At 39.7% G+C, this 140,422-nt stretch overlaps 14 protein-coding genes, 1 long non-coding RNA gene and 2 pseudogenes across 24 annotated transcripts; 4 read left to right on the top strand and 13 right to left on the bottom strand.

Moving 5' to 3' along the window:
* The first annotated feature begins 3,403 nt into the window (after window positions 1-3,403).
* LOC116250751 (TORTIFOLIA1-like protein 4) lies at window positions 3,404-8,859 on the top strand. The gene is made up of 5 exons (XM_031624668.2): window positions 3,404-4,382; window positions 5,818-5,905; window positions 6,770-7,353; window positions 7,686-8,164; window positions 8,428-8,859. Exons 1-4 carry the CDS (start codon window positions 3,531-3,533, stop codon window positions 8,145-8,147), a joined length of 1,986 nt encoding a protein of 661 aa, XP_031480528.1. The 5' UTR covers window positions 3,404-3,530; the 3' UTR covers window positions 8,148-8,164; window positions 8,428-8,859.
* A 13,622-nt stretch (window positions 8,860-22,481) lies between these two features.
* LOC116250823 (uncharacterized) lies at window positions 22,482-24,353 on the top strand. The gene is made up of 3 exons (XM_031624771.2): window positions 22,482-22,757; window positions 22,968-23,034; window positions 23,158-24,353. Exons 1-3 carry the CDS (start codon window positions 22,623-22,625, stop codon window positions 24,021-24,023), a joined length of 1,068 nt encoding a protein of 355 aa, XP_031480631.1. The 5' UTR covers window positions 22,482-22,622; the 3' UTR covers window positions 24,024-24,353.
* Window positions 24,354-27,724: 3,371 nt separating this feature from the next.
* Window positions 27,725-31,767, top strand: LOC116249954 (uncharacterized). 3 transcript variants are annotated; one of them, XR_004171285.2, is made up of 3 exons: window positions 27,725-27,905; window positions 28,091-31,081; window positions 31,420-31,767. It is a non-coding gene; the product is annotated as an uncharacterized LOC116249954 (long non-coding RNA). The 3 variants fall into 3 exon arrangements; XR_007572757.1 differs by lacking the exon at window positions 27,725-27,905 and having other exon boundaries at window positions 27,914-30,507; window positions 30,640-31,081; XR_007572756.1 differs by lacking the exon at window positions 27,725-27,905 and having other exon boundaries at window positions 27,914-30,507; window positions 30,643-31,081.
* A 10,719-nt stretch (window positions 31,768-42,486) lies between these two features.
* LOC116251469 (probable galacturonosyltransferase-like 6) lies at window positions 42,487-44,221 on the top strand. The gene has a single exon (XM_031625759.2). It carries the CDS (start codon window positions 42,615-42,617, stop codon window positions 43,689-43,691), a length of 1,077 nt encoding a protein of 358 aa, XP_031481619.1. The 5' UTR covers window positions 42,487-42,614; the 3' UTR covers window positions 43,692-44,221.
* Window positions 44,222-46,655: 2,434 nt separating this feature from the next.
* LOC116251159 (pyruvate dehydrogenase E1 component subunit alpha-1, mitochondrial-like) lies at window positions 46,656-54,787 on the bottom strand. The gene is made up of 8 exons (XM_031625263.2): window positions 53,908-54,787; window positions 53,177-53,256; window positions 48,404-48,481; window positions 47,570-47,665; window positions 47,409-47,480; window positions 47,196-47,249; window positions 47,014-47,079; window positions 46,656-46,936 (listed from the first exon to the last, which is right to left on the bottom strand). Exons 1-8 carry the CDS (start codon window positions 54,605-54,607, stop codon window positions 46,892-46,894), a joined length of 1,191 nt encoding a protein of 396 aa, XP_031481123.1. The 5' UTR covers window positions 54,608-54,787; the 3' UTR covers window positions 46,656-46,891.
* Window positions 54,788-56,667: 1,880 nt separating this feature from the next.
* On the bottom strand, window positions 56,668-58,844 carry LOC126409910 (pentatricopeptide repeat-containing protein At5g67570, chloroplastic-like; annotated as a pseudogene).
* LOC116251158 (pentatricopeptide repeat-containing protein At4g28010-like) lies at window positions 57,050-68,035 on the bottom strand. 3 transcript variants are annotated; one of them, XM_031625260.2, is made up of 3 exons: window positions 65,446-68,035; window positions 65,112-65,358; window positions 57,050-57,185 (listed from the first exon to the last, which is right to left on the bottom strand). In XM_031625260.2, the coding sequence occupies exon 1, from the start codon at window positions 67,739-67,741 to the stop codon at window positions 65,525-65,527; it is 2,217 nt and encodes a 738-aa protein (XP_031481120.1). In that variant the 5' UTR covers window positions 67,742-68,035; the 3' UTR covers window positions 57,050-57,185; window positions 65,112-65,358; window positions 65,446-65,524. The 3 variants fall into 3 exon arrangements, with proteins under 3 accessions (XP_031481120.1, XP_031481118.1, XP_031481119.1); XM_031625258.2 differs by lacking the exon at window positions 57,050-57,185 and adding an exon at window positions 58,047-58,309; XM_031625259.2 differs by lacking the exon at window positions 57,050-57,185 and adding an exon at window positions 63,427-64,992.
* A 1,607-nt stretch (window positions 68,036-69,642) lies between these two features.
* Window positions 69,643-77,367, bottom strand: LOC116251223 (uncharacterized). 4 transcript variants are annotated; one of them, XM_050077060.1, is made up of 11 exons: window positions 77,094-77,367; window positions 75,919-76,032; window positions 75,617-75,735; window positions 74,369-74,415; window positions 74,192-74,292; window positions 74,017-74,101; window positions 73,767-73,875; window positions 72,240-72,402; window positions 71,744-71,815; window positions 71,179-71,256; window positions 69,643-71,047 (listed from the first exon to the last, which is right to left on the bottom strand). In XM_050077060.1, exons 1-11 carry the CDS (start codon window positions 77,193-77,195, stop codon window positions 70,955-70,957), a joined length of 1,083 nt encoding a protein of 360 aa, XP_049933017.1. In that variant the 5' UTR covers window positions 77,196-77,367; the 3' UTR covers window positions 69,643-70,954. The 4 variants fall into 4 exon arrangements, with proteins under 4 accessions (XP_049933017.1, XP_031481224.1, XP_031481225.1 ...); XM_031625364.2 differs by having other exon boundaries at window positions 71,143-71,256; window positions 75,617-75,696; window positions 77,094-77,366; XM_031625365.2 differs by having other exon boundaries at window positions 71,143-71,256; window positions 72,297-72,402; window positions 77,094-77,366.
* A 1,361-nt stretch (window positions 77,368-78,728) lies between these two features.
* Window positions 78,729-82,846, bottom strand: LOC116250966 (E2F transcription factor-like E2FF). 2 transcript variants are annotated; one of them, XM_031624991.2, is made up of 11 exons: window positions 82,602-82,846; window positions 82,460-82,527; window positions 82,331-82,383; window positions 82,132-82,209; window positions 81,785-81,844; window positions 81,552-81,684; window positions 81,091-81,158; window positions 80,928-81,000; window positions 80,738-80,799; window positions 80,218-80,659; window positions 78,729-79,170 (listed from the first exon to the last, which is right to left on the bottom strand). In XM_031624991.2, exons 1-11 carry the CDS (start codon window positions 82,685-82,687, stop codon window positions 79,070-79,072), a joined length of 1,224 nt encoding a protein of 407 aa, XP_031480851.1. In that variant the 5' UTR covers window positions 82,688-82,846; the 3' UTR covers window positions 78,729-79,069. The 2 variants fall into 2 exon arrangements, with proteins under 2 accessions (XP_031480851.1, XP_031480850.1); XM_031624990.2 differs by having other exon boundaries at window positions 80,925-81,000.
* A 2,332-nt stretch (window positions 82,847-85,178) lies between these two features.
* On the bottom strand, window positions 85,179-89,482 carry LOC116251625 (54S ribosomal protein L37, mitochondrial). Of its 2 annotated transcripts, XR_004171718.2 has the most exons (3): window positions 88,885-89,482; window positions 86,132-86,218; window positions 85,179-86,041 (listed from the first exon to the last, which is right to left on the bottom strand). XR_004171718.2 is itself a non-coding variant. In XM_031625995.2 (2 exons), exon 1 carries the CDS (start codon window positions 89,304-89,306, stop codon window positions 88,899-88,901), a length of 408 nt encoding a protein of 135 aa, XP_031481855.1. In that variant the 5' UTR covers window positions 89,307-89,481; the 3' UTR covers window positions 85,179-86,218; window positions 88,885-88,898. The 2 variants fall into 2 exon arrangements, 1 of the variants encoding a protein (XP_031481855.1); XM_031625995.2 differs by having other exon boundaries at window positions 85,179-86,218; window positions 88,885-89,481.
* A 1,250-nt stretch (window positions 89,483-90,732) lies between these two features.
* LOC116251622 (peroxidase P7-like) lies at window positions 90,733-92,670 on the bottom strand. The gene is made up of 4 exons (XM_031625989.2): window positions 92,389-92,670; window positions 91,925-92,116; window positions 91,532-91,697; window positions 90,733-91,350 (listed from the first exon to the last, which is right to left on the bottom strand). Exons 1-4 carry the CDS (start codon window positions 92,599-92,601, stop codon window positions 90,959-90,961), a joined length of 963 nt encoding a protein of 320 aa, XP_031481849.1. The 5' UTR covers window positions 92,602-92,670; the 3' UTR covers window positions 90,733-90,958.
* Window positions 92,671-99,539: 6,869 nt separating this feature from the next.
* On the bottom strand, window positions 99,540-101,436 carry LOC116250553 (peroxidase P7-like). The gene is made up of 4 exons (XM_031624260.2): window positions 101,117-101,436; window positions 100,812-101,003; window positions 100,313-100,478; window positions 99,540-100,152 (listed from the first exon to the last, which is right to left on the bottom strand). The coding sequence occupies exons 1-4, from the start codon at window positions 101,312-101,314 to the stop codon at window positions 99,761-99,763; spliced, it is 948 nt and encodes a 315-aa protein (XP_031480120.1). The 5' UTR covers window positions 101,315-101,436; the 3' UTR covers window positions 99,540-99,760.
* Window positions 101,437-106,778: 5,342 nt separating this feature from the next.
* Window positions 106,779-109,189, bottom strand: LOC116250552 (peroxidase P7-like; annotated as a pseudogene).
* A 10,782-nt stretch (window positions 109,190-119,971) lies between these two features.
* On the bottom strand, window positions 119,972-121,611 carry LOC116250749 (peroxidase P7-like). The gene is made up of 4 exons (XM_031624666.2): window positions 121,338-121,611; window positions 121,026-121,217; window positions 120,742-120,907; window positions 119,972-120,640 (listed from the first exon to the last, which is right to left on the bottom strand). Exons 1-4 carry the CDS (start codon window positions 121,551-121,553, stop codon window positions 120,249-120,251), a joined length of 966 nt encoding a protein of 321 aa, XP_031480526.1. The 5' UTR covers window positions 121,554-121,611; the 3' UTR covers window positions 119,972-120,248.
* A 3,098-nt stretch (window positions 121,612-124,709) lies between these two features.
* LOC116250902 (peroxidase P7-like) lies at window positions 124,710-126,424 on the bottom strand. The gene is made up of 4 exons (XM_031624886.2): window positions 126,146-126,424; window positions 125,806-125,997; window positions 125,526-125,691; window positions 124,710-125,402 (listed from the first exon to the last, which is right to left on the bottom strand). The coding sequence occupies exons 1-4, from the start codon at window positions 126,359-126,361 to the stop codon at window positions 125,011-125,013; spliced, it is 966 nt and encodes a 321-aa protein (XP_031480746.1). The 5' UTR covers window positions 126,362-126,424; the 3' UTR covers window positions 124,710-125,010.
* Window positions 126,425-131,860: 5,436 nt separating this feature from the next.
* On the bottom strand, window positions 131,861-134,142 carry LOC116249622 (peroxidase P7-like). Its single transcript, XM_031622786.2, has 4 exons — window positions 133,888-134,142; window positions 132,971-133,162; window positions 132,689-132,854; window positions 131,861-132,588 (listed from the first exon to the last, which is right to left on the bottom strand). Exons 1-4 carry the CDS (start codon window positions 134,092-134,094, stop codon window positions 132,197-132,199), a joined length of 957 nt encoding a protein of 318 aa, XP_031478646.1. The 5' UTR covers window positions 134,095-134,142; the 3' UTR covers window positions 131,861-132,196.
* Window positions 134,143-137,492: 3,350 nt separating this feature from the next.
* Window positions 137,493-139,225, bottom strand: LOC116251049 (uncharacterized). Its single transcript, XM_031625109.2, has 3 exons — window positions 139,073-139,225; window positions 138,698-138,786; window positions 137,493-137,905 (listed from the first exon to the last, which is right to left on the bottom strand). The coding sequence occupies exons 1-3, from the start codon at window positions 139,097-139,099 to the stop codon at window positions 137,752-137,754; spliced, it is 270 nt and encodes an 89-aa protein (XP_031480969.1). The 5' UTR covers window positions 139,100-139,225; the 3' UTR covers window positions 137,493-137,751.
* Between the last annotated feature and the right edge of the window lie 1,197 nt (window positions 139,226-140,422).

Here is a 140,422-nt window from a genome sequence, read left to right on the forward strand (position 1 = left end):
AGATATGGCACGAAATTCGAGATATGGAGAAACCCAGGCCCTCTATTTAATCATACCCACTACAGTTTTTGCTATCGCCTGCAGGATTTTCAACTTATGAGATAGAAAGAGAGAGGGTGTTACTGTAATGTTCAACTGCATTTCAATTTTCATATATTAATTCGTACCTAGAAATGCATTTAGATCACATTGGGATATCAATTGTTTGGGATCAAACGCAATAGAAACTTTCAAATTTGAATTCAATTGGTCAAATATGATATTGATCAAGTTAGTAGCTGTTTGGTTTGAATTTGGCGTAGAACTTTCTTATCGAATCTGCAAAATTATGAATTTCGTACTGGATCTTTGTAGGTCTGAGTTTTAATATTCCGAGCCTAAGCCTAACCGAGCAGCATCTGATTAGCTGAATAAAACATTTACACTTGTTATAAATATGGTCAATTGACGTCCTTGGAGTTATACAAATCAATAAAAAAAAAAAAAACTTTTGTTTTATCAATTATTTTTTGCTGTAATGTGAAAGTTGTTGATTCCCCACATACCTAAATAACCAAAATAAAAAATTTCTAGTTCAACAAATTGTATCTTGCAAGCAAACGATGAGCATCACATTACAAGTTTGGATTTCTCTCTCCTCTCTCTCTTCTCTCTGGCATTTTTTTCTATTTTACTTGGTGGAATTAGAAAAAAATTGTTGATGCCATCTTCTCTCTTGTTGTTCCCTGGGCTCGACATGTGTTGACTTTGACATGATAGCGATACTATTGAGATTTGAACCAGTGACTGGCAGTACATCAACCCGTTGCTAGTATTCTCATTTTTGTCAGCTATCTCTAGGTGTAATATCTATGAAGATATTAAAAGAATTGATCAGATATTAATGCTCATAATATTCACAAGGGAATCATAAATGCAATGCACATTGATCAAATAATTTATTTATTGTAGGAGTAAAAGTCAATTTCCTAGGAGTACAACACTGCAGCAATTATTCCTTTTGGTTGCTCAGAGTCGCTATTATTGTGCAGTAGAAAAATAGGGAGGTGAAATAGAATTCACGGGATAAGAAAGTCCAGTAACCCACTGCTACCATCGTGAATAATAATAATTTTGAGGGACGCAGTAATAAAGAAGCAGAGGAGCTTCATCCGTAGTTCCCTAATAATGATTGGATTCGGAATGCATGAATGCCTTGATGGGTCCGGTCCGTCCGTGGAGGGGAAAACTGTTTCCTCCTCTCCGCACAGCATCCACGCTGCACTCGAGCGCACCCGATCCCTTCCCACTGCAACTGCCAGCGCCATCCTTTCCCATTTTAATATTGGTGCCTTTTGGATTTCTCTCATGGACAATACTGCCCTTCTGCCTTCCCCCTTTCATTTACCAGTCAGCCCCCGAACTTTTGTTTGTTGGATATGTTTGGTCCGGGTCCTGGCTCCTCAATATTGCCAGATCCGAACTTCTCTCTCTCCCTTAAAACTCACTTTCTTTGTTTTTGTTGAGATCAACACTTTTTTTTTTTGCATTTTTTTGTTATAAAAGTTCAAGCAGAAAGAGTAAATTAATAATATCGTCATATGTTGAGAAATTAAAGATAAACATCGTTTTTGAAATAGTGAGAGATAATATTTTGATTGAATAGAGAATGTGAAGCTGCCGTTGTAATAGGACGCGGGAATGCTTCATATTCAGATTTTAATTTGGATGGATTTAATAGTCATAATATCCCACCAAAATATGCAAGTTTTGCTTGATCGAAACGAATCTAAAATAATAAAAAAAATTTATAGAAACAAGCTCAAGTTTTGATGGAACAACAAGAGCATTCCAAATATGATTTACTTGCATTTTTAATCGCTCCTTGTTTTCTATCAATGCATGTATTATATATCCTTGCAAAAGTTGCCTTTCTAGATATATCCGATAAAATTGGAACGTGTTTGTAATTTTTTTTTTACTCCGTAGATCTCGTAAGCGCGGCTCAATTTGACAAAGCAGTTAATTTACCAATCGGAACACAAAGTGAAAAGAGTCAGCCTACCAAATCTGACCATCAGTCGACCTCCTCAAGGGTCAGTGGCAAACTGATTTGATTTGGTCCCTGACTCATAGGTGCCAGATGTTAGCTCTTTTTGATTTATTTTTAAATATTTAAAGATTTTCCTAGCTTTACTGAACCTTTATATATATATATATATATATATTTTTTTTTTTTTTTTTTCATTTATGTTTTCTCAAAAACTATTTTTCTTTTTAAAATATTTTTGGCTTGTTGAATCTTACAAGATATTCTAAGAAATGACGGAGACTTCACTCGACAAAGTCTGGCCGCAGTTGGGTGGTAACAATCGAGGCCCTACAGCCGCACAGGGACAGGGCCGGCACACCCTGTTTTTGTGCCTAAGCTACGTTGACGGCAGTTCAAATATTTATGCAAAAAAAAAAAATGTCATAACTTCTTTGCTTACAAACGAGAACTGAAGTACACGAATGAGTAACTATGCCTACAACTTATATGAAATGGAAAAGAAAGTAGTGACTTAAACGAAGTATTTACTCCGTGGAAACTAAAACGACTGAAAGAGGTACATGGTTTGGGCAGAGGTTCGAAACTCAGTGTTTGTCCATGTGACAGGTAAATCCAATGTGGATAAACAACGGGGAGCAGGAAGTGTGGTGCAGCAATCATATATATATATATATATATAAAAAAGAAAAGGAGGCCAGAGGAATCTTGAAAGCCCCAAACAACAGTGCAATGTAAGGACGACGGTATATAGTGCTACTGTCCCAAGCGGACTCATGTGCTTGTCCTTTCTAGGAGACCCAGCCCATGTGATGGTGCGCCCGACCCCACTTCTCTCAAGCGCTCACATGGCTCGCGACCAACTTGAAGCACAACAACATTGCAAGCCCCAAACTTCAAGGTAAGTGAATGATTTTGGAAGTTTTAATATCCCAATAAGTTATGAAGTAGGTTGATCGATGAAAGTCTCCAAAACCCGAGATCAAAGTTGATGTAGCACGACGACTGCGCCTACATGACCTCACCATCCCGAACCTACCCCACCATACAAGCATACCAGACCCACTAGGGGGTTGGGGTGGGTCGGTTGCAAGTTCAGGTCAGACCCAACCCATCGACTGTTGTCCTCGTGCTCCTCCCCAGGGCAGCAATGCACATCTTAAGTCATATGGTGTAATGTGAAGGGTGAAAAGGTTAAATATCATTCGGCGAAATGTGGCAATGCCGTAATTCTGCATGATTCCAGAGGCATTGGTTCGCAGAAACTGCAGCGTCGTTTCCGAAAATATCCACTAGAACTTCGTTATTGCTTTTGTGTCCTTTATACCCGCGAGAAGACTCAAAGCCCTTTAAAAGCCCCAGCGACTAACCCAGTCCACCCCCGCGCTAATTCTGCTCCCGCCACCGGGAAATTCCTCCGACGAAATTTCCGGCCTTCAACCGAACGAACGAGGTTGTTTTTTTTCTTTTTTCCTGAGGGGGCAGTCCATTTGATGACACAATGCCGGCCGAGCCCACCATGTATCCGGCGAGCTTCGGCCCCAGATCGGCCGGGAAACGGTCGGCGCTGACGCCGCAGCAGGCGATCCACGAACTTCGGCAGCGGACGGTCTCCTACCTCAACAAGCTCGCAGATCGAGACACCTTCCGCCTCGCCTCGGCCGAGCTCGAATCGCTCGCCCGGTCGCTCACTCCGGAACTCTTCTCCCCTTTTCTGTCATGCCTTTCCGACACCGACTCGGAGCAGAAGGCGCCCGTCCGGCGGGAGTGTGCGCGTCTTCTCGGGACGATGGCCGAGGCGCACGGAGACGCTCTCGCCGGATTCGTGCCGAAAATGGTCGCCGGCGTCCTCCGGCGGCTCAAGGACGCTGATTCGAGCGTGCGTGCCTCCTGCGCCGAAGCCGTCCGGGCGGTGGCAGAGCGGGTGACTCGGGCGCCTGTGTCGGTGATCCTGAAGCCCCTGATCGACTCGCTCGGGGAGCAGAGCTACGGCCTGCAAGCAGGTTCGGCCTTGTGTCTCGTATCGGCCATAGAAGGATCGCCCGATCCCGACCCGGCCTACCTGCAGAGAATGGTACCGAAGGTGGTGAAGCTGCTGGGGAGCCAGAGCTTCAAGGCGAAGCCTGCCCTCCTAGCGGTCGTGTCCGCGATCATCGGCTCCGGTGCGGCGGAGAGCCGGGCGGTGCTGGCGTTGCTTGTTCCGGCTGTGACGGAGTGTATGAAGAGCAACGACTGGGCCACGAGGAAGGCGGCGGCTGAGGCGATCTGGCGGCTTGCCATCGTCGACAGTGAGGCGGCGTCCTGGTTCCGGTCACGGTGCGTCGATTCCCTTGAATCGTGCCGGTTCGATAAGGTGCATTTGAGTTCTTTACCTATTTGAGTTTTTATACCTATTTTGGGAGTGTCTTTGAGCATTTAGGGATCTGGGAGATGTCGGTTTTATCAATTCGTCGATCGTCTCATTCGGGATTTTAGAATTTTTTCGTCTGTCAAGATTTTTTTCTGTCGCATTTTGGTCAGACTTGGATCTCAATTCTGATGGAAGGAAGTTCAATGGAGTGAGGTTTTTATACTAAAACAGAGGACTTCCATTTGGATGTGATTTTCTAAGTGGGCAGTCATTGGGCATTCTAATCGTCGCGATGATGGACACTTCCTGAAATCTCGATACAGATCTTCCAATTTCCATTTAGACGTTGCGTCCGGATGAAATTAGAAAGGTCCTTATCTTTCACAATTGGGACAGTTCGAGAGGGGAGTCGCTTCCATCTTTCGAGATGTCCGGATCCACTCACTTATCCGGAAAGTCGGTATAAATTTGGAAAAGTTACATGCCTAATGTGATTTTCCAACTTATCCCATTATTTCGAATCAAGTATGTGAATGCATTAAAAGCAAATCTAATATCTTTCACTGCCAGGAAAAAGAAAAAAAAAAAAAAGAAGAGAAAAGTGTTCATGCTGGACAGAGTTACTGTCCATCCGTTTCTTTTTAGTTGTTTTGCTTTGGAACTTTCTGGTGGTTGGGATTTTTGAGATAATTGGAGTGTCCAATGAGTTGATTCTGAATGAATCCAGTTCTGATTTTTCAGGACGAATTTTAAATCTGTGCGCATTTAGTCGCTGTTCTGTTAGGTACTTGAGGAATTAGAATCTTGATATCGATGCGCTGGGAGATTTTGGGCCTTGATTTTGACGTGCAAAATTATGGTCAAAGTGTGAATGTGATGGTTAAAGCGTCTTGGAGAATCTGATATTCAAGTTTCATTGATATCGTTTGAGTCATTGCGTGATTCAAATCTTGATTTCCTGCAGTTAGATCTTAACAGTCCAGCTTCAGTTTTTTCTTGCTGATTTCTCGTGTGGGTGGGTTTCTTTATGGTTTGTTTTCCTTCCCCTTACAATCTGCCGGTAATTGATGAAGGTCGGTGTCGCCAATCTTCGTCTTCAGTTCTCTCTCGGAGTTCCTTCGTATACCTTTTTGGTGTTAAAAGAGTGTCAACACTCCTCCCTTTAGTATAACTGCCTTCTTGGCTTTTCTGAAGAAGTCGTGATTTCTATCCTACACTAATTTACTTTATTTAATTTTTGATTGACAGATAATCCCAATGAATTCTTTAAAGTTACTTATATATGCTAACATGTTCGAATACAGCTTGCTTACGTTTGTTTTTCTGTGTGCTCGCGTTATGGTGTATGTGGTGTAGTTCAATATGAATTCAGGTTTCAATTCCGTATATACAAGTTAATTAGTTGTCTGACTGTTTGTATTTTTATTAACGTGATCAGGTGAAGCACGTTAGAGATTCAGTGAATCAGGCTCTGGATGCATACAAGAACGTTCCATATGAATCTGAGGAAATTTCGCCATCCAAAGGTACTGGTATCTATATCGCTGGTGGAGTTTTTGTTAGAATGGGTTCGATGGGACCACTTTTTGTTCTTTGATGCTCCTATGTTGTGGTCCTGCATATCTGTGGCTACACAGCCAGACTATCATCTTGTAACATTGATCGGCATTGTTAGGGCTGTTCCTTCTTAGTGCTTCGGGATGGCGATGTCTCGTCTTGTGAGTTCTCGTCCCCACATTGCCATTCCCCTTTTATCAAGGTGAAGCCCTGGACAAGGATCGAGGGAGAGAGGGGTAATCGCAGTTTATGCCACCTGTTGACAGCCACAGATAGCAAAAACAAGCAGCATTCTCTCTCTCTCTCTCTCTCTCTCTCTCTCTCTCCCCCCACACACACACACCACACACACAGGTACATATGTAATATATATGCGTTTACATATTGGAAATATGAAGGCTCGTGAGGACCGCTGCAAACTGTTCAATTAAGAAATTTGATTGCTTGCATGCTGCCCCACCAAAGCTCCCCACCCTAAATTTGAAACTAGTTACCAAAGCACTTTCCGTAGAATGAAATTCACACTTAATTTCTCTGGTAAAATTGCTATTCTGGTGTTCACCTACTTCTTTAAAAGTCTTCCCATTCTGAGAAGATTGCACTTTGTTCTGAGGGGCCTGGGATGCTCATTTTACTGTCAACTTGGTGGGCATTCACAAATGGCTTTGATGATTAACTTTATATACCTTTTGGCTTTACTCTGTTCAGAATATTTAACCAAATTATTTAGTGCTTTTGAAAACCTTGGCCATCAAGTTCAAACTTTTAAGTTCCGTTATTCCCTTCGGCCTTTTTCTCATATTATTTCCTGATGTAATCGTATGTGGATGCAGGGGACATGATTGAAAGACGATCGTCGCTTGATGCTAAAAGTACTAATAAAGCTGTGTCCAACTCATCATTTTTAAGAAAAAAGGAATTATCAAGGAGTCTATCACCTCCAGATGCTGCATCCGCTACAGGAACTAAGAAGAAGAGTGCAACCAATGGCAAGAAATCAAGCCCTGGTTTCAGTAAAATTGATACAAGGGGTGTATCTGATTGGAAGATAGAGATAGCAGTACCACGAACTATGCCTTTTAAAGTTGTCTGCGAGGATGGTCTTGAAGCAAATGAAAGTGGGGGTGAAACGAGGATCTCTAGCAAGGATGCAATGTCTAGAGATAGGAGCACTTTGAGCAGTGCACTCTCCAACATTTTTGATGGAAATGGTGAAGAGAGAAATCAGAAATTTAGCGGGAGGTCTGCTTCCCGCATAGTTCCTTTGCGTGAAATTGAGAGCTCTATCTCTACCGTTGTAGCAAGCAACGCTGTTGAAGCACTTGACAAGGAAAATGCAGAAAATGATCTATCTTTGATCCGGAAGCAACTATTGCAGATTGAAAATCAGCAAACCAGCTTGCTGGACCTTCTCCAGGTATGTCTTTTATGAATTACATTATTGTGCTTTCACCTCCAAGAACCTTGGAGATTGTACAAAGTTAAAAGTGATCTGGAATTTGTTCCTCCCTACTGGGCATGAAGCACTGTAGACTGCTCCTGATTTTCTTTTGTAACTTGACTGCTTTTATTGTCATCAGATAGTCTTCTATCAAATACTTCATGTAGTTTAAATTTGCAAGAAATTCAGAGATGCGGACCTGTCAATTTTATAGTCCCACTTGATTTTTCTGTAGTTCTTTCTAGTCAAATGTGCAACTTCAACTATAATATTATTGGTTACACGGATTTTTTTCTCATCTTATTCAGATGTTCATTGGGAGCTCACAAAATGGCATGCGTTCGTTGGAGTCTAGAGTACATGGTCTTGAGGTGGCCCTGGATGAAATATCACATGACCTGGCTGTATCAACTGGGAGAGTCCACAGCATTGACAATATTGGAAACAGATGTTGCATTTTGCCTGGGACTGAGTTTTTGAGCTCAAAGTTTTGGAGAAAAGCAGAAGGAAGATACACATCGGGCAGATTTTCTGTTTCTGGCCCAACATCATCAGGTGGCATGTACAGCTCAGTGAATAAGGAAAGCATTGAATCATCCAAGTGGGAGAATAGAAGATTTAGAGGTGTCCAGGGTGGGCTTGTGGTCAATCCCTTGGCAGATGTTCATCCTCCAGGCGCTGTGGAGGCACTTCATGGGGATATCCAGAAGCAAGGAGTTTCAATTACAGATAGTGTTAATGAAGGTTCTTCAATCACAAGCGCGTCATAATCCAAAGTGGCCGAGAGGTAACAATTCCCGAATCATTAACAGTTGTTAAATCTGTACCAATGAAAAGCCGAGTTAAAATTTCAAGATTTGACTTCTCTTTTAATGGGTCCCCATCAGATTTATAAAATTCTTCCAAATCCCATACTAGACAAGATCCATTCTGGACCCAGTAATCTCGTTTGTCTAATATTATTAATAAACTGATGTTGAAATTTCTGTTTTTTCTGCAGTAATAATTCACGTCTATTTTATTCTGATATTTAACTTTACTATGCTTCAGGTTTTCTACATAGACTGGTGAAATGAAATTATGCAGCAGCAATCTGAATAGAAAGTCCATGCCTGGCATATTGCAAGGATATGCTTGAGTATGTTTTCCGTGGGGCAAAAATTCGGTGACATACCGGGTGAATGGATTATTCTACCGTGTCACTTGTAGCATTCTTTGGTTGTAGAAAACCAAGGCTGGAAGGTGTACAGTAAAGAGTATTTTCTTCGCAATCTCCCTGGGACAATGGAAGAAAGGAGGGGAAGAGATGTGGGCACTGTCATGTCTGGATTATGTCTACAAAAATCAACTTCATTTTGGACCCTCCTATTATCGAATTTTCAGAGAGTTGTTATCGCACCACAAAACAAAAAAAGAAATGCAGAGGGTGGTTGAGAATGAATTTATGTCTTCTCTTTGGAATAGATTCTTTCTTCTCTCTAATGCGTTGGTTTATTAATTGTTTATAGTGAAATGTTGGTTGCTATTGGAAAAGGCCAGGTTGGCGAATAAGGCAAAAAGCCCCCAACCTTTTTAGCTAGCCTTGATAAGCTATAGGCACTGGTTATAATAATTGATAATCATACTCGGCTGATTATAATATTGTGATCAATTTACAACTCGTTGCTCGGTAATGAGGTTGATGGAAAGGTTTGGTGCAGAGCTGTCATGAATATTTTAAAATTGTCTGTATCCAATGGGTCCCTTTCAAAGGGAGGGAACAAATATGGTGATGCAAAGGCAAGTTTCTGCCTTCTAGCAAACACAAAGTGACAATTGTTCTTGAAGTAGCAAGTTTCTGCCTTCTAGCAAACACAAAGTGACAATTGTTCTTGAAGTAGGGAAGATCTATGAACATTTTCAGTAAATTCGATGGCCCCTTTCCGTTTCACTTATTTTGTATTCGTACGTTCTTAAACTTCAGGCTCTGGGGGATAGCGCATCAGGAAAGAGACCCGATCAGTAGAGCGTGTTCAAGGATTCAAGCATGATTGTAGCCGTCTTTCTTGCAGGATTTGATCTCATCCTTCTTTCCCAGACGATGGTTTCTGTGATTCATGGAGCTGTTACCTCGGAGTGTTACTTTGTCAGAAGGCAATCACAGGCATCAACTGCAGAACAGTATGACTGGAATGTGAAATTGACAACCATGTTAAATAAAACTAAATTGTGATACTGAAGGTGAGGTCATGTTGGTGTTGCCGACTGGGCTTTAATGATGATCTCCAACCGACAATAATACAAAGTGCTTTTACATCGAGGGTGCACTATTCCGAACAGGTCAGGGTTTGCAGAATCCAGTGTAGTAAAAATGTGAAATTGAATCAAGTAGGTCGGAACAGCGATTCAACTAAATCGGCTATGAATTGACAGAAAATAATATTTATATTAAAAATAAAATAAAAGAACTTTAAAATATTTGAAAAATAGAAAATAAGTAGTGAACGACCTTGCGCTCTATCGTTTTAGTCCCATCAATTTTGTCACCAATTACTTGAATCAGCCGGTTCAAGCTCATTGTTACTATATCACTGATAACAAGAACTGCACCTCCAATTCAAGGCCCCATGATAAGCACTCTAATTTGTCAGTGTTAATCTGTGTGCGGACAATACATATCACTTGTCCAACGTTGGGTCATGAAGGAGATGGGTGGTCCTTTTTCTCGTGATATTTAAGTTGTTTGTTGTGAGTTCATTTTCGTACGTTGCCCGACACTTGGGCAAGAAAAACCTTTCTTCTTCAAAATAATAATGTAGAATCAACATATTTAGGAATGGGGAAGAATTGCTGGCTCTTAGCGTACAGAAATGCCGGTTGTCCTTCTGATGCTGGAGGAACAACTGGGACTGAGCTCAAGAAATGGAGTTCTAATAGCACTGGTACAAGTCGACCGACCTTGATAATGAAAAAACTAGTGTTAACCCAAGTCGTTTTTTGGGCTAAAGTTGCATGTCTCTATTGTTACTATTATATTACTCAGGTTCACATTCTCGTTTTATTGGGAATGTAGCTGCCGCGTCCTGAAGCGCAACTATCAGTCTATCACAGATCAATCAGATTTACCCGTAAGCAATGTGAACTCTATTCACAGATCAGGAGGTGTGAACGGGTTTGACATGCAAGAAGGCCCAAGCAAACATAAGTTCAACGTTTCACACTACCTACGGAGTGACATGGAATCGCTAGAGTAATGCCTGAAAAAGAAACATTGCCCATCGAGCTCCCACTAAGCTAGGGTTAAATAAAGTTCCCATCAGATTATCTTAAGATATATATATATATATAAGTAAGAGAGAGAGAGTCCCCAAGTGTTGGATTCTTGATTTCCAACTTAAAGGGACATTTTTGATGCCATGAAACTGAGTTTACTGTAGCACAGACTATCAGGAATACAAATGAAACTGTTCTGAATGATTTTACTGGTGGTTGCTGTCTTACTGCAAGCGCTGAACCAATTTTAATTGAAATAAAAATTCTTAAGGGATCAAACGGGCTGAAGGTCTCACACAAAGATCGCAATTCCTTGTTGATTTTAGCAAACAGTTTAAATATTTTGATCACACTGGTTGCGGTTGAACACATTAGGTGAGACGTCTCAGTACAGAGAATGCTTCATTCATTGGCTTCTTCGATTGTTCCTGAAGACAACGAAAAAGCCGGTTACGGAAAAAAAAATAAAATAAAATAAAATAAAAAATCAAAACAAAGAGAAAACAGTACTTGAGTGCAAGCATGAAGATTGATTTTTGTTGTTGATACCCACTTTTATTAATTATCGGAATTCGGACACAAACTGCTTGCAGAATTTTGTTTCATAAGCTGTCCTGAGTCTGATTTTGAGGAAAGTTTCATGACATTTGTAAATTTTAATCAGATCTCAGTTTATGTCAAAAATGTAACTTCATTCTATGCTTCATGAGCAGAAAAGTGATCAAGTCAGAGTGCGCTGAGTGCTAAATTGAAAAGAAAAACGCGATGCTCGAATTGGTAGGAACCCACCGGACAGATACATGCAACAAGATTCGTTTGATAGCTCTTGTTTTACCCATCAGGACATCACTTTCAAAATGACAATCTAGAATTTTTTAAGGGACAATGGATTTTATGCTAATTATCTTGCTTAGGATGACAATAGTAGTACCTTATTATCCTCAGTTTGGATTATCTTGTTCCCGTCATCTATAAATCGCTAGCTTTCTCCGCAGAATTAGCAGTTCAGTTGAGATTAGTTGATTGATAATATGATTTCATTTTTCCTCCTTTTGATGAATTTCCTCTGTTTTCCTACCATTCCCTTGCTTTTCCCATTCGTCCTAGTTCATCATAGAATTTTCGTAGTTGAGCTACTTAGACGAACAGGTCACTTCGTCGATCGCGCTTCTCCAATTGGGAAGTCCATAATTGAAGCCTAGAAACTGCTGCAGATTCAATCCCTTGGCAGGTGAGAGATGGAACAAGAGCTAAGCTTTGGACGTATTGCAGGTGCGCTGGAGATCCCCCCTCATGTTGGTTATATGAATGGTGAGGAATTCATGCAGGTGATCACACCTGGTTGATTTTTTGTTAAAGAATGAATGTCACAGATGTTGAAGTGATTCCCAAAAGCTAGGAACTAAAAGGTCTTTTGGTAATAAAAACACCATGTTACGCTGTTCATAAATCTGTTTAAAGACTGAGGCAGGTTCATGGAACAACGGTTTTTATTATTCCAATTGTCAAAGGACCCCTAAGGTTCTTTATCTCACATGGCAAATGAGGTTGACCTGTGTTCAAGTTCGGAGAGGAACTGTGTGAAAAGCAATTAGAGACTGGTAATTGGATCTATTGTGTTTTGTGCATATATGTTGGGCGGCCTACCTCTCAGCAGCGGTTTTCCAAAATGAATGGCTATCAATTCAGTTGTTAAAGCAAGGCTTCTTTGGGGTGAGCTTGCATTTCAGAGGTGATCCTAAGATCAAATCTGAAGCACAGGAGTGGGATCACTCTTTGAAAGAGGATGGGAGGATAATACGTCTTTCCAACAATCACTATAGAAATTTTGAGGCTTCTACTATTTGAAAGTAAAAAAGAAAAAGGATCATTTTTATATACTCACCTGCACCTATATAAATGATCTTAATCTTTAGGTTCTATCGAGGAAAATTAAAATGATTTTTTAAGCCCACTTTTTTATCATAGGCTAGAGAATGGGCTTCACTTGTTCTAGTTTTTACCTTTATCACCTTTGTTTAACTCACGTTCTCTCTCTCTTTTTCTTTGCCCATTTAGAAAGCTATGGAAAGGTGCCAAATTAAATAATCTTACTTTAATGAAGGCTTTTATGACAAAGCTACAACTTATATAAAAACAAGTCTAGGACGTGAAACCTTATCTTTTTTTTTTTTTTGATACATTGTTTAGGACAATGCCTATGAGTGGGTAAGCTCCAAGTACACACAGTTTTTATTGAACATCATGTGTTCTAATAGAGAAGGAGTTATGGAAGCGTAGCCATCTCAAGTTGATGAAAGAAGTTATGAATGGGTGTATAAGAGAGAGGGAGGTAAAAGGTCCACCCATCTCAATGCCACAAGGAAGAGAAGTGTTTAAGACAGAGGAGGAAAAAGGTCCATCCATCTCAATGACATACTTATTCTTTATGGGAAGAGAATGAGAGATGCATCTCATCTTGCGCCTCATGCCCAACCAGCTATGCTATGTTAAGTCTTTTCCGCAGAAGCACGATTCTTTCTATGTAATATTGCACAAGAGAAGGACCACCACAAGAGATGTAGAAACTATTTCTCATGTTCAATTGATAGCTTCTGACTTCGGATCTAGTTTGGATCTTATCTGAGTTCTGAGGTTATTTCAAACATAATTTCTAATATCCACAGGTTTCTGATTGGCGACTGATGAAATTTATGAATCTCAGATCATAGGGGGAGTTGGGTTTCTTGTGCAGAGTGAGAGTTTCCTAGCCAGCTTCCCTCAGTAGGTTTCACATGGTCAAACCAGCGATAACATTTAGCTGGAGAAGTGGGCCTCTCCGAACAGAAAAAGAGGTCCTCAAAAAAAAAAAAAAAAAAGGGTCGGCAAAGAAACAGGCTCTCAAAGCCCTCTTTTATCCGGAAAACAGCAAAAACGTAACACTCGAAGCTCTTAGTTCTCACACCTGAAACGGAGTGCCCTTGCTGAATTAGAATTAGCATCAAGAAACAAGAATCAGAAAATGCTCTTAATTATCGAGCATCAACTAAGGTGGGCGTGGGCACCAAGCCTGGGCCAGGAGCCCTCAATTTGGGCGGCGCATTAAGTTATCAGGCAGAGCTGAAAAGGGTCTGAGTGAGTTCGAGACTTATTATGTATATGTCAAGCTAAGCTCAGAGGAAGACAGACTGTGGGCCGTCAGGCCCAAGATGAGGACATGGGCTGCGGCCCGGCCCATGCCCTACTTTTTATCGGGCTGGGCAGTCCCATGGCCCGTCATGCCCTACTTCATGAACAAAGTGGATAGATGAACTCTTTACCTTTGTTTTGTAGGTTCCTTATTTAGTGATAGATTCATTTTATATTTTATATGTTTTGTAGGTCATCTTGGCTTTGCCGTTGTCAAGTTGGGCAGGCCCATGGCCCATGGCCCGTCCTGCCCTTAGCTTCAAATGTGTAGCCGTTGATCTGTGGTAGAAACAAGAAACATAATTATGATGTAAGGTTTGTGTCATTGACGGTTGATTAAACACATGTCAAGTTTGTTATAGACACGCCCTAGGGGTCAAGTGCAACTAGTTTGTCTTAGATGTGCCATTTAGCTCTTACGACATGCCTCTCAGAGAAAAAGAGAATCCAATGGATCGGTTTAATTCAAAGCCAAGATGACCTAGACACTTCATCTGCATTAAGATATGCAAAAATATAAAATGAATCTATCACTAAATAAGGAACCTACAAAACAAAGGTAAAGAGTTCATCTGTCCACTTTGTTGATGAAGTAGGGCATGACGGGCCATGGGACTGCCCAGCCCGATAAAAAGTAGGGCATGGGCCGGGCCGCAGCCCATGTCCTCATCTTGGGCCTGACGGCCCTTGGTTTGTCTGCCCTTGAGATTAGCTTCACACACACACATATATATATATATATAATAAGTCTAGAACTGACTCAGACCCTTTTCAGCTCTACAAGTATCCTTTTTTTTATCCAAATACATCATCCTTCTTCTACTAGGGTAAGGCTCTTTCTCATCAAATTTGACTTTTTAGTCAAAACTCTTGTTCTTTTTCTTTTTTGTTCATGACTTTTTCAAACCATCCACGTTCGACTTGTGCGCCTTTTTGAGGAAACAAAGAGACAGATTGCCACCACGTCTTCCTGCAAGGGGTTGGTTTCTTTGCCGAAGACCGATCCTCAGGTCGTCAAGCCCGTCACCATCTTCTACGATGAACTTTGGGTAACGGAGAATCAATTGGGTTTTCCTTGTTTTAATTTTATTTATGACATTGTCTTCCTTTTCTTTTCTTTTCTTGTTCTCGAGGAAGATTGAAGATGGATTCGGACGCGATGGTCTGGGAATCGTTGTCGTCACTGGTGTATGCGTTCCTGCGGACTTGCTTTTGTGTGCTTGGAAAACCATTCTAAGCTGGTCAATTTTGGAATTCCTTTCAGTCTAAATACACGCTCTACTTAAGAACCAATTTCTTTGAGAAATAATGTAGCTTTGCATTGCTTCTCCTGCATAAGGGACAAAAAGCAAGGGACAAAAAGCTATAAGCAAGTACTTAGAAGTTGAAAGTTTATATATAAGCTGTAAAGAACGTTAGGGTATGAATTATACCCGAGTTTAATGCAAAACTTGCAGTTTCCTTCTGCAAGTGGATATCTGCTTAAGTAAGCACATTTTGGTTAATCTATAAGCAAGTACTTAGAAGTCGATGGCTTTAAGCAGTAGAGGACTTTAGGCTATCAATCATACGCGAGTTTTAATAGGAATTGCAATTGTCTTCTGCAAGTGGGCATATACATAAAAACCACGCTTGGATGATCCATGTGGAGAACCAGCTTTTACGAGTATTTATATTCTTGTCCGCACTAATCGGTGCTCTGTGTTGTATCTGCTTGATGCTGCAAAAGACATGGCCTGTTATTGGGTATAACTTTCTCTTCTCTATCCTCAACTTGACGTACTACGAAGAAACCTGTTACATTTTCGGTTACTTATGCAGTTCCTCCTTATGTGGATGTGAATAATGGACCTTTGTAGAATACTATGTTGAAAAAATATAAAAGAAGCAAAGTAAACAAGCAAATGCAATGAAAATATTATTTTCATTAAATATGCATGGCTTTTCACCATGAAAATCATCATGAGTCTTAATTACATAATGCAAAGAAAGAGCTTAAATAGATGACATTAGCATCCATTTGACAATAAACATGGAAACTAAATCTGTTTTTGTAGAAAGATTTTCTTTTCCTTTATCATTTAATTTTGATTTATCTTGTTGGGATTCTTTTCTTCAATTTCTTTAGAAGTGGTTATCTTTCAACCTCATCGTTAACATTCTCCCTCAAATTGGATGATGGATCTGAAAATTCAAGTTGCTGTAGAACTTTGTAAAAACAGATCATTCCATCTCTTTGGTGGTGATTCGGCGAGCCTAAATTTGCTTCATGAAGTTTTGCTTCAAAAGGATCAAGTCCTTGCTTTGATGAAGAAGGCAGCGACCTCTTTGGTTGTTGCAGGCCATTTTTTGGCTTCGATCTTCTTCTCATACCCTGATACCATGTTGAAAAAACATAAAGGAGGCAAAATAAACAAGCAAATGCAATGAAAATATTATTTTCATTAAACATGCATGGTTTTTTACTATGAAAAGCCATCATGAGTCTTAATTACACAATGCAAAGAAAGAACTTAAATAGGCGACATTAGCATCCATTTAACGATAAACATGGAAACTAAGTCTGATTTTATAGAAAGATTTTATTTCCTTTTATCATTTAATTTTGATTTATCTTGTTGGGATTCTTTTCTTGAATCTCTTTAGAAGTGGTTGTCTTTCAATTTTATGGTTAACATACTAGCCTTTATTATTCTTATTGTTTTCAAACTAGTATCTTTATTGGAAGAGGTCAAAGTGAAGCTTGAAGACCCTAATAGTCGATAAATTTTTTAATAATAGTTTTTGGTTTCTTGGACCATCTCAGACATTGTCATTCCTCAGAATATAAATGATTCAGACCTAATTCAAATTCAGTGTTCATCGGATCTGACTCGATCAGATCTCCCAAAATCCCATTTGGATTTGAACCTAGACTTGACCTGGATTTTTAAACCAAATCTGGATCCCACAGTTAAGATCTAACTTTTTACATGCAATCGGGTAAGGTCCTCGTTGGATCTTAGATTTGGATAAAATAGCATGTGAATCTAATTGTGCATATTAGTTTTTATCAAATCCATCTATCTGGATCCTAATTCAGGTTGGAAAGTGGATAACTCTGGTCCTTGAATACCTAAATGATTAGTAAGTTCATGCATAAACCTTTTCTGTTGTTAGCCAAATCTATGTGGTGAAAGCTAAACCAGCAAGTCAACATGTAGGAGGGATTAGTTGACCACCAAGGAAAGAATTGCAAACAGAAGTAAAGAGAGTATGAATATCTAGTGATTGTTGTGTTGAGAACCCTCCCACAAAAAATTCTATGAAGGGCAACACTTGTGAACAGTTTCATTACTACAAACTTAAGCTAATATTTTATTTAAGGTCGACTTTCAGGAAAGGTCAACTGAGAAGATATTAACCCTGATATATTTCCTGTCTCACCTTCATGATCTTTTTTGTAGATAATCCTTTAAGACTCTTTTGATTGCCTGCATAACCTTTTAGTTCGTGAAATGTTCAACACTTTCTTCACTGTTGTAGGATATTTTTGCCATGATACTGAGGGATGAAAATTGGATCTCTCCTTTTTTTATTTTCTTCGCTAGATTTAGAGGGGAAGTATACTTTGATAAGAGTACACCCAGGGGTGCCTAGAAAGAAAAATGCATTGAAATCCTGAAAATATGCAGGTGGTTACTCCTGATCAAGTTTCTGCATTGTAGATGTTCACTCTACCTTTTTTCATAAAATGCTTTTCTGGAGTCTCTCCTCATTTAAAATCATGACGCAAAAATCAGAGATAGAACTGAGAGACAACTAAGCTATCAACGCTTGTTGTCATTATAAGCCATGGTCAACATATCTAGATGAAATTTTGGTATATATGTTCTGTTCTTTTCCCCACACCTATTTGAGAAAAGATTGTAGTGAACAAAAGATAAAGATTGACAGTTATATTCCAGTACCAGTATAGTCGAAGCTTTAAACCATTAGAGCCTCAAATCTGGTTTAATTTCCTTTCAACAGATCGCACTACATTATCTAAACTCCCAACTTTGATTTTTGGTTGTTCTAATCTTCACTTGCAACTTAAAATTGGAAGCATATCCATCTCAAGTTGACAAAAATAGTTATGAATGGGTGTATAAGAGAGAGGGAGGAAAAAAGTCCACCCATCTCAATGCCACAAGGAAGAGAAGTGTATTAGACAAAGGAGGAAAAGGGTCCATCCATCTCAATGACATACTCTTCATGGGAATCGAATGAGAGATGCATCTCCTCTTGCGCCTCCTGCCCAACCAGCTATGCTAAGTCTCTTCGGCAGAAACACGATTCTTTCTGTGTAATATTGCACAAGAGAAGGACCAGCACAAGAGATGTAGAAACTATTCCTCATGTTTAATTGGTAGCTTCTGAGTTCAGATCTAGTTTGGATCTTATCTGAGTTCTGATGTTATTTCAAACATAATTTATGATATCCACAGGTTTCTGATTGGCGACTGGTTTGAAATATATGAATCTCAGATCATAGGGGGAATTGGGTTTCTTGTGCAGGGAGGGAGTTTCCTAGCCAGCTTCCCCCAATAGGTTTCACATGGTAAAACCAGCGAGAACAAAAGCTGGAGAAATGGGCCTCTCCAAACAGGAAAAGAGGTCCTCAGGAAAAAAAAAAAAAAAGGGGGCCAGCAAAGAAACCTAAAAGAAGGCTCTCAAAACCCTCTTTTATCCGGAAAACAGCAAAAACATAACACTCGAAGCTCTTAGATCTCATGCCCTTGCTGAATTAGAATTAGCACCAAGAAAAAAGAATAAAAAAATGCTCTTAATTATCCAGCATCAACTAAGGTGGGCACCTAGTCCGGGAATATATATATCTATATATATATATATATATATATATATATATATATATATATATATATATATATATATATATATATATATATATATATATATATATATATATATACTGCCGTAACGCAATCAAGCTGCTCCAAAAATATATAAACAAGAAACTGAGTTGGCAAACAAAACTCTAATGTCGATAACAACAAAATCCAAACCTAACTACAACATGTCTAGACAGTCCACAATAATAAGTTAACTCCAAAAACATGTTGATGAAGTTATTCCTACATCATTCTCTTTGTACTGACTAAGATTTTTTGGCTTCAATCAATCTAGTATGAAGTTGGTCATTAAGACGACATTTGATAACAGCCTAACAGGAATATCGTGTTCTTTGGACTGTAAGGTCCATGAATGTGTCCCAATTTAGGATAACTTCACTGAACGTTACATTCTAAGGGACACAGCTTTCCTGTCACCGAATGTCCTCCATGGCTCACTTCCATCATAGACCATCTTCTCACACAGGAAGAGGGGGCCCTCCCTCTAGCTTTATTATTGAATGAAGGTCTCGTTTTGTCATCACGCATCTTCTCCTCAATGCTTGTCGCTACTCCACGGCTGATCGGAGAGTTGCTTGCCCTTGTATTTGGAACAGACGTCCTTCCCAAGTAATAATGATCTCTTCTTATGTTTTTGCTTGGTCAACTGGGTTCATAGGAAGTAACTCATCTCCTCAAAAGAAAATAAAATAAAAGTTCGAAGTTCAAACTAATATATATCCATTTTATTAGTCCTTTTTAACTTTCAAATCTACTTACGTATACAGGTTTAGGCAATGACGATTCAACAAGAATTTAAATAGACATTATTCGAAATGTCATTAGGTTGTATTCGAATTTGGATGGATTTAAATAGACATTTGATCGGTCAGATTTGAATTCAATTTCAATTTCAAACAGATATCTTATATTCAATGTCCATACATCTTGAAAATCTAACATATAATAATGTGGTTCAAATTCAGTTGTGCATTAAAAATTCGGATTTGGATTCCAATGTGAAAATTAAAAGTTGGTTTCAAGTTGGATTTCATATTGCAAAAAATCCCATGATATTGGGTTTGATAAGAATTGGGTTTCAGATAAACAATGGGCTACAACAGGCTTGGTGGCGTGGGTTAAGGGGCATGAAACCTGGTCTGACCCAAAATGGAGGAGGACCAGGATAATGGTGGCTAGCAAATTGTGAGACCATCTTCACCAATGAAACACACAAGCTTGGCTTTGACACCAAATGGATCCAAATAGCGTAAGTCACAAGGAAATCTAAATCGTCGCCACTCATATGCTATCAATAAGCTGCTGAAAAGATCACTGAACAAGAACAAAGTCGTAGGCAAAAGCAAACCTTTAATCTCATCTGGATAATAGCATGAAAACGAATTCCAAATCAAATACCGAAAACCAAAGTAACTCAAACGTATCCAAACAATCCAAAATAGCAAACTAGATCCAAAAAGACGTGTGGATGAAGCTGCTTTTATTGCATCACATCCTCTTTTCTCAGTTCTCACCTAATCCTCCCAAGAAGAGCAAACCAGTGGTCTAATAATTGATAGAGGTGTCAGCAAATCTAATTTGGATATAATATTTGACCGAATTGCTTAAAAAATTGAATGTGGAATAAATTTCTCATCCGATTAAGAAATCAAATCAAGTTCAAATTTAAGAAATAACATTTGATCAGACATCTGATGAGGTTTGGCTCGGATTTCATGTACATTTTAAAAGTCTGTTATTAACATATCATAAAGCTGTTTAGATTCAATCTAGAAATTGGATTCAAATTCTGTTGTGAGTTCAAAGATCGGATTTGAATTGTGAATTCAGATTCGAATATGGTGTAGACTTTTATTTATTTATATTGGAACCCAAATTCGAATCTGAATATGTGAACACCTGGGGAAAAAAACATTTGATTAAAAGTACATCGAGTTCCAATCAAATCCATTAGCACTCCTAACAATTGAGAATTGGAAGCAGTACCACTTACCAAACAGACGCTACTTTCTGGAAATGGATGAACTTGTCTTTAGCTCGTCATAGATACAAGCCAAGTGCGAATGATCTTTTAAGTGCATTATCTTGAGCTAAACAATCTTTGGGGTCCATTTGGAGATTATCCATAACTTTACCAGATTATAAAAATAAGCATGCCATAATATATATATATATATATATATATATATATATATATATATATATATATATATATATATATATATATATATATATATATATATATATCGTCATTGTATGAGCCTATTGATGTCCTTTAATTTAAATATTATATCAAGTATCCTAACCTGGTGGGTGAAGCACTTGTTAGTAAGAAAATTATTTTGTCATACATCAAATGGAATTGCAAATTGGCCAAATAATCAAGTTTCTGCCATCCGCTTTAAATAATGCATTCGTATTTCTTTCCTAAACTTTGGGGTCCATTGGACAGTCCTGCGCACGTAAATTTTTTTGTAGAACTAATGATGCATTGAGTAGTCCCAACTACGTTTGAACAACAGACAGAAGCATAGTTGGTTTACTTGAATCCGAAACTTAATAAAGATATCCAAACTATAATCTGCCGACATTGTAAACGCTTTGTAATTTGAACAAGATTCTTGCATATATATATATTTTTTTGTTGTCCTGTTAAGACATCAAACATTTGTATAAAAGTCTTGGTTTAACTTACGTTTTTGTCAAATATATTTTAATTCGAGCTCTTTCTTCTCTGCTAGCCGATGCCATGAATGTTCAACCTTAATTGAAGGAGCTACAGGCAAAAATGATTAACCCCGCAAGGGTGTCATTCAAGATGACCGAACCTGACAAACTAACTGCTTTATTTGGCTGAGCCTGGCTCATGTACTTGATTTATTCTTTCATAAATCAAATATTTATCATGATAGATATATTAACAACCCACTGTTCATAAATGAGGTTTGAAGGTTCTCTCATTTTCTCATGCTATCGGGATAGCATCAGCCATGGCAGCGGCATACCTTTCCAACTTAACTACCATTTCCTCTACTTCAGAAGTCATAAATTGTATCGACATCAATAATAATGACAACGATATAACCCTAAAATAAAAAATATAAAGCAGAGCTCCCATAGGAAGACAAAATGGACAAAACATCATTTTTTTATTTTTTTTCTTCATGAAGAGGCGACTTGGTGTATTTTGAGTAAAAAATTCTCCCAATCTCACCTCTTATTTTAGATTTGAAGCTTCTTATGAGGGGGGAGATAATCTTAAGCGGGAGATATTATCGGAATTAGGGGTTAAAGTATTATGCCTCCACCACCGTTTGTAGTTCAGAACAACAACGTACAAACTGATGAGAAACTTTTATCTGCCTCTCAAAACAATAGACCCTTCCCACATCTGGATCCGATTTAAAAACGGGCCTTGGATACAAATCCAAATCCATGAATTGGCCAAAAAAATCCAACTGGGACGGAAGGCCGATGCCGTCCGACGGGAAGATACCCAGAATGCCCTCATCAGCGGACCGTGGATATCAGCCTCAGAGCCCCACCCGAGCCACAAGCCTCGGATACAAACCAAATCCGGACCAATTTCAACCGTTGGATCGCTCCACATGTACGGACACCTTCAAGGCACGGCGGCTGACAGCGTTAGGCTCGTCGGCAGGGCGGGCGCTACAGCGTGAGGACCGTCCGATCGCTCCACGTGTAAATCATCCGGGACTCGTGAAATAACCGGGTTCTGCCCCGGCCTGCCTATATAAGGCTGGGCGAGGCGTTAATTTGCGACCTCCCGAAAAAGCGAGCTAGTGGCCTTTCCGCTTTTCTGTGTCATCGTCGTCCTCTATCCTTTCCCTTCCCTCGCCCTTGTCTCATCCTCCCCCTCCCTCTGAGAAATTTCCGATCCGAATCTAGCCGGTATATACTGCCGTTGTCATGTCGTCTCAATTTGCAATGGTTGCGCCCGAGCCCGCTGACGGTTCTGATCTCCGGTCGAAGCAGGCGGCGGATGGGAAGACGAGAAGCGAAGTTGGAAACACGGCCGTACGAGAGCTCGGGAGGAAGAAGAGGGTAGGGATTCTCTCTCTTGCTCTGCATTCCTGTCCGTCTTTCTTTTTATTGGGGATTTCCGTTAGTTGGCTGCTAGGGTTTAGGAAGGGTGGAAGGTTCGATTTCTTGTTGCTTGGATTTGGGATTGGGGCTTATTATGTGTTATTTTGGGGGGCCCCTTCTTCCATTTCTTCTTTGGTGTCTCTCTAAATTTTATGGTCCTTTTCTCAGACAAATCGGTCGGCGAAACTGAAACAATGCAAACTTGACGCAAAGAGGGAACAATGGCTTTCTCAAGGTGCGGTACCTACGTTTCCTTTCCCTCCTCCTCCTCCTCCTCGTCTTCTACTTCTTATTTGCATATTTAGGGCGTCGTGTTGGAGAGATTGTGTATGTGAGTTCTAGGATTTTGTGTGGACAGTTAGGGATAAAGGGCAGAGAGATGTCAACTGTGGTTCTTCTCCCTCGTCGGAAAGGAGTGGCTCACCGGATAACTTCGATAACCGGCATGCAACAGACGGGTTGGAGTTTCACGACAATGACGTGGGTTCGCCGCTAACTAGCTCAGAGAGTAGGGTGGTCGGAAATATTCACTCTGTCTCGGGGCAGGAGCGGCCTGGAACCAGTAGCAGTAGTACCAGTTTCTCGGGGAGTGCTGATGTGAGCGATGATGATGGAAGCTTTGATGATTGGGAAGCTATTGCCGATGCGCTTGGGATGGATGATTTACGGAAGCCACCTAGCGAGCCTTCTGTTGGCGAGGGTGCGATCGCGGACCCTCTCCCAGAGCACAGAGATTTGCTGAGGAACTCAACTTGCTATTCGTCAGAGGTTGCTTCTAAGGGAATTCTTAGACCGGAATATAAGGGGAAATCAAGTTGTTTTGAGAAGAATCAGATCGACCGTGCAACCGCATGCAGAGCATGGCGACCTGATGATGCTGCTCGTCCGCCTTCACTACCAACACTTACTAAGCAGATGAGCTTTCCGGCTCAGTCAGAGAGGCATTCTTCTCGAGGTTCTATCAATTGGGGGAGCATCGGGATTGTTTCTCAGCAACCATCCAATTGCCCCATTTGTTATGAGGATCTAGATCTCACTGACTCAAGCTTCCTTCCCTGTTCATGTGGTTTCCGCCTTTGTCTCTTCTGCCACAAGAGGATCCTTGAGGTGGATGGACGGTGCCCTGGTTGTAGGAAGCATTATGTGCCTGTAGATGAGCATATAAGAACATCTGTGCCACCAATTTGGTTGTCTCGTTCTTGCAGCATGCAAATGAGATCGTAGGGTCACCTGATCGTGGCTATTCTTGTAGTGGTCTGGGTGTATATGCAATATGGCGTGTCTTGTGTTCTCACAGAGATGTGAATACAGTCTAGGGGTTTGAAAGTGCTTGAAGACAGTTGGGAGAATCCTTACATATTTCTTATTTCCTGCTCTACGTAGTACATATGTTGGTATGAGTGGTGTCTATTGCTTTTAGCAATCTGTGACTATACGAGTGATAGTATATATCCTTGCAGAGAGGACCAATAATCCGACCAACTTCAATCAGATGATTCTGTGACCTTGTTATTTTCTTTAAGTCTAAATTTTGTCATATTAAAGTTGCTTCAAGGTAACCTTGGTTGGATTTGCAATTATGTTTAGCTGCGAGATCTTTTCTTCTTTCGAAGGATCGCAAAATGCAGACATGGTAGTTGTGGCACAAAGTTGGCATTTTTTTACTAATCTTTCTTCTGATACATTCGTATTATCAATTTAGATTGGAACTTCTCCTTTTTCATACTCGAGGAATTCAATTTATTCATGCAATTACGCATTGCCTTATAAGCATAAAAGCCATCCACTGTCTTGATAAATGTAAGGTTGGAAAGTGGTAGTTTCAATATCTGGTGCTTACAACCATGTGTTGGAAGAATTCTCCTGCAGCTTTTTCTTCTGAATGATTGTGTTTCCTTTCCTTGTTCTGGAGATGGTTATCAAAAAGCAACTTTTTAGGCTCATTTTTGTCATATGATTCTAATGGATAAAAATACTAATTTATATATTTCACAGACACGTGTTTTTGCATACATGTAAATGCAGGATTCCATTTACCTGTATCTAATGTTTGTCCTCAGTTACGAAATGTTTTTTTATTGTCAATGTAAGTAAACACCGTTTTCTTTAGTTCATTATAGAAGTTAATGGGGTTACATCTGGGGCACCCTTTAGTTGGTCATAGGTTGAGAATCACAGGCTTATTGGGTCTCATATTCGTCGGAGAGAGCTAAGTTATAAGCTTCCCCCTTCTCTCTCTCTCTTATTGTTTTGTACCTCTTATTTTTTAGCTTTTGAGGAGCAATCCTTTGCAACTTTCAAGGTCTTGAGTATTGCAGGGAAAATCAAATGTAACCACAGCAATGTAATAATCAGTTGCAGGTAAAAATGAACAGAAATGGTTATGACATAGAAAAACCGAAGACAAGATTACTTGTCTTGTCTCCAAGCATACCTCAGAGAATGACCTGTCTCCTAATTAGTTGTTATTTTGGATTATAAGCCTCTATGTTTACTTTGTTATCTTTTTCGAGTTTGGCAGTTTATGAACCCTACTGTGCAATTATGTCTATTCCAGTTTGCTTACCCATCTTTTCTGGTATACTATAGTGCATGAAGAATTGTGGTCTTTCGTTTCTCATGAAGTTTGGTCCATTAGCAGGTATGCTTCACTTGCTTTTTGCATATCAAGTTGCATCTAGCCGGTGGTGATACTATGGCTTATGTTTGGAGGAAAGTATTGCATTTGAATATGATAAGAACTTGTCTGCCTCTTTATCCATCGTTCCTTTTCTGTTGTTTTTGGTCAGGAACGGGAGATTCAGCTCCTGTTGCTGTTTCTGCTTGTGATGTAACGGGTGCTTTCTCTTCTTTCCTTACTGCTTTTTTGAACATCATGATGTTCATATATATGTATGGCTGGACCAAGAGCATGATTCAAGATAAAGATCTCGGAGTGGTGAAATAGTGAGGTTCATGAGACATCGTTAACCAGTAACCCAAAGAACAGGCTGCCTGTTTTTCCAACGGTTGATGGTTATCTCGATGCATAGTTTCTTGATAGAACCAGGGGGTGCTTCAGTGCTGGACATCAAATTTGTTTGGATTGGCAAACGAGTGGAAGGCTTCTATCTATGAGATCACTTCGGTCAGTGTTATTCCGAGGCTGATATTGGATAAATCCCAATTCAGTCTACCGAGAATAGATGTGAAGAAAAAGTGGGAAACATTGATAGGTAATTTAATTATGTACGGTAATTTGGATGGGTGACAAATTGTGGATAATGTAAAGTGGGAGAGCATTGAATTATTCAAACTTGTCATTGTTTTGAGTTATATTTTGGACACTGAAATTCTTTCTAAACATGTTTAGCTTGTTTCTGTAGCAGATTTTGTATCTTAAATAGCTTTTTTGTTTTATAAGAAAGTCAGAAAGGCGCAGGAAGGACAAATCCAGTTCTACTGGTTGTTTCTGACCCTTAAAGTTTCTCCCAACGTTGGCTTTGTCAATGAACGCTGCCCATGGCAACTGCCAACTGATGCTGATTGCTCCTATGAAAGTTAAAGCCCCTTCCTACTGGACCCATCATTTCCGGGGGTTTCTTTTTTCATGTTTTGCGACTTCACTTGAGCTTGCTCTGTATAAATACATGACGATAGCGCATTTCGAGCGGAGAGAAAATATTCACCTCGAGAAAATCTAATTACTTGTTAGCTTTCGGTAGAATCTCTAAATTTTTTGGCGCTCTCCTTAAGATGAAATAATCTCTTCTTACTGAAGTATGGAAGACAAGATTATTTTATGGCTAGACTAAATGCCTATGGCAACCTATTGAGTTGTGGCTACATTTGATGGTGTGTGTGTGGTCTTCTTTTTGACAAATGTGAGGTTACAGCGATTCAGAAATGTCGCTGTGCCCCTGGGTAAGGGTTGTCTGCCAAAGATATTTTTGGTAACAAGTCTCAAGGGTTAGGTTCGATACCGATGTCTATATCTTTACGTAAACCTATAGAATTCAGCTCAACTGCAACTCCGCAGAAATGAACAACAAAAGAAGAAGAATATAGAAAAAAAGGGAAGAATAGGAGATAAATTTGCGCTTTTTCAGTGGGACTCTTTGGATGCAGCAGCTTCTACCTTGTAGCTAAGGAGACCATATGGCCGTTGAACTATATTCTGCCAACTTTATAATGCATTAACATGTATGATTTGTTTTTTGTTTAGGAAGTAGGACACTATAAATCAGAGGCTAAAACTCTCTGCTGATTTTTAGAGCTTTTCTTTCCCTTTCCCGCAAGAAAAAAGGAAATTTTTTGAATTTGAAATGTCTGAAACTGATTTAACATATGAAAAGTAAACGACTAGATAAGCCTGTATTGGCCGATATGGATGGTATTAATTATGCAGATTAAAATGCAGAATATGGAATATCGTTCTTATTAAGGAATTAAGAGAAATTGTTGGACTTTTTAGGATTTGAGATTTGACATAAGAGTAAGCAAAGTCCTCAAAACAATTTAATTTGAAATCTCAATTTGTAGAACCTAATGTAATTGTTTCTTGAAATGCCATTTAAAAGTTAAATATAATTGTTTCTTGGGAAATTTCCTATTTCATGCCTACTTTTGTCTGTAATTTCATAAAGATATCTACTCTCGAAGATCTACTAATAAGGGCTACACTTCTCTTAAATATGAATAACCAGAACTAGAAGTGTACTTCGGTTAACTTGGGAACAAAAAATTGTTCCCTAAAACAATGAGGGTAACATTGAAAAGATTGCAGCTAACAATTTTCGTTTTTCAAATTAGCAAAATTTTACTTTAAGCTCTCATTCGATTTTTTGGAAATTTCCTTTTCTTTTTTTCTTTTTTTGAGAATCCGATTACTCTTTCTTGCTAAGTCGCCAGTTGCATATTCAAGGCAGTGAATTGACAAAGTTGAAGTTCCCCTTCGTTAGGGTGACTTCCATTTTATGGCACTCCAATGTCGACAGTGTAAAGCTAATTCTGGTCTGGCCTTTTGAAATTCCTCATTTGTGAAAATCCACCATATGAACGTGAACATACGGATTTATACATCGCTGCCGCTCTTCAACTACGAACGCATAGATCTGTGCTTCTTAGGTCTGGATTTCTGGCTCTGCCTCTTGAAGTTCGTTAGAAAACGTAGATACAAAAATAATAAAATTTCCTTTAGCCTAATACCGAAGATTCCCTTTTTCTTTTTTCTCCCCCAGTTCTATAGTATTCATTTCTCTTCATCGCTTGTTCTTCTGTTTGACTTTTGGGTTCTCCGTTTGCTCGTCAAGAGATGGAGGAAGCATTTGAAGTGAAACAATCCGGTGAAGACCCGCATGTCGTCTGTCGGACATCCGACGGAGCTGCATCTATCAGTGATCATGGATATATGGTCACCGATGGCGGAGAAGATGTTGTTGGCGTCCATGGCCTGGCGGTCGGCGAAGCAGGCATTGCTGTACTCCTCCCCATCGAACCAGGAGGACGGCCTCCGACATGTTGGCGTCCATGTGCTACTGTGCATTACCATCCTATTCTGAACAAAACTGCCATTATGCTGCTCGGCTTTCTTTGCATTGGCTGTAGCTCTATATGAGTGCAAAGCCCACAGTGACACAGTCTGCAATCATCACCTCTTTTCTTACACAATTGACATATTACCACACCATTCTGAAAATTATAATTTTGCTTAGCAGCACGGTCAGCATTTCGTGGTAATGTTGACTTCCCTTTACAGACCAATTATTTCTACCTCTGCCTCTTTCAGTTTCTCCTCTTCATGAATAGCTGTCCTTTACCATTATTTCCAATTTATCTATATTCAATACTTCATGATTGTTGACTTGCTGTTCACCTTTTCAATGCATGTGAAGCTTCACAGTGTAATAGAATTACGGGACATTATGCTTCGTACCTAGGCATTCATCCAGCCATGAATAACTTCCCCTGTTTCTTTTCTCATTAAATGCTCTAAGATAGATAATAAGAGCTCTTTGGGTTCCCCCAACTTTGTGTTTTTAGGGTCTAGATTTCTCTATATGTGTATCTGTGTGCATAAAGAAGTTAAAAGCTTACAATAACATACAGATATTCATAATATATGAACTATAACTGAAATATATATATATAATACAAATCATCACAAAGAATGGTGAAAAAAATATTTGCATAAGAAGAAGAAACTACTTCAGGTTGCAGAGGAGAAAAATGAAGAAAATCTGCCTAGGCAGCTGAAGAAGAAAAAAAAAAAAGAAAGTAGAAGAAGAGAAAAAAGACAGCTTGGTCGTTTCAAAAAAAAGCTTAAGTTGTTCAGTGCCTAGGTGAGCCGAGGTTCCCTGGGCAATTGCTTAAGCGTTTCTTATTGACAGCTTGCCTTTCAGCAGCTAGTCTGGAGACCACCAAGCCTAGGGTCTTTCTTGAGCCTAGGCATGTTTTGAACGACAGTGTCAAACTGGTAATTCTTTATGTTGCATTCCCCACATAGGTTGCTTCTTGAGATCTCCGCTGGTTCAAGTAATGAACAATTGAAATAAACTTGGGAACAGCCGTTTGATGCTCAAGAAAACAGTCTGCATGTCTGTGTAAGTAGCGTATCATAACTCCTAATGGATCTGTGTCTCCTCTCACTGGGATAGGAGTCTGCATCGTTTTTGGCTGGTTTGGTTATATTCCTAGACTGATGTGTCTTGGTATCTCTTCATGAGTATTCTTTTGCAACATGGTTTATTATCATTTCTTTTTTGCTGGTACTTACTTGTATATGACGAGAACAGCAGAAGGAGAAATTCTGTTATTTGATACCCTCTCCATGGAAGGAGAGAAAATGTCGGAGGCACATCTGGTGTCTGTTACGGCATTGGAGTTTTCCCATGAGTCCAGTTTTTCATCCATCATGGGAATCATTCACAAGGAAATTTGTAACTTAAGTACAGAAACATATATATTTTATTTTCATGGTATATTTATGCATTCAGGGCATTAGTTTCTGCTTCTCGGTGAGCCCCAGTGCAGGAATAACAGTAATTGAGGATATGAAATCAAGTATGTGTTTCACTATTTAGTTTGTATGTGTTATTTCTCAATGTTGTCGCTTACCGTGTCTTCACTAATTCTCTACAGTTCGAGCTATTTTGATATTGTTTATGTCATTCTACTCACCCTATTGCTATTATATATATATATATATATATATAGATTACTTCTTGTACAAATCACATTAGTCATAAAAAAGAATGACGAAAAGAACATTTGCATAGGACAACAAAGCTACTTCAGATTGCAGAAAAAAGAGGAAGGAAAAAATTGCCTGTACAGCTGAGGAAGAGGAGGGAAGAGTGAAAAAAGAGAAAAAGATATCTTTGTCATTGAAGAAAAAAAGCCTTAATTCTTCAATGACTAGGTGAGCCGACGCACCTAGACAGTTGCATTAGCATTCCCAAATGACAGGTTGTCTAGAACAGCTGGTCTGGGCGACCAGCCAGGACTAAGGCCCTAGGCAAACCTAGGCACGTTTCTAACAATATTGTCAGACTCAGGCTATCATATAATTCCTTATGTTCCATAGGCCTCAATACTCCCCACGCCACATATGTTACCTTGTTGACATCTCTTCTGGTTCAAGTCAAGATTAATTGAGATCTACTCTGAAGCAGCTGTTTGATGCTCAAAAGTGGAGCATCATAACTCCTAATGGACCACTAGGATATAGGTATGCAGCCTTTTGGCTGGTTTTGTTTCCTAGATTGATGTGTCTCAAACTCCCTTCATGAGACTACGCTTTTGGGATGTGGTTTATTAACATTGCTTTTTACTGGTATTTCCTTGTTTGTGATTGGAACAGCAGAAGAGGATATTTGATGTCTGATACCCTCTCCATGGAAAGATCGAACAAGTCGGAGAGTCGGCGAGGCATGTCTGCTGTTTGTTACAGCATTTGAGCCTTCTCATGAGTCCACGTGTCATCCATCACCGAACTCATGCAAAAGGAAGTTTATACCTTGGTACAGGACCATATACTTTCTTTTCATAGTATATTTAGCTCCACTGCCTGAATAATAGTAATTGATTATGAATCAACAAGTATGTATTTTCACCAATTGGTTACTATATGTCATTTCTAAATAGTGTATTTCCTTTGTCGACATACTGTGTCTTTACTAATGGTCCGTAGCTCTCAGCTATTTAACTTTTTTCTTTTTTCATTCTACCCATCCTATTGGTGTTGATCTTGAAGAATACTATTGGGAGATGCCAATGGAAGACATTGAACAATGTGGTTAATGGTAAGTACTAAGCAGAGCTGTCCACAGACTTGTTTTACTTTTTCTATTTGGAGATTTAATACATGACGGTAAAGCATATCCGAGACTTTTCTGTTTCAGCACTACCACAGGTTTCAATGTTCTAAAATATTAATTTTTAGAAGCATGTTGGTTCAGAGGTTTATGCTTTTCTTACTTTTCTTTTCTTACCTTCTGTGTTAAGTCCTGTGCCTGAGTTCTTGGTACCTCTAGTGGTATTCACTTGCATTTCAAGTTACTAACTTACTCTCATCACACATTCTCAAGTAGCTTATCTTCTTAATTCAACTTTTATATCTTTTATCATTCATTTGTTGCAGACTTGGTGGTGAAAACAGATAGACCCGGGTGTTTAGGTGTCGTTGAGATTATGATCCTATGACTGCATATAGGCCCTTGATCGTGTTTCCCGTTCTTACTGTGCCAATTCGTTCATATTTGATGCACTACTGCACTTTGTTGACAACCTAGTGAAGCACTTGCGTGGCAGTCTTGTATGTGTCTGGCGATCACTAGGTTTCTAATCTTTTCCCTTGTTTTCTTAATAAAGCAATTTGTTCTGTTGAAATGGTTGAATACTTGTCCTTGCCTTGTGCCCAAGTTGTAGTCTTGTTGCACGGACAATTTTTGATGCCAGACCATATACCGACATTCTTTATTCTGGTTTATTAATAAGAAACATAGAGTTTGTCATGTCATTACTTGCATCTTGTATGATTGGGATGATTATATGGCATTAATATGCTTTGTTTATTTCTCCAATTTGTTAATTTTCGAGGTCGTGATTGAGCGTTCAATTGTTGTGCTCTAGTTTCTTGCAATGTTTTAAGTATCAGTTTCCCTCCCCTATCAGAAACCTTAGGAAACCCAGATAAATTCATTTTATATTTTTTTCTACTAAAAATTAGATAATAGAGGTGCATGAGGAGGGAAGCCACAGCTTTGGCCGTGTCAATTCGGCCAGCCAGGAGGTTTATGTCTAACATATCTCGATTTGATTATCTTTCAATGCAAAATCACTAGGTATCCTCTTCTTGCCTTGCACAAAACTATGCACATTGCTTTAGCCTTCATTTTGACCACACACACACACATATATATACACGCACACTTTTACACTTGGAAGTTTTAAGCCTATCCACCTCATCAGATGCATAGATCTCTCCCGGGAATCGGGTTGCCAAGCGTGAAACGATCGCTTGAACTCTACTCTTCCGATGTTGAACGAAACTTTGCATAACTTTGCACCATCTTAGGCATTATGAGAACATGCCTACTGTTGCGGTTGAGTGATTGAAGCGTCGACGTATATGGCATGAGAAGTGTAGAACACATTCTGTATGATTGGTTTTCAGGAGCAAGATGAAAAAAAAAAAAAGGGCCTGAAACGTCACAGTATAAAAGACCATGTAAAATCAAACACTTCCCTGTTGGGGATTGCTACATTATGATCATCAGGAGACGGTGACAGTAACGCGCAAGATCTCAGACTTCATCCAAGGTGCCTGAACCAACCACAGTCCCTCGTCCAATAAAAAAGAGGTGAAAGCTTCAGTTCGATGATGCCAAAACTAGGTTCTCCACCAAAACCTTTTTTTGTTTTCCTTAACAAGTAGGTTGGATGCTGAAACCAGGACTCCAACATGATTTTAGCATCATCAGAACGGGCCTATATCTGCCCATAAAATTCTTAATCTAAGCATCCTCTGTGTTTCATCTGTATGACCATCCTAGTGTATTTCAGCAGATACCATCAGAATGTCTCAATATCTAGTGTTCAAACCATCTCAGATATAGTGTAATCAAAGAGTACGATTTGGGTACCAATATGGAGATACAAGCATGGAAATAAAAAAAGAAAACAACATTCAAATAAACAAGTCACAAGTAAAAACATTGCATGTTAATGAACACTCGTTTTAAAAACAGAATGAAACTAAGTTGGAAAAAAATTAAATCAAGCAAAATTAAGTAGTTTGAATCAGTTTTGATATAAAAAAGTGTCCAAATGTGTTCAAATACCTACTTTGGGTGCAGGTATATGGATCTTATTAAAGTACCCATGTGACATAATAGAACATGCAAAATTAAATACAAAGGTCAGTTTTCTACTTTGAACGCAAAAACTCATGCAAATTAAGAAAGAAAATACATAATATAGGTGCATACACCATGGGGAACATGCCCACGCACACACAGTGCGCGTGCTTGTTTGCCACCCCATCCTAGGGTTTCAGATTGTTCAAAATCTGGATTCCATTCGGATAAAATACAACCAAAAATGACAAAAACTTTGCAACTTAGAAGGACAAATTATGCCCACATCCTCCATTCATTTCCTCTGAAAAGGCGAACGTTGGGAACAGCTCATCAAAAGGTGTAGCTCATTGTAAGGCTTGCTTATCTATATACAACTTTGGGAGCAACTGCTTGGGCCCTTCCTCCCCCAAACTTCATGCCGTTTTCACTTAATATACCTAAAACTAAAAGCTGGGGTTTGCACGATCCACTTATATAAATTCTACATGACAAATCATATGTGGTTGTTTTGAAACATCATTTTGAAGCTTTATGGTACATTAATGAAGTTCGCAGTACATCGCTGTACACCTGAAGAACATAGTTGCTAGTTGTTATCTCATACACAAATAGCTAATTATTTGCGCATAAACAATGTCCAAGATACGTGAAAGATATTTCTTCGGAGGTGCCCATTATTGAACTCTGTCTCAGGGACCAAAGGTTATGAACAACAGACCAGCTGTAGCTTCACATGGCTTGGTTGTCGATCCCTCTGACTTTTGCCCAAATTGGAGCCTTGCTGCCTCTGATCCGGGTCCAGTTTTGTAAGAACTCAAATGGGGCTGGATATGGGTTGGCCCGGTTCTGTAATAAAATCATATGAAAGGATCTGAGTCCGAATCTGAATTTTTTGACAGTTTCGTAATCAGACCTCGATTTGGACTTTGGACTCTTATGTCCAAGATACGTGAACTGGATCTGGATTTAAAGTTTAAACCCTACTCTGGCTCATTCTTGAGCTACCTAAGTTAGCACTTTCTGACCTGGACCATGTGGTAAGCAGCACATGTGCACTGGTTTGGGCACAAGCTGCCAAGTGGGTCTCCTATAGGCAGAGCCAATATAATGATATACTGACGAAGCTCATCAAGTCTTTTGAATCTTGAGGGGAAAAAATAAACAGCCTTCTATTTGGAAGTTGATTTGGATACGACTTTAGGAAACCAAATCATGGGCATTACTATTAATTTCGATCCTAACTACTGACCTAGTTCGCATAGAGCAGCAGTGAAAGTTTATAAAATCTGGGAACAGCCAACCTTTATTAACATTGGATGAGCTTTTAATGTCTAAACTAAGCTCAACCCAAGATGCATTTCCTAAGCATAAATCCAATCTGGTGGGATTAAAAATCTAGCTATTCGGTCTGGTCGAGAGCAAGTGGAGGGAAGCCAAAGTTCATCTTCCTATCCCTGGAGTCTAATGGCTGCTTCAAGGTTGGGAGCAGAACACTTATCAACTAGAATGTCGGGCATCCACCACTTGTAGTCCAAAGTTCAAAGGGGCAACACTCATGGAATCAAACTGATGATCAACCTTTAACCGGTCCGCCAACCTGACCAGCCACACTATGCCCTTTGAAGTCGCTCCAAAGCAAGTAGGGATGTTAAGATTAGGGGTATGGGCTGATATTTGTTTAATACCCGAGCATGAATTCATCTTGTTGGATTTGATTGGTGATATACTGAATTCAGATTTCGTGTGGGATTCTCTTGCAAAATCTGGCCGGCGGCAACAGATTCCTAACATACACTAAAATAGGCATTACATGTAAAAACCCTGGCCTGTTATGTATTTTTGCATAGTTGAATCAGAATCTGACTTAGGGTCCAGTTGAGTAATATCTAGTTACTTGAATGGTCCGGTCCCAATCTGATCGACTGACATCCCTACCATGAATGCCCTGGCCTATGTTTCTGGATCTGGAAGCTTGCCCATCTAAGTCATTTAAATTCCACAAGACTTGCCAACCATGCCTCTACGGTTCCTTTTCTTCTCTCTTTCCCCTGTTGCTTTTTCTTTTTCTTGAAGAGAGGCGATGCCAGTCAGGCCATGGATTCCCCGTCTCGGCCTGACAACCAGTAGGGCCCCTGGAAGGCCTGAGTCTGCCAATATTCATTATCAGGCTCAGGCGCTCAGCCTGCTGCTGCCCAGCTCTTGAGGAGCCAGTCCTGGCCTGGAGGTGCATTGATGTGTGCCGGTTTCAGCGGCCGAGCCAGGCTCACAGCCCCAGTTTGCGTATTCTGCAGACTGGGCCGGGTGCTCCACACTCCATGAACATGGCCGCTGCCGGACCATGCTCGTGGACGAGATTTGATCACTCCATTATGGCCGGCGAGTGGCAGCTGGGGCCCCGCCATCAGCGGCTCTGCAGACGAGCAGAGAGCCATGTGAAATCGTATCAGTACAGAGATAATTACTGTTTCTGGTCGTATGGACTAACCGTACATCTTGATTATCCCTTCCAAGACGTTGCCTGCAACTCGCCTTCTTTAAACCTCGGGGCCATAGAAAATCCATTAAAATAAGGTCAAGAAAAACAAGTCGCTGCTGCATTGAGGGATGTGATGCATATTCAATTATTTATGACTCATCCAACTTCGACTTTTCTTTCTTTTTTTCTTTCTTTTCTGGATTTCTATCCTTCTTAGTGCAAACCATACGTTGGAACGAAGTTCTTAAATGGTCTTTGAAAGAAGATAAGATGGATTTACTTAATTCGGACTTTTATGAATGTGGGAAGGCGTGCTTGGCTCCTCGTGAGAACCATTTTCCCATCCACGAGAAAATGATTCTCAACAGTCTTGTACTTCCTCACATCACTGCGGACTCGAGGAAACGTCGTTCGAGACAGAGTGGACTCGTTTCCCTATACTTTTCCCCGGTTTTGGAGTGACCGACGGTCACTCGGATTCTCGCAAGAAGCCAAGAGTTGTTCTTGCGAATTATACTTCCATGGGAATCGTTCTTGGGAACGTCAGTCCAAACAAGGGGCCCAGACGAAAGGACATGTTCAAAGTCTCCAGTGATTAGTTCAAGTGGGACAAGCAATCCAAACCCCCCAAAAAAAGGTTTGTATAATGATCTTATTGTTACATTAAAATAATAGAGAACCAAAAAAACAACATTTTTGGATCAACGACTAGTTTATTGCATGCTTTGCATTATTAAAAATGCTCTCGAAGCTGTGTTTGATTGACAGCAACTTTTTTTCCTATCGAAAACTTAAAAACTTTCTTTCTTCAACTAAGAAGAGGAAGAAGCGGTTCTCCCTTTCTTCAAGACTTAGAATGATATGTCCTTGATACACATATTAACTACAATACTGTCGCACTGCCACCATTTACACAGAGTTGTTCCAAAACTTATTTGACAAAACAAACTCTACGATTGCCTTTGGATGATGATTTCAAAAATTTTACAACCAGTTAATAAACCCTACTTTTATGTGTTTGAGTGACAAGACCAAAATGGTAATTTTCTATAAAAAAAAAAAAACATGAAAAGGAGTCGGGTTAAAGGTGTCACTCAAACATATCCTACGAGAATGTTCAGTTTTCAAATTGTTGACGTTGTGACGGTATGTTATTCTTGTCAAACAATACCAATGAAAAAAAGAGGTTGTCTCAGTCTCTCTCTCACACTTGTGGGTGCGACAGAAAGGGCGAGACCAAAAGTCTCGGACGTCTTATTCAGGACGTTATCTCCCAAGCATTCAAACGGGCTCCAGCACCCTTTGTTCACCGAGTTTTGATAACTTCTTCCAATTTGACTCGCTCCTCATCGCAATGCACGTTTACGTGTCCTCTGTCAAACAGCCCCCGCTGTCCACTTGTCTACTTTTATTGGAGACCACGCATGGGCCAAAGAAAGAGGGACGAACTGCCACCCTGATGAATCATCATTGATAAATATTCTCTCTTGCTTTCCGTGCCCCAACTTTTTCCCTTGTGGTGGGGACCAGAGTTCGAACCCAGATTTAATTTTAGTTTGACCCGTCTGGAAATGCAAAGGCAAGCTCAGTTTGAATTTTGGATCGATCCTGTAATCGTACGCGTATAGATCTAGGAAATGAATCCCAAAATTCGATTTCTTATCGATTAATGAGGATTTGAACATAGAGAAAGAGCAGGCAAGAAAATTTTGGTCAGTCGAGTTTGGATCAGGTGGACTTGGATTTGGAAAGCACGTTTGAGGCTGAACTCAGCGGCGGCGGAAGGAAGGGCAATGACTTTACCGGCGAAGCAGGCAGGCGGGCAACCAGAAGTAGGTGATCGCTCAACCAAAGGCTGCAACCTACGCTAGTGTGGATATGGATCTCTCGGAGTGGGAGAAATATAGATGGAATTAAAGAAAGACATCCGTTGCGAACATGGGATTATTTTAATCAGACCAAACCAACTACAATCATATAGTCATATACTTTTTTTTTAAGATAAACAAACGTTTAATGATGGTAATAGGAACTGCCCTTCCATTATTGTCTTGCTAAATTCTCTCTTCTTCTTCTTTTCCCTCCCTCTCTCTCTTATATCTCTGTGACACATAAAACATAGCATGTTGCTCCAATTCACAGCCCAAAAGGCAGAAAGTCAGTAAAAAATGTGAAATTTTCATGTAAAAATTTCTCCATTAAGGAGATGAATCTTCTTCTTGGAGGCATGTGCTTTACTAAGGCATGCTTCTTGACATTTTAGCTTAGTATGTAAATGGAATCATATTCAGATTCAGTTACGAAAACTCTTATATGAATACTGATCCTATTTATTAGTAGTTGGATCCAGATGTGTTACTGGGCCTGACTAAATGGATTTGACGTCAGATACATCTGATCCATCTAATTTTAGTTGACTCTCATAGGCTTAAAGTTGGACTCCCAACGGTGAGAGACCACGAACCAAATTTAGATCCACCGTAGCTTTCTGCTGGATCAAGCTAGACAAGTCCTGGAGCAACACCAGTAAACCATATTCAGTCAGTTGTTGGAAGACCACCACCAGAGGGCGTAGGTATAACGGTTTGATGTTATGCTTATTTTGTTCCGGAATCGTTCGGATCGGGTCTAGTTGGTAAATTAGGTAGCTTGACAACCACCTCCCCAACCAATTCGGGCCTATCATTAGGATGATTTCATTAAAATAACAAGCATTAGTTATGCACAACTTATTATTTTAGGCAACCTCACTAGCTTACCACTTACCCAAGATTCAATCTGTTGGGTCAATTCCAGATAGGATACTGGATCTGAATGGATTACGTCTCACATATTGCCGGTCTTGGATCTGGATCTTGCAGTTAAGCCACTGATCCACTTAGTAAACCACCAAACTTTTTATTAACATAGTTCAATCTGGCGCACCATAAAACGCTAAAACAAGTGTTTGTGTGTGTGTGTGCACGCGCATGCATGAAGGCACAGTCGCGAGTGTGTTTGTACTTTGTATTCGAAAAGAATATAGCATATGAAGACGATGACCAAACTTGTACTCTCAATTACGTATATGAAAATGACCGGCAAGTAAACTATAAATCGTAGAACAATTATGACCAAAGTTTTATTTTTTCCTATTATCTTAATCCGATTTCAAGTTATGTCATGGAAGAACATCCATCGAAGCTGGCTTGTTTGCCTGTAATCCCCAAGGAGAATCTTCTTCACCAACCAAATGCAGATATTCAATTAAAAACGTGTGATGATATCATGAGAGGTGCATAGTGTCGGTCGCAAATTAAGAAGCTTCTTTGCAACGAAAATTACATCATCTTTATTGAATTGAAAAGGTCTGAAGAAGTTGGAGGGTGGAAGGTTTCCGATCTCAGCACGCATCAGCGTCTTGTCCGATTTGCCACCATCGCTTTCTCCATTCTTTCTTTCTTTCTTCGGGTGGTGGTTAGTTGCTCTGGGGAACCGGTCAATTTCGCATGCACCGCCTCCGCTCAAAAGTTGCCAGCTTTCACATCATCAATAAGTAGATGATCATTAGTTACTGCTGAAATGTAGGTGCCGCCTGAGTTGCTTGAACCGGAAGCTAGCCTTCCCCTTTCTGCTCGCAGCAGTTTGATCGAATTGACTGCGTCATGGATGGGGATCTGACCTTGGCTGGTGTTTGTTGGAAAGGAAAAGCCAACAGACAACAGTGCTACGCAGCCAGGTAGCACAGCAGGAAAAATAAAGCTTTGATTTCGCTTGGAGATTCATTTCTCACTTGGCAGCAGTCGGCATCTCTTTCCCCTCGTGCCGGCCCCAACAATGTAGAAGAGTCCATCGAGGGGCGGAGAAAAGATGCTCGCTCTGGCGTATGGCTTCGTGTTGGCACTTATTCCAGAACTGTCTTAGTTCTGGGAAAAGCATTTACTTTTTGTCCTTCACAAATATAAAAGTCTAAATTTGCTTCTCTTTCAAGAGGTGGGCCCTGTATTTTTTTTCTCCGAAGTTCATAAATCTCGAGTCTCTTAATCTGAGCCGGGGTTGCAGAGTGAGAGTTGTGGTATATTTATTGGATGACAAGAGGAGTTAATTTGGAGCAGCCATTGTCAGCGTTACATGACATAAATTAGTGAACCCACTTGAGGATTAGCCCGTGCAGTGCAATAACTGCTTTTCTTAGAGTTGAGAGGCTCATTGTAATGTAATGTTTGTGGTAAAAGATTGTGTGGATCAGCGTTCGTGGTAACAATATCAAGTCACCACATTTGTCTCTACATTGTTGTTGTTCAGCAATAAAGTTTTGAGATATATATATGAACAACACACACACGCAAGCACAAGCAAGTGACCACATTCTTTAAGGAAATCCTTTTAAAAGACAATTTGAATTGAGACGACAACGTAGTTGATTTAGTAAATTAGTTCATTTAGTAATCCAGTTGGTGTAAAATGTTATGTTATGTATATGGTAGAAATATAATATCTAAAACTAAGATAGATTTCAAATAAGCAAAGTTTTGATCTAAATTATTTGAGAAAACGGGTATTGAGCATTTGGTGCCTCGGCTGATGATCAAATGGATTTACACGTAAATTTTAGAAATTTTGAAAAGTGATATTTTGACCCGTGTCAAAATTTAGAAACTTTAATTCGGCCTTCCTCGTGAAAAATTTCTAGTTCTGCCTCTGTTTGTGTCCATTTTGACTGATATATATATATATATGAGAGAATAGCGATCAACATTTCCCTCAATGGTATTCTTCGATACAAAAAGTGTTGAAGACAAGGGCTTTCGAGCGCTCATAATATTGCAGAAGATTATGGTTTAATTGTTCTCTCATATGATTGACCTTAGATTTCAAGAAATATGTGCATTACGTCAGTGTAAAATACTATTTTCTAATTCTGAACCAATGTGATTGATAGTTTAAGATGTCGTGTGGAAAGTATATTTTTAAAATTAAAATATCGTTCTCATTCCTTTTTTATAAAAATAATTGAATGCATGGGCATTACTGTATAAACCATCAATTGAAGTTCCAATGGAAAGTGCCCGGCAATTGAAGTTTTTATATTTAAGTGCACATATTTTCAAAAGTTACTTTTCATTCCTGAAAGTTTGTTTCAGCTTCCCAAGATCTTGCAATGGATTTAAACTTTTAGTTTTTCTGAAAAAGTTCAAAAATTATAGCACATATGGAATATGTGGAACACATATATTAAACTTCGTGCTGTATCTTAAACTATTAAGTAGCATTGAAGACCATTAATATGGCATGCAAGAAGATTTTTTCTTTTATTAAGACAAGAATGAAATTAAACTTGCAAAAGAATCAGAAAAAATTTTAAAACTTGTGAGCATGACTCGAAGAACTCATCGTCATCGATTGTATTTTACGACAATAATATTTAATTTTTTAATTGTAGCTAATCCATCTTAATCACTTACCTGCTCAAGCTGTTCTGCGTCGTGCTTTGGAAGTTTTAACACAAGCGGACTCATTTTGTTGACTTCTTCTTTCTTGCATCTGTAATCGTGTAAATATAATTTGCATTGTTTTAATATAATCGTGTAAAGAAGTGTCCTTTTTCAACACAGCGTGCTCATCATGTTCAGCATTTAGCTTCACTATTTTTTTTTTTCGAGTTTTTTTTTTACATAAATTTAAACATTTTACATTTTCTAAAGACCAAAAGGAAAAAAAAAATTATAGGCTTATTGCACCGGGAATATTCTCTTGAATGAGATGTACGATATTGATACCCATTATGAACTTCCTCATTTAATTTCCATCGGAGCCTGTTTCTAATTTTCTCTTGAAAAGATCCGTCACATTCTCAGTGATGAGAAGACAATAAAACGTGGAGAGCTTTTCTCTTCCAGAATTCTGCATTGAGATTCAAGAGAAAAACATGACTAATGAGTCTTAAATATATTCATTTGATTATTTACTTTTTCCAACAATGCGTTTAACATCAGAAAGAACTTTTACAACATCAAAAATTCTGGTCTTAACAACTTCTTTTATAAATAAAGTCGATTAATTTTGGATTAAATGACAGTAATCTTGGTTTATTCCAATCTTAGTTTATGTCCTTGCTCGATTAAATGTACACGCTTTTCATTGCTTAAAGGTTTATGATTTTTTCTGTTCTGCATTTTGCTAATTATGGTTATGCTTACCGAGAAAATGGTCAATATTAGCACTAAGCGCCGGAAAATCTGTTGAATCTTATCTTTTGTTGCTCAAACGAGTCTAAGATTCCACGACAAATGGGCTCAGTAGGCTCTCATTGGATCATCAGTTGATTACTAAAGATGGTCAGAGGCAAGTGGCTCAAGTGAATGTAGAACTCGAACCAACAACTCAGCTGATGTGAGTTGTAGGGCACGACGAGAAAGTAAAGTAGGAGCGAGAGAATTTTATGCCACGACATGAGCAAGTGAGAAAGTTTTTCAACCCAAATTGTACAAAACGAAAAAGGATCTGATCTGATCTGATCTGATCTGATCCATGAATGAGTTGTTTCTGGAAACTATTGGGTCAGATTCAGTTGCCGTATCAGGCATCTCCGGCGTACTGAAACTGGAATTCCGGTGGAGGTATCCGGGAGAAAGGAGGAATATTCCGGCGGGGTCGGGGCCGGAATCAGGGGAGGGGAGGCATCTTTAACTCGGTGGCAAGCAACGAGCACGTGCCGAGACGTCCGGAGGGGTCCACAGCTGCCGTCGCCATCGAGCACAGCTGGATGCCCGGGGTCCAGCTGTCTCGAACCCATTGGCAGAATTCCCAAGACCTGAGCAATTACGATATTGCCCTGACGCGCTGTCCTCCCGGTATATAACTGCCGCTCCTCTTCCTTTCCCCTGTCTCTCGCGAGGCTGACGGAAAACCGCGTGGATGAAGCCGCGTTTCTTGACCCATTCCGGTTTTCCGTCGGCCTTATAGAACGGCATTCCCGGAGAAAGCAGAAAGAGAAAGGGGGAGAAGAAAAGGAAAGGGATGTCTAGTTCGCCGTCTCTCTTGATTCTGCTGATTCTCGCGCTCTGCGCTTCGCCGCTGACGGAATCAATTCGGTCGTTCCCTGACAGCATTTACCCGGGGTATGCAGAGGCGCCGGAGTACCGGAATGGGGAAGATTGCCTTGCCACGGAAGCCTTCCGGAGGCCGTCCGCCTGTGATCCTTCGCTCGTCCACATCGCGATGACGCTGGATGAGGAGTATCTCCGCGGGTCGATCGCCGCCGTCCACTCCGTCCTGAAGCACGCCTCCTGCCCGGAGAGCGTTTATTTCCACTTTGTCTTCTCCGGAGACGGCGATCGCCTGAGATCTGTCGTGCGGTCTGCTTTCCCCTCGCTGCGCTTCGAGCTTTACCGCTTCCAGCAGGAGAGGCGCGTTCGCTCCCTCATCTCCGCCTCTGTCAGGGCTGCGCTCGAGCAACCTCTGAACTATGCCCGGACCTACCTCGCCGACCTCCTCCCGCCTTGCGTCCGCCGCGTTGTCTACCTGGACTCGGATCTCGTGATCGTCGATGACATCGCGAAACTCTGGGAGTCGGCGACCGCCGGGAAGCCTGTGGCGGCTCCAGAATACTGCCACGCGAACTTTACAAAGTATTTCACCGCTAATTTCTGGGGAGACCAAGCGACAGCCGATATGTTCGCCGGCCGGAGCCAGAAGCCTTGCTATTTCAACACCGGCGTGATGGTGATGGAGCTCGGGGCATGGAGAACTGGAAGGTACAGGGAGAGGATCGAGGAGTGGATGGAGGTGCAGAAGGAGAGAAGGATTTATGAGCTCGGGTCGTTGCCGCCATTCCTATTGGTGTTTGCCGGCGAAGTGGAGGCGCTCGACCACCGGTGGAACCAGCACGGCCTGGGGGGCGACAACGTAGTGGGGAGTTGCAGAGGGTTGCATCCAGGGCCCGTCAGCCTTCTGCATTGGAGCGGGAAGGGGAAACCTTGGACTAGGCTTGACGCCGGGGCGCCGTGCCCGTTAGATACCTTGTGGAGCCCGTATGATCTCTATCTGGGTGGCTGGAGGGCGATGGCAGAGAGGGGGATTTCGGCGGTGGAATGAATGAAGGTGAGCAAATCAGAGATGGAAATGGTTTTAGAATTTGTGGGCGGTTCGCAACGAGGGCAAGATTGAGGTGTTCCTGTGATTTCGTCTGTTGGAGGATGAGACCTGTTCGTTGATTAATTGGTTGATTCTTTGGGGAGAAAAGAGATTGCTGTACAGAAGGGAAGATCGCTTTTTCTTTTTACCTTTCCGAATTCCCTCTTTTTCTTCGTCTCTATTTGTTTGTATTAATTGTAGTGCAGTAGCTCCTTTCTTTTCTAATTTGATTCGTTTATGTAAGAAATCTGTAAGACTTAATTGGTGGTGGCACGGGCATGTATAATGGGTGTGGGTGCAGGAAGAGAGGAGGAACTACCTTCTTCCACCGTTTCTGGTCGGTGGTGATGGTGGCGGTGGTTGGGGAGGATGTGTGCGTTGGGGAGGGGGATCATTTGCTGGGATGATCCACTAGTGGGGACGTCTGTATACAGTAAGAGAATTGTCGATTTGATAGCTGGACAAATAAGAATCGGGGTGTCGTTCTGCTACCTACTGCCTCTTTTTTTTTTAATGTTTTCTTTATGCTGTGCTCTGTTTTTTTCCTCCGCAAGTGGCACCTCTCTCTCTCTCTCTCTCTCTCTCTCTCTCTCTCTCTCTCCTTTCGGATCTTTTGAATTTCAAAATCGTGGAATGAAGTGGGAACGCACATCATCTTGGTCTGAGAGGACACTTGAGCTGTTAGATCACTAAATGGCACCTCGGATACCTTGCTGTCACAGGAGGGAAGGTGCAGAGGCGCTGGTATAATGGTGCTCGCCATGTCTGTGACACCAGTTATCACTGCTGAATTTTAAAATGTGACCTGATTACTATAATGCGGTTTCTGCTATCTTCTGTTCGTAGAGTAATCAGGTAATTGGAGTTCTGTTTCCATTGGTTTTGCTCTTTTAGGAGCAGTGGGTAAAATATGGTGTTCACAAAATGGTACTATATGTCCTTCACTCAGTTGACAAGACAACATGTGAAAACCACTATGGTTGACAAAATGGGGAAAGTTCAAAGGTTTTACCAACCAGAAGCCGGCCGACATGAAGGCCAGAAAACTTTGTCGACGACTCGATGGCTTTCGAGTTGGGAGGTTCACAGGGTATCAAAGTTCATTATTAGAGCCCATAACTGTCCACTGACATTTACACGGCAATCTATTTTGCAACTTAATGCTGGCGCTTTGGCGTCCATTATTTACTCACTCATTAACTCTCCCACCTAGTGAAAGACTAAAAAAGGCAAGGAAACTCCTTGCAGGAGAGGCCATAACGCCATATTTATTGCTAATTACCACAGAAAAATGGCTCTTCAGTTCTCAATTCGATTTTATTTGACGGTTTTTGGGAGTTCAAGAACAACATGGGTGCTTCAAGTTTAGTGGTGTGATTAGTTTAGTGACTTTGGTCCACATGGTTGTCTAGAAAAAACCATGGCAGTAAAACATGTGAAGATCATCAAACCAGTAGCGCCATGTTCCCTCCCCATGCCGTCCTATAAAAGACAATGGCAATGCCATGTGATGATCATCAATGAGAAAATGGTGCATGAGAAACCCCAGAACATTTAAGGACGACTCCGTAAAGCTCGCCATTAATGGAGGCTAAACCCATGCAGACCAAGTTGAGGGGTACCCCAATACTGATGCATTATTTTATGAATAACTCTGGTTCTTACAGGCAAAAGCTTGCGCGAGAAGTCAGCTTACACTTCCACCACAAACAGTTGCCCATTAAGAGTTGGCACAGAGTGGCACGCCACCATGTAGCAGGCCCCCTGAAGTCAATATACTGGACATGTTTTTTTATCAAGAAAAAAAAAATAGAGAAAAGTACGAGTAAAGAATGATCCAGATCCACGCCAGCATCACCCGTTTCAGCATTTAGACCAATATCACAAGCCCGAAGCTCAATCAGCACACATGACTTGACAAAAAACTTTAAAACCAGTACAGTTTCAAATTTTGCCAACATCTAATTCAAGTACTTTTACTCAAAACTGATTTCTTGAAAAAGCAGCTCCACCTTGCAGCAAGAATTTAACAACTAGTCCAACTGCCAATAATAATCACGTTTTCCCTTGAAAAGAGTGGGTGAGGTCCCAGGATATATATATATATATATATAATATGTGTGTGTGTATATAATAGCAATTAATAGAGTCAAAAGTTTCATTTGAAGTGCAAGAACTAACTATATAATATCGGAACTTCTTTGTACAAGAGCACCACTAAGAATCAATAATAAGGCTTAGCTCTCACCACTACCATGTGCGACAGCTCAGTACAGCTACGTATGATACACCAATCACAAAGTTTGGCACCAGACATTAGTTATATAGATTTTTAATACTTCACACGTCCGACCTTCACGTGAGCGTGTGGTAGAGCCAAGCAGAGTTATCAGCACCGGTTAGATCCAGACCGGATTTGTAAGGATTCAATTCAACCCTAGTTGGTCTACAAAGTCCTCGGCAACACAATGAACCCCATCGACTTATAAACCACAGAATGCAAAAGATTAATAGAAGACTAATCCACAACTTAAATCCAGATAATGTAAAAGATAACAAGGAGTGTCATCTTAGTACCCATCTTGGACAATTTATGAGGAAACCAAGACTTTCGTCGTCAAAACTAGTTTGGTGAGGCATATAAGATAGTAGTAAGACTCGATTTTTCATATTAAGACAGTCAAGAACGGCAACTTATGAATGCCCCCTTCCAGACATCCCGACTACCAGGTGAAATTGAAAACCTCCACCCACGGCGCTGCAAATGGGACCAAATGTTCCCTAAGAATTTTGCTCGTCTTCTATTTTATAGCATAAAATTCGGCCTCTATTGTATTTACCTGCCCCAAATCTGACCCGTTTGCAACCCTACTCCTCACATCAACTTCAAGGCCTATAGTTAGCCACATACAACATAGCAAATGATTAATACATGCAAAGACGAAAGCTGAAGCTCCATTTCTTAAATGGAGAAAAGAGAAGAATACAATGCATAAGAATTCGCAGCAAAATTTTTCAGTGAATTAAGAAACAGAAAGGCTCTGAAGAACCAATGCTGTTATTTTGTACAAGGTTGGATTACAGTTAAATAGCAAGCTCAATAGCTTCAGCACCTTTATTATTTCACTTGTGAATCAGATGGAAAAACACGAGAGCTCCAATCACGGCAGAACAGCCCTCACCTCATGCCTATCAACTCCGTATGACTGCAGTTTACTGATTCTAGTTAGCAAAGACAATAAACTATCCAAGAGAAGGTGGGGAAAACAGGATTTAAAGTCACCTGAGCTCCAAGTCCCTTTGCATAGACATGTTCAAAGAGTGCAGAAGGATCAGGCATCGGACTCTCCTGTCAAATGTAGGACAGCACGCAGTTACATAAGCAACTAAACAAGAGTTACAACAGAGAGATGGTACTCCTGATACAAGGATGGTTGATGAAGCCTCAAACCGTGAATTGATTACCTTGGCTTCTGCGATGGCATCATCAACTTCTTTCCTTACCTCCTTCTCAATGTCCTGCAACACATAAATGAGCTTTCCATGATGCTAAAGGAGAAAAAAATATGCATGAGAATGCCTATGAGAAGGAACTTGTTGTGGTGAGTTCATTACGGCACATTTGCATTTGAAACTTTGGACCATATACATGCATTGTCAAAGACAAATGTGACAAACCTTGAGCTCAGTTGCGCTTGCAATATCATGCGCCAATATTAGCTTTCTGACACGTTCAATTGGATCACGCTCCTACCATTACAAATGTCATAGCATTAAAACGTGTGGAAACCAAGCCATGCTCATTTCACCAATTAATTTGCGCCAAATTTATGAGTCACCTGTCTCACGCCTGATATTTCGTCACGTGTTCGATATGTGCTTCCAGGATCTGACATGGAGTGTCCATGATACCTGTAAGTATCCATTTCCAGTATCTGAAAATTTTCCATGTTAGACAAGAATTAGCTGTGTCTTAAAACACAAGTAAGCTCTCTCTATCTCTCAGAGAGACAGCACAACTGCACCACAGGCACACATAGGCAACCAATGGTGAAGGCAAGATGGTTACCACAGGTTTCTGCAGAGCAAGAATAAAAAGAAGAGGCAAGGAAAAAGAAGAAGAAGAAAGGATGAGAGTGGATTGTGTATAAAAAGAGGAGAAAACATGGCAAATCAGCTGAACTGGCCCAGTTAGCTCATTTACCCAAAAGGCCAGTTCAAGCTCCGCATGTGGATACGAGCCACAACCAAATAAGACAAGATAGATAAATGGCAAAAGATTATACTCGTTATAGTAAAATCAACAAGCAACAAGCAAGCATTTCTTGCCAACCAAAAGAAAAACTCTAATTGCCAATGGTTAGTGATCCATGTGGAACGGTGGGAATAATCTACATGTGACATGCATTTTCCTTTTTTTCTTTTCTTTTTTTATTTTGATAGGGAAAAAAGACCTTGAACATTTTACTCCATCAGACTTAAACATCTAGGCGCAGAATGTGACCAAACCACAACAGTAGATGCCCAAATAAACTGGAAAATGAGGTTAAGAATCTACAACCTACCTCAGGAAAATGGTGAGCTAGCACTCTAAATATCACAATAAACTATAATGGATAATTGAGAATGAATTTTCACAGAAATACACTAAAATAGCATGATTAGATACTCACTATAGGCCCATTTTTTAAAGCATATTCTTTGGCAAACCTGCAAGCCTGTTTGACTGCAAGAGCGTCCATGCCATCCACCTGTTGCAAGACAACCAAAGGAACAATTAATGCTATCAAGAAGGATGCAAAATAGAGTATCAACTTCAACAAGCCATGCGTCTGATCAAGAATCATCCATCCTACTGATCAAGCATATCCATCATTCATTATGTGCTCTCCAATCATGAGCTCTATAAGCGACACATGAGCTGAGCATAAAATAACAATCAATTAACTGCTAAATCAAACACTAGACTCCTTGCGTAGTACAAAAAAGACATTGGATTTAGCTGTCACAGGCCAAATTTATTCATGAAAAATCATATGTTCATGCTTAGATGACTACACTAACATTGCTAACAATAGTCGTACTTCAGACAACCTTACAGTAGACACTTTTAGAGCACAAAATGCACAAGACAGAGCGCAACTGATCAGCAAAAGGAGGAAATTTCTTAGTAGTCATAAACAATTGATAAAAGCAAACATCTTGATGGGTCACCTAGCATACAGTTTTACACAGTACAATGATGAAGTCGTGAAACAGCATTGCACGTATAAGGTAATGTATGCTCCAGTAGATTACTTGGGAATCTCTGAAACATGGCCAGTCTGTGTTCTTGCATGCCATAGCTTACACTCAAAAAATATATAGAAGAATGTGAACACCTTTCAAAATGTTCAAAATCTGCACTAAGTCAGGCTTATCCTTACAAATTTGCACTGAGTCAAGTTTACCCAGAAGGATGTAGAAAAGTTATTTACATAAAGCATTGGCAATTGAGCATGAATCAAATTTTTACAAAGAAGCTTGGTCTCATCTTTGTGAGAGCTTTCTTTTGAACAAAATTCTTCCAAAAACTTGAAGCTTGTTCATTGATTTATATACAACTTTTACCTCTAGGTCCCCCTGCAGAAACAGTAAGACCACCCATATCCAGGGCCAATTAAAGTTTAATTTAGCCTAGGCAAAACACTGATAGAAACAAAAGTTGACATATGTTTGTTACATTCAGTATCAAGTTTAGGTTATCAACTTACCATTTTTTTCTCAACTTACCATTTTTTTCTGAAATTGTCAAAACAGGCATCCCACTTCCTCAAACGTCCAGTAGCAACAAGGAGAGAAAAAGTTTTTCCTCAAAAGAGTTAAGATGCAAGAGGAACCATAACATCTCTCTTGCACGTATACAAGCACAAAAATACACAGATCTGGATAGCTCCTTAAACATCTGACGAGCTACTCAAGGTGCTTTTTTCTCCCATTTTTCTTAAATGATGACTGACTGAATAATTGAAAGAAGGGAGGCAAAAAGCTCAAAAAAGCTTAAGTCAATGGAAAAGCATCATCACCATTAAAACACTGAAAACCAGAGATCAGGCAAATGATTTCAGCAGTGTCTGCTTCTATGCTTTCTGCAAGGATGATCAACTAAGATTCAGACACATAAATAAATAATCACAGCAGGGCTCCCTCCACTCCCATCATCATGAACATCCAACAAGGTACATCCACCTTGCAACTTCAAAGCCAACATCACCACCATTATCAACGTCAGTTAAACAGGACACCTGTCACACCTCCAACCTTGAACTTGTATAAATTGCCAGCTAGATATCCTTGATCATGAGTTGCCTTCAATGACTTCAATTTGAGTTCTATAGCTTAAGCGAACTTCAACATGCAACAACATGTGTTACTTAGCTTATCCACAACCTTTTTTACAAAACAGGCTACTGCCATTCTGAAGTTCTTTAATCACCTCAGATCACATGGATGACAATTGCCCCGCCTTACTCTCACCAATTTTTTTCCTGCACTGACACCCAGGTGACATAGCTTTCATAAGCATACAAAGCCAGTTAAAAGATAATTCACTAATTGTTCTCCTCAAGAAAGTAGACAACAGGGTTTAAGCTTATCACTAATTGGAAAATCAGCCTTGCTATACCCTCCATTACCATCTGAATATTTTCTAATCTTATCCTTCTTATAATGTCTGCCTCCATCACAATTCTTCCTGCATTTAGTCAACTTCTCCTCATCCCTCATTCTATCAGGAATATATATATATACATATGTAGGCATTCAAAAACATGCTATAGGACAAAAGAATTTCACATAATCTTCATCTTGTATCATCCAAAATACACCTATATTTGTCACTGTCTCACACAATGCAATACTATATTTGTTACTGTCTCAGACCATGTAATACTATGATATATAACAAATGTAACCTAAAATAATGAATATTGTTGTGGCCAAATTCTAGGGAAGGCCATTGTTTTCTTAATATTACAAAGAGTGGGGATATGCTGGAAAGACACTTTTGAAATAATCTATACACCAAATCTTAGTTTCTTAAAATTTTGGGAGTCATTAGAACCTAGCTACGTATAAGATATATATTATATATTCTTGTTGTCACAGATCTTGCCATTTTAACAAATATGGCTTTATAAATGGAAAAAATAAGGAAAACTACAGAAACATGTGAAAATCAATATATTTAGCATATTGCCAAAAGGAAAATATCACAAAAATATAATTACAATATTTTCACGATTTTTTGCGAACTTTTTTCAGAAACAAAACATTTCATCATAAGTCCTTTGAATTTTTATGAATGTTCTTGTAAGAAAATTAGTAGAAGACTCATGGCTCTTAATTCTTTCTATCATTTTTATATTTTTGGGTTCCAAACATAAACTTTTATACACTAGTACCTGAAAAGACCTCACCGATGAAATCTCAAGAATGATATTTGTGATAGTGATTCTATATCAAAGATCTATGAAAACATTAGTGTAGACAATCGACTGAACAACATCTTATAGTCAAAAGCCCCTCTTGGCTCTCTAACCCTAAGTTTAGTACTTTGACCAGCATAGAGCCTATGTGACTGCTAGATGGAAGGTAGTTAGGCATTTCTTCCTTTTCCACTTTTTCAGCGTCTAAACATATGAGCAACAATGGACAATTATATGACTTTCTTGCAATTGTTTTTCATTCTCCAGCTACTGTTACAATTTCCAAGTTAGTGCATTAACATAAGCTTATTCTGGCTCTCGTCTCAGATGATTGGTCTTGCATAAGCAACAAGTAAGCCTTTCCGGCCCATGATCGTCCAGGTGTTGATGAGGTTTTTTCACTACTAAGCTATGTAGTGAAAGCCCTACACAGCAACAGGCAGATCGTCAAAGAAGCCTAGGCATGAGGCAGCAGTAGGGGCTAAGTGAGTCCTATTTGACAGAAAATATGAAGAAAAAAAGATGAATAAAAAGGAAAATCAGGGTGGATGTTTTGAAATCCATGCACAAACAATAAACTAGAAGATAGAACATACTTAGCTTTTTAGTATTAAAGATTAAAAAAGCTAAAAATAATGTTCTTTTGTTTCAGGTCCTAAGGTACCCCAGCCTAGGCATTTAGGCTGCTGTCCAGAACCTAAGCAAGCATCTCACTGCATTTTTATCTCAGCAGCTACTAAAAGAAAATTGAAAGTTGGCAAACAAAACTAACTCTGGGCTTTTGTAATTTTCAAGATTGCCACTACTTTCTCTCTCCAACTAAAAAAATGTTGAATAACAAAACAACACACTTCCTTGCTGGGAAAGTAAAGGGAATTTGAAAAGTCAAAAGGTTGTCCTGATTGAATAACCATTACCCAGTGAATTGACTGAATTCACAAATCAGTTGCTGTCAAGACACTGGTCAAAAGATTTTCAACAAGTTCCTAGTTTTACATCTTTTGAAGCATCAGTGCCCTAGAGATCATTGTTTTCATTTCAATTCATCATAGAGCTGAGATGAACTTTAAGCCTGATGGATTTTTTTAGATCCAATAACGGACAACAGGCTGTTCGTTTGTTTAAACTTTATAGATAACCGAACCTCAACAATCTAACTATTCATATTGGAATATGTAGGTGAGATGTGAAGAAGCTACATAACAAAGAAACAGTATTTAGAAAAGAAGATCCAGTCAACCATAGGGCCCTCAGATTTTTAGATGTGAAGAAACTAGACAACCAAGACAGTATTTCAAAAAGAAGATCCAGTCAACCATAGGGCCAAGATAATGTTTCTCTCAGTCCTGTCCTGTTTTTTGTTCCTCAATTCTTGTCCGTTGGGTATCTATGTTAATCAAACCAAATTAGTTCAAAATACTTCTCATACTTCCACCATTACTCAAGTTCAACACAACCATTACAAATAGGCATAGATAAACATCTGAAACTGAACCAATATGAAAATCTGCAACAAAATGATGGTTTGCAGCCATTTATTTCCTTCAAGGCTAGAAAACTGAAAGCCTAAGGGGAGCAGAATGTTTATGGACATTCATTTTCCAAGACAATTATAAGAACCAGTAGGTTTAAGGAGATAACCATCTTTGCAAAGTTCCCAAAGTTAGATGTTCATCTCAACTCCCAACTGAATACATGTTTGATAATTTTGAATTATTTATCAAGCAAGTTCTAGAAAAGTGGTCAACTGCTAATAATAAGAATATATGAAGATCCAATGCCATTATACTAAAAATGATAGAATGGTTATCAATCACTTAACTGCATGTGCATTCCATGTATGAAACCTATTTTTTGATCCGTCAGATTTTATATGCAGACAATCCACATTTAACAGAAAAAGGGGACATAGTTTATCTAAATAAAACACACCATAAAGCCAGGAAAAAAAAACAGAAATTTATATTGCCACAAGTTGACCTTTAATCCTGGAACATAGTCCCCACGCTTGTAGTAAGCTGGACTTTTTGCTGCCCTCCATTCTGCAGTTCCCATCCCATCTGCATCCAAAGAAAATCAACAATAAGAACAACTTCAAAAGCAGAGTTTAAGTAGTTCTCCTATATTTCCACAAGACAGAGTACTTAACACTTGAATCACGCAAAAAAAAATAATCCCCCAAACTCCTAGGAGACAAATCGAGGGTCTCCCGACATCAGTGTCCCCACAATGATCGAAATTAACCTCTAATCCCTAAGAACTTGAACAAATACAAGTAACTAAAGAAAAGAGCTTTTCAAGATTCTAGCTACTTCCAGTCAGATGGGAAATTGGAAGGCCTAGTTCAAGTTACAGAACTAACCATCATCATGAACAGCTGACCAAAATTGATCTAAAATTTTATACAACAGTTCAAACCATTTTCTGGAAGGATAATGAGTAAATAAGCGCAATTCACAATTAATTCAACAAATAGCAATCTTAAAAGCCTCATCCACCATTAGAATCCAGCATTTTAATTATCATAAAAAGAACATCCTGCAGTATGTCTTCAACGCTATCAATGGTTAAGCAGACGCAGAGTTAAAAACAATCAACCAACAACTAATTGACGCCAAATCATACACAATTCAAGAACCCAGAATGCAAATGCTGGGAAAAAAAGAAACTGAAAACGGAAGGAACCAGGGGAAACTGAGAGAAATTCTTACAATGGTTGTTCTCGCACACGAGGATCGCGGGCAAGTCCCATAGGGCAGAGATGTTGAGGGCCTCGAACAGCTGTCCCTGGTTCGCCGCCCCGTCTCCGTACAGCGCGAACGAGACAGCTTCATCTTTTACGTACTTCTGAGCGAAGGCGAGGCCGCAGCCAAGAGGCACCTGGGCTCCGACGATGCCGTGTCCGCCAAAAAACCCGTTCTCTTTCTTGTAGAAGTGCATCGATCCGCCCTTCCCTTTCGAGCATCCGGCAACGCGACCCATGAGTTCGGCGAACGCCTCGACGAGCGTTCCGCCCCGGGCGAGGTAGATGCAGTGGTCACGATAGGCCGTGATGATGCAGTCCCTGCGGGTCGTCGCCGCCTCCATCCCGACAGCGACGGCCTCCTGCCCGTCGTACAGATGGCAAAACCCTCGGATCAGCTTAGCCTTGTAGAGCGAATCAGCGGCTATCTCCATCCTTCTCATCAGCGCCATATCTCGGAAGAAGCCAAAGAGCTCCTTCGGCGTCGTCTCCACCGATCGCGAGGGTGGCTCGATCTTGTGGCCCGTGAAGGGAACGCTCGTCTCGATCGTGAGCGTCGTCGAGTCATCTGTAGATAGACGCCGGAGCTGGCGGAGGAGTGGGGTAGCGACGGTGGCCGCGGTGGGGAGGTGGAGGAGTCGAGAGCGGGCGCGAACTAGGGAGTTCATGATTTAGGGTGAGAATTCTTCTTAGTTTTCTTAACAAAATCCTGTTTTGAGTGTCTTACGCGTCGAGCTCTCGGCAGGAATTGCAGAGAGCGAGCGCTGGAGATGGAAGGAGATGTCCCCCGAATCGAGGAGGCACGAACGAAGGGTTGCAGGGGATAAAGGAAAGGAAGACGATGACGAAATAAAAAAATTCTCTTGCCAAAAGCATGCCACATAAAGTATCTAAAAGTTAAGCCCCAAGAAAGTGAACACGTTCTTCGATGTTAGGATGAACGCAACTTCACATCGAGGGGGGCGACACACTACACGTGACATGAAGATAAGAAGGGTGCTTAATCCTTACGTTCTCTGAAATTTACCTATTTCCTTGCTGTTCATCTGTGGTAGGTGGGGATTTTTCAACCGGGCCAGCTAACTGCTCGGGTACCTGTCCGGATCCGAGACATGGCTCAGCAGAAAAAGCGAGGAGCCAAGATCCAGAATGAAGAAAGAAACTGGGGACCCACAAAATCTCTCACTTTTAATAAGCTTCATGTAGAAATTAAAATCTGAAGTTATTGCCAATAAAAGCATGATAACAAGGAGATGATCTTAGTGATAAAGCTTTATTAAGATGATATATTGCAAAGCAAAGTATTTTCTTTAGTCCCATCAAATATAGTTCTGATATTGCAGTTAGATTGACCGTGAGCAAATTTGCGGCACGGAGAAAGGAAAAGTGAGAGATGACCCGATATTGTTTGTCCACTTTCGGTTTAGGCTTTCCATAAGCTTAGACATCTATGATTTGGTTTCATTTTGGACAGCACCAATGTGGTTGAACCCATCCGTCCTAGAGTTAGGTGCGAAGCATGTGGATCCAAGTGGGTAGGTCTGTACGTTCCAAATAATCCACTAAATGTGGATCTGGATTCAGGTCGAACTGAATTTTGAAAACCAAATCAATATCCGATCCTGCTTGGCAGGATCCAAGATTTTTGGCTGCAGTCCTCATATACGTCAACGTACGATGGAGAAGAATCAGAGATGTAGTAAGGATTCGCAAAATACATTCAGGAAGACAAAATGAGTGTACCCTAAGACACTTACAGTGAGGAACACACAAAATTTACGGCCTCCCACTTGGGGATGCTATTGTACAGCTCCACGCATCGGAAAGATGAGCTGAGGAATGTTGTCATCCGAAAAAGAGAGAAACTGTGCCCTGTCAAGGATATTTGGGAAGTGCGAGAGAGAGGCGTTTCGACCCTCAAGAGCTCTACGACATTGCCTGCTTCACCTCTTATTGTTGGAGACGACACCAATGCGGACGTTTGAAACATGTATGTTAGAGAGACAGTGCGGTAGTGCAACCATCTCAGGAAGGAGAAGGTCATCCGCATTAAGGTTGTAAATAGCCTGTTCTGGATCATTCCTGCCTTTACTGATCATGGCACCCGTAATCTTCTTGGAGTCTATGGAAAGCGTGAGGGTGTGAATGAGAACGTCAAACCTGTCACTTGAAGGCCATGGTCCACAGTGAAGATCAAAATTAGTCCAGTATTCAATATCCCTAGAAGAAGCTTTCCAATCGATGGAAAGGATCTGCTCAACACAGGAAGACCAAACCATTTTGCTGAATTGCCCAATGGAAAAGGACTGATCTGCATGGAAAGCCTCATTTCAGGAGGGAGATCTTCAAGGAATGAGAAAAGAACGATGGGTTCCTCCTCTGACTCAAATCTCTGAGCCTGGCACCTCAGTCTCTGTTTCGGTGACTTTTCTGAGCTCTGCTTTGTAGTTGCAGCAGTAAGATTTCATCTTCTTCGCAATTTGACACATATGATTTGCATTAACGAACCCATATATGTCTTACATGTTGGCCATTGATTAGCATTAATGAAGAAACTGTTGAACATGAATCAGAAGGTGCGTATGTTGCTGAAAACCGAGCTTGTTGTCTAGAAGCGTGTCTAGAAAGGTTGCTGAGGCAAGCCATGGTAAGGCACCAGCCGCACGATTAAACTGTGAAAATATGAGGCCCTTTGATGAATTTTTCAAATAAGATGACATTATTTCACTTGGACATGAAGATGGCATTTTTCACATTGTTGCTTGTGTGAATATCCAACTCACCAACAATTTGACCAGAACAGCTTTGCCTAACTTTATCAGCGGAACTGGTTAAAGTGACAGTTACAAGAGCATGGTGGCTCTCCGACCTTGAAATCAAGGTTTCACTTTGAACGAGAGATGCATTATTTTAGAGTAGACGGAAGAAAAAATTACGCATTGGGGAAAGACAATGACAAGGCTTTTAACAGTCTCGAGATAGGGCATCGGGCATTGTATTGTGATGACAAGAACAACTTCCATATTTTTGTCTTTACCGATCCGCAACTCGTTCTTCTAAATAGATCTATCCACTGTCTGTCATTGACATGAAGTAAATCATGCCCCATGCTTTTGAGTAGAGCGCTGGCTCGTTCAAACTCAAGTCGAGCTACGTTCTGACTGTATCATTTCCATGAAAAGCGACTGGCAAGGGATTTCTCCTGCCTCCAACAGCATGTCAAAACGGATTTTCCAATAAATGCCACTGCATATACCACAAGTAACAAATATGATAACGGAATAAGTTGCAGAAAATACATGTAATTTATCATCATTTCAGTTTCCAATTATTTGATGTACATCACCAAGGATTAACGAAGAATAAAAAAACATGACAAAGCCATCTACCAGTTTTTCCCCTTTTTCCTCTGTGTGTGAGCGTGTGACTATGCATAAGGGCATGCAATTCAGTAGCCAGAGTCTACTGGGGACAGCGGCATTTTTACCAAGTGCCTATAACAAAGGTCTAAGAGAGCATCCCTGAAGCAAAATTGAGAGGTTTCGAAAGTCTTTGGTCATGTGCATGCACCTATGGGTGCATACTGCACAATCAGAAGCATAAGGAGCAGTTGAAAGTTTCATGTTCTGTTTCAGCACAAAATCCAGTGTTTTGTATGTGATAAAGTGCTCAAATAAAGGAGAAAACACCATAACGTCCTCGCTGGAATTAAATATACTTGGAACTGGAAACCCAGTTTAAGGGAAGAATACAACCGGTAAGCACTCTAAAAATTTTATCTAAGAAAAGCTTCATCGATGGTGAGGATATGCTAAAAATCTCAAACAACTAAGAGACCTACACACTATCTGAGGACACTGCTTCCAAGGAGAAGATTCGTCATGCATAAATTCAATGTCATTTTCCACTATCTTTTCTCATCTAAAGTTCTAAACCCAAGCAAAGGAACTCCTAAGAGAAATTGCCAAAGTACTTCACCTTCCAGCTCTGGATGCCTCCACAAGCATATGTGCATGTTTTTGCTGATCTAATGGGAAGCCATAGAGTATCAGCTCCTTATACACATATACAAAATATTCCCATTGATATGCAGCAGCAGAAGGCTCTAACATAGAACTGTACGAGTGTGAATCAGGACAAACAGTAGCAGAATCACCAAGGATGCAGGAGAACAGGCAGTAAGCATTTTAGTTCATTCAAATAGACCTTTAGCTTCAGCAAACATATTAAGCATGACCGTTATGACTCCTATACTTGGAGAAACAAAAGTCTGGATGTGATCAAAGATAGATATGCATTTGTTGAACCGATCATGCCAGTAATGCTTTCTCGAATGACCTATGAGAATGAACCTTTTTCAGCTTGTCAATCTGGAAGTATGTCAAAAGTGAAAACATCAAAACCAAGACCTCAAATAAATTATTTAAGTCATGCAATGCTGAAGAACCTAAGCTTCATTGAAATAAAAAAACATTAGAAGCTGCAGAAGAGAGCTTTTTCATACTACGACAGAAGAGAAGGGGAGAGAAAGTGGGAGGCCGCTGATCAAACAGCACAAAACCTCTGTGTTCTGTGAGAGAAGAGATGCCTCCTGCGAAGATGGAAGGCTGTCATGACAAGCTGCGAGACAAGTGTGAAGCCATCATCACCTGTGCAGGATGATCGAAGCCTTCACCTATGGGATAGGAGTGAAGGTCTGGCGTGAAGGCAGGAGGTGATGCTCTAAGGGGCAAAGTCAGAACCCCAGCAGGAAACTATTTTCCGGAATCCTTATTCCAGAATCATTCCACAATTCCATAATAATAATTCTGTGCATGATAGGTAAGGTGCATTTTTTTAATTTTTTGAAAAAATTACCAGAGTAGCAGTGTTTTTCTCACCCATTAAATGGCCAATAGGGTCCATTTTATGGCCTGGAATTACTTTTAAAATTAATCCACCAAATTACTCTATGTGAGGACGAGCTAGAACAATTATTCCAGTTTCCAGGTGAGTGATGTGTTTGATGGCCTGGGCCCTGGACTAACAATCTCATAAAAAGCATTCTGCTGCTTGATTATTACAAAGCAAAAATTCTGGAACAATTTAGTTTACCATTGGGCTGCTGTAGTTATAGTTGAAAAAAAGAACTGTTACAGCAAGAAGCACCCATATGCAAAAGTAACAGGAATAGAAAAAATCATGTTACAAATGATATATTGGAGACATACAATTAATCTCATCTCCTCCAGCCAGAAGCAATACTCATGGTGATGCTATTTCTTAGTCCCATCCAGCATCTTACCATCCAATCCAGGACCAGGTATGCATGTAATACCCATGAAGCGCTTCATATCTTGGTAAAAAAGATAGCTCACCAGCTACTCTTCATCTGAGGAACTGCCAGAGTCAAACAATTGTGCTCTTGGAATTTTCTTTTTCATCAGAGATCCAGTTCCAACTGTTAAAATATAAATCTTTCACCAGCACGTTGAAGAGGAGTCTCTTAGGATTCCACCTCCTTGTAGAATGTGTTAAAATATTTAATGTCTTTGTAACATGTGAAGAGTCTCCTAGGATTCTATGTTATAGTTAATATCCTTGTTATATGGGAAGTCTCCTAGGATTCTATGTTGTAGTTAATATCCTTGTAATATGTGAAGTCTCTTAGGTTTCTATGATGTAATTAATGTCCTTGGAGCTTGTGAAATCTCCTAGGATTCTACGATTGGAGACTCTTAGAATTCTGAAAATGAAATTATAAATAGAGGCCGTGCAAACCATTTTGGCTACGGCTTCTTCTCCTCAGTTTCTTCTTGTTTTCATTCTCTCTCTCTCTCTCTCTCTCTCTCTCTCTCTATCTTCCTGCGTGAGTGCTGTTTTCGGGTTACAGATATTGGTGCTACATTTCTATCATGGTATCAGAGCGCCAGGTTACGTTATCTCTACCAAACGAAATGCCCAAACAGGTCTGATCTGGTTAGAACTCTTTTCTCATCTTGTCTCTATCCTGAATTTACTTTTCTCTTGCGCAATTCTTGTTCCTTTTTCTTCTTGCTTACCAAGGACACATCTTGTTATATCGTGTCTTCTTTCCCTCTCATCTTCTACCTATATACCATTCCTTTCTGCTGTCATGGAAAACCTTTCGCATTCTGGCATGTCCTCAAGTTTTCTTCCTCACCTTATTACCGAAAAACTCAACCATGAGAATTATCTGATCTGGAAAAGGCAAATCATGCCTTTCATAAGAAGTCAAGGCCTCTTTGGACATCTCGATGGTTCAACAAAGGCTCCACCAATATCCGTCTTACAGGAAATAAAAAATGAGGCAGGAGAAGTTATTGCTGTTCATGAAGACAACAATCCTGAACATGCTATGTGGATGAGACGTGATCAAAGTCTGGTTGCGTATATTTTGTCCACTTTATCTCAACAAGTGTTACTTTCAGTTTCTGATGATTGTACTGCAGAAGAATTATGGGAAACCCTTGCTGATACCTTTTCCCAAATATCAGAAGCTCGAATTATGTACTTAAAGAAAGAATTTCAGAATTTGAGCAAAGGTTCAACGTCTATCATGGATTATTTGGGGCGTATTAAGGCCGTCGCAGACCAACTTGCTGCCTCAGGGAATAACATTTCTGATAAGGAAAAGGTGCAGCAAACCTTGAATGGACTTAGGCATGATTATCATGCTTTTATTACAGCTTTTGAGGTCCTTCCTGTTCTGCCTTCCTTCAACGAACTACAAGGTAAACTTCTCCAACATGAAATGAATATGAAAAGAGTCATTGAAAGGACTGATCAAGGGAACTCCCAAAATGTGTTGGCTATGAATGTAAAGTTTGGTAAGAGCCATGGGAACTCCAACCATAGTGGTCGTGGCATTCTACCAACACCACATAACCAAGGTATGTCTCCTTTGGATACTTCAAGAAAAATACCAATTTGTTTTCAGTGCAACAAGAAAGGACACATGAAGGCACAATGTTGGTTTAATCCTCAAAATAAAAACAAAGGGGTAAGACATGATTATAAACAAGGAGGACAAAGTTCTAAATCCACCGCTGAAGATATGCAACAGCTATTGATGGCCGCATTCTCAAAGATGACTATAAAGCAAAATGAGCAGGGAGAATGGTTCTTGGATTCAGGTGCAGCTACCCATGTGACAGGAAATGCAGGTAAATTGACTAACTTATCCCCTCATTACGGTAGAAGTTGCATTATAACAGGTGATGGAAAATCTCATCCTATTACACATATTGGAAATGCACATATTCCATTGTCATCCTCGTCTCTATCACTGTCTAATGTTGTTCTTGCTCCCAATATCAAAAAGAACATCATATCCATTTCTAAACTCATTGATGATACAAGCTCTTCTGTTGAATTCACACCTTCTTCTGTCTATGTCAAGGACCTCCAAACAAAGAAAATGTTCGCTAGAGGGGAGCGTCAAGGGAATATGTACGTCCTCAAGGAATGTCTACCCAAGGATTCATCCACTTTTGATATAGGATTGAAGACATTTTCTCTTTCTCATAATGCGTCATCAGTGCCAAGGTCTTGCCATTTTCAATCAAAAGTAAGGGGCCCTAACCAATTTTTGGAGTCTGATTTGTGGCATAGTCGGCTAGGACACTGTGGTCGACATTTCATTGAAAAACTTGTCACAGATAGTCTCATTCCAAGATCAAGTTTACCTCTTACTTCAAGTGTCAAAAAATGTTCAAGTTGTGGACTTTGTAAGAGTCATGTTTTACCTTTCCATAATATAAATCAAAGGGCTTCCAAACCTTTTGAAACTATTTTTTCTGATGTATGGGGGCCAGCCCCTATTGATTCCATGTCTGGGTCAAGATATTATGTCTTATTCATTGACTCTTACTCACGTTTCACCTGGATTTACTTCATGAAACACAAATCAGAAGTACCTCACATATTTCGAAACTTCTATGCCATGATTCAAACTAAATTTTCATCCAATGTGGTGCATTTTCAATGTGATGGAGGGGGAGAATATTCCTCGCTTGATTTTATTGAATTTCTACGTGAAAAAGGGATAACTAGACAAATTTCCTGCCCTTACACACCACAACAAAATGGTGTAGTTGAGCGGAAACATCGACATATAGTTGAAAGCGCCATGAGCATGATGCATGATACTAATGTGCCCATTTCCTTGTGGACTGAAGCCTTCCATACTGCTGTATACATAATAAATTGTTTGCCTATGACACTCTTGATGTCTAAATCGCCATATTTTACACTCTTAGGCAAACAACCTGATTACAAGAACTTGAAGGTTTTTGGTTGTGTATGCTATGTTCACGTTGATGCTGCCTTGAGGAACAAGTTTCAAGACAAAGCTATTCAATGTAGATTCGTTGGATATGCTGATGAATATAAAGGTTTTCGATGCTATGATCCAACAACTAAACGTATCAAAACTTCAAGAAATGTCATTTTTGATGAACATAGTTTTGATAATACAAATGAAATGCCTATGACCATTGAATCTTATGATCCCTGGACCAGTACACAGTTATTCAATGCAGATCCTGTTATAGAAAATGATGTGCCTCAAAGTGAAGATTCAGAGAGAGCAATACAACCGTCGGATATGGCTCAAAGTGAAAATCAAGAAGATCCAACACAGTCATTAAGTCATCACGAAAACAATAATGAACAGAGCAACGATGCACATCGGTATTCGGGTCTTATCTACAGTCGACGACTAAGGGACAGAGATGCTCACAGTGAAGAAGACAACATGCCCCACCTTAGAAGATCCCAACGCATTCGTCATCCCATTCACAGGTGGGTTAGCTATGATTCTTTATCACTTGATTTTCAGTTATTCATGGCAAAAGTTGGCAAGGAGGAAGAACCTACTTCATTTGATGAAGCATCAAAATCACATCATTGGAGAAAGGCTATGAAAGAAAAAATGGATGCCTTGCATGAATGTGGAACATGGGAGATCGTTTCGAGGCCACACGAAAAGAACGTAGTGGGCTCCAAATGGGTATACAAAATTAAATACAAACCTGACGGCAGCATAGAAAGACACAAAGCAAGGTTAGTAGCAAAAGGGTTTACACAACAATATGGAGAAGATTATGATGAGACATTCAGCCCTGTGATCAAAATGGGAACAATTCGCGTGATTATATCATTGGCAGTTGAATATGGATGGAGACTACATCAAATGGACGTGAAGAATGCTTTTCTTCATGGTGATTTAAGGGAGGAAGTATATATGGAACAACCTCCAGGATACACGAAAGGAGACTCTCATGCATGGGTTTGCAAACTAAGAAAATCTATTTATGGACTTAAACAGGCCTCACGTTCGTGGTTTGACAGTTTCTCTTGCAAGATTCAAGAATGTGGTTTTCGGAGATGTCCTCTAGATCACTCTCTTTTCATTTATCGAAAGGAAAACATATTTACTTTACTTCTTATATATGTTGATGATATTGTTATCACAGGCAATTCAGAAAAACACATAGAAGAAGCTAAAGTTTTGATGATGCAAAACTTCAAAATGAAAGAGCTTGGTGATTTACGATTCTTTCTTGGAGTGGAGATTGATAGGCACAATAATCGCCTCACATTGACACAACAGAAATACACGTTGGATTTGTTGAAAAAGTCAGGTATGTCTGATTGTAAGCCTGTTGGAACTCCTAGTGTTCTAAATCAAAGACTAAGTGCTCAAGATGGGGAGTTATATGAAGATCCTACGCAATATCGAAGTATTGTTGGGGCACTTCAATATCTTACATTTACTAGACCAGATATTATATATGATGTGAATCAAGTATCCCAATTTATGCATGCACCTAGAGATACTCACATGGATGCTGTCAAAAGAATATTAAGATATCTTAAAGGGACAGCAGGAGATGGCTTAGTTTATGGTAAGAGTGAAAATATAACTACTGGACATCAACTTATGACATTCACAGATGCAGATTAGGCTGGAGATCCCGATCAAAGAAAGTCCATTTCTGGTTTTTGTATTTTCATTGGACGTAATCTTGTGTCTTGGAGTTGTCGAAAGCAAAAGGCAGTAGCAAGATCCAGCACTGAAGCTGAATACAGATGCATGGCTGCAGGTACTGCTGAAGTTACATGGGTTAGACATTTGCTAGAAGACATTGGAGAAAAGATTAAAACATCAATGTTAATGTGCGATAATCAAAGCGCTATTAACATTGCCTTTAATCCCGTACAACATGGTCGAACAAAGCACATTGAGATTGATCAACACTTTGTTAGACAAAAGGTGGAAGACAATGAAATTCAGCCTATTTATGTTCGTACAGATGAACAAGTTGCAGACTTATTTACAAAAGGATTAACAAAGGAACGATTCTGGTTTCTAAAAGGCAAGTTGTACATGGTGCAAAACCATGCACAACTTGAGGGAGGGTGTTAAAATATAAATCCTTCACCAGCACGTTGAAGAGGAGTCTCTTAGGATTCCACCTCCTTGTAGAATGTGTTAAAATATTTAATGTCCTTGTAACATGTGAAGAGTCTCCTAGGATTCTATGTTATAGTTAATATCCTTGTTATATGGGAAGTCTCCTAGGATTCTATGTTGTAGTTAATATCCTTGTAATATATGAAGTCTCTTAGGTTTCTATGATGTAATTAATGTCCTTGGAGCTTGTGAAATCTCCTAGGATTCTACGATTGGAGACTCTTAGAATTCTGAAAATGAAATTATAAATAGAGGCCGTGCAAACCATTTTGGCTACGGCTTCTTCTCCTCAGTTTCTTCTTGTTTTCATTCTCTCTCTCTCTCTCTCTCTCTCTCTCTCTCTATCTTCCTGCGTGAGTGCTGTTTTCGGGTTACAGATATTGGTGCTACATTTCTATCACCAACCACCCAGGGTTTAGAAATCTTCAGTTTCAACTACCCGGCATTCAGACATTTTGACCTAAAGCAGCATCAAAGAAGAAAAGACCAATCTAACTTTTGGGTGTTTTACTTCCTTGCGTATCTGGATCCCTCAAAGCTTAGATATGACAAGAAGGGCCTTTTTGTGCAAACCTAATCCAACAAACATCAATTATTCAGATGCAGCTCAAGAAGGTTCAACAGTTAATTCAAGATTTAAGAGCAACAAGTACTCTATCCTATGCATATGCAAATTTAAGGCAAACAAGTACCTGAGCAATCTCCGGAGGATTTAACCCAAGGTCATGAAATGATCAAATACCTTTCCAGCTTCTAAGCCAAATCTCCCAACATTGTTAAGTTCTTAACTTCTAATCTGTACCATACTGAAACTAGTTATCCCCTTCTCTCAATTCCACATTGATAAGGCCTTCAACAAGATTCTTGCCAATCTTCTGATGAATAGTAACAAGCAGGCGCAAACACACTTCAGGAGAGTCCCTGATTTTCAGAAGTTTCCTGAAAGGACGTTTGCCAAGGTATACTATTGTCAAACGCAATGATGGTGCAGTTTTCATAAACCACAATTGCAAGAAAAATACTTACAAGGTGCACAAAGCACGAAAAAGTGCTATTTTGAGTAATCAATGTTGCAGCTGTAGGTTTGAAACTACTACTATCTAATTCAAGGGACTGCGGTATTTTGCAGCTCGCCAGAATGGTGAAGCTTTGCTAGCAAATCCTTGCATGAAACAGTAGAGCTTTTCTTGGCAAAGATAGGTATCATGTCCTTGAAATTGGCATATTCAGCATCTTTGCAAATATAATTCAAGACAGTCGCATACATTTTGACATCCAGAACAACGTCCCTTGCTGCCATCTGATGGAGTAGATCAATAATTTTCTTCGTTTCACCCAATATTCCGAAACCCTTGACGAGAGAATCGTATGTAACTACGTCTGGAACATAGCCCTTGGAAAGCATGTTCTCAAACAGCGCAGTGGCTTCATCTAACTTCCCAGCTTTCGCATACCAGTTTATTAAGATCGAGTAAGTTACACTATCAGGGACCAAACCCATTTCGATCATGTCTCGTAGCAACTCTTCTGCAGCTTGAAGGTCCCTTTCTATACGTGCACCATCTATCAGCGCATTGAAAGATACGACATCAGGCTTGCAGCTTCCACAGTTCATTTTGTAATATAAACCCATGGCTTCCTGGAAATGATGCCCCTTACACAAAGCTGACAGCATTATGTTATAGTCAAACAGCGTAGGACTGTGACCCTGATCCTGCATTTCCTCGAAGAGCCTTTTAGCTGTGCCTACTTTTCTATTTTTGCATAATCCATCTATCATGACACTGTAAGTAACATCATTTGGCTTGAATCCCATGTCAGTCATGTCTTGTTGAAGCTTTGCTGCCTCCTCCATGCAGCCTAACTTGTACAACCCATCAATCAACAAGTTAAAAGTCATAACATTCTGGAGTTTCCATCTAACCATCGTATGGAAGATTTCCATAGCTTCGTAGATACGACCTTCTTTGCACAAGCCATGGATCAGCGTATTACAGGTCACTGCATCCGGCTTAACAGATGAGCCCCCTTCGAGCCTTGCTTGAAGAACTTTCTCAAAGAGTTCCTTTGCTTCATCAACTTTGTTTGCGTCACAAAGTCCAAGTATTAATGTGTTATACGTCACTACATCAGGATCTTTTCCTTTATCAATCATTCTCTTGAGAAGCCCAATAGCATCAGCCGCACGACCTTCCTTACAGAGCCCATTAATTAAAATATTATATGTCACTACACTAGGTTCCACTGCTTTCTGCAACATCTTATCGAACATGTCTGTGGCTTTATCAAGTCTTCCATGTTTGCAAAGCCCATCAATAAGTCCTGTATACGTAATAACGTCAGGTTTGAGATCCTGACTAACCATACTATCATACATTTCAATCGCACTCTTCCAATCGCCAAGCTTACACAGACCATGGATCAAACTTGTATATGTCACCACATTAGCAGATATCCTTTTTACGTGCATCTCGCTGAACAGTTCCATGGCCTTCTGAACATCTCCCTTGTCACAGAGACCATTAATGAGCAAACTGTACACGAAGACGTCTGGATTGAGGCCTTTCCCGCACATCTCTTCTAGCAAACCTAGAGCTTCATCGACTCTGCCATTTTTACAAAGACCATTCATCAGAATTGTATAACTAGCAATATTAGGACGACAACTATGGTTCTCCATTTCCATTAACAACCCGAATGCATCGTCCAATTTCATCAATTTACACATACCATTCATAACAATATTATAAGTTATAACATCGCAACAAATTCCCGCCCTGCCCATGTCCCTAAACAACTCCATAGCCTTCGAGTCCCGCCGCTCCTTGAACAAGCATTTGACCAAAATGTTCACCGAATGAACCTTAATCTCATACCCATGTTTCAAAGTCAAGCCCAGTACACCGAACGCGAGTTCGGGTTTGTGGGTGTTGCAGAAACAAGCAAGAATCGAGTTCATGGTCACGTAGTCCGGCGAAATTGATGCTCCGGCCATCTTCCTGTACACCAACACCGCGGTTTCATATTTGTACGATTTCATCAACGCGTCGAGAAGAATGTTGGCAGTAATAACCGAGGGATTTGAAGCAGAAGATATCGCAGCATCGAAGAGGCCAATCGCTTCCTGGAACCGGAAACTGGGTCTGCAGAGGGACCTGAGATGATGGTCGACGCCCATAAACTGAGCTTCCCTGGAGTTGATTGCGGAGAGGTCGCCAAGAGAAGAAGAAAAATGACAGGAGCGTCCGACCAACGAAGAAGAGAGATTCTTACGGTGCGAGATGAAGCAGCAGTCATTGATGATGGTTCTTGTGGGCCTCATCACCACTGTACCACAGAATGCAAGATGAGGCGTCCGGAAGAAACGGAGAGATTTGAAGCTGAAGACGGAAGGAGGAGGGAACTACTCCGTGACCGCAGCCTGGGTGAGTGTCGCGAGAAACCCAGGAGGCTCCGTGAGAGCGAGGGAGGCCCTGGTTTTTGTGTGATCCTGAAATAGTACGTAAATCAGGTGATTCTTCAAAGTATTTGTTTTCATAGCCGACCGCATCAGACTGCTTAACTTCGAATCGATGCAATTCTGAATGTGATCCAAAGAAGCTTTTGGCTAGGCCCTTTTTCTGGGATGTCATTGCATACTCTTTTTCTTTTCTTATGAGATTTACATACACTAACACCACTATGTTTTCTCAATTATTTGAATGATGTAACTTATTTGCAGATAAGACCAATGCACTGCGAAAAAATAAGCCTTGTTTCGCCTTTATGACTCTACATAGGCATCGTTTTATATAGTTGTAAATGATTATGAATCAACTTTTGAATTTAAAAGATAGGAAATAACCCAAAGCAGGACGCGTAGCAGTCGGAAATGTGGTGTCAGTCTATAAATAATTAAATACTGTAGGCAGGCAAAGAAGCGCGAAGGATGAATGCCCCAATGGCTAACCACCCCAAAAAGAAAAATCACGCAAAGTAGTTTAACCATTCTGAGTCATACTTCGTCCAGTTTTACTTTTCCCGAATTCATTCTAGTTGCGGGATAAAACGAAAGCGCTTTTGATGTGCCTGGAAACGATTTTGAATTTTCAGGATAAACATTGCAAATGACTTTGTTTGGTGCACATCAAACGCCCCTTATGGTCAATAGGAAGCTCTTTGTCAAATTCTCCTTAGCATTTAAATAAGAACTTATTGTAGAACTTCAATTCTTTCCTCTTTCTCCTTTTCTAACCCAACCACCAACTGTCAAATTCTTCGATAACTCCAAACACATACTAGAGACATAATACAAGGAATGATTCTCCGATTTGTACAGAATATAATCACATCTGCATGGTTAATCTGACAGTGCAACTTCAATTAGTGGCTATGTTAGATATTATGATGATTCTGACTTAGTCCTACGATCTTTTTTGTCTCGCCATGGATCAAATTGCAGTTTTTTTATTCTTGAGATGATTCTTTGGGACATTTAAGTTTTAGTGCATGTAAGGTTACTGAATTTGGGACTCCTACATGAGTAAAATGGACCAGTAAAATATTATGGAAGGGATGTCGAGCATATTTTATAATCAAAACGTTATGTTTAGCTTATTGTATAGAAATATTTTGCTTGGTTCATGCCAAATGGTCCGTTTGAAACATGTTTGGCTGTGGAACACAGGCATTCCTCCTAGCTTGGGTTGTGGCCATCTAAGTCACATGGTGTGAGTATGGCGTTGGGTATGGAGATACAGGTACAGGCATGACAATTGTAGAAGATGTGGGTACCCCGGCACACCAGGGCATATATGTATATATATGCACAAAATATCACAAAAAGTTCAAAACAAAAGCAACATTTAAATGAACAAGTAATACAAATTATAAATAAAAACAAAACATGTTAATGACCAATAACTCTCAAAAACAAAATATAAACTGAGTTAGTAACAAGTTAAATAAAGAAAAATTAAGTACTTCGATCAGTTTCAATGCAAAAGGTATTCAAGTGTGACCAAGTACTTAAGTCACCCAGACAACAGATAGAGCCGAGTCCAACGATACTTGTAAAGACAAGACCATGGTGGTCTGTAGGGTGCAGCATCAATTTTGAAACACCAGGATTGCATCACATTAAAAGCAAACGATAATTCCACATAAAAGATTTTCAACATGCAAATACAAAATCCTAAATCTGATGTTTAAATTTCAGATGATTAGTTTTTCGATCCAACGGCGTAAAGCTTAATGCCAACATCTCATGGCAGACTCCTCCCAAATGAGATTAGGCAACACTCTGCTAGATTACAGAAAAAATATGCATAAGGTAATCAAATTTTCGACTTCCTTCAACTTAACGGCTCAAGTCTAACGTCCTAGACAGAATCCCTATAAAAACACCAGCTCAGTTATAATTACGTGAATCAAGAAATAAACTTAGGAAAAACTAACAAAATAATAAATGTGGCCTTCCCAACAGCAGGAAATTGCCTATCTTGCAGTTATGGAGAGATTAGATATTCCCAAAAGATGAAACTTGTGACTGGTCTTGCTACCATTTACGTGGAGCAGGTGCACGGATGCCAATCATTGCATGGTATTTGACGCTAATATTTGAAGTCGTCAAACTATTTTCTGATCCAGCATATTGTCAAACGACTCCATGGCACGGTAGTGTTTCCAATCTCTCAAAGTTAAAAAATTGCTGGCTTCAAACCTCTGATATCATAATTATCATTGTTACAAAGACCCAGGTTATGTATGATAACATTAGCCATGAAGAGAACTCCCATCCAGTCAGTAAAATGTTCACAGAGATCTGGTAGAGGTTGTACAGAAAATTATGAAAAGCTCCTGTGGGCTGCTCATATCATATTCCGTGCTTTAGAAAAAATTGGACAAGGCTGTTTTGCAGGATTCCACTGAAAACTATGTCGGCATCTCCAATATGGCGCCAGCCACCAGAAAATCACGCCACAGTCATGCATCTAATTGATAATCATGAACTGGATAGTTATGACAATTCATCCTTTTTGTGTCCATGAGCAAGTAGGCATTCTATGCTCATGGATTAGATCCATCAGTGAAGTACAACACATGCATGACTCCTTGTGGTGAAGAGTAATCCTTCTAGCACAACCAGTCTTCTCAATGTGTTCTATTATAGTATGTGAACTTATTCTGCTGCATAATCTATTTCTGCATGTAGTTTCCAATAAAAAGAGGGGCTACCACCCAGCTAGAATCACGAAACGTCTTTATACACATGCAGACATGTTGACTATGCAGGGAAAGGAGGTTCTTTCATTATAGCAAATCAGCTGAATCTGAGCAAGTGCTCCCAGACGGGTATCATCTTTGTGTTGGTCGCAACTCGCAATTAATAGTTGATAGATATGGGACTCAAAACTGATAACCAATGCTTCTTTTAGCAAGCCAATGAAAATTATATCCTCCGCAGATGTCTGACTGTTGGATTGAAACTGTAGGTTTTCTGCCGGATCTGGCAAAAGGAGATGCTTTATGAAGACACCAGCATTTGGTGCAAAAGTCACATGCCAAAGAAAAAACAATTGGAGAAACAGGGAACGCATAGAGCTGCATCCTCCACCATGAATGGCTGTCTAAATGGATTTAGTTGTATCTGCAAGATGCACTCATATTGTTAGTGCTCAGAAACAAATTAATACTGCAGCCCCTCAAAATCAACTGAAAAGTCACTAGGTAGAAAAGACATACAGGCAGTGATAATGAATGGCCAGTTACAGTGCTTACACAACGTGCAGCAAGATTTGCTGCTTCTTCAGAATAATCAGAGAATATGGCGGGCACATTCAAGTTTCTTATTAACTCCTGCAGAGATCTCAGTTCAGATGGCATGGATAAGGCATTTGACTTTATGAAGGAATCTAGTGATTGTGCTAAGTAGGAAGCATTACAAACAAGATCAATACCTTTTCCACCAGAAAGAGATTGACATGCTAAAACCAGCCAACAAATCACAAACTTGCTAGACCAATCTTGTTGCTTAGTTGCAACTAAATACCAAAATCTTATTGCTCAAACATGCACGCACGCGCACACACACACAAAAAAGATGCATGTCCACAAGCATCTATACAGGCAAGCACAAACATGTAAAGCCATGAATTCACAAATCCTATTACATTATCATCAGGAATGAGGAAAATCATAAAATTAAGAAAAGAAAATATTTCAAAACCTCTGTTATCAACATACAGATAATATGTCTGCCTATGATGCTTCATGAATTATACAGACACCAATAACTTTTCCATTCGGATGAAATTGCAGAACACAACAAGAGAGGAGAACATACAACTGTTGGCTTCCAGCTGGCATAAGCTGCAATACCCGCATTTGGACCAACAATATAATGAGGGAGACCATTCTGCCAAGGCACCAGAAACTTGAATTAGTTACAACAAGTAAAGCCTTCACTAAACAGATTAGAAGAAACACACGAACAGAAATAATGATTTTTTTTCACAATATCTTCCCTCTGATCTAGAGAATAGAGATAGGCTAAGCCTGTTGAGTATGTGTATATATCTTGATCGTTCTTCATTTCTCATTCTCCAGGTCTTTTTCCCCAAAAAAATAGTAAACAAAATTAACATGTTGACATGATTCAATAATGCTATATGTAGTTATATACCATGTAAAAACCATTGGAATGTCCAACATTTCTAATTTTCTCTACTTCCGTCACATAGTTGAAAGCTTCTAAACACAATGGCAGATGTTTTCATGTTTTAGATGAATTAGACAAAACTGAAAACTTTAAGACTAAACTTTAAAACGACATGCTAAACCTTCACTATATCTCTGAAACGGTCATGATAAAAGCCTCGCCAAAGTCGCAAATTTACTTTGTAGTTGTCTGTATCATTGGCTTTATTCTCATCCAAGAACTTGCACTTGCATTCCTCATCAAGACACTTGGGATACCCGCTGATAATAGCACACTCACCATCTCTATAAAATGCAAACAATACATTAGAGAAATTCAATGCCCACTAACGTCAAAACATGTATAAGAAATCAAAACATTATCGTTCATATTTTATAGAAAACTACGACAGTGGAGATTAGAATCAGTTAGAAATATTTATAAATACTAGCACACCAAAACGGTCATGTATTTGGACAAGTCTTACCACCAAAAATGTGGTCCAGATACTCCAAATGCAAACAAAGGAGCCAAAAAATTTATAAGCACATTGGTGCACAACAATCGTTTTTACTGAAAGAATTTCCAACAGAGCCCTATGCAATGAGATGATCTCCTTTTACCAAACAATGATGCTAGTTTTTGATGCATTCATATTTTCAGAAATGGAAATGACCACATTCATAGGAAACCAAATACATTCATCTAACATAAATTTGGAGATATCTAGGTCAAATAAGACACAATTAATGGAGAATAAAGAAGATAAAACACTGAAATCAAACTAAAGAACAGTGAAAAGACCACTCCATGTAGCAAAACCATCCATCAACACATCCAACTACGGCCAGTTACAGAGTTACTGAGGGCCCTCTTTCCAAAGATGTATAAGTCTATGTGAAACAAAGATATAATGGGTGAGTAACTGTCTATTTAAGCTGTGAATAGGAATTTTTAAGAGATAAACTTTTGGGGAAAAAATGGCTCCAACGGTTCCACTAGTTGTCTGAATGTCAATTGAAGGGGTGTCACGAGTTCAAAACAGGATGCAGAAGGTTTGATTTTGAATTTTAGATTTTTCTTATTTTAGGCTGCAGGGAAACTGGTCCAAGCCAATTTGTATGTATTTTTATTTATTTGAACCCATGTTTCCCTTTACCAAAACCAGGTATAGTGTACCTTGCATAAGGTCAAGCTGGGTAAACTTCCTAAGGACAAGGGACACCCAAAGGCTTTTCCAACCAGGGGACTACCAATGTGCTGATAGGTGGTTGCTCCCTCGCATTAGCCAAAAGGAGTTAAGGGGAAGATCGATATCGGTAACACTCTTCTTGGAACCCACCCTTTTTAGCCCAAGGATAGGCTAAACCAAAAACCCAGGCTCCAGCTTATGAAAGACAAAAAGAATATGATATGTTAACAGTCACCATAAATACATCATAAAATCACAAAGAAAGCACTCTAGAAAAATAACAAGATAACAAAGAAAACAAGAATCAATCTTTACAATAAGCACATATTTCTCCATGAAGAGGATGATGCAATTTAAAAAAGAACTAATGGGAATAACCTTAAATGAAAAGTCACACAATAATCAACATATTTTTTGCTGGAAACATACTTCAAGCTCAATATGAGATGTCTCTGAGGAAAGGTTTCAGTAATATACCCATTTTGAGGTATAGAAGGTCCAACTAGTTCTATGAAGACATGAACTCCAGGAAAGAGTACACGTAGCTCCCCAAAAGCTGGAAGTTGGTGCAGCTCCTTTTCAGGTCCTTAATTAAATGAGTGAAAATTTTTTAAGGACCACAGCCCGATAATAATAATGAAGAAAGGGTGAAGATCCTTAAGAAACATGCATGCTAAAAAAGTAAAATCTGCACCAAATAGTCTTACACTTGATAATAAGAGGATACCTAGATAATGTATCCGCAACTCTCCACTAGATCCAGGAGAAATTCCATGAGAAGCAAGTTGGATTCCATAATATATGCTAAGTGGCTGCATTATGAAACACAAGATAATGAAACTTTGTGACTTAAATAAGACACTCAGCAAAGTACAGTAGCAGAAAAAATTAGCAGCGGATACCCAGTGCAATAGCAGCGCCACAGGGGAACACAAAGGAAGGGACCTCCACTTGTAATATTCCTTCCAACTGCTTAAAATCTTTGGCAAATCATTACTAGGCTCTGCATGTTAATGACAAAATAACGTCATCCTAAAAACAAACATCAGGAACTAAATAGAAAAGAAAAAGGGAAATACCAGTGCATGGGCATAATTCCTTTGGGAGATACCAGTGATCTTTACTCCTTAAATGTATTTAAAAAAATAAAAATCAGTACGACAAAAATTTTAAGATTTTCTAGTAATCTACTATGTTACAAGTGAGATTTTAGCAAAATAATGTCACCATAAGCACAGGCATATCAAAATATTTGCTTCAATTTGCAAATGCATGCCTGCATCCACATACACACGCAATTGCCATTAGAAATTCCACAGAGAAAATATCAGCATCTTTCTAAAGTTAAAAAAGCAGCACTGAATAAAGATAAGCACTTTCAGTGTTTTCTCTCACAAGATATTACAGGAAGTGGTCATTTTCACCATCCCATGAAAATAACGATAACAACAATTTCTTGAAGAAATTACTAAGGAACAATACATATCTACATTCTTGAATACCTTCCAAGTTTTTTTAATATGCTTCCCTGTCCTTTTGGAATACACTTGAAGACTCACATTGTTTTCAAAACATGAAATCCAAGTAATTCATGCATACATGACTTCCTCGGGAAGGAAAGATTTGCCAGCAGTGGAGTTGTATTATTTTTCACTCTTAATCCCAATATTCTCAAACCTCAGAATGGTTCTGGACTTCTTTTTTAACAAATGGAACTAACTTCAATTTATCAAGAAAAGATAAATGTATCAACATTTTCAATCAAACAGAATTGTCAAAAAGTGATGCTATTTTCAAAAATTCTTCTCCAAAATAATTTTCATGATCAAAAGGGAATAAAAAGAATTATCTTCATGAAAATCAATTTTGAAATTTCAGTAATTAAAATTTCTCTAGAAATCTAACCAGTGATCACATCCTCTTTGGCAAAGCCAGAAGACATAAAAGGGAAACTTATTTCAAAGAGATTATGTAAAAACTCAGGGAAAAGGACCAGGATATTCATTTGAGCAGGTTTATCCAGAATCCAAGCATGCAAACTTGGCACCAAAGTTCAAAACTTCAGCTACAAGAAGGGACCCAAAACTGCCTTTCCACCATATACAGAAAACCTAAAGAAAGAAAATGCAATGTTTGGCCTATTCTCATTCAAAGCTAAACATCAATGGAGGAGAATATTTTTGCATGTCAGTGCACTCTCACTTGCTAGCTGCATGCATCAGAAGGCATGAAATTGATCTTTTACAATTATATATGTTTGTATTCAAGAAAGAATATAAGAATGTACAAGAACGCATAAAACATGAGAGAGAGACAGAGAGAAAGACCTTAAGAAGTTAGATAAAGCTACACTCTGCTCACATCGGCACTCATATGTCCAAATCCCTATTTTGTGAAGGCCTTGGGACTGCAAAAAAGAACACTTGGTAACCTCCTGGCTGGCCACCTAAAAAAACACCGATATATGAAATTTAATAGTGAATCCATTGTCATTTGAGTTAAGATGAAGCAAAAAAGAAGACTGGTCAAAAGAGTCTTTAGTATGAAAAGGTAGCACCCAACACAGAAGTTTAAATGTGGAACTCATGCCTTCTGAATCTTGATATAAACAAAAAAAAAAAAGTCATACCTGAGATGTGACTTCAGAAGAAAATGTAAATGGGAAATCACACAATGCATCTACGTGTTCCATTTGTTTCTTGAGTCTTCCACATTCTTCTTTATGCTCGTCCCAATGAGAAATCTGGGAAAAAACCTTTCATCAGCAATAAAGAGTTGTTCACATGGATTAGCCAACGAGGTATCTAGCAACCATGTTAGCATTTGAGACACAGGCGCAGAGTCAACACAGCACTTGGTGTGGTTAAATCACAAATAGTCACGCAAGATGTCCGGCTGACTCCGAGTGACCATCAACAGAAAGGATCCAGACATGGCAACCTGACCAGTTCGCCTCTCCACTCCTCAAGGAACAAGATGCTGTTCCGGGTAGACAAAATGCTAAGGAGCCTCTATCTACAGCCATTAAGTTCACTGATCCTTGGATGACTTAGATGGTCACTGAGAAAGGCACGTTAACTTTTTTTCCCTTGGAAACATAAACTACACTTCTTTCTCAGTTCAAGCCTGTTTTCGTTTATTCCTCACGGCTCAGATGAGGCCTGTATGCAAATCTGAAAAAAACCATTACCTGTTCATGGTTATCAAACTTAACAAACTGGAACCTTCTTCACGAGTGAACGCAATCCTTGAAGACTATTCCTGAATTAGTCAGTAGCTAATTTATTCTCGTAGGGCAATAGAAAATTAACCAAAACTTAGGAATGTTTGGGAATGTGTGCTCGTGCTTGCAGTGCCATAACCATCGCTGCGAGACCGCCAACAGGCATCGGCATCAAACATAATCTACTTTTCTCGGAAACTTAATTGCCAATACATAGTTTGATAATCAACGTACCTTAGGAAAAAAAAAAAGAGTTTTATCCCCTTGTATCATCAGCAGTTCCTCTTTCAAACTCATCCAAGTAAGGAACCTTGTCCCTCCATTTTCAGTACACCCAAATCACTGCCAGAGCCAAATTCCTCGATAAAAGAAGAACGGGTGACCAAACTGATGGACACGATTCTGCGAACCTTCTGAGTTGGTGATCACCAGTACCTCCTAAGACAATTTCTCTATACATTACGCTAAAAAGGAACATGAATTATAACCATCGAAGCGTGTGCTTGTGTTTATGGTGTACATGTGTATGCGTGAGAGTGGGGGAGAGAGAGAGAGAGAGAGAAGATGAAAAGGAAAGGAACCTGGTGAGAATAAGAACAGTAGGAGACGGCTCCACAACCACCGCAGCGTCTCGTTGCAGGCCCCGTGCAGGGAGTCCCCATTCCTTTTGCTGCACACTCCATGTTCTTCTACCGCGTCTTCTACTTCTTCCTGCTGAAGGAGGCCCCCTCTGCTCTCCCTCTCACAGTCTCACCCTCTCCCCAACACGCCCAAGTACGCCAAGCCGGTTCGGATGAACTAACATCACCAGATGACACCCCGGATGGTTCTACCGGATCTCTACAAACGCAAAGGGGTAGGATCATGTATAAGAAATTATTTCAAGCATTAAGGCTTACACAATTGCGAGTTCCCCTAGTTCGCATCAAAACCGAAGGTGGCATTTGATCTGACGTCATGGGTGACAAGAAATTCATGGTAAAATGTTTAGTTTATCATATTTTAAGACAAGCTAAAGATTCACACTTGATTTTTTTTTTTTAACCTTTTTGTATAAAGAAAATGTCTGATTTAAGACGTAAAGGGGAGGGTTTGATCTTAAATCTATAGACTTCAAATCACGAGGATCTTAGATCGGGCAATCAGATGCCGCTATTCAGAAACAAGGGGGGGAAAGGGTCTAAATTCCATTAAACACGACATGTTTCCCATAGTATTCAAGATATGTTACTGCTGCTGCTAAGATTATTCAGATCTACACCTCGTCCAATTCATTTGCAAAAATGTCGTGTAATTCGAACTTGATCGACTATCAGCCTAGGCTTGACGGGGCCCTGTGGTATGCAGAGGGCACAACAACTGCTTCACCCGATAATGGCAAAAAATGTCTTCGTTGTTTGTAAGATTACAGCAATGTGGTCAAAGTCTGCCAATTCAATTCAAATTTGTAGCAAATAAATTTTATTCGCATGCATAGAAAGGTGTCATCATATGCTATTTATTTTTCACTATTTTTTAATAATTCTAACTGCTTTCACATTTCTGATTTACCTTCTTGTTTATGATTTGCATCATTTGAGTTACATCCAATTTTTTTCACTGAAGCAATAGTATGGCTGATTCAATTCAGTTTTCCCATTATAATGACATCATAGATTCATATTACAAAATTTACATGGCATTTGTAATTAAAATCCATGTTCGTGAAAGAAATAATTCTAAAACTGAAATGGTACACTTGTACCAAGAAAGGAAAAGCTTCTGGTATTCTTCAAGCAAGAAATGCGTTTTTGAACTTCGACATATCTTTTCCCTAGCTAACATGATTTCTTTAACGTAATTTCTATGTTCTAAGAGAGTTGATCCATACTTGGTGAATTGTCACGCGCATGAATTTAAAAGTGGCTGCTTAGAGAAAACCTTGAGGTTCCCGCATACCAACAGAAATATGCAGCTCTAAAATTTGTACTTGCAAAATGGTCCAGCGTTTTACTTTACTCAGTATCCAATAATGGGATTTTGGTTAAGCTACATGTCAGACAACAGCAATGCAGCACTCAAATCAAGATCAACATTCTTGAACATTGACTCAAAATTCAGACTGAGTTGCAGCCTCAAACCCTTCTCTCACTCTCTAACACAATTAACATGAATAGTGAGGTTCCGGTGGCAAGCAGAACATCAGCTTGGACAAGCACACGAACAACATGCGGAAATTGCAGTAAACTTAACCAGTTAAATTGAGAAATATAAATTAAAGTTTCATCTTCCTTTGATGGAAGAATTACAAGCGGGAAAGTTAACCTTAGCCATGGGTGTCAATATCATACAAACCAAGCGTTTGATTACACATGAGCTAAGATAAACCTTACATGACTTATTCAAAATGGACCGAAACTTGCGGAGTTAGGCAACAGCTGTTGCAATGACAACAATCATGGCTGCACAAGACCGACAACATGCCATCAATAAGAAGCATATTAGCCTTGTTAACAATAAATATAATGATACAATATATTGCTCCTGAACAGATGTACACTGATGTTTAAACTTGAAGTTAGGAAGAATGCAGATGAGACCGGTCGCCTCCTCCAGAGGCCACTTGAGCATACCATGATTGCCAGGCTTCCAGATAGTGGGAGAACAGATCACTCAAAGCTGAGAAAAGAAAATTAACCACTATTTATTTTTTGCACCTTGCACAAAATAATATATATATATCTATATATATATATGTGTGTGTGTGTGTGTGTGTGTGTGTGTGTGTGAATTTTTTCAGGTATTTATGTGTTAAACAAGTATTTTTAACATACGTATCTGCAATGAGGTACTACATGTGCATGCACAAGCACGCATATATGTGTGAGGGTGTGTCTGTCAAGAAAACCAAGAGAAACCACCTTGTTTGCTTGCCAAATTCCCAAGTGAAGCTTAGGGTCAGCCAATGGCAAGTCATTCTATTATTGCCTTTTGGAAATACCCAATTTGATACTTTTGACCTTGAGGAAAGACGCACTTCAGTTTGGCCTAGAAGAAGCCCTCTAGGACCATCTGCAGATCTATCAGAGTAATTTTTCTTATATATTGTAAGTACATTAGCTTGGAATACTTGAACTTACAATCGAATAATTGAGAACACAGGACCATCATTGTCATGATAAGGTCCTGGTAGAGATCTTGTCATCAACACCATTATATATTGACCTACATAGTTTGCACAACTAGTATAGATTATGTATTTGACGTCATGATGCTGCAAGAATGTCTATGCACCTACATACGAAGGCGGCCGCTCTTAAAATAAGTCAACTAAACATGGCATGAAGGATCTAGGCTTCACTGCAATGATTATCTGTAGTTAAAAATCAATTTAGGAAAAAAGACAATTGCGAACTCTCTACTATCGGTTTGAGAGCTAAAATTAGGTGAACTTCATCGAACACGTATTAGAATCTAGGATAAAGCTCTAAGTCCTTGTCTATCGTCCTCAATACCAACAGAACACGGAACTAATTGAGACAATGTACGAAAGAGGTTCAGGTTCAAAAGACTGCCTTACAGTGTTTCCTTTTAACAATAAATAAAAAATGGAGGTGGAACCGCACTCAACCTTTAGCAATAAACTAAGCTGTTCTACATGCATGGGCAGCCAAAATCCATTCAAACATTCTGAAAAAGGAAAGTTTCATTGCCATTACTTCTTACCTTGATTCTTGTACTGGGGAAAGAATGAAGCGGCCAATGCGTCCCAGTCTTGTGCTCCTTTTGAACTGCTCTCCGAGTTCTTCTGAGCTACGCAGACAGGTGAAAAGGGCCCATAAACAAACCCCTTGGAGGAAATGTTCTCCTTTTGCTGCTCATACTTTTGGCAGTACTGTTGCTGTTGTGACTGCTTCCGTGCTTTGTCATCACTAACTTCCAAATTCACCACATTTTCTCTCCTAGGTTTAAGCGCGTGAATTCCTGAAAACAATTTTCTCCTTTTTGCATCAATATCTGTATTTGGGCAAAGCTCTGTTCCAAACTCCCGCTTCTTAGCGTCCCCCTTGGGAATATCGGAGAAAATAGCATGAGAAGAATCCTTCTCAGATTTTTCATCAACCCCCAGCCATCTAAATGCAGGCTTTCTGGTCACAGAATGGTGTGTCTGTATAAAAAGAGAAATTAAATTGTAAGGCAATGTGTATAAAATCATCTGTCTGCACTAAATCCACGGTAATTTCACCTTCTCAATGAGATTCATGGATGATAATACATTTGCGATGTCGTATAGTCTTCTCACTTTTGCTGCAGTTTGCAAACAGAAAAATTAAACCACAATATTTGATTTTCTGCAATTTGAACAGGTGGAAGGAGACAAGTAGCAGTCATATTAAAAGAAAATTTGAGGAGAGAGTTGGTTCAAGAATTACTACTCCTCAGTTGCAAAGAATCACTCGCTTCTCCGAGTAAAAGAACTGCTGCCTCTTCAAGCGAGACAATCTCGGCCTGGAAAATTCACATAATGATAAACTGCCGCATCCCAAGTTTATAAAAAATATTGAATAGAAAAGGAAAGCAACATAGCAGAAAGCTTACCTTCGAACTAAGAAATAGTTTAACAAAATTCTGAGTAAGAAGACCCAGAGATTTCTCCCTTCTACGTTCTGCAATGACCAATAATTCGTTAAATTCAGTAACTAAAAATCCAACAATTTTTTTCCTAAAAAAATTGAAATTTGAAGGAATTTGCCCAAGGACAAATTACACCTATCTGAATTCCATTATATACAAATATTTATTCAATAGGCTTGGTGCTTTAAAAGTGCATGTCGTTCACTCTATCAAGTTATGAACACAAGTGGGTTTCAAGTTACCAGAACACTCACAAACAAATCAAACTTTTCCTTCCTCAAACATGACGGTCGGAAGAGATTCATCAAATCGAGATGAGGCAACCAAGATTGTTATGCATTCAATTGCTTATAGTTGGTAGCCATCGGAAAACAAATCCCCGTATAACACTATCCCTTCCAAAGCGCAGCCTCTTAAGTACGTACCTGACTTAATTTTTGTAGAACTCGAATTGGATGTAGCTGGTACCAAAAGCACAGAGCTGGGACTACACTTAAGTGGAAACTCTTGACTACTGTTAGGGTTAGACGAATTCTCATCTTCTTCATCGTCCGAAATCTTTATTCGAATCACACAATGAGAAGATAAATACATCAGTAGCATAGAAATAGTCGGTTAATAGTTGGAAAAACCCATAAACAACAACTGGACAACATACCCTGGCGTCATCAGATGCAATGGGTAGCGTGCTGGTGGACGTTTCTCTTGTCGTTTCGTCCTATACTTGACGAAAAACACCAAGAATGAGAAAACATATGTTAAAAAGGAAAAATCAAAGACAAAAAGACTGACACTTAAAGATCCAACAACACCATGATAAATCCATCTGCGAGATTTGTGTGACAAAACCACAGCAGCCTGATCAAACGTGGCTATGGTGTTAGGCACCCGATCTGGTATTCCAAACCGTTGAATGACTTTGTAATTGTTGTCGTCATAATTTTCTGAAGAGGGCAAAAAAAAAAAAAAAAAAAAAAGAGGACAGAAGCGAAGTTCGTGGAATACTCTTAATTTTGCCAAGGCCTGTGGTATTCCCCCAAACCCCTTCCAAGAATACTGATTCTTCGCCTTCCTTGCAAGAACCTGAAACGAATTAAGGATACAAACCCATGATTCAGAGACTCCGCGACAGAGGGCACCCCAAGAGAAGAAGCAACCTAAAGAAGAACCTGCCAAGAAAAGAAAAGAAAAAAAATGTATTTACCCCGACGCTCTCCAAAACATTAACAATGTCGTAGATCCGCCGCCTCTCGACGCCTGCCGAAACAAAACTAAGACCAAATCAGCAACAAGAACCACAACCCAAAAGAAATCCATGAAGTTGGCGATTTACCGAGACGGCTGGCGGCCTCATCCAACCCGACCGATTCAACTCCTTCCCGATTATACAACGAAAGAAAACTGCAACAACCCCACTGGAACATAAATCACGATGGCATACGCAGAAGGAGAGGGAGGGAAAGAGAGATCAGTACTTCTGGCACAGTAGGCCTAGGGATTTCTCCTTGCGGTTGTATGTGTAATGGCGAGCGTGCAAATCCTTCGACAAGGAAGAAGACATCTCCCTGATCAACGCCACCCACCCCTCGAAGGATCCGCCCACCGAGAAAGAGAGAGAAGGAGGGAGCGGGAGAGAGAGAGAGAGAGATCAGGATTACGGGAAGAAATGAAACAATCTGAAAACCTGAAGTCGCCGGGCTTTAGAAGCTGGTGAGAGAGAGAGAGAAGGAGGGAGGGAGGGAGGGAGGGAAAAAATTATATATTCAGGGAGAGGCGCGCGATGGAGGGAAACGGACCGTTAAAAAGGCGCGGCGCGTAATCGAATTCAAAACGTCAGCTTCGGAACCGAAGTTGAGCCTCGGAGTACCAAAACCACCCCTCCTCCTTTCTTTAATTCTCGTCACGTGGCTGCCCTAGGGTTTCTGACTCTTCCCGCCGGACAGATATGGGGTTTGACTCTCACAATGACCGATTGCCCCAACCAGTTCGAAATTCTTGTTAGGGCAGGGGAGGGGTGTTTGCGTAATTCGGTTTCATGCGCATCATGTTCTTTCCATATAAATAAAAGGTGTAAACTAAGGCGCCTTTTTGCAAACCTGTCTGCGCAGTGCTGTTTAAAATAGTGGCAGTCTGGCTGGAGGCGATTTAATTTGCTCCCCAAAAGAAAAATTAAAGCCCTCTACATCCAAAAAGATATGGAATCAGTTTCAAGGGAGTAGTAACTAATGCATAATGAATCAGTTTGATTCTGCTGCGTGCCATGTGTTGGAGGGAATTGGATTTTGGTCGATTGAGAAACTCCAGATAATGTTCTCATCTTCGAGAGATTCAGATCAAAGTTGGGATTTGGATTTGCATGGGTGCTGCTATTTCATGTGTGGCCATGAGATAGCGTAGACAAGTATTTGTCTCTCTTTCTAACTCTCTTTGGGTGATAGCTACTCGGGGACGTCCCAACATATTGGTAGTTACGTTTATCAACATCTCTCCAACTTGTAATGTTATCTGACCCGTTGAGTTGGCTCAAGAATCGCTGAAATGGCTCTGTTGGATAGTTGAATGACTTTGAAAAGTTAGATTCACCATTCAATTTCTCTCTCTCTCTCTCTCTCTATATATATATATATATATATATATATATATATATATAATTTGCACACCCACAAACACGAATAACTAGTGAAGCCTAAGGTATTACTATTAACACAAACACAAAAGGGATATATATATATATATATATAATTTGCACACCCACAGACACGAATAATTCGTGAAGCCCAAGGTATTACTATAACACACACACACATAAGGGACACAAATAATTACTGGAGCCCAAGGTATTAATGTGCTTACGAAAGTTGGAGGTAGCCACTAGGCGACCTTGTCCTCTCTCAAAGCCTGCTTCAGCATGTACTACATACTTGTGTTGGATCTGGCAGCCGCAGGCAGGATTACTTGGATGCGACCCTACCTGGTCCTTTGTTGCTGGATTTCCCTCAACTTTGGTCCTTTGTAGTTTCCAGTACGTAACACTTTTTAACTTGGAATGATTTTTAAACGAACACAAACTGTTGGGGCGGCCCTGCTCGCGTTTATACGGTGATGCATAACAATCATTTACAGCAGTACTACTGAGTGCTGTTCAATCCTCATTGATGGCACTGCACTGTTGCCGACGCAGGCTCTTTTATTTGCCATTCCAGAAGTTGGTGGTTTCGAATATCAAATTTGCTATGGAACTTCAAACGCCTCTTTTCACGTTCCTGACGCTTTCATTAGGCACACGACAGTTAGTCATGAAAACTTCAATAGATTGCGCTGGTAACTTTCCAACAAGGTGTACAATTCATGGTTTTTTGAGTGGTAAAATCTATTTGTTGTCAAAGGCCCTGACGACGTGGTTGAGCCTGGTGATGACTAAGGCCAGTGAAGATCAAGAACCAACGACGATCGTCGGCCGGACTGGGTTCACCAGGTAATGCCATTTAAAAAAGAAAATTAAACAGATTTAATGTTTATACTAATGTCCAGCCTTTTTTCAAACTATTTTTAAATGTAGAAAAAAAAATCCCGAAATCTCAATGTTAAGACACTTTAGAAACTTCGTCGAAGTTCCGATGCAACCTGCGGGGGCAAGGGCCCCCTAACCCGCCAAAGTTGAAACTACTAAAACAATCGGCCAGACAATTAAAAACTCGGTTTGGTTAAACAAGCATCGATTAACTAAGATTTAGGTACCAGCTAGGAAAAAAGTAGGTGAAAATAAAAGTGAAATAACTCAAATCCTATGATTAGATTAAAAAAATTGAGGCTACGACAACCAGTGGCGGACCATATGTGGCTAGTGTGGGAAACTATTGGTTGTCTCCAACCACTGCTTATTGGTAGATTGGTATCCCTTATTCATTTGGTACCCCTTAATCATGCCATTATATATTTGAAGGGTCTTAAGATTTTTTTGAATTAGTGCTCGTTGCTGCCATCGCCACAAACTATAACCACTCATTCTTTTGACTATCAATAATTTTGACTATCAATAAAGATGACAGAGGTGACAAAACCATGTAAGCATGCCGTCCGCATTCATTCATAAAAGTACAAGCTTGGAATCCTAATAAACATAGTCTATGACAACGAAACATACATGAATTAGAGGTAAAAGGAATATGCAAGACAACTGGAACCACTCAACATTTCTCAAACTCCTATTACCTTCCGGGGGGACAGTCAGGTTGAGACCACCAACAAGACATTGATCTGTATTGTTGTGAAAGTTACATAAACTGGCGAGCACCGATGATAAATTGCACAATGCATTATAGCAATCTTCAAACTCACAGATGTTGATCTTTTCAAGAAGGTAATGTTTGTCACAGGTGAAGGCAATGTTTGTCACAGGTGCAATCCCTTTCCGACTACAAATTTAAACACATTGAGCCAACCCACCAGCCAAGGGTGTGGATCCCATGCAGGCTTGACACGAGTGCCAGTTTCTGCAATTTCGTAGATTGCCCCCATGACATCCACTTTGTTGCACTAACCAAACACACCCTAGATTGCAACACAATCATGGACGAGCCACTCTCAAAGTAGTCCACGAAAGAGACAGAGGGAGGGAGAGAGACAGAGAGGTTAGCAACTTGATCAAGGAATGCTTGGAGAATTCAATGAAGGAAAACAAATAGGGATAGACATTTGGTGATTTTCTCCACGTTGACCTTCTGGACGATATTTAATGTGCAAACCACATTCCCACCTCATGAACTTGCTTCTAGTTGTCATTCGGAGGTCACACCATAAAAGGGGTATTTCAAAAAGTCAACAGCGTTCTTGTTATTTCTTGCTCATGGATATAACCACCAACCATCCCATCCCCAGATCACTCTATCATGAACACATAGAGCTACAAATATTCCTGAAAAAATCCACATTTGAAGGGGCGAAGTTGATCATTGGTAGAAACTGGAGAAAGTTCTCAAGAGATTTTCTTAAATAGATCGTGCACCTTCTGGGCATCCTGGACTCAAAGCAGCACACCATCACCATCATCTAGCAGACATCATTCTCGATAATCTATGCCCATCAATATGCACTGTGAACAACAAAATAGGTACATGAAAGGAGCACTTCCAATTTTTTAGCTGATCTATCAGAAAGGCAAATCGATGGGAAACTTACATATTCACCAGACAACACAAACCACTAAATTTGACAGAAGAAGGAAATAAAAAAACTATAATAAAAAGATTTCTGATCTGCAAAAGCATCAAATATGTCGCTGAATGGGCACAAATTTGATATATTGGGAGCAACTCAATAATCATGCTATACCATCAAACCAAGTCAAAACCATACAGTCTTAAGAAAATAAAAGCAGCTTTGCATCAAATGACACTGCAGAAGGTGGAAAGGTAATAGGAGCAGAGCAGCAGCTAAAAACTATCCAAGAATGAGGGATAAACAGCATATACAAATATTTGCCATTGTGTAACTGACGCTTGTACAGCTCAATAAATTGTGAAAATCAATGATGTAATGAATAGCTATTGTCTTTCTCCATAAACTGTGCTTACCGTCAAAGGAGATGACATCAATGGGATCACTTATTTGCTGTTTTTCCCAAAGCAAAAGCCTCATCGCTACAAATGGGGTTTTCATCTACTGGATATAGTAATATTAGTTGCACCTGTGATGTTCCAATAAGAAGGTCCTCAAAATTTTGTTTAATCAACTCTAGCAACACAATCCATGAGAAGTGGAAAGGTTTGATCTGATACATACAACTTGCTTATGAGCAGCCAAAGTCATTCATAACTGGCGTTGACAGCCAGGCATCTGAAAACCTAAGAGTTGCCAAGTACTGTAAATCCCTTGGGAATGAACCATAACTGTGAACCATAACCTCATGAGTCATGAGTGCTTAACAAGACAATTTTCAAAAATTGAAAAATGGTGGATAAATTAAGCTTAAGGAGATAAGAGGAACCCTGGTTGGAACAAGAGTGTCTATATATATATATATATATATATATATATAGACAAAATTTTTGGTCTGCACTGCATCACATGGTCATCAACAATGATGATTTAGGGCATCAGACAGTAGGAAGTATGTCTTCAGAGAAAGGCCTTAACATATATAAAATGGGGTGGATTCAACCTTTCGTTAGGACTTAGGACAGACCAACGTTGTCAAAATTGGAAATTGGACACAGGTCATTCAAGAACCTAAAAAGACTAACTGGGACTAGTCAATCTGTTCCAAGTCAATTGAATTATTTATATCTGAGGGATAAGTTGGCCGACCAATGACTAGACTGACTAATTTCTAGTTTGTTCAAATAGTCACTAGTTTGAAACACAGGCCAATAGACAACTGACTCAATCAATTGATTGGACTAGCCAGCTGACTAGTCGGGATTTTGACAACTAAGAGACAAACTACTGAGAAAATGTTTAAAGCAAGGGCCAACATACAGAAACACTCAAAATCTTCAACAGAATAACTTGTACCAGCTGAAATGATGGTTAAGTAGAAATGGTGGAGGACTGAAACTAATAGTTTGTTCAAAGTTGCTTTGTTACTAACTTTGAAGAGACCACTTGACCTTTTGAGTGAGTGAAACTTTGATCAGTGATGAATATCTTCTCTTGAAAATACTCTTTGCAGTTTTCAGGTTAATTGAAGAGCTTACACCTTTTTCTAGTTGATCACGGTGTGCAGTGTACACCTGATTAAGATGCTTAGTTGCACTAAGTTTCAGTTTATGACATGCTGGACGTATTACCACCACTGGTGTGGTTTTAGGAGGAATTCTTAAATGCTTGAAGAACAAGAAACGGTTAAGCTACTAATTTAATTATAATAAGGTACCTCAGAGTTATACCTCAAGCAAATGGAAGATAGTACACCATAGAGTCCATAAATGGCGGTCATTTAATTACAGGAGATTGTCTTCGTCTTTATCCATGTCTTAGCCATAATGTCTATAACACAAAAAAGGTTCTTCCTCACTAGAGGGAACCAATTCTTAATGAGAATCACTGGAATTGTAATGTACGGGTAACAGAGAGAGAGAGAGAGGGGTGGGGATGTGGTGGAAGGAGGTGGCGATCTAACTTATTTCTCCAACATTGTTTAGACCTTGGCCTTCTATCCGGCTGATTTCATTGTGAATTTTGAAATACTCCAGAGTTTTAGTTTGAGGAAGGGATATTGTTTTGTTTTTAGTTATGCAATTGAAGATAAGAAAGGCAGCCAGTAAATCACAAGACAGTAAGATACTTTGCAGCCACGTCAGTGTCAAAAGTAATGCTTTGTGCCAAAATAATACTTTTCTGATCAAACAACACTCAACATAAAAAACAACTGCATGAGATTATCAGGCGTATAGAATCATATGCTCATACTTAAACATGCAAACATTGTACAATGTGCAGATAGGGCTATGAACGTACAGAAAACTTCTTCATATGCAATCCATGGCCAACGAAACCAGTAATGCCAACATAGAACTTTAGGATTCATGGTGTGAGAAACAAAAAGCATCGTGAACCTTATGACCATCATAGAATGAACCTTATTAACAAACAAAATGAAAACAAACGCCCAGCTTCACGAACGACCATCAGTCGAACCTTAAGCCACAGAAGGAATGAAAAATCTCCAGAACCCACAATCGAAGACAACCAGTATTCAACAAAGCCCGTTAAAAAATGAAAAGGGATCAATTCCAGAGAGATATATGAGAGCCATACTCGAAGTCGGGCTTTTAGTGTTTGGCCCTAACGGAGTTGTTCTCCTTGATTCGAGCCCGATTGTCAAGTTTGCCAAAGCGCCTGAGGTCTTCATAAGGGAGGGTCTCGAGGTTCTTCCTCTTGAGCTCGCTGAGGGGTAGCTTCTTGTCTAAGAGGTGCCATAACCAGTCGGGGTACTCTGAGTCCGGCAAGATTTTGGGATCCGCGCCGTCTTTGAGGATGTTGGCACCCACCACCGTGGAGGCCTTTACCTCTTTGGAGAGCGTTTCAGCCTTCGGTGCGTCTGCACTTCCTCCTTTGCCGCCGCCGCCCTTCTTGGACTTGGGCCCCCCAACCGCAAATCCTCTGCGAGGAATCAGTGAGGCGCCGGAGGCAAGCGGTCTCAGCAGTCGTCTACCCACTCTAAAAACGCTCAGAGACATTTTGGCCTCCACTCTTCTCCTTCTTCACCGCCTCGTATGAGCTTCCTTCAGAACATATGTTCGTTTTGGTCCTGACAAGGGCGAGAGGAGAACCAGGCTCCTCCTCTTTGTCCTTCTCCTTCTCCTTCTTTCTCTCTCTCTCTCTTCCTCTCTTCCCGAGGAACCGGGTCCGGTCCAGACCTAACAAGTTTCCCTAGATGAGGGTACAAATGGGATCCAAGTCCTCGGTTTGTGAATTCCGAAGCAGGGTTCAAGATTATACTACTAAGCCGGCTGACAAATCCGGACTGGATCAGATCAGATACAGAAAAACTGTTATCCAACACAATCAAAAGGTGACTAAATAACATGCCACTTTAGATGAACAAGATTGCACCCCCGTTGGATTTTGGTTTCAGATGAGAGTCAGCTCCGATCTAATTCACTTTAAGTTAAATGCAAATTTACCAAGTTAGAGCTGCACCACAATCAACAGGATTTTCTTAAGGATGGGTGGACAGTTTGATTTCTGGATCTCGGTAGAGTCAAATTAAATTTTAATATAAAAAATATATTACGTAATTAAAAATTATTATTATTTTTTTAATATAAAAAAAAATCATTGGCTGGGCCGAGCCATTACCTCCCCCTTCCCTCTGCCCCTGACCATAGTTGTTCTCTTGTGTCTAAATCAACTTGTTTGGGGTGGTTGGCATCTCAATTTTGACCATCTTAGTAAAGTTAAATTTATTTTCAAACCTCTTTGCTTATGTTGCTTTGCGATTTATGCCCATTTGCTTATGTTGCTTTGGTGATGAATGCTATTTATGCCCATTGCAAAAGAATTCTTTCATTTGGTTACAATATTTAATTTCCACACGTACTTTCTATTTTCAAGTTATATAGGAAGCCAAAAGGTATTATTTGTTTATTTCCAAGTGAAGAAGCAGTTAATGACCCATTATCCAAATAAGAATCTTGTCTGGGGGGTTTTCACATGCATTCTTCAATTGCACTTTTTATAGTTTAGAACAGAACAATGTTCATTCTACACTCACTTTTGCTTGGTTAGCTATGCAAGATGGTATCTCCTTCTAATGCAAGACAAGAATTAGTATGAAGCGAGAATGTTTTTTGTTTTTGAAGTTTTTTTTTTAAAAAATCTATATTTGCTGCATAGAGACAGCTAAAACTTACCATTTGCTTCCGAAAAAGGATAAAAAATGCAAAAAAAAAAAGAAATACCTTAACCAAAAAAGCACGAGACAGGATCGGCGGGTAGTTCAAATCTATCGCAAACACGACCTCAGTTAGATCAACCATGTAAATCCCATTTTTGCACTTCTGGTTAAACATGTTAAGATAAAAACATTGAGATTGAAAGCTCCACTTATACATAATTTTTTAAATACAAGAACATGTCCGAAAAACATGAGAAAAGCACATCTAAGAGTAGAACAGTTATATTATTTACTGAAATTAACTTGGCAACATGCTGCCAATCAGCATACACTTACAGGAAATAACGCCAGAAAATAAATTGAAGACCAACATATTACACAAAGACCAAACAAAAGATCCGTAGGGAATGTATTATTTTTCTCAAGATACGTCACACACCACTGAATTTGGATTTAAATGACACAGTAATCAAGGCAATAACAGCCTTTCTCTTAGTTCACCCTCCTGCAGTTCTTCCTAATCTCGCCATTGTTGCCGGTGAGGGGCTTGATGTCTCCCATCTTGATCATGGCCGCAACGAAGTCCCTGCTGAAGGCATCAGAGTCTCCACTGTAAAGCCTAACTTGGGAGTCACTGAACCCACCGCTGAGCAGTTGCTGGTCGGAGTGGAGGAGGCCTCTCCTGGCGACGAGGTTCTTGTAGTAGTAGTTGTCAAAGCAGGTAGGGCTCTGCATGTCAAGAGGTGCCAAATTGTTGTCCCCTGAACCAGCGGTCCTTGGGCACCCGGCTTGCCTGGTTGCAGCAAAGAATCCATCTATGGTGGTCTCATTGTATATGCGGCTTCTGAAGCTGGTACACCTTGCCTGCCCAATGGTATGGCCACCTGGTTTCGGGAAACAAAGTAAGAGTAGCTAAGAGAGGGAAAGAAAAAGAGAGAGAGGAAGAGGACCCAGCTCCACTAGTCTCATTCTTCAAGACAACATCCTCGAGTATTAAACCTGAGAGAGAGAGAGAGAGAGAGAGAGAGAGAGAGAGAGAGTGTGTGTGTGTGTGTGTTTTCTTACCTGATAGAGCAACCATGTCTTGGGCAGAGAGGCCTTGGGCTTGGAAACTGGAGACAAGTTGATCGAGGTTGCTGGTGGGAGGTGGAATGCTGGTGTTGGCTGCAGCTTGGCTCGCTGTTAAGGCATCCCTTCTTCCCAGCTTCACGTTCCAACTTGGTCCGCCCAACTGTTTCACATCAATAACTAATATAAGTCCATTACGTCCATGATCAGCTTATGGTCTTTTCCTTAGCTTACAGGCATAAATCTTCAACAGAGTTGGATATTTCAATAGCCAAGGCCTGCTTCTGAACATCTTTACGACTTTTGAACCCGCTTTTTAGTTTTCAGTAAACTAATTGGAAGCCTCCACTTCTGAACTCGAATTTGGCAAGTGTGGAAGCAGTTAATTACCTCAACAACAGAGTCTCTAGCAGAGATTGCGAGGATATCGGCACAAGAGACGACACCAGGGCAAACCTCCTCCACTGCTGCCTTGACAGCATCAATCACCTCAAACCCTCTGGCTGAGTTCAGATTGGGAGCTGCCCTCTTCTCCCCAACGAATGTTGGCGTGTCATCCAGCAGCAATGATCCATCACATCCCTAGACCAACAAACATGAAATCATTCCCAGCTCTTCACGTATACATGTAGATATACATTTGTAAAAGTTGTTAGTCGTCAATCGTTTGTGTAACAAGTCCAGGACTGGATCGTTCTGGTAACTGTTAAAATCTATGAGGCGTGAAGAACAATTGCATGCAACACATTCAAAGGAAAATGATTCGGACCATGATTTATGAACGAGTAAACTATGCCAAACGATTGCCATTCGTCAAGCAAAATGAAATTAGGCAACGGAGACGGGATTCATACGTTAACAAAGCAGTCATGGAAGAACAGGCGGAGAATGGAGGCACCCATCCTGTTCTCTCTGGCCACTGCCAACTTGATCTGGTTTCGGACGGCATCAAGGAGGCCAGGGCAAGAGTCGCAGTAGAAGTCAGGAGTGAGTTGAGCAGAGGAGGTGCCAAGGAGGAGGGCCAGGAGGGTAAGACAAGCAACAAACTTAGTGAAGGAAGAAGCCATTGGCAGAAGCAGCTAGTAGCAGTAGCGAATGTCACCAAGGAATTAAGCACCCGGATATGTTGTTGGTGAGGGATGAAGAGACTACAGAGGTATTCCCCTTTTTATAATAGCTAGGAACTCTCTTGGCACCTAATCATTCAGGTTGACTTGAGCAAAATAAAGCCTTCCAGCCACTTCCTACCAAAAGAGATTGATGACTTTGTTGCCCCATGAAACATATCTATCTCGGGAGCCTATCTTTCTCTTTCCATACTTCATTCTTTGACTATCGGCCCTTCTTTTTTCTTTTTTGCTTCTTCTCCAAGAATATGTGAAGTACCAGCAAATAATGACCGGCCAAGTTAGACAAAATCTAATATCCGAACTGGGTCCGATCCCATGTGAAGTGAATTCACGTTAAATGTTGAGGAACCATAAAAAAGAGGGGATAAATTTTGTTGTTTGGATGCTTCTAGAGAGATAAACCCTTGGTCGAGTAGCTTGCTTCATAAAGACGAGCATGAGAAATCCAAATTAGTGGCTTATATTTTACTACCCATCAAAAAGAACAAATCGAATCCTGCTATAAACGTGACATGGAGTCCAAATATGTGCCTTGTTCCCATCCAAAGAGGAATTTGATAGTGTGAACTGAACGAAGTGACCGGAATCTTAGTAGGGACCAAGTGAAGCTCATGTTCGTCGGTTATTGGGGCATAAGGTACAACTACTCTTTGTTCATAATCAATCTATTGGAGTTGGACTTTTCCCCACATGTATCTCATATTTCAAATTCGGGTGGGATCCTACCAATTAGAAGATACAGATCTTGCTTTTGAAAACTGAATTCAGATCCAAAGAGCATACCATCTGACATTTATACTCGGACCTTTATCGGATCTCAAATGGATATCATATCCAATGGAAGAGACTGTTCAGGTGCTCAAACCGAGTAGTTGAAATAATCTCCATGTTTTTGCTGTTTCTAGGTTTTCTTATCCTGAAAGGAGAAAGAAAAAGAACGAAACAGGAAGTTTCAAAATCGACGGCTTCATATAACTTACTGCATGCCATCTTTTCCCCACAGCGTTATGTTTTGAACTCTTCCGGTGACTCTCCGTCAAGAAGAAGTTGATCATAAGAAAGGTTCAAAGGCTTCCAGAACAGTCATTTAAGGCGAAGACGAGAAACACATGGTCGAGAGCATAGAAGGTCAAAACGAAATCACCTACTGAAGGCCAACGGATGCATCCCATCATGCTACTGAACTCAGAAAGCCTGGATTTTTCAGAAGAAGCAAATGGGTGGCCATGGCCTGTATTGATGGCGGAAGAAACTTAACTTAAAGTTGATGATCTGATTACTCCTTTCACCACCCAACCAGCAGCCAGCTATGATTTAATTTGTAGACTTTTCCATGGAATCCCTTGATCGCTTAAGTTGATAGGCCAGATCGATCTCCAAGACTTTTCTTCTCACCATCTGTTCTGATTGACTGCAATATCAATTAGGACCCGAAACCTGGCCAGTAAAGTCCTGGAGGGGAGTGGTTGAAACTTGTTGCTTGAGACTGTGACTCCAGGCTTATTAGGAAGCCTATCAAAAGTCATGAGGTAGGCTCGCCTTTGCCCAGGGGAAGACAGACAAGCTGCTTATGGCTGAGGCCGTAGAATAGACAGATATGTCGGGTGCTGTATACTATATCTGACCTTGTTATATGAGTCATACTCGTACATGATTGGGTATGATTATTGACTAGTTCACATTAATTTTTTTTAAAGACAAAAATGAAAATGAAAAAAAGTAAAAGGACTGTAGAAAATATTTTTTATAAATTAGCGAAATGTCCTTTTATTTATTTTTTATTGCGTATTGCACGAAGGCAGCCCTAAATAAGGAAGGGGTCGTTACTGCTAATGACTGTCAGGCTGCACCATTAAGGTTAATGCACGAGTGGCATTTTCTCCATTTTATATAAGGGCATTTCTTGTTTCTTTCAAGGAATTTTCATTTTTTATCAAAAAGTAACTTTTTACTTTTTCAATTTTAGTCTTTTAAACGGAGGTCATTTTGTGGTTTTCCCTTTTTCCGGTTCAGGGGCATATTGGTCTTTTGGTTGTCTCATGCGCATTGAATTGAAGTTGCTCCAGGGGGGATATCTCATTTAATCCCGTTTCACATATATTCAGGAGATTCTATTTACATGTTGAGTTAATTTAGCGGAGAATAGCTTTTGGTGATCCAATAAACAAATGGCTCAAAGTTAGTGCCTCAGACTTTATTGTTTGAAACGGTTGATTCAGCGATATTACTATCCAAAAAGCGATTTCGCCATCTTGAAATTCAAACTAGGCAAGCTTGCACGGGATATATGATTGGGATGAAGAAAGATGCAACTCAAAAGCGGTGAACTCCATTTGCAATGTCATTAGTTTTTATGCGAATTAAAATAGAAACAACTTTTCTTGTAAATTTGGTGCTTCATTTCCCACTCCACCTAATGATGCAAATGGAGATGCTGATTTTTCAGGAGTTTCTTACAACTTACCCGACAATTTTGACCAAAAGACGCGTGAAAAAATGTCGCACGAATTGGGCTTCGCCGTCGGGCTAGCTGTCCATGGAAAAACGGTTTCTTGGCCCTTTTCAACTGAAATTTACTCACTGTATTGTGGTGGTATTATTAAATTAATTAAAACGATCCTTCTCTCATTAGTTTGCATTCAATTTGCTCCTTGCCGCTTAGCCTTCTTCCTCTTCGACGTCGACTTTTCTATTAAGGAGTTTTATTGTAGTCGATCTATAACAGAAACAAGCTCAAGCAGTTTCAGAAACTGCCATTTATTTCTTTTAAGATGTTTGCCTGAATTCAAATGGCTAAACATACATAACTCACATATGTATGAGCTTGTACTTGTTACTCCATCTGCTATTCGCTTTTAGGTTGAGTTGGTTATCCAACGCATGTCCCGCCATTGACAACCGAGAAACGCTCCTGCTCTTACCTTTAGACTTGTTCTAATGGGGGGCGAAACAACAGGGGCAGGTCACTCGCCGTCGCCGAAGAAGAAGGTGGAGCAGTTCACACCTCTCTTTCTCTCTTTTGAATAAATGCAGATGAAATTTATGTTGTTGAACCATTTAATGATTCGATACATGTTCATGCTGGGTAAAAACTTAAAAAAGTTAAAGCTATAAGGCGTGTTTGACTCCGGTTGGTAAGAGGAGGTGATCACCGCAGATCTGCTACTTGCTTCAAGGAAAGGGAAGCAATGGCCGCCACAGAGAAGGTTGGTCACCCCTTCAACCACGCGTTTTACCAACTCCAGGCGTTCCTTCTGCCGGCGACTACTTTACTCCTTGCACAACTGCTGCTGCTGCTGCTTACGACTAGGTCATCGCTTCACACCGCGTTGGGCTCAAAAGTATTTTATCATTATTGTTATGATGATGAACGAGAAGAGACATAGAAGGTTTGATGAAGAATGACAGAAGAGGGATTAGGTAGAGTATTACTATTATCACATATATAAATGATTTTGAAGACCTAGTGACTATAACCTTCATTGAACGGAAGAGCTGGTGAATCGGTGATCAAGACGTGGAGTTAGCAGTAAGGATCCGAAACCATGCACATATATTATGGCCTCTTTAGGCAGAGGTTGGTCATGCCCGTGATCTCCTAACCGGTGAAATGTTTAGCCTTAGTTGAGGAGACCTTTATTAGGGATGTAAATGAATCAGATGGGAATCAAATCGATATAATACTTTTTACCCTGGATTCATTAGATGTTTATGTATTCGGATTTAAATTTGAACTCAAATGCGAATGAAGAAAGTCTATACTATGCATATCTAAATCCCATTTGTAAATGCACACAATCTGAATCTGACTTTTAAGTCACATCAGAATTCACCTTGAAGTGCATTATCAAACGACACTTTAGATGTGGACACTGACTAAGCTTGGGCATCCACAAACTCGGGCCTCACGACCCAAAACTCGACTGGAATAACATTAAAACATATATTTTTAATATAAATTAATATATAAATATAATTAATCATAATAAAATATATAATTATATATATAAATAATAAAATTTAAAATACTATTTAAATAGAAATTATTGGACTGAATCGATCCGGCCTGACAAGTTATCCTGTCGACCCAAGCCTAGGCCAGACAATATTGGCATATTGGTGTCATTCCTTTTGCAACGCAGAAGGTTGATACTAAAGAAAATCAAAATAGAGATTGGCCGCCTACCAGCCCATGTCTCCGCCAATGCACCAACCCCCTTTTGAGAATAATTATAAAGCTTATTGAATAAAAAGAAAAGTATCAATCCTTTTCCTTTCTATCCCAATCTTTTCAATTTTGGAGATATTGAATTTACATTGAATTATCAATTCTTTTTGTTTACAATCAAACATGTTTGTTTTTTTGCTTTCCCTTCTTAATTAACCAACTAAACACTAGATTGACTACCCTTTCCTTCGCGGTTAGGATAGGTCAGATTATTCCGCCGGCCTTTTGAAAGCACCACCACTGTCACCGAAGTCCAACATGCCTTAAGCGGCGTTTTGGGTGCGTTCTGCCTCTATTCCAGAGTATCATCCAAAGGCAGCTGAAATGGTGAAATCCACCCCGCTTTCTGCCTGAATGTCAAACTTTGGAGCTCCATTAACTTAACTGTTTGATTTAAGCGGAGCACGTAGCCAGATGATAGAGCTCTCTTCTTGACTAGATTTTGGTCCACTTTTCATGGGCGCCCCCCCAACCTTCATTGTATTAACTTGTCTTTCTCTGGCTATTAATTAATGAATGTTTGACATTAGTTAGCTAACGTTGGGGCAGGTTCACTATACTGCTATCCTGGTCTATTCATGGTTTCCGTTTTCATAAGCATGGAATACTCTACAACGACATAAAAAGATAAAATTTAAGCTATGTGACTTTGACATGTATGTTTAGTTGAAGATCAGGATTTTTACACTATAAACAATTCGCAGACTTCTTTCCTTATGCATATTTCTTTTAGAATGGGAAGATCTGGATTGACCATGTATGTTTGAGAGGGAGAAGTCTATGCAGTAGTTGGAAGCTAGTGGCGGCCCATTTGAAGACCAAAGTGGATATCACTGTAGGTGAGTAACGGAAGGAACGGAAGGAGGATAACGAGTAGAGTAGTTGAACATTCTTGAAGACCCAGTTGTTGCATTCTTCTCTGTTCCACCACAAGCAACTGATAAGCCAAGAAGGCCAAAAGGGAGAAGCCAAAACCCAGACATGCCAAGAGAGGGCGAAAAAGAGCCACTACTGAGAGGTTGCGAGATAGGTGATGATAGAAGAGAACTAAACGGCGATGGAAGATCAAAATTGACCAATCGTACTCGAATTCCATGAATATGTAAGTTAGACCAAGATGGGCGTCCGCAGTTTGAAAACCAGCTCAGATAAGGAGGCAAATAGTATAGGCCAAAAACAAAGAGCGCAAAAGGCATTGAACTCTCTTTGTTAAGACCGAGAATTCCTTGTTCGTCTTTGAAAACAAAAGGCTGCTTGTCTATATGTTGATGAAACAATTATACGTGCAACTTCACTACTTTTGTCCAAATCTTGCCTTGGAAGAATATCATGGCTCTCTGCTCTAATTTCTCTGAATGGAATTAACTTGAAAACGGAGGACCTAGTTTGCATTTCCTCAATTGAAAAAGCATGTATGGTTTTGTTGGAAAAGGTTTGTGCTCAACGATCTACTCATTGCCACAGCAATGGCTTTTCACCATCCTTGTCAGCTTCAGGTGGAATTAAATTTAAGGAATACCCAGCTTTATATACAAGAATTCAAGGGATTGTAGTATGCAATCTTGATACGTTCCAGCTATAGGCTTTGCTGTGAAGAGTCAGTTTATGCAGAACCGAGAAGAACTCATCCGCTGGCAAAAAAACGGACTTCAGGTGTTGAGGGGGACTATATTCTAGACATTATGCATTGAATAACAAAGTAACACACCTCAAGAACTTTCATATTCCTCTGACGTAACTTGGGCAAGATATCATATTTATTATGGATTGAACAACAACAGGAGGATATGCAGGTTTTCATGGATTTGGTCTGGAGTTCCTACCATCTGTTGTAATGACCCTATGCTCCATAATCAGGCAAAATATATTGAAGTGGGTAATTTTTTCAAGTTATCGACTTCCCGACGGCATAATTGTTTATGCAAACTGAATATTGTATGACTGAGACACCACACCTTTAAATTTGAGATGGGTGCTAGAGATAAAGGTGCCACATGTCAGACAAAGCGAGAATGATGTAGAAGAAAGAAAACCGATTTTTATAGAGAGAAAGCAGATCACCAGAATAATAGAACAGAAGTTCATTCTAAGTTGAAATCTGTTGTGATACATGATAAAACATGACCTGCAGAAAGAGGGGGTAAGTGAAGGAAATCACGTATTTACACATGCTCGTAAGCAAAAATATCTCTGTAGATCTGTTGAATGTATCAAATCCAATGATTGTCCTCAAAGAAATGAGAACACGACTAGGGAAATGTCTTCTGTATGCAGAACCTTTAAGAAGGAAAACAAGGAAACCTCAGCTAGATGTTCAGAGTGTAAGAAGTTGTCCTGACGTACGTTCAATCCGAACCAGACCACGTATTGTTTCATGTATTTTGTGGATTTCATTTACTTTTATTGCAACGTATCGTTTGTAAATGGATAATGAAATCCCTTCAAGGGGCGTAAGGCGATCAGGAAGAATACCGGCTCATATTCATGGGGTGGTTGCTGTCACACTCGAGCGCGTTACAAACAGTGACAAGGACACCTGAAGGAGGTACTGGTTTCTCCCACATAAACATTAGAAAAAAAAAATTATGAAATGCATATGCTCTACGAATGGGCTAATTCTGGACTGCAGAAAGACAAATGTTTTTTATTTACTGAAATTGGCAGGTCGCCAATTCATCAAACACCTTTCCTTTTGCTTCTTTTAGATTATCCACTAGGCTGATTAACGAAACACTTGTCAATAAGGAACCTATTCAGGGACGGGAAACAGAGGAATAGATAGAAAATATCAAAATATGATTGCGCGGATCAGGCAGGGCAAATCCACGCTTTGCTCCTCTACCACGAAGAAAAAGCATTGGCTGCTTCTTAGTTCACCCTCCTGCAGTCCTTCCTGATCTCCCCATTGGAACCAGTGAGAGGCTGGATGTCCCCCATCTTGGTCATGGCGGTGACGAAGTCGTTCTCGAAGGAATCAGGGTCTTCACTGTAAGCTCTCACTTGGGAATCTGTGGAGCCACCATTGAACAATTGCTGATCAGAATGAAGGAGGCCTCGCTTGGCAATCAGGTTATCGAAGTAGCTGTTGTCAAAGAGTCTTGGGGTTTGGGAGTCAAGAGGTGCCAAGTTGTTGTCCCCTGAGCCGGCGATGCTGGGGCAGAACGGTTGCCTTGTTTCGGCAAAGAAACCATTTATGTTCGTCTCATTATATATGCGGCTTCTGAAGTTGGTGCACCTTGCGAAACCAATGGTGTGAGCGCCTGCTTGCAGAAAAAAGGGAAATAAGTAAAAGTGAGAAAGAGACTTTCTAATAACATTTCAAGCCTCATAAGAAGCTGTTAGAAGGCAACAGCAAAATGCGATGATCACAGAGAGAGAGAGAGAGAGAGAGAGAGACAGCGGGAGATTGAGATTCTGTACCTGACAGTGCAACCATGTCTTGGACAGAGAGACCATGTGACTGGAAGTTAGAGATGAGTTGATTGAGGTTGCTGGTGGGAGGTGGGATGCTGGTGTTTGCTGCAGCTTGACTCGCTGTCTTAGCATCCCTCCTTCCCAGCCTCACATTCCAATTTGGTCCACCTAACTGTAATATAATTTCAAGACAGCAGTTTTTAATCATTTGGATTAGTTTGTAGTGTTCTCAGAGCATAAGACATTTTAAAAGATATCATCTCAAAAGCAAAATAATATCCCTGAAATTAGATATCAAGTTAAGATCATGATAAGATACTGCCATGTTTGTTACATTGAGCATGGGAACCAAAATCTTGTCTCGCGTTCCACCAGCATACAACTAATCAAAGAGATTTTCAACAGGAAACATTCTCTGCGATTCCAAGCTCTCAATGGTGAGGCACCAACGTGCACTTTTAAAAGCACAAAAGCAATACAGATTTGCCATTATGGAAGCACTGACCTCAACGACGGAGTCCTTAGCAGTAAGGGCGAGTATATCAGCACATGAGACAACACCAGGGCAAACCTCATCCACTGCTGCCTTAATGGCATCGATCACCTCAAACCCTCTTGCAGAGTTCAAATTCGGAGCTGCCTTCTTTTCACCCACAAATGTTGCTGTGTCATCTAATAGAATAGATCCATCACATCCCTAAGACCAAACAAAGAATATGGCTGGTCAGGCATTTATGCGTATTTTATGCAATATATACACCCCTTAATCTTATACATATATAAAGTAGGTTGGGGGAGATCAGATGGTACGTTGACAAAGCAGTCATGGAAGAAGAGGCGAAGCAGGGAGGCTCCCATCCGTGGCTGTCGGTTTACTGCTAACTGGACTTGATACCGAATGGTGGGCAAGAGGTCAGGGCAGCTCTCCTGGTAGAAGTCAGGGGTGAGCTGAGAAGAGCAACCCCTCGCAAGGAGGAGGACGGCAACGGAAAGAGCCACCACGAGCATGACATGGGAGTTAGCAATTGTCAATGACTGCTACTGGTTTCTGGTTACAGGCTACTGTTTGCTGACGGAAGGGATGTCTTGACAAGTGAAGACGCGGTGTGATCTCCCAGAGTCCCAACATTTATAGCAACTTCATGAACTGAGTTGCATTGGCCTAATCCTACCGCCTCCCTCCCTCTCTCTGTTTGTTACAGTGCTTTCTTCTTAAGAAAATCTCAATCATTGTGCAATGTGGAATTTATGAGCAAGTTGAAAGAAGCCTAACCCACCACATAAAGAGTATATACGCAATAATGCAAGTCCACTAACTTAATTGCTCCTGTTAAGTTGCTTAAGAAGTTGCCGACGTTTGATAATTGAGACATAAAATGTTGATCCTGAAAGAACAAACACAAGGCTATAAACACAAGAAATCAGAAGGTAAACCACAGCTAATGTTCCTGGTTTAAGTAGCTTAATTACGACACTTTTTACAGTAATATCACAACGAATCAAACATATTGTATCCAAATAGCACGAGCCTCATCTGTTTTAATACTTCTGTCATGCCATGGAAAAGCTCAGAAAACAGAACAGAAGGGCAATTGAGACCCGTCTTGAGCTTGAGATTCTGCATTCCGTCTAATAATCAACCGCAACAATCATTTTGCTATACATCAATACGAACAGAAAACTTGGCTAAGGCGCCCACATATGTCCTATACACTTTTGGGCAAAAGAAAGCATGCGCACACACACACACGCACACACACTGCATCTCTAAGATTCTTTTAGCAACGAAAAGTTCACAAATTAAGTACTATTGTAAAAGATTTAAAAAATTTGTTTATACATTTGATACCATTAAATGTTGAATGCAACTTTGCTCCCTGTACAATTTTCAAAACGTTTGCTTCAACATCTCGGTGATATACAATTGACTTCATATTGGATCAAATCCCAACAACTACCACATTGCATATTAAAATATAATCTCGTTGTACCTTTTGGACTTCTTCAACAGAGAGAAAGGTTCACTCTTCCTTCTTTATGTTCTTCTTTATGACAAGAGAGGTGCGCCACTGTCATCCCCCCAGAAAGTTTACCGGGAGCGACACTTCTCTGCTGAACTTTGTTCAGAGCTGAGAGTAGGGAAACTCTCAAAGGTCGAACATTGTTGGAAGCTGAATGTGGTTACAATAAGACAGGTTAATTGGATAAGAATTAATTTTGGTCCAGTTAACAATCAAAACTGTATTTCATGTAACAATTCCTTGCTGAACTGCTGAATATTCGGGTTTAGTACATGTAAGAGTCCGATTTCGTTAGGTTCTCTCATTTTGTACCTTTAAAAGTAAACTTATTTTCGAGTAGGAGTTCATGAAATGGTTGCATCTTTGCCAAATGTACTACATGGCGTGCCTCTATTATAGAGGATCTAGGAAATGGGTGCACTAAAAGATAAACAAATGCAAGAAAGACAAAAACACAGTTATGGACTTAAATTACGCAAAGTGATGTATTGCCATGTATCAGTTGTTCGTTATTAAAAAAATTAAATTATACATAAAAAAAAAGCCTTCTAGTAATTCCTATAAGCATATTGCTGGTGATATATTCTTATTCTGTCTCTCTCTCAGTTTTTGACCTGCTGCTGCTGTCTGGCTGGCTCCTTTCTCTCCCCCTTCCACTTTCCCTCCCAGCTCTCTCTTTCCTGTAGTTCGTTTCCTGTCGATCTTTTGCCCTATTTTGTTACCCTCTCATTGTCGAATTTCCTCTTTCTTCTCTCTCTCTCTCATATGGGGCATTGAATCAAAGGCTTTGAAACATTTTGTTTTTTGTTTTTTTTTTCTTTTTTCGCCAAAATGCTCTACAGAAAACAGTAAGATAGAGAAGAAAAGATAAACCACAAAGATGCAAAACACATGCAATATTAGTTGTGATTATAGGGGCTGTTTGGTGGCAGTAACATATTCTTACTGTTCAAAAAATAGAGCAGATTCATGGAATATTTTGTTACAATGTTCCATGAATCTGTCATATTTTTCATGGGACAGTAACTCATTACTGTTGCCAAACAATGGTCAACTACTTGGACACCACCACATGCTATCTTCTTGTTGCTCTTTTTTCAGGGTGATGAAGAGATCGGCCCACACATGGTGATAGTGGTAGCAGATGCACGATTGATTCAAATCGGGCCTGGTTGTCTATATCTAGTGCATTTCTCCTTTTTTGACTCAATATTTTTATTCTGTCACACTCACAGTCCAAATTAATGAGTGGCACAATATGAACATAAAACAAGCAAAAAGGTCCTGCCCACTGAAAAGGCAGCAGACCTACCCACAAAGAAAAGAGAACGAAAGAAGAAAGGGAAACTCTTATCTAGGCACGACTAAATTAAGCATTATGTGTTTGTCAAAGGCCTCCACTCTACCTACCATGATTCGGGCATATCCTCAATTTTGGGTGAAAACAACGCTGCCATGGCAGGAAAATGCATGAGAAGGTGGAAGAGGGTGTGAGTCGTGTTTGAAGCAAACGCCATAAGTGATGCATGCTTTGACAATTGGGAAGATCAAAATGGTACTTGCATCTCTTTGGCCTAATTTCTTCGTTAAACATTTTTTTTTGGGTGTAATTAGTAGACGCCAAAGGCAGATACATGATATGGCATACAATTTTTTACATGTTTAATCAACAAAAAGCAAGCTAGTTGTTGTGCATGGCACTCACGCATGCATAAAATGAGTATTATTCGAAAAAAGATGTGTATAATGCCTCAGAAATAAGCCAACCGTATAAAACGGCAGTTAGACATGTATTTTTTGAAAAAACACCATAAAATAAAAAACGTGAAAAAACACATATTATACACATTTTTGGCGTTTTTCATATTTTTGTTAATTTTTATTTTTTATAGTTTTCAGGATTTATTAAATGTTTTGAATTTTGTAAAAATTTACAGATATTCTCGAGATATACAACTTTGCCGTACACAATATATGATAATCCATACACAATATATGATAATGATTTAAAGTAAGGAATAAATCATCATACTTGTTCGTATTACAAAAATCACATGACACAAAAATAGTTCTATACAGCTCTGGCCCCGCAAAATGGGCTAGACATATACAATCTGGTGCTAATATTGTGACCCTAGAGCTCGAACCGCCGCCGCTCTTTAGACTGGCGATATAGCTTAGTGCCAGTGACAAGTCCACTCAGGTAATATTGTTGCGCCAAAGATGGAACGTTAACTGCCAATACAAGCGCCACAATAGGTTTAACCTGGGGCTTTTTTTTTTTTAGCGCCAGAAATGAAGGAGTACCCTGTAGGGCAAATGAAGGTGAACTCTGGCGCTAGTTTGCACTAAAGACACAATTACATACACCAGACAGGCGCCAGTGAGTAGGCTATCAATGCTGAGATTTTGCGTCAGCCGTAGTCATGAAGCGTTTCAAAGAGTTTAACAATGTGTTTAGATTCAAAACCCATGCATGACATAGTGTATCCAATATTAGGTCAAATGATCCATTTCTACTCAACCATATAAAACAATATCTAATAAAATAATAGAATTCAACTAAGCAAACTTGTGGCCATGTCAGTAGGGGGAGCCAAGGTTTGGGGTATTTACCATCCCCTTCCAGCATACAACATAACATACACAAGCATACTTTATCAAGTTCACAACACTTATTTAAATGACATGGATGCTCCTTAATACGGATGATAAGATATCCGATTTGAATTAAATATCTAACTGAATGATTTCGAAGATATTAGAAATGAAAAAAATTAATATCCAATCAAGAAGTTAGATTGAATTCAGATTAATGAAACGACATCCGATCAAATTCAGATTGGAACTAGTTTTAAATAAGTATCCTACATCCAATGCTCATATATGAATGCAAAACCAGATTTTGATTGTGAAATTGGATTTCAAATTCAAATTCAGATATGTCTTCTGTATTTGAATCTAAATTCAAATCTAAGTATATGGATATGCAAAGAAACGAATACGGTTAAGAGTATATCAGATTTGATTTCGATCGTTGACATTCCTACTCCCTAACCTCTAAATGCGTATGTATGCCCATTTTCGTGCACAGCTTGCATGCCTGTTAATAAATGAATCGGCAAAGATCATTCCTCAACGAAACTTCTATTTCAGAAATTACCCGAAAAAATAAATAATAATTAACTAGTTAATTTCACAAAAGTACTCCAAAAATATAGGGACGCAGATCCATATTAACTCAGAATAACAAGTTAACAGCAACAAAGCAACAAACAAAGTTAAGTAAAATAAAGTAGAAAAGGACAAGAGAGTCAGCATAAGGTGACAAAAGTGTGCCACTACGTGCGGATAGACCTCGCCATCGGGTCGGCCCAAAACCTGGGAAGTCGAGCCCAGGGCTCGGGTTTATAATAAAAAATTATTTTTTAAAAATATAAAATAAAAATTTGTGAATATAAAAGATATTTTTAATAATAAAATATATTATTAATAAAAAAATTATTTAAAAGTTATCTAACCAGATTGGGCTCGGTCGGATTGACCCGGGCTGAGTTTTTTGGGCCTGGACTCAGACCCAGGCCTATACTAAAACAGGTACCGGGTACCTGCCGTTGGCCCGACCCGGCGCCCAGGTTTACAAGCGGAGGCTACTAGAGAGAGATACAAATAAAGAGAGGGAGAGCAAACAAAAATAAGATTAATATGATATTGAAAAACTATCATAGAAAGTTACAAGCTAGAGCGAGAGAAGATAGGTTTATGTGAGATTGAATAGATAGCGGAAGATATAGATAGGGGTGTGGAATGGTGGAGGCAGACATATTTAGGTGAGTTGCACTCAATATATATTTGACATTAGACATTTTATATGTAAATATGGAAAAATTTAAGTTTAACCGATATGTAATTAAAGCGATGTTATATGAGCACTTGCAAACACATGGATGCCCTTGGAGGTGTGGCAAAGATGGGGACTGAGAAATAACAGTGAGGCTGAGAGGGGAGAGAGCGTTGAAGGAGGAAGAAAGGAAAGGGAAATGAGGGATGAGGAGAAAAGGGAGAAGTTTTTTCAATCACTCTTTAAAATTTCAAAAGCAACCCCAATCAAGATTCTAAAATATTAAAACAAATGTGGTGGAAAAGAATGACACAAGAGAAGAGAAGAGAAGAGAAGGGTGCCTGTCTTTTCATTTCTCTTGGTGGTGACTGCTCTGCTCGCTGCTCCTTTTATCCCGTCCCTCTCTCCCACCATGCAAGGAAGACCCTTTCTTTTTACTAGATAATTACGTTGCCCTTCAATTCACGTATAGACATTCTATTCTTTTCGTTTTTTCTTTTTTTTTTCTTTTAAACAATGAAGGAAGGTTAACAATCCACCGCCTTTTTAAGATTATACTTAGGTCAGAGATTCCATCACTATTTCACAAAAGGTTGAAAGGGAACGTAAATAGATCGCAACACGATGCTCAATCATTGTAGCATTACTTCTATTACGTCACCAACTCATCATGCACTTATACAAAGAAAGCATGATCGACACAAGATAGGCGAAGAAGAATTATGTGACTGCAAATTATGCAGACATAAACAAAAGCACCAGAGCAAAGGTGCTCCTCATGAGTTGACCACCCTGCAGTTCCCCCTGATCTCCCCGTCGGTGCCAGTCAGAGGCTTGATGTCCCCATGTTGATCATGGCGGCGGCGAAGTCCGTGAAGAATAAATCGGTGTCGTCGCTGTAAGCCTGAACCTGGGAATCGGTCATGCCGCCGTTGAACAGTACCTGATCGGAGTGGAGGACACCGGCGGTGGCAAGAAGGTTGGTGTAGTAGGCGTTGTCGAAGTACGTCGGGGTCTGTATGTCCAGAGGTGCCAAATTGTTGTCCCCGGAGCCCGCCGTCCTTGGGCACACCTGTTGCAGAGAGCTACCGACAGAGCTGTCTATGTTGCTGTCGTTGTATATGTGGGCTCTAAAATTCACGCATCTTGCCAGTCCAATCGTATGGGCACCTGCTTTCACAAGCTTGTTAGAAAGAGACGAGTGCTTCATTTCATATGAATACTCTTTGTGTACAGTACTTCTTATCAACCGTTTAAATCGTAAATTAGATGATTATAGAAGAATACCAACACATCAAAAAAGTCTTTCATGCATATAAATATATAGGTAAAAGTGCAAAGTAGAATTAACTGGACATTATTGGGCTTGGCATGAGTTATAACTTTGGGTTTTAATTAAACTCAAATAATTGATGTATCGACATCTTATTATTTGGTTGTTTTCTTCTTCGATTTCTTGACACAGTAATGTAAATTAAGAACGGAGAGGGAAGAGAGAGAGAGAGAGAGACAGATTGGTAGGCATAGATTAAGTACCAGAAAGAGCAACCAAGTCTTGGACAGAGAGGCCGTGTTGCTGGAATTTGGAGACAAGTTGATCAAGGCTGCTGGAGGGAGCGGGAAGGTCGGCGTTGGCTGCTGCTTTGCTTGCTGTTCTGGCGTCCCTCCTCCCCAATTTTACGTCCCAGCTGGGTCCTCCCAGCTGTTTCCAAGCATCAAGTTCACATCAGTACAATAGCGCAAAGTTTTATATATATATATATATATATATATATATATATATATATATATAGAGAGAGAGAGAGAGAGAGAGAGAGAGAGGGAGAGAGGATCTACTAGGCCAATTTGTTTATTTGTATACAGACGACAAATTTCATTAAGACTTTAGTTGACATAATTTAAGAATTAGTTTATTTATATATATACATTTATTTATATAAAAAATTAGATTTGCCATTCAAAGATCTAGCCTTCGTTGAACGGGCAGCATTTTAGCTGGTCTTCGGTGGTTGTTTGATCTAAGTCCAACTACATAGATAAACTCAAAATGTGAAAAGCAATTAATAACTTAAAAAAAGCAATGAATAAGTCGGATTTTGTAAGAATTGAACATTTAATGGTCTTCAATTTTTGGGGTCACAAAACCTGTTTTACATATCGAAAAGTAATACCGATTTTGTTTAATTCGTGATTCTTTGAACGTTCTGAGCGCAATTGGACGCACAGCCACAGAAAGAAACTGATCAATCACGGACTGTTTTAGTGATGATTTATTACTTCCATTGTATATCCCGTCTTTGTAACTTCAAAGGCGACCACCTTTTTTATTTGAAAAAGACGCCATGGAAATCTTACCTCCACAACAGAGTCTCTAGCAGCAATGGCTACGATGTCAGCACAGGAAACGACACAAGGACAGGCTTCCTCTACAGCGGCCTTGATGGCATCGATCACCTCGAATCCCCTCAGCGAGTTCTTGTTCGGTAATGCATTCTTTTCTCCTGCCATGGTAGTCGTGTCATCCAGCAGAACAGAGCCATCACACCCCTATCATAGATCACACAGGATCTTTTCAGATGCCATTTCCGTTCCAACTAAACAGTCACAAATCTCGTGCATTTTTGCAAAATCTCAAAGTTCACACAATACAAACAATCGTCAAATATGGGAAAGATGCGAGGGAGAGAGAGAGAGGTTTACATTAACAAAGCAGTCATGGAAGAAGAGGCGAACGAGGGAGGCTCCCATCCGTTTCTCTTGTTCAAGAGCACACTGGACCTGGTAACGTACTATGTCCAGGAGATTTGGGCAGCTATCGCAGTAGAAGTCAGGTGTGAGTTGAGCAGACGAGCTCCTTAGAAGGAGGAGGCAGAGGAGGAAGGAGAGGGCCAACTTTGAGTGAGCTGAAATTGCATTCATCATACAGAAGGCTGACATTTCTCCAGAATATCAGCAGCTAGCAAGTATTGCCTTCACAACTTCTAATGCTGGGTACTCTGATCAGCTGATCATCTGATCCATTTATAGCTATCATCACCTGTATGTAAGCGTGTGTGTGTGTGTGTGTGTGTGTGGAGTTAGAGACAAGAAAGTTTTACTTACGTTTCTCCTCCAGGCAAGAAATGAATAGGTTTACCAAGGAGAATCGATCGACTCATGCCGAACCTATCTAAGTAACTTCCAGTTTGCTTTACAGCAATTCCATCAATCTGTTAACCGAGAATCGTGAAGGTAGAGAAGACGACAGAGATGATGGGCACCGAAAAAAGAAGTCTATAATCTATAGACAAGTACTTTGATTGAGAGAAATATCACTCTGTTTTGGTTTCTTCAACTAGAAAAAAAAGAAGTGCATAAGAAACAATCCTTTAATACGGCAATTTATCGGGCAAATCTCTAAACACAGCCATGAACCATATTGTCTTTCTTTCGTTAACGCCATGTAAACTAAGCTCAGCCGAAGGAAACATTTCTTTTCCATCGATGGCCACTTAAATTTTTTAAAAAATATATTTGAGTTTGTTAAATTTTGTTGAAATGAAGATTGAAAATAAACAAAATTTGAGAACGTGATTACCGATTAGTGAACATTTAAAAATTGCCGATTTAAACTTTTTGTTGTTAGGTCCTCATCAAGTAGAAATATAGCTAGAGCCCGAGGGGTGTAGCATCGTTCGTTTAGCTGGTGGGCTGGTGAACACGAACGTCAGTTCAATTTTAGTGAGCGTTACTATCAAATAGTGGATGTGCTCCAGTCTTTTTACCGAGTTCTGAAGGAACTTAGGAACAAAGAAAACGAAGGACGGTTTCAACCTCTCATCAAATTGCCTAAATAGAACAGTAAAACAGTATATTAGGCTAACACAATGACATATGTTTTAGGTAATCTATCCGAAGATCACATGATATTTGTACCTAAAGTAGCTAGGTAAGGTTTGTGGCCACAAAAGCAAACAATAATTGTTCTTTCTTCTGGAAGTGCCCAAAGATCAGTAACTGTCCATTGTTTTCCTTCGAACCCTAATTATTTACCCTTCAAAAAGTGAAGTATGGCACGACGGAGGCTGGTTAAATCTGTCCGTTTCTGGACAATTAAAGCACTTTTGTCCATTTGTTGGAGCTGGAAATAAGAACAAAATTGACAAGTAACATCCGCGGGAAAAGTGAGTACGAAAGGCGAAAAATTACACATCTACCAAATAGTTGTCCCAATACATATAAAGACCAAAAACCAAGGCAAGTCGGATCATTGCCGACACCTTGAAATCAGTAGTAAACCAGCCATCCCATTAATCAAGCCAATTTCATTTGCAAAATGTGCATCTTAACCTCACTTCATACTTCATATATAGATTCGTTTTCATATATATATATATATATATATATATATATATATATATATATATATATATATATATATATATATATATATATATATATATATGACCGAGAGATTTGAACCTTGTTCTTGTTCCTCCATGACCCGATCAATTGCACTCGCCATCCATCAAGTTTAGACAATCCCCCACAAGGCTTAAATGTGGCTTTGCCATTGGCTCTAGTAGAGTTGAGATTAGATCAATGGCATGTGCGAAGGGGACAGGATTCAGGGTCCGGCCTTCCACTGCGACACATGGCTTTCCTTGGGAAGGGTTCAGTATACACGTCCAAAGCATGAAGATTGATTGAAGAATCCAAATGAGACATCATGCAAAAATCCAATATGTGGAAAGGTGATATGAGATCTTTTAACTTCTCGTCATTAACCAAATTGGTCCAAGCCCGGATGCTCCTATCTTGGAGGGATCAGTAATGGTACCACAAGGATCATCTTAATTTCGCTACCCACAATCTCATTTGGCAAGTTGAACACTGGTCCAGTCTCATTAGCATCCTCAACGCTCTTGAAAGCGAAAGAAAGTGAGTGCTTCCAACCTGCAAAAATATCCGGACTTAACGTTTAATATTTGGATCTAGTTTAAGATTTGATCTGAAGGCCCCTAGAGACTCAGTTGTTCGTAACCTTGCAGTGAAGTAAGATGGCTTGGTTGCTACAAGCACGATTTTGAGTTTTCGAGGGAAAAGAAAACCCCAAGGGTATTGTAGTACGTGGTGCTCTAGAAATGAAGAGGATGATTGATCTTTTCATATTAAATTACTGAAAAGACGATGGTTGTAACTTCTTCATATTACTAAAATCCCGTGATATCTTCAAATATAGGAAGATAACAAGAAAAAGGAGAGACCCATTATACCAAGTTAAAAGTAAGATTTGCATTAAGAATTTCCAAACTTGCAGTGACATGGGAGAAATGGAATTGCAATGTGAGCCTACAAGGAAAGCCTGCCTTAAGACTGAATTCCATTAGCCGATCGACTTCTTTCTTACCAACCTCATTCACTTCAAAAGTAAAGAAAACTTTGAATTTCTTCACCAGCTGTTTAACATCGGTGTTTATAAGCCGCACTTACAAACGCCGATTACATGATGTAAAGACTATCGAGACAATCAAACGTGCCCTTAGACACCATATCTTAATGCACTAAGACTACCTTGAGTTCAATTTCTTATGTATTAAATATTTAGCTGTCATATACTCGATCCTTGGACTTGTTATCATGGGGGTTCGGTAGGCTCACTAGTGTAGCCGCCCCCTCTCCAGCTGTAATATTGGAGCATAGTGGCGGCTACTATGACCCTTCATGTGTTTGATTTGCTATTGGAGACAAACGTACCTGCGATGACATGATAGGAATGACGACTAGAGAGTGCACTTTATGGGCCTCGGGCGATCATGTCCACATAATATTATTTTCTGATTATCACGCTTTTAAAACGTGGAAGCCTGCCATCCGTGGCATTCTTATCTCAACTTTAAAGTGTTAAATATAATAAACATTTAATGCTTGATGGCATCCAAACAAGAAAATGGGTGCTCCTTCTGACTCCAAAAATGTCCTGTTAACGGTGAAATTATCGCAATAATCTTGGTACCTTTTTGAACGAACATGAAGCTAGCTCCATTTTCTTAGTCACATTCAGCATTTGTTTAATTTGTTTTGTTTTTTTCCCCTTGAATAAGCCCAAATTTTATACATTGACATCCTTGTTGGGTTTCTCTTAGTAGGTGGAATATAATGTCGAGATGCCAACCATTGCCCAATATGCCTTTTTGTTTTTACTCCTTCCCCTTGCCTTGAATAAGCCCAGACCATAGACAGACTGAGATCCTTCTTGGGCTTCTCTTATTAGGTGATACATCCATATCCAGATGGCAGCCGTAGCCTAACATGCCTTGTGCATGGGCCAACCAATAAGATAGATATCATGCAATGGCATGACAACGCATACGTGCATTATAGCGATCTGGTTTATTTTTCCAGATGACTGGGAACCCTAAAAAGGCCAGTTGCTTAGAGAGTGTTCCGATAAGAAGAACATAATGTTTTTGGAATACATACTCGTCTTAAGGAACATGGTACATTTACCGGAGGTTGTTCTTATATATAACAATCAAACACTTGGTATATATAATCACACCATGTTTCTTGAAACAAGAAGATGTCATGTATAATACAATATTCCTATTGCCAAACGGCCTCTTAATGATCCTTTTAGCTCGTTGAAGAGGTTGTAAATTTTGTGTGTCATGAGTCGAAACAATCAGTTTTGCATGCAATGCCGGTTCGGCATAGATTATGTGAGATATCTCTAAACATAATATATTAGCAAATTGATTTGTTATCAAAACATGGTATGGGCAGCAAAAAAAGTAGCACCAAATTAGTGAAGCAAGAAAGTAAGAGAAAAAAGCCAAAAATTTCTTGTCTTACCGTTCCTTATTCACATGAGAAGTGAACATTGTATTTGGTGATATTGTGATAAACCGTACTATGACGCCATATTGATGGCTTTTGAGACTCATTTCTTTACACTGCCCTGACGCTAACCATGAACCCAGTTTGCCAAATGAGTATAACTGAACAAATATGATGATATCAAAAAGACATCTCCTTTGTGAGATGAAGCAGGACTTTGTAATGGCGCACTATAATATCTGGTCATTTGTTCTTTTTGTTCGACCTTTTCAGGTTCTTTGGAAAGAAGAGCATGATACACAGTTGTGATCAGGTGGAGCGTAGAAATCAAACAAAATTTATCAAAAAGGCTAGTGGGCGGCTAGATTAAATCTTGTCGGATGCCAAATATTTCCGGATGACTAAAATCTAAAAATTTAATCGTCCGGCAACAGCCAAGGTACATGGCAGAATAAAACTCCCCTACAACAAAAGCTTTTGCAAAGATCCTACTGTGATGAACAAGATCTATTTGTAGAAGCAAAGTTCAGGCACCATAAAGCTCATACATAAGGTCGTAGACTGATTACCTGGCTCGGACCCAGGCTCAGTGCTGGAATCAACCCATCATCCTCAACATGAGTCAGTATCTAAAATTTCAACCAAAGAATCTGGGTCAACCTGGGCTGATGGGGATCAGATCTCTTCTTTGATTCTTGACCATGGACAAACTTGTTATGTTTTTTCTAAAATGTAATCAAGATACTATCAAACAGTTAAATGTTAACTAATATTTCTTAGATACTATCAATCAGGAGATATCGGACCGGTTCGAGCTCGATCCATGAATGGCTTCCGACAGGTACTGTGGACTCCACTTCTAGTTTGGAAGAATGTGGGGGTGTGCAGGACACGATCCGGAAAAATCAATGCATGAATTGAGTGGTTCCGGCAAAAGCTTTTTCAGAGACCAACAACTTGGGGTGTTGAACAAGCCGCCGGTAGGGCATCCCACCAATGCATGTACATCAATCTTGTTCCACTTTGAATTTGCTTCCCTGTTTCTTTATTGTTCATGACTCAGAAAGGACCAACGGCCTAGCTCGATCTTCATGTGTTGTAGATATTATTTTGTCTCGTTATCTATCTACAGTCTAAGAGACTCTTTCTCTCTCTCCCTCTCTCTCTCTCTCTCTCTCACACACACACACACACACGCACACACACATATATATACAATCCGAGTCTCAATTGGGATGGAACTAATCGAATTCAGTGAATGCTAGATCTCCACCTCCTGAGTTCGAACCAGACATCCTCAGCGACCACCTCTAGCTAGGACACATGATCTTCAATTCTACTGGGATCACTGAGGGAAATGGCGGGCCATGGACCCTTGTGGAAGATCATGAGTGGAAAAATCATATTTCCTAGTAGTTTCACCCTTAGGACATGTTTACAACACCGACTTTATATATGAACGGAATTAGTGAAATAGATTCCCATGACAGATAACTCAACCATGTTTTGGCGAATGGATCGATGCAAATAACATCCGAGTCCAAACTTATGGTACATCTTATACCATAGTGGGGTTTGAATAAGGGGCATAGTCAGTATTTTTTATCGCAGGAGTCGAAATAGAAAGTTTCAATTTTTTTATGTTAATATAATTTTTTTTGAAATTTATATATAATTTTTTGAGTGGAACCCTTTATCCTGTATATAATCCAAACGACTTCCCGTTCATGATGAATTGTCCATGGTCATATGCAGCAAGGAGTCGTGTGATAGTAGGAACATACTTTTTCAGATTGGATTTGGATAAGAAATGACATCTGATTGGATTTGGATTGGATTCAGTTTTTAAATTGCATATCCTATATCCAATGCTAGTACATTTTGAGAATTGGCGGGATTTATGAATGTAGCAGATTCAGATTCAGATTCAAGTATGAATGTAAAAATGAGATTCAGATCCAAATCAGATTGTAAAATTGGATTTACAATTTTGATTCTGATACAACTTGTCTTCGTTCACATTCGAATCCGAATATGTAAATATCCAAAAAACTGGATACAATTAAAATTATGTCCAAATTAAATCTGATTCATTGACATCCTACCCCCAATCACATGCAATCAATGGAATTTAATACTCACATGTCTCTCCTAATCTTCGGTTGCTGTCGCTATCTTATTGTATTAAAGTCTTCCTTTCTCCTTTTGCTTTTCGACCAACAATCCTGATCAAAGTAGACACAGAGGATGCGACCTAAGCTGCGGCTATGACCAAGGGCGAAACAAGAAAATTGTGGCTAAGGAGCATTATATATAAAATTTTAAATGGTAAATAATTTGTAAATGTGAAAAAATTCTCAAAATACCAATATAAAACTAAGAAGTCTTTGGAGATCAGTGAGTGCAATTGCCCCCACGTAGTACACCTGGCTATAAAACATTGTAAGAAAGATAAATCACAAAAAAAGAAAAAGAAAACCAATTTAGATCAGTCCTTTTTTTTATTCTCAAACTAGGGCCTGTTGTATTGGAAATTCTTGGACGGCGAACAGAGAGAACATTCATAAGAATCTTTGTTGAAATCAATTAAACAATAACAACAGCTTTTCTTGACGTAAAATTGGACAAACGATTTCAACTCCAATAAGGTAAAAAAAAAGATCAAAATCATGTTTTCGGTGATGATCAAGTGCATGGGAATCACTTTATATTGCGGCAGTTTGTCAAGAACAACTAAAACAGGGTCTATCGGCAATTCAGTGTCTCAAAGACCAGCAAATGTTCGTGGGGTCTCAAGTGAAAATTTTCCCGGAAAAACAGACGTAGGCTGCAATCACTTTCTCCATTTCACGGTCAAAGAGCTCACCGTGACTAACGCGAAAGCAAACATTTGATTGCTTTAGATTGAAAGTTTGAGGAGGAGCATGGGAGGTACTTTTCTCAGTACTGAGTTGGCAAATCTAATTTATGCAAAGAAACACTTGATAAAGGGCCATCTTTTTGACGGACCATGTTGCACTACTTTTGTCGTTTTACAACCCATGACAAGCGAAAATCTCCAGTAAACATCTTTGAACACAGGAGTCGCACAACCGTAACAAGTTTGCGATTCTTTTCTTTTTTTCACCAAGCTTGGGTTTGATAGCATCAGATCTCAAATTCGAGGCTTCATTAAAGGGTGTGTTTTGAAAAATCTTTAGTACATGAACTTTAAATCTATGTTCCAGGTTAAAAACCATAGATTTAAGGTTGGAGGGGAAGTATGTTGGGATCGGGATGGGGGTGGGTGGGTTGGAGTTATGACCTTAAATTCATGGATTTGAGATCTAGATCACTGCAGAACTCAGATCCATTGCGAACCAAACACAACCTAATTTTATTTTTGATAGATGCACATTAAAAGCTGTACTTTGGAAATCCTTAGTTTGTGGATATCAAGTAATGGGATTTTAAATCCACGTTAAATGTAAAAAGCCATGTATTGAAGGTCGAATAGGGGGAGGGGGTCCAACCTTAAATCCCCGGATCTCAAATCACAGCATGTCTGAGATCCGGTGAAACAAACACACCCTAAGAGATCGATACTTGTTGTTGACTATAAACCAGGTTAGTACTATGGTATTACGATCTTGTGGGATACAATGCTAAAACATTTTGTTTTTAAAATTGAAAGTTAGCCTCGACCATCAAGTGTCGGACAAGGCACCACAGTAAACGTTGAATGAGTGTTGTGACACTTATAATCAAGAGTTGGACAAGGCACAATACTAAAAGGGCATTTGGCAACAGTGAAAGTAAATTATTGTTTCATGTATTTATCCAAAAAATTGAGACAGATTCTAAATTCATCTATGAATCTGCCCCAATCTTTAGGGCAGGCACATAAAACAGCATCATATCATTTGACAGTGGCAATACTAACACAGTGTAGAATGTCCTTACATTGGGATAGATTCATAGAAGACTCTATAAATGTTTTTGTTGTCAAATGCTCCGTAAATGTTCAGACACCAACTCAGTCTTAGACTTTGGGGTCCAGGTGTAAGAGAGAAAAATGAGGAGAAAGGTCTTCAACACTCATTCAGGTGGTGGGACAAAATACTCTTGTTGCTAGTTTGAAAAAAAAAAAAAAAACACTAAACGGAAATTGATGGCAGGTTCATGCTTACCTCTTCACAGGGAGAACTATGCTGCAATTGTTTTCAAGTGGAAATTACAAAGAATCAATGTGGGCAGCTTCTATAGATGAGGAGATCCCCAGGATTGAGGGATATGATTGAGTAAAACTAAGGAATCCTCCCACATTTGACTGATAAAATGAAAATTCCAGTGCAGAAAGAAAAATAACATTTGTTGACCAACTTAATGGACTTGTATGACAAATGCTGTTCTTGAGGGAGACAGCAGAAAAATGTCAGCAACCTGTCACCAACTTGTGAAGGCATTCATATGAGCTAGAAAAGGCTAGTTTCTTGATGTCAATGTCTACAGTTCCTAGCTTTTGATCTGTAAACATGATCAGTCAGTCATTCATGCATACCATTCGCACGAAGGGAATTTTTTGCTCAGAAAGTGAATCGTTGAATGATCCTTTGATAGGGCGAGAAAAATATTTTTCCATCTGCTGCCACAGAGAGTAGCAAGCCTCTATTTGAGACTTTTGAGCTTTCTCGGCAGATCAGCTGCAAAAATGCAGGAACTCACAGGGTGTGTTTGATAGCCTTGGACTTTAGATACGGGGCTAATATGAAATCTGAACTTTGTTTGATCCACTATTTAAACAAACATTGAATTTCAGCATTATTGATTTCAGATCCAAATTAAGTATCATAAAATCCTCAGAGTTGAGGTCCAAATCTCCGGGAGAAAGGGGTTTATTTAGACATCAGATAAAGGGAAACATAGGCGTGAGGGTTTTTATCACTAGCTGGCTGGAGGGAGCACTGATTCCATAACTTTAATACTTTTAGGGGCACCTATATAATAAACAATCAAATATAACAACTTATTAAGATAAAAATAAATAAACTTTGTGACGCTGGTGTGGGCAGTCCACTGCTTGTTGTCAATTCAGGCCTGATGACGTTCCCAATATGGAGCCAGAAGTGAACTCATTTTATAAAGTGATTAAAGGAAATTAATGGGTGCTTATGCGGTCGTATAAAACCAGCTTGTTTTGACAACTTCAATATACATGTGTTAAACTTTCTTATATGTATTCAATTAAATACATAAAAAAATTAATTGCCATTGTGATAAATGATGAGCGAATACAGGCCAAATCTGTTGTCGCTAGAGCGATTAGGGAGTCCATAAGGATACACTTCGCATAAAATAAATTATTCTCCTCGATCGATCGGCTTAACCTTGTAAGTTGGTGCGTTGGTTGATCCTCTGTGTCAGAATTGCTTGTTGAGTACTCCAAGAAGTGGGGTTGACACATCTTTTAAGTAAGACATAAAGAAAAATTAATAAGTTTTGTAATAATAGAAGAATGGACATGCAGCTATCAAGTTTTGTGATGTATGATTATACATGTAACACAACCATCTCCACAGCAGTATTAGAAAGCTTGTCCATCTGCGTCAAACCAATATAAAATACAAACTTTTCGGAGGATGAACTGATGATCATTGACTTGCAGTTTTATGTGAAACTAAAGGGGATAGAAGCATCTTTACTGACGTTGATTGATTGATTGATTTGGACATAGAGCTTTTTAAAAGAATGATCAAAACAAACAATCAACGAAACACAATGCATTATGAAATTAATCAGGGTCGTTGCCATCACAAAATTATAAAATCATTGCTATATATATATATATATATATATATTCAATTATAATATAACAAGCGAAAAAGTACACTTATGTGAATTGACAGCGGAAAGAATTTAAGAAAAAGAGAAAACTCCTGTTCGCAGAATTCTGCCTTTAGCTGCACCGTGGATTTCTCCACTTACTAAAAAATGAAGAATAATTAAATAATGTACCAAAAAATTAAGAGAAATGGAGAGCCCACAGGTGACAGACAAGAAGGACTAGGAAGAAGTAGATTAAAATATTTCTTTAGCTGCCTTCCATGTAACTAATTGACTATTCCACTACAAAAATTTGGTATGACTCATGCAGTTGAATTGAACGGTTTGGTATATATATATATATATATAGAGAGAGAGAGAGAGAGAGAGAGAGAGAGATGGTTTACTTGACTGTCACCATGTTGGATAAATCTCCACCAAAACTCATGATTGAGAGAGAGGCATCCCTTTCTTTTTCATAGGACAAGTAAACTTGATGACCACATGTTACTCAAAGACATTAGTCACGCAGAGAGAGAGAGAGAGAGAGAGAGAGAGAGCTCGCAATGAGGGAACATCTCAAAGACAAACCGGCAGGTGACTCAAGTACAAATTAATTATCTAAGAGTTTCCCCCAAGTATGAAAATGACATCTACCTATGTCATTAAGAACTTGGTCATCTAGATTACATACATGTTAGGTTTTGATAAATAAAATTTACCATAGAAAAGTTTACAAGTGAAAATTTTGGAAATTACATGATTGCACTTCTAAAAAAAAAAGATCCTAGCTGCTCCCCTGTTTTGGAGCTGCTTAAATGTAACATAACGGTTACAAGCACAATGTGTTGTACCACCTTCCTCAAGCTGTATAGCTTAGTTGGTTGGGTTTGATTCTTGTGAACTCTATATCTTTGCATTTTGAAGTGGTGGAACACAAATGGTAAAGTTGAAGGAGACACCACTGCCGTCGACATTCGACATTGATGCAGTCCATGACTTGAGATGCAGGGGAATGAAGAGGATTTCATAACTCTTTTCAAACGGTGGATTGTTAACTTCTCGCTCACCCCAAATAGCGTGGGGCAACTTACTTATCAACCATCAACGATGTGTTGCGTTCACCAAGGAGAAAGAAAACTATTTAAGAGGGGAAATACAATAAAGTGCACACAAGAAATATCAAATTCATTAAAAGACGATGCTAGTAAGTGCATGGCACACCTGACTAGAGATGAGCCTGCAGAACTCTAAGACCTTTCAAAGAATCAAATGGACCCTAAAGGGGGAAAAAAGGAAAAGGAAGAAAAAGCGAATAACCACAAAAAGGGCCAAGTACACAACAGGCCTTCCATCGATCCTTGTATTGTTACAACCACAACTAGCAACGAAAACGGCTGCTGCTAATTAGGAGCTTCTTTTCTGCTGATCCACACAAGTGTTGACTTTCTTCTATACTTCAGTTCACCCTTCTACAGTTCTTCCTGATCTCTCCGCTGTTGCCAGTGAGAGGCTTGATGTCTCCCATCCTGATCATCGCCACAACGAAATCTGCATTGAACGCGTCAGCGTTGCTAGCATAAGCTTTAACCTGCGAATCGGTGGATCCACCATTGAAGAGCTCCTGGTCGGAATGAAGGAGGCCCCTCTTGGCAAGCAGGTCCGTGTAGTAGCTGTTGTCGAACAAATTTGGGGTGTTTATGTCAAGAGGAGCCAAGTTGTTGTCACCGGAACCTTTGGTGGGAGGGCAGTTGGCTCTCCTTGTCCTGGCGAAGAAGCCATCTATGTTGCTTTCGTTGTAGATGTGGTTTCTGAAGTTGGTGCATCTTGCCTGCCCAATGGTGTGAGCTCCTGCTTCCACAAATGCGATGTGAGTGACAGAGACAGAATATGGGTCGAGAATCAAAGACGATACATCGTTTAGTTAGTCATATACGTAGTATTAAGCTTACCTGATAGTGCGACCAGATCATGGACAGAAAGGCCCTGGGCGGCGAAGCTGGAAATGAGCTTAGAAAGGCTGCTAGTGGGAGCAGGAATGCTGGTGTTTGCTAGGGCCTGGCTTGCGGTCCTCGCGTCCCTTCTTCCTACCTTCACATCCCAGCTTCGTCCGCCCAACTGCACCAAAATTAACGCAGAAATTTCAAGTCGAAATGCCGTGAAAAGTTTAATATATAATTCAATTTCCTGAGATCAGCATTAATGGTTTATTCGTTTCTGCAGAAAATATGGGTACCTCAACAACAGAGTCTCTAGCCGCAATTGCTATGATATCGGCACAAGAAACAACACCAGGACAGAGCTCCTCCACTGCGGCCTTGATGGCATCGATCACCTCGAATCCCCTAAGAGAGTTCATGTTCGGCCCTGCCTTCTTCTCCCCGACGAATGTGGGTGTGTCATCCAGCAGAACAGAGCCATCACAACCCTGCAACGCCACCAAATATAAATCTAACCAAAAATGCCTGCGGATTATATAACATATATACGCACAGAGAAGCAATTAGCAGGAAGTGGTATATATATCTATATATACACATATACATACATTGACAAAACAGTCATGGAAGAACATGCGAACTAATGATGCACCCATCCTCTTCTCCTTGTCAACAGCATTCTCAATCTGAGATCGAACTGCCGAGAAGAGGTCGGGGCATGACTCGGAGTAGAAGTCGGGGGTGAGTTGAGCAATGGAGGTGGTGCCCAGGAGAAGGAATGATATAACTGAAAGGGTCAATCCAATTGCAGAAAAGGAAGACATTGGTATAGTGGCGATTGCCAAATAAGTTGAAGAAATAGCAGCGCTGCTTTGGATCTTCTTGGATAGAAGATATGCTGTGGAAATGATGGTTGTTTAGGCCCCTATTTATAAGTGCTAAGCCAGGCTTCAGTACAAGTTAACCAGCTCCTCCAGACCTGAAGCCAGTGGGTCCAACGGTCTCCTCTAGCACGCAATTCTTTGTTAATTTAAAGGAAAGGTTCCCCTTTCTTCTTCCCTGAAAGTCAAGGTCGGCCTCTGCATTTTTCACTTAATTTGCTTATACTATTGTTGCGAACCAAATCTATTATCCGCTTAACTCATGTGATTAGCAGTTAGCTACAATTTGGGCAGTGTTCTAAATTGTGTTAAACCGCTGATTTTGACTTGGTTGGTTGGTGTAGGTAGACTTATCTGGACTTATAAGCTCATCCCTCTTGTGGCTTCAGGCTTGTTGGTTGGTTGGTTAGTCCATTGATCTTTGACATATATGCCGGCATTTTCATGGCTGGTGCATGTTGCCCATGTGGAATCAGAAGTGAACTCGTGTAGAAGATACCACAGGAATTGGAGCTTATCTAAGGTAGCAAGTGAATCTTATCTGTTTGTGGTTTCAGCGGTTTTACTTGATTCAATTCGTGCTGATGTTCTTATTTTTAATCCACACTTTTTGACGGATATCTTTTCATAGGTTTTGAATATTAGGCCATAAATGACCAATTTTTATTAGTTTTCTCACTGCCCGGATCCGGGAAAAAAAAGTGAACCTAAATTGTCCGCCAAATTAAAGTTAAAATGAATATTGCATTTTATCTTTTTGTTGTGACCTGGTCCTTTCTACAATTAATGTACACCACCTTCAGTGATGTAAGTACTCGACTTAGATTCCTTTAATGATCCTTAATAAACTCCTCATTTGAATTTATGATCTGCCATTTTAAACTTCACTCAAGTTAACTTGGTCTAAGCCTAGTCGGGAGCGTCAAGCTAACTTACTCGTCGACAGTTGGTATGGTTTATACTTTATATCAAGCAGCTTTCTGCATGATTTACCCACCATTGACTGAAAAAGATCAAGGCATCAAAAACCAATATTGAATGTAAACTTTTTGGAGGATGAACTGAACATCACTGACTCCCAAACTTCTGTTGGAATAAATTAAGGAGTTAGAACGGCTTTACCTGACTTCCTGTGTTGATTGATTGACCGGAAACAACGCGACAGCAAGCAAAAATTTTCAAAGCTGACTAAGTTTTGCGTTAGGAGTGTTGGATAAGATAGATTGGGAACAGAAGTCAGCAGACAGCATCACCAACTCTATGTATTGCTCAACCTATGATCGATAATAGAATTAAAGGTTGCACCATTTACTTATTATTTTACTAATTTGTTGTTGCTTTTTTTAAAGCCTGTGGTGGGCAGACACAAGTCAAACAATAGTTACTGAAATATGAATGGACACAAGAAAGGCAGCGAGTCAAGAAAGAAGCAGGAGAAAAAGTGTGAAACATAATGCATGTTTAATATACCTAACAAGTGAAAAAGTAAACGTGCCTGAATTGAGAGCGGAGAAGGTTAGGAAAAGGAGAAGACGTCGTGGTCCATGAACAGCGGAAATGTAAAACCAAGAAAATAAAAACGGAAATTGACCGCAATGTTGAGTAATTTAAATGGATATGAAAGAGGACGAAAGAGCAAGCAGGTGGAAAACTAGAATGACTTGGAAGAACTGGACGCCCACCTTTCTTAATTTAGATAGTTTCCGTGTAGCTAATTGACTGTTGCACTGGAAGTAGTTCAGTTGTTGGCTGACATTATATATATATCACGCACACGAAGAGAGAGAGAGAGAGAGAGAAACTGGCCTCCCACCAAGAAAGGCAAACCATCGAAGGATGGACAAAAGATAGACAGTAGAACTATTATAATTACTTAGTGTCTAATTGAAACCTTTAAACTAACAAAGTTACATCACAAATAATACTAGTGACAACGATATATTCTGAGCCTCTGACTTCAATGTTTCCTTCCTTATAGGTAGTTACAATCCTTATGGATGTCACATTCAGTAAATCCAATTGGATCGAATATACGACAGAATTGCTTTGAAAGTTGAGGTATGGAAAACAATTTAACATCTAATTGAAAAATAGATGGGGTTCATATTTGAAAAGTGACATCCAGGTTGGGTTCATATTGGACTCAGATTCAAATAAGCATTTGATTTAGATTCATATTTGAATTTAAACAAGGATCCTATATCCAATATCCACCTATCTTCAAAGTTAGTTCTTACCATATCATAATGAGGTTCGGATTTGGCTTAAAAGTCACATTCAATTTCTGTTTAAAAAATCAGAATTGGGTTTGGTTGTGAGTTTAAAAATCGGTTTCACATAGGATTTGGATTCAGACATATTATAGAATTCACATATGCTAATATTTAATAAAGCAGATATGGTAAAATACATCCGTTTTCCATCCAATCTATTAAACGCTATACTTGCCGTAACACACGGCCTCCTTTATTACGGCCTGCGTAAAGATGCCCCCACCCCAACAAATCATTTTTCTAGCAAACACTTCGGATGAGTTTCAAAACTTGTGATACAAGTGCTGTTGTAGGAGTATGGAGCTTGATCGTCCCGTGATATGTTTCACACATCCAATTGAGCCAAGGATATTTCTAAATATTCTTGTTTGATATAGTTGAGGCCCAATGTCATTAAGAAGACCATGTTCGGTTTATAGGAGAGTATTTCATCATACAGCCTAACAAGAGGCCCTAAGCGTTCACCCTTCACATCCTTACTATGCTTCAACTACCTTTTCCGTGCCCCTAAAAAGACCTGCATCAAGTGCTGTTTTTTAAATATTCTTTTTATCACCTTGATTGACTTGACTACTCGCGGGGAGTTAGGGCATCCCAAACCTTTATTCAAAAGGAATACTTTTATGAGATTGATTTGTTTCTGTTATTTGTGAAGCCTGTGGTGGGCTGACTTTAGTCAACCTGTAGTTGCTGCAATATGAACGAATACAAGAACCAGATCCTTTTTTTTTTTTAAATGAGTGTAGAGCCTGATCTCAACTTAATAGGCTTCCTCTCAACTTAATAGGCTTCCTTAATTATCGTACATCCAAAAATAAAATGTGCATAAGAAAAATCAAATTCATTAACTGAGGATTCTAAGAGCTTGATCCACATGACTAGATGAGCCAATAGAACTCTAGGTCCTTCCGAATGGAAAGGTCTCAAAAGGAGAAAAAAACAAGAGAAAAATGAAAGGGAATAACAACAGAAAGGTCTAAGTAGACAAAAGCGCACTCATACGGTGCTTGTATTGTTACAACCAAAAGCTAGCAATGAAAACGGCCGCTGCTAATTCGGAGCTTCTTTTCTGATGATCGACTCAAGAGCCATAATGATAATTAAATAAGCTGACTTTCTTCGATACTTCAGTTCACCATTCTACAGTTCTTCCTGATCTCTCCGCTGTTGCCAGTGAGAGGTTTGATGTCTCCCATCCTGATCATGGCCGCGATGAAATCAGCATTAAATGCGTCAGGGTTGCTGGCATAAGCTTGAACCTGGGAATCGGTGGATCCACCATTGAAGAGCTCCTGATCGGAGTGAAGGAGGCCCCTCTTGGCAATCAGGTCCGCGTAGTAGCTGTTGTCGAACAAGTTTGGAGTGTTTATGTCAAGAGGAGCCAGGTTGTCGTCACCGGAGCCCTTGGTCGGAGGGCAGTTGGCTCTCCTTGTCCCGGCGAAGAAGCTATCTATGTTGCTTTCGTTGTAGATGTGGTTTCTGAAGTTGGTGCATCTTGCCTGCCCAATGGTGTGAGCTCCTGCTTCCACCATTATCATATGAGTGACAGAGACGGAGACAGATTCGGAGACAGAGACAAAAATTATGGGTTTGCAAAGACTGGATATCGTTTAGTGAGTAATATACTTAGTAACAAGCTTACCTGATAGTGCGACCAGATCATTGACAGAAAGGCCCTGGGCGGCGAAGCTGGAGATGAGCTTAGAAAGGCTGCTAGTGGGAGCAGGAATGCTGGTGTTTGCTAGGGCCTGGCTTGCTGTCCTCGCGTCCCTTCTTCCCACCTTCACATCCCAGCTTGTTCCGCCCAACTGCACCAAAATTCACATAAAAAGATTTTGAGTTGAAATGCACGTAAAAGCTAACTATATAGTCCATTTCGTGAGAACAGCATTAATATTCGTTTCTGCAGAAAATGTGGGTACCTCAACAACAGAGTCTCTAGCAGCAATTGCTATGATATCGGCACAGGAGACGACACCAGGGCAGACTTCCTCCACTGCGGCCTTGATGGCATCGATCACCTCGAATCCCCTAAGAGAGTTCATGTTCGGCCCTGCCTTCTTCTCCCCGACGAATGTGGGTGTGTCATCCAGCAGAACAGAGCCATCACAACCCTGCAACGCCACCAAATATAAATCTAACCAAAAATGCCTGCGGATTATATAACATATATACACACACAGAAGCAATTAGCAGGAAGTGGTACATATATATATATGTGTGTGTGTATGTGTGTATATGTATATATATTTATATACATACATTGACAAAGCAGTCATGGAAGAACATGCGAACTAGTGATGCACCCATCCTCTTCTCGTTTTGAACAGCACTCTCAATCTGAGAACGAACCACCGTGAAGAGGTCGGGGCATGACTCGGAGTAGAAGTCGGGGGTGAGTTGCGCCATGGAGGTGGTGCCCAGGAGAAGGAATGATATAACTGACAGGGTCAATAGAAATGCAGAAAAGGAAGCCATTGGTATAGCGGCGATTGCGAATTAAGGTGAAGAAAGAGCAGCGCTGCTTTAGATCTTCTTGGGCAGAAGATATGTTGTGGAAATGATGGTTGTTTAGGCCCCTATTTATAAGTGCTAGCGAGGCTTCAGACCAAGTTAACCAGCTGGTCTAAGCCTGATGCAAGTCGGTCCCACTGTCTTCTGCTGCAGTCAATCCTTTGTTAATTTAAGGGAAAGGTTCCCTTTTCTTCATCCCCAAAGGGTCAAGGACTCAAGATCGGCTTCTACTTGATGTAATTCTTGCGGATGTACTGATTTTGATTCCCCACTTTTTGAAGGATTTCTTTTCTTAGGTTTTGAATATTTGGCCTTAAAAGATCAATTTCTATTAGCTTTCTGCATGATTACCCACCATTGACTAAAAAGATAAAGGCATCACAAACCAATATTGAATGTAAACTTTTTGGAGGATGAACTGAACATCATTGTCTCCCAAACTTCTGTTGGAATAAATTATGGGGTGACAACAGCTTTACGTGGTTTCCTCTGTTGATTGATTGACTGGAAACACGGCTACAGCTAGCAGAAATTTTCAAAGCTGACTAAGTTTCGCGTTAGGAGTGTTCAACGAGATAGATTGGGAACAGAAGTCGGCAGACTCATTACCAACTCTATAAAAAATAAGCTTACGGACTTAGAATGGTTGCGCAACTTATGCTCGATAACAAAATTAAACGTTGCACTATTTACTATTATACTAATTTGTTGTTGTTTTTTTAAAGCCTGTGGTGGGCAGTCTATAGTTACTGAAATATGAACGCACACAACAAGCACAGTAGTAAGTCAAGGAAAGTGTGAAATATAATGCATGTATATATATAACTCAATAATATGTACCTAACAACTAGCAAGTAACAAATTAACAAGTAAACGCGTCGAATCGATTGCGGAAAAGGTTAGGCAAAGGAGAAGACGTCATGGTCCATGAACAGCGGAAATGAAATATTAAAACCAAGAAAATAAAAATGGAAATCGATCGCAATGTTGGGTACTAAAATGGATATGAAAGAGAGCGGAAGAGCAAGCAGGTGGCAAACTACAATGATTAGGAAGAACTGCGCGCCCACCCTTCTTTACATATTTTCCGTGTAACTAATTGACTGTTCCACTGTAAGTAGTTCAGTTGCTGGCTGGCATTATATATATATATCGAAGAGAAAGAAAGAGAGATTATTTGACCATCACCATGTTCGACAAAACCTATCGGCATTCATGATCATGATTGATTGTTTTCTTTATTTTCACTTTTTCCTTCAAGCAAACTTGACGCCTGACATGTGTGACTCGAGGAAATTGATCATTGAGAGAGAGAGAGAGAGAGCTGGCAAAATGGGAATTGAAGAACAAAATTTGTGACAAGAAGTCACAAGGAAACAACAAACATGTTGAGAAAGAGAGAGAGAGAAAAGAATTACTATAATTACTAGCAAAGTTACATCACCAAGAATTCTGGTGACAAGGATATATTCTGACATCGATATTTCCTTTCCTTGTAAGTAGTTATAGTTTCATTTCATATGGATGCCAATAAATCCAATAGGATAAAAAATACGACTGAATTGCTTTAAAAATTTCAGAAGCATCTTTACGTGGTGCCCGGTGTTGATTGATTGGATACAAAGCCACAGAAATTTCAGAGTAGGGTAAGCCTTGTATTAGAAATGTTGGACAAGATAAATTGGAAACAAAAGTCAGCATGAACATCACCAACTCATGGCCAGAAAGGCCCTGGACGGCGAAGCTGGAGAAGAGCTTAGAAAGTCTGCTAGTGAGAGCAGGGATGCTGGTGTTTGCTAGGGCCTGGCTCGCTGTTCTTGCGTCCCACCTTCACATCCCAGTTTGTTCCCCCCAACTGCACCAAAATTCACATAAAAATTTTCAAGTTGGAATGCACGTAAAAGCTAAGTTTCACATCCCAGCTTGGTCCCCCCAACTGCACCAAAATTCACATAAAAATTTTCAAGTTGGAATGCACGTAAAAGCTAAGTTTCACATCCCAGCTTGGTCCCCCCAACTGCACCAAAATTCACGCAGGTTTAGCCATAATTTGGCCAGTGTTCTAATTAAATTATGTTAAACTACACCGACTTTGACTGATGTAGGTTGAGATTTATGTGCTTTAAGCTGACCATTAGCCTCGCTTCATGCTTGTTGGTTGGTTTCGTTTGTTGATCTTCTCTCTTTCTTAATTCCTTACTGGATGATAATGCTTGTGGGGACTCAATTTTTGTTGTCACAAATAAACAATAGCGACCGGAACCCACAGGTTTGGCGCCAAAAATGATAATTGTTGTCGTGTTCCAAAAAGGCCCATGTTAAAATTTTGCAACTGTAGTTTGATCTCTGCAATAAAAAATCCTTATCTCTGCCCCACCGTATGAAACCATTGCTGAAAGCAGTGAGCTGTTGGATAAAGTTTCCAACATGCTTTGACTGGTTATACGATTTGCTTGTGCTGTGAAGTAGAGGCCACACGCTTTCTCCAGAAATTGCATTAAATATTCTTCCTTTCCATTTCCTTTTTGATTTGGGGAGGTAGGGTTGGTGATATGCCTGATTTTGTTTTACTTTTTAGAACGCAACATTGTCAACTCTGAACATTTCTGGTATCAATCTATGTAACCAATCTGTTAATCAGCGCAAGAAATCATGCAACTGCTGTCTATTTTTTCTAGCTTTCCTCACCCATCAAAGTCAATGTTTACGTGTTGGCCATCCTAAAATTCATTTTTATATTTGGTTGATGCAAATAGTCAAATTTCAATAGCAACTATGAGGATGATTGGCTACATCGAACTCCAAAAACGCACGTCAGTGCGCTTTGTATACATTTAAAATTGAAAGCCATTGAATGTAATGTCAACCCCTTATAAACCATCCTACTTTTGCTTCAAGTATACAACATCGACTTTTTATTGTGGGGACTTCCTGATCAGCTGACCGGAGACAAAACAACGTCGATAGTGATTAGCACAGTCCACTTGGTAATATGAAGTAGTGATATACATGATCTGATCACTAGTTAAATAAATACACCGACCCGAAATGACAAGACTTTTTTTCATGTATCTACAGGTGAAAGCCTGAATAGTTTGGCAAACGCTTCAGATCCAAATCAGCTGCATAGATAATTGATTCACCGTCCTACTCATTGATGCCGTATATAAAATATACTAATCTTTTAAATGTGTGTATATATATGTATAGAGAAATTGGTAAATCTCAGACCACTTAGATTAGAGACAAAAGCCAGACTTTTTAATTTTTGTTAAAAAGTATTTTGAACAAAAATGTGAGTATCCTACTACGTTTAACTCAAATAGCTGTTATAAAAAAAAAAGATCTTTCAACTATCAAGATTTTGATATTATAAGAATAATTGATTTTTTATTAATCAAAAATACATTTCAACTAAAAAAAATTGATTAACATAATGTATATTTTCTATGAAATCATCTTCAAGATCATATCTATAAAGTTAGATTACAGAAAAAATACTTGGGTAATAAATTTGAAAGTTTTTGTATTCTATGTATCTCAGATCTAAGAAGTATGTGTATACATTGAAATCAGCCGACTACCTCTGTAACTAGATAGTTGTTTTTTAATTTTGCGTCACTAAAAACCATCACAAAATGTGCATTCTATTATTGAAATCAGTGGCTAAGCACCATATTATCAGCAATGCACCGTTTGCGACACAATTTTTTTTTTAAAGCCAATCTGGCTGTTTCAACTCATATATATATATATATATATGTGTGTGTGTGTGTGTGTGTGTTTGCTTATGAACATTTGTTGTACTATCGTGTGGGCCACCCGATCTGACGATCTCTTTCAATCCAATGGCCCAAATGAAGGGCCATCTTTTACCTTCGCCGAGTCATGCATGCTCCGGCGCTGGTTTTCCAAGTTTCCTTTCAGTGGTTGGTAAAAAAAAAAAAAGAGGGAAGAGATAAAACTTAAAAGGTGGGTGGGAGAGTAAAAGAGAAAATGGAGAGTGAAAAAAATTAGTCTCATTAAGAGAGAAGAAAATAGCTGATCACAGAGAATGAGATAGAGAAAAGAAATCCACATGTTACCTCCAAAAAAAAAACCACTCCCATCAAACTCATTCCCTATTATTCCACAGTTCTGTTAAAATATATACATGTTTACATGTTCTATGTGTTTATTTACTTTTATTAAATATTTTGGTTGAACTGTTGATGGAAGAGACTTTTTCTAAAATGTGAGGTTAGAAGTTAATATAAAAACAGATGCGTGAAGCAGAAATGAGGAAGGTCTGCAAGAAGTGCAAAGCATGTAGATGCACTTCAGTTCAGATCACATGATTACGGAAGCATCTAATTGGTGAAATAGGAAATATGCAGGAAGTGATCAGGAAATTTGGGACATGAAAATAAATAAAAGTAAGAGCGTAAAATCAATTAAAGCGATTAGCTTACAAACATTGCTAATATTAATAAATCACGATAAATGAATTTAACGATAAGAAATTAAGGGCAGGAAAAGAAAAATAAAAGGGCTACAAGAAAGAAGTAGTTCTTTTTTCAAGTTGCACGTCCAAGTCTATCTTCTTCTTTATTACGAAGACCGTTACCTTAATCAAACTGCGTGAATGCTAATTCTATGCTTACATGGCCAGGAGTTGACACAAAAATCATGCTGAACTTTTAGAGTGCCGATATGGTTTTATAGGCCTAAATGAATTGTACTCTGATGATTGTTAATCATGATCAAGACCTTTTCTGTACATTTGTAAAGCATCACTCTGTACTGATTCCTATGCTTCTTAACATGGAGATACATGATATATGCATGGCTAGCTTTGAAAAATTGTAGCCAAGATCATGCTAGATACCATTTTATTTACATCAAAATCGCACTTCAGTAAAGGGAAATAACCTTTTTTTTATCAAATGCGACAATGTCGCTTAATCATTGCAAGGATCAACAACCTCATGAAGGATCTGGCCCCCGAAAACTTGACAGGGAAGAAGTGAGTTCGGAAGATGATTGATAAGGTGAAGACTGTTACGGATACATCCTATTGTCATTATATTGCCTTTCGCGATGTACTTCATATCTTTATTTAAGTGCTACGGTTAATAAGTTTTTTTGGGTTCTTCGTTAATGAAGAGGTGAATCCCCATCACACCTCATACAGTAAAATTACTGGATTCAAAATTGATTTAGAGTGCTCCTTGTTATCATCTTTTGGTGAGTTGGAGGAGTATTTTATTATACCATTTAAGAAGAGAGTCAAAGCCTCCACCTAATCTATTGTCGCTGTGCTTTAACTTACATATTGATAGTCTTTCTTTTACAGCATAAAGAGTTGATATTTCAAGAATTCAAAACAAAACCGCCTACTAACTCCCACCCCATTCCTTGGCTCACATATGTAGTGGTGAAGGCCTTGGTTCTTATTTATCGGTTTAATAATAATTTAAGAAGTTTGGACACAATCAAATCAATAACAAATGCATTTCAAACATAGGCCAAGGCAAACAAGAAAGGTCAAGTACAGCAAGAGCTTCATATTCCAAGCTAAGTGGGGACTTTGGGAACTTTAGGAGAAAGGAATGATCAGGTCAACAGTTCGATAACTAGGGTTTTACTCTACCTTGGCAGTCAGGAAAGAAAAAAAAAGAAGAAAAAGTAAAAAGGAAAGGAAATGACAAAAGTGTCAAATGAGCGAAAGCCTTCACTCTCGTACACTCCTTACAAGGACAGAGAAAATGAAAAACAAAAGTGCAACACTGTGATGATTTTCTCTTCTATGACTTATCTTCAGTTCACCACCCTGCAGTTCTTCCTTACTTCACCATCGTAGCCAGTGAGAGGCTTGATATCTCCCATCTTGATCATGGCCGCCACGAAGTCGGCATAGAAGGCGTCAGAGTTTTCACTGTACTCCGAAACTTGAGAATCGGTAGAGCCTCCATTGAAGAGCTCCTGGTCAGAGTGAAGGAGGCCCCTCTTGGCAATCAGGTCCTTGTAGTAGCTGTTGTCGAAGAAGTTTGGGGTTTCTATGTCAAGGGGAGCCAAGTTGTTGTCGCCTGTGCCATTAGAGGGAGGGCAGTAGGCTTGCCTTGTTCCGGCGAAGAAGCCATCTATGTTGCTTTCACTGTAGATGTGGTTTCTGAAGGTGGTGCACCTTGCCTGGCCAATGGTGTGAGCTCCTGCTTGCACAATCGTGTTGTAAGATATCCAGAAAGAGAGAGAGAGTTGAGTTTTAAGCTCGTCCTGTATTCAAATTCTTGAGGGTGTTTGTTATTGTACCTGATAGTACAACCATATCTTGGACGGAGAGTCCCTGGACGGCGAAGCTAGAGATGAGCTTAGTAAGATTGCTGGTGGGAGCTGGGATGCTGGTGTTTGCTAAGGCTTGGCTTGCTGTCATCGCGTCCCTCCTCCCAAGCTTCACGTCCCAATTTGGACCTCCCAACTGCGCCAGAAACCATGCAGTGTCATAGTGAAACCAGTAAATCATCAACATGTAGGTGCAAAGTCCAGGAAAGATCTAGACGGGTACGATTTATTTCTGCAGAAATTAACAGCTACCTCAACGACAGAGTCTCTGGCTGCAATAGCTATGATGTCGGCGCAGGAGACCACACCAGGGCAGACCTCCTCCACTGCGGCTTTGATGGCATCGATCACCTCAAATCCCCTGACGGAGTTCATATTCGGCCCTGCTCTCTTCTCCCCGATGAAGGTTGGTGTGTCATCCAGCAGAACAGAGCCATCACACCCCTGTGGTGGAAAACAAGAAATCAGAACAGAGCTACTATTGTCAACACTCTAGAGGTCGACATAATTGAACTTGTAAAAGGAACGTTTTTTTTTTTCATTAAGAAGACCACTGAATGTTTAGATAACTAGCAAAGGTGTTAATACTGTGGTGAAGTTACAACTACAGACGAGAGGCTACGAAAATGAGCAGAAGATAGTTGTTAAATGAGGTATGGTCTGGACTCTGTCAGGTGGCTGGAATTAGGCAGAAGCCCACCAGTTTGGCACAAAAGGCACACATTGGATGTGAGTAAACTTGTTTCAGCTTGAAGCTTTTACATCGAACACCATATCACGGTGAATTCAACTGTTGCTGAGACGACACTTTCTATACTTTTATGGAACAAACAAAATATGCAACTGCAAGCTCTCTGCCCACACTTGTCTGATTCTCAGTGTCAGAAACACTACAAGGAACGAAACACGAGGCAGAAAACTGATTGTTGGGACTTAAGAACCATCAAAGTTGTTAATAACCCACTGAGTTCTGAAAATTTCTGGCTTCTCAAAAGAAGCAATTGGAAAGTGGGGGGCTGAAAAGGGAAGGGTAAGCAGAGAAGCTAAATAACTAGTTTGATGGGTCTCAAAAACTATCTTAGTTCAGAATGATAGTCTTCATTGGGACAGGGACGGGCAAGAAGGATTTACATTGATGTGGAACATAGATATGGATAGTGGGGATTTACATTGACAAAGCAGTCGTGGAAGAACATGCGAACAAGCGATGCGCCCATCCTCTTCTCCTTTTCTAAAGCTATCCCAATCTGAGACCGGACGGCGGAGAAGACGCCGGGGCAAGACTCGGAATAGAAGTCAGGGGTGAGCTGAGCAAAGGAGGTTGCAAGCAGAAGAGCTGTGGCAAGGATAAGCACAAGTGAAGAGGAGGAAGCCATTGGGGAGTGACAAAATGAGAGGACCGGGCTGTATTTTTGCTTACTGAGGCTTTGGATGCGTTGTGAAAAACCCCGTATGTAGGTTGCATATTTATAGTGGCCGGTCTTCAAGACTTCCTCTAGATCCGAATACAAGTGGGTTTTCTGATCTCCTTTGTAACACCTTAGGCAGATGACTGGTGCGCCCACTTTGCTTATTTAATCAATAAAATTTCCTCTCATCTCACAAAGGACTTTTGCCTCAGGGGAATCAGATTGAAATGCAACTTGGGCTGTATGGTATCGATCAAGTAAGTATTTGAGGTTCAACCACTTTGCATTTATGTTGTGCCAATGCTCATCGAACCGATGATTTTGACCTGGAACATGTATGTGGAATCAATCAGAGAAAGAAAGGGGGGAAGGAGAAAAGCAGTACAGTAGATTCGTTAGTATATTTAGAACTGAACTGTGTTCCATATCAAAATTATGAAAAACCATTGGCAACTTGGACTGGAGTTTGGTCTGTCAAACGATTCAAGGCGTCTTCCTATCTCCACCAAAATTAGGAGCAATTAGTCAAAACCAAGTACCAGCCCTGCATATTCTCTGCCCAAGGCCGTTAATGATTGAATTTCAAACCAAACCCATCCGATATGACAGGGCATTTAAACATTTGCCCACATTTTTGATATTTTTATAGATTCACAGGGCAACTGGATACGTTTGAGATCCAACAAAAATTTGCACCCAAAACAACCACCTGCGTATATTACTTGATCGATTTGAATCCATTTAAATAAAAACTATGTCAAAGTTGTGCGTTAGAGCGCCACGTTAAATTCTATTGCATGTTGTGACTAAATCAAGTTGAGAAAAGTTTTGGACTTGCCAAATCAAAGGAACATGAAGTAGTTAAGTTGTATAAGCAGAAGTTTCTCTTCTGGTGCTTCTCTAATGGCTTCTTGGGTTATTTGATCGCCTTATTCTTAATTTGGCGGTGGATATTTAGCAACTTTGACTGAAGGCTTGTAATAGAGACGCTGAACAAGATGAAGAGGTAACAAAGTCAACATGAGTATCACCAACTCTATCCAAATGAATCGTGCAACTAACAACAGGGTTGGCCAACCTCTCATATCAAGAGCTTTTACTGATTTAAAGTTTTAATATGTCCATTAGTTTGGTAGGCATTGCCATTTTTGGTGGATTGTGGGCTGCTACTTGAAGAGACTTGGTCGATGATTAATACAGATAGTGATGCACCGTATACGATGCAGCATAAAACTATTCTGAATTGAACACAACAGAGGTGGATCCAGTTAATTTTTTTTACTAAAAAATTATGTCAAAGAAAATATAAACATCTTAATGCATTCATAAAAACTATTTTGATATAATACATGATTTGATTCAAGTTGTTTCTATAAAAAATATGGATTTTTTATTATCAAAAGGTTTATGCTATGGGAGCCATTCATTTCTTCTTATTACAAAAACAATATTAAAGTCTAACAAATGGTCAACTTAATATATGTTTGGCATCAACATATTCTTAAGATCATATCAATAAGGTTGCTTTGCAAAACAAACATTTTAAACATGAAAATTAAGGGATCCCGTTTTTATTCCTGACCTAAGCGTCTGGCTCCCACCAATTTTTGAGCATATATGAAATTCCAGTTTTGAACAGTTTTATGAAGTAATCTTTTCAAAAATCTAATTGATTGCTGATGTTCATTTTTGTCAACTTGATGAATGGAGTTAAAGAATGATTGGCATGAGGCTTGAGGTACACATTTTCTTAATTTCCTTATCTGTCGCCCGTATGTTGACATTAAAAAATCAAATCTATATCATATAAATAAAGCTCCTTCTTTGTGATAAAAGCCGATTCTAGTTGCAATGGTCATTTCCAAACCGCTATTGATGAGGAAGGTGAACCTTTCCAGCGGAGCTTATTTTGACAACCTAAAAAAAGGAAGGAATCTGTAAATTACATTTATATCTACATAAAACTTAAGCCAATAATTGTACTCTTACATAACCTTTGAAATTATCTTGTAACGTTTCAAAGGTTATGATGAACAGGATGAAGGGTATATTGCCTAAGGTAGTTGGTATTGAGCAAGGGCCTTCGTTCCCAAGTGCGTCATACGAGATTAGATTTTACTAGTGCACAAACTTGTAAACAGCCAGGAAAACAGCAGGGACAGATCTATCCGCATCAAATTGGATATTTCAATGGCATACTACAAGGTAGAGTGGTGCTTTTTTGGAGTTTATGCTAACTCATCTGGGGTTTTGTGAGGCTTGGATCAGTGGTATTAAGCGTCTCATTCAGCTCGGTGCTCAACGGCGGAGAAGGAAACACGTTTGTGGGGTGCAGGGGTATCCGATATGGGGACCCTCTTCCCCTCTTCCTGTTTATCCTAGTTGTTCAAATTCTAACTAGGGGACTTGAGTGGGAGGTGTTTATCTAGATCCAGCTCTATCCCTCCGTCCGAGATTCTAGCGACCGGAGCTTCTTTCTCACTTCTCAGGTGATATGATAATCTGTTGTAAGGCTGATCAACAGTTTCTCTTGAGAGTTCAGAGAGTGTTGAAGAACTTGAAGAAGAAGTAGGGGTTAAAAACTTAAAATCAACTCTGCAAGGTCATGTTATGCGCCCCTTCGTATTCTTGTAGGGTAAGTTGAAGAGGTTTCTAGTACATTAGGTTGAGGGAGCTCTAGTCTTTCATTAACCTGCCTTTACGGTGGATCTGAACTTGAATCTTCAAGAGAACGTCATAAGTAAATTGGTAGCCTGGAGGATTGAATGCCTGTCATATTCTGGAAGAACATGTCAAGGCATGTTGTACGAAGGTGATTAAATTTCTGGTTATTGTGTTTTAAAATCCCAGTTCAGGTGATAACTGGAAGTGGGAGGAAATTACGGAAGCAGCCGTTATCTTTTAGATAGATAGCGTGTTATGTTATTTCATTCTTTTATTTTCGTTGTGTTTGTTCTGGTTTTTGAATCAATACTTCTTATCACTATGTTCCCACCATGAATATGATTCAGCCATCAAACTTGCCCCCAAGGAGAACATTTCTTATTTAAAAAACTTCACCATGCGGAAAAGAGCATGAGAAAGATTTTCTTATTCGGAAATTTTTCTTCTTTCAAACATCGGACCTTGGCATGGCAGGTTATATTGGAACAACAAACCAGTTGATTGGTGACAAAGAGGAGATTCTAGGCAGAAAGTCGTACGCCATAGAGGTGGGCGAATGTCTTCTTTGAAAATGTATTTTCTGTTCAAAGAAAAGCTGGCTCACAACAGTTGAACAGCTCCTACTCGGGTATGACTTGCCACCTCATGAACATATATTGAGACAACAAAGCAGAAGATTAATATTGTTTATGACCAACAGGTTTAACAGAAAATAAAATTATGCTGGCAATAAAGCCAATTTTATTCAAAAGATATTAGAACGAAGTACTGTAATGAGCTATATAGCATCCCATAGTTAAATACGACTCTTCTGGGCATTGGAGTGAAGGATGACAATGAGAACAGAAAATCTTTGGATCCACATACTCTTCTCCAAACACAAACGCATGTCTAGCTAATAGTTAGAAGGCAGATTTTAAGCAGGAAAAACAAAATCTTTATCCACATGAAGCTTTAACTTTAGTTTCCTTTAGGATCTGTGAAGAAGCTGTTTATTGATGGCATGATTTCTGGAGGTCTGTTGCGAACAAACTTCCTGAGGCTATGTTCAGCATATCTTTCCCCTTCAGCAAAGTTTTCAAGAATTCCTGCAGCTCTGTTTTCCTTGCTAACCCTGTATGAGCAATAACATTAAAGCAACGTATTAGGAAAACATACTTCAGCTGCTAAAATAACCAAAACCGACTATGTGACAGCATATAAAAGCAATTCTTGTTTATAAGCTGAGTAAAAGAACCAGCATCATCATAACCAACAGTTAGTCATTCTGCGGGCCAACGTCACTTGGTGAGACAGCAACGGATAGACTACAGAGGCAGGTTTGGCTTGCCTCCCAAACTTTTAATAGTGGTGAGACTGCCACAGGCCCAGGGATGAGAGCGAGGATAGGGGAGGACGGAACAATAAAACCAGAGACGGTGGCAAGCACAGGATATAACTAGAAGCTGAACAAACATGATGATTTTTTCAATAACGAACCGTGTCATAAGCAGAGAGAATCTAGTTCCCACCAAAAAAACAGAATCAAATACCTCTCAAACAACATAAATCAGACACAGGATTGTGGAATTAACAGGAACCATTTTTTGCATGCATACTTCTCGATTATACATCCTAAATTTAGCATCTCCTTATCAATCAGTCTTCAAAAAACAATAATAACAGAAATTAAAGTACGGCTCCTACAAATCAAGCAAAGAATAATTCACGAAATTGGAACTAATAGAGAACAGGAGGAACGCATAGCGCAGCGCAATCAGCGGATATGTCTGCATCGCATGCGTGCAAGAGCACAACCATAATTTATTATGCTTTCACACGCAAACGGAACGCAAAATCGTAAAGGAAAAAGGCGATTGCATTCCACAAACAAAATGTGAGAAGGGGGAGAAGGGACAATCAGCACCTGACTTCAGGATTGATACAGATGTTGCGAATCAATTGCATTCCGCAGATGCCGACAGCCGTACCCACCGCAGCAAAGAGAGGATACACCTGCAATACCCCCACACCCACATAAATCCCCACACAATCATCTTCATCCATAATCCAAAAGAATCATGCACAAAGACGCAAAGAAAATACAGAAGCAGGAAACACATCACACGCGACACCAGAACCGAGTTTGTCCCCTCCTTCCACCATCACCACCACTACCACCACCACCACAATGTAGAAAGGGAAGAGTAAAACAGGGAGGCCAAAAACACAGTAACGAGAAAAGTGTGACGGAAAGGACAGAGGAGGAGGGAAGCCTTGGGAAAAGAAAGAAGAAGGATACCTCGGGCCTTATCCATCGTTTAGCCATGGAGACCGCAGCGAGAGAGAGAAAGAGAGGCAGAAGAATATGAAGCGCAGAGAGAGGAAGAAGAAGACGATGAGAATTTCTCGCCCTCTCCGAATGGAGGCCTGTCCACGCTTTCCATCTTTCTTGGAACTTGGCCTATTATAAAAGCCGCGTCCGACCGTGCCGGTCTACCAATTACTTCTTTGGGCAGTGACGACTATGATGGATCCGGTTCGAACCGATTCAAGCTAATCTCAAAGCCTAAAAAAACGAACGAGAATCCAATCTCTACCCAGTTCTGACCCTTCAAACAAGAGAAAAGAATGAAGCTTCGAACAAGAGAAAAGAAGAAAAGCTTCCGCTGATAACATTTCACTCTTCCAAAGAAATCATAGATAACTTGTAGTTGGGGTTTCACGTTAAAGATTTGAACAAGAAAATGTTGGATTCGGATCAGACACCTGAGCAAATCGAATCCATTTGAAAAGAGGGAGGATCTGGAAGGTTCTTTCCGCGTACGACCCGGAACCTTGAAAACTGATTTGGTTGGTACAATAGTTTTCCTGGAAACATCACAACCAGGAGATTGTAAAAAACAGTGATGGGCTTCGTTATTACCAAGAAATGGGTAAAAATCACAGCCTAGAAGAGAAAAAGCCTATCGAAAAGTGCTCCATCTTATTTTCATTAGTAAATTCTTTTAGATGATTCTTAACAAGAAGGCAGTTCAACATCTTCCGTAAATGAGAAAATGACATCAATACATACATAAATAAGCAATTTACACATATTCTTATACATAAGCTTATTGTATCATTTATGCAGCGGGTCATCACACTCTTGCGTCAATAAAATATGCGTCAACATGTTTGAGCACTTTATTAGTTTGACATGTTGAGCTTTATGCTTAATCTTTATAACAAGCTTTAAGTAAACGACTCTCATATTAAATACAGTATGACACTGCATCTACACTATCCCTCAATCTTATTTATTAAAATCAAACATGCTTGAAATCTCAAGTGCATGCATGCTATCCTGTCATGTGCAATATTAATACTTAATAGGCTCTCTACGAAGTCCATTCAAGGCAAATAGACGAGTTAAGGAGGAAAAATAAAGAAAATAGAAGGCCGTTCATCGCAATACGAATAACGCATTGATAATATGGTTATCACATGCTTAACAACAGTCATTGGTTGTGTTCCAAAGCTTTGCACCCAGATTCTCATCCTCATCTATCATGCTCATTTGTTGGCATCCATTGCCATGCTAAGTGTAAATGTCTGTACTTAGGTTTTGTGTTTTGATACAACCACTGCAAAAATGCCCGTTTCACTGACG

This window comes from Nymphaea colorata, chromosome 3 (genome assembly GCF_008831285.2).
Source record: "Nymphaea colorata isolate Beijing-Zhang1983 chromosome 3, ASM883128v2, whole genome shotgun sequence".
Lineage (NCBI taxonomy): Eukaryota > Viridiplantae > Streptophyta > Magnoliopsida > Nymphaeales > Nymphaeaceae > Nymphaea > Nymphaea colorata.

Coding starts and splice junctions, on each gene's coding strand:
- LOC116251223 (XM_031625360.2), bottom strand. CDS start 77,195: ATGGAGTGTGCAGCAAAAGGAATGGGGACTCCCTGCACGGGGCCTGCA. Junction 76,033..77,093: donor ACTGTTCTTATTCTCACCAG/GTTCCTTTCCTT, acceptor GTTTTTTCCCAG/ATTTCTCATTGGGACGAGCA. Junction 74,102..74,191: donor TGGCGCTGCTATTGCACTGG/GTATCCGCTGCT, acceptor TTCATAATGCAG/CCACTTAGCATATATTATGG.
- LOC116251049 (XM_031625109.2), bottom strand. CDS start 139,099: ATGGCTAAACGATGGATAAGGCCCGAG. Junction 138,787..139,072: donor AACGATGGATAAGGCCCGAG/GTATCCTTCTTC, acceptor GGGGTATTGCAG/GTGTATCCTCTCTTTGCTGC. Junction 137,906..138,697: donor TGTATCAATCCTGAAGTCAG/GTGCTGATTGTC, acceptor TTGCTCATACAG/GGTTAGCAAGGAAAACAGAG.
- LOC116251622 (XM_031625989.2), bottom strand. CDS start 92,601: ATGGCTTCTTCCTTCACTAAGTTTGTTGCTTGTCTTACCCTCCTGGCC. Junction 92,117..92,388: donor TCCATGACTGCTTTGTTAAC/GTATGAATCCCG, acceptor TTGTTGGTCTAG/GGATGTGATGGATCATTGCT. Junction 91,351..91,531: donor AGACATGGTTGCTCTATCAG/GTAAGAAAACAC, acceptor TCCCGAAACCAG/GTGGCCATACCATTGGGCAG.
- LOC116250749 (XM_031624666.2), bottom strand. CDS start 121,553: ATGTCTTCCTTTTCTGCAATTGGATTGACCCTTTCAGTTATATCATTC. Junction 120,908..121,025: donor CTAGAGACTCTGTTGTTGAG/GTACCCATATTT, acceptor ATTTTGGTGCAG/TTGGGCGGACGAAGCTGGGA. Junction 120,641..120,741: donor TGATCTGGTCGCACTATCAG/GTAAGCTTAATA, acceptor TTGTGGAAGCAG/GAGCTCACACCATTGGGCAG.
- LOC116251159 (XM_031625263.2), bottom strand. CDS start 54,607: ATGAACTCCCTAGTTCGCGCCCGCTCTCGACTCCTCCACCTCCCCACC. Junction 47,080..47,195: donor ATGCCATCGCAGAAGCCAAG/GTAATCAATTCA, acceptor TACATTTGACAG/GAGAGTCCGATGCCTGATCC. Junction 46,937..47,013: donor CAAAGGGACTTGGAGCTCAG/GTGACTTTAAAT, acceptor AGTAAACTGCAG/TCATACGGAGTTGATAGGCA.
- LOC116250966 (XM_031624990.2), bottom strand. CDS start 82,687: ATGTCTTCTTCCTTGTCGAAGGATTTGCACGCTCGCCATTACACATAC. Junction 81,685..81,784: donor TTGCATCTGATGACGCCAGG/GTATGTTGTCCA, acceptor ATTCGAATAAAG/ATTTCGGACGATGAAGAAGA. Junction 81,001..81,090: donor AACTATTTCTTAGTTCGAAG/GTAAGCTTTCTG, acceptor TGAATTTTCCAG/GCCGAGATTGTCTCGCTTGA.
- LOC116250751 (XM_031624668.2), top strand. CDS start 3,531: ATGCCGGCCGAGCCCACCATGTATCCGGCGAGCTTCGGCCCCAGATCG. Junction 5,906..6,769: donor GGAAATTTCGCCATCCAAAG/GTACTGGTATCT, acceptor ATGTGGATGCAG/GGGACATGATTGAAAGACGA. Junction 7,354..7,685: donor GCTTGCTGGACCTTCTCCAG/GTATGTCTTTTA, acceptor CATCTTATTCAG/ATGTTCATTGGGAGCTCACA.
- LOC116251158 (XM_031625260.2), bottom strand. CDS start 67,741: ATGAGGCCCACAAGAACCATCATCAATGACTGCTGCTTCATCTCGCAC.
- LOC116250553 (XM_031624260.2), bottom strand. CDS start 101,314: ATGCTCGTGGTGGCTCTTTCCGTTGCCGTCCTCCTCCTTGCGAGGGGT. Junction 101,004..101,116: donor TCCATGACTGCTTTGTCAAC/GTACCATCTGAT, acceptor GTTTGGTCTTAG/GGATGTGATGGATCTATTCT. Junction 100,153..100,312: donor AGACATGGTTGCACTGTCAG/GTACAGAATCTC, acceptor TTCTGCAAGCAG/GCGCTCACACCATTGGTTTC.
- LOC116250823 (XM_031624771.2), top strand. CDS start 22,623: ATGTCGTCTCAATTTGCAATGGTTGCGCCCGAGCCCGCTGACGGTTCT. Junction 22,758..22,967: donor AGCTCGGGAGGAAGAAGAGG/GTAGGGATTCTC, acceptor TCCTTTTCTCAG/ACAAATCGGTCGGCGAAACT. Junction 23,035..23,157: donor GGAACAATGGCTTTCTCAAG/GTGCGGTACCTA, acceptor TTGTGTGGACAG/TTAGGGATAAAGGGCAGAGA.
- LOC116250902 (XM_031624886.2), bottom strand. CDS start 126,361: ATGGCTTCCTTTTCTGCATTTCTATTGACCCTGTCAGTTATATCATTC. Junction 125,998..126,145: donor TCCATGACTGCTTTGTCAAT/GTATGTATATAA, acceptor GTGGCGTTGCAG/GGTTGTGATGGCTCTGTTCT. Junction 125,403..125,525: donor TGATCTGGTCGCACTATCAG/GTAAGCTTGTTA, acceptor TGGTGGAAGCAG/GAGCTCACACCATTGGGCAG.
- LOC116249622 (XM_031622786.2), bottom strand. CDS start 134,094: ATGGCTTCCTCCTCTTCACTTGTGCTTATCCTTGCCACAGCTCTTCTG. Junction 133,163..133,887: donor TCCACGACTGCTTTGTCAAT/GTAAATCCCCAC, acceptor TTTCCACCACAG/GGGTGTGATGGCTCTGTTCT. Junction 132,589..132,688: donor AGATATGGTTGTACTATCAG/GTACAATAACAA, acceptor TTGTGCAAGCAG/GAGCTCACACCATTGGCCAG.
- LOC116251469 (XM_031625759.2), top strand. CDS start 42,615: ATGTCTAGTTCGCCGTCTCTCTTGATTCTGCTGATTCTCGCGCTCTGC.
- LOC116251625 (XM_031625995.2), bottom strand. CDS start 89,306: ATGTCTCTGAGCGTTTTTAGAGTGGGTAGACGACTGCTGAGACCGCTT.